The 144179-nt window shown below is 43.1% G+C and overlaps 3 protein-coding genes across 3 annotated transcripts; all 3 read right to left on the reverse strand.

Moving 5' to 3' along the window:
• Positions 1–32102: 32102 nt before the first annotated feature.
• On the reverse strand, positions 32103–82503 carry LOC109195640 (ribonuclease inhibitor-like; the record flags this gene model as incomplete). Its single annotated transcript, XM_025906042.1, has 6 exons — positions 82290–82503; positions 82043–82216; positions 54295–54489; positions 52743–52916; positions 50326–50499; positions 32103–32271 (listed from the first exon to the last, which is right to left on the reverse strand). Coding segments are annotated over exons 3-6 (708 nt in total), but the record flags the coding sequence as incomplete, so codon positions are not given.
• A 44356-nt stretch (positions 82504–126859) lies between these two features.
• Positions 126860–129475, reverse strand: LOC109195238 (putative nuclease HARBI1). Its single transcript, XM_019347089.2, has 5 exons — positions 129102–129475; positions 127763–128113; positions 127574–127686; positions 127377–127488; positions 126860–127296 (listed from the first exon to the last, which is right to left on the reverse strand). Exons 1-5 carry the CDS (start codon positions 129259–129261, stop codon positions 126914–126916), a joined length of 1119 nt encoding a protein of 372 aa, XP_019202634.1. The 5' UTR covers positions 129262–129475; the 3' UTR covers positions 126860–126913.
• A 1070-nt stretch (positions 129476–130545) lies between these two features.
• LOC109195644 (ribonuclease inhibitor-like) lies at positions 130546–134042 on the reverse strand. Its single transcript, XM_019347944.1, has 4 exons — positions 134006–134042; positions 131478–131654; positions 131073–131246; positions 130546–130699 (listed from the first exon to the last, which is right to left on the reverse strand). The coding sequence occupies exons 2-4, from the start codon at positions 131648–131650 to the stop codon at positions 130690–130692; spliced, it is 357 nt and encodes a 118-aa protein (XP_019203489.1). The 5' UTR covers positions 131651–131654; positions 134006–134042; the 3' UTR covers positions 130546–130689.
• Positions 134043–144179: the final 10137 nt, after the last annotated feature.

Consider the following 144179-nt stretch of genomic DNA (forward strand, 5'->3'; position numbering starts at 1 on the left):
GGAGACTTCAACAGAGCCAACATGAAGAAGGTTCTCCCCAAATACTATCAGCACATCTCTTTCCCCACAACAGGTGATCAAACACTGGACCATTGTTACACTCCATTCAAAGAGTGCTACAAACCCCTCCCCCGCCCAGCTTTTGGTAAGGCAGACCATTGTTTCATTCTGCTGCTGCCTGCATACAGACAAAGACTGAAACAGGAAAAACCAGCTTCCAGGGTCATCTACAAATGGGACAGTGAGGCTGAGGAGGTCCTACAGGACTGCTTTGACACAACTGACTGGCAGATATTTGTGGATGCAGCTGATGGCAACATCAATGAACTCACAGACTCTGTCATTGGATATATTGGAAAGTGCATGGATGATACCATCACTAAAACCACCGTCCGCAAATATCCAAATCAGAAACCCTGGGTAAATAAAGACGTTCGTGCCAAGCTAAAAGTGCAGACCTCTGCCTTTAACTCCGGGGATGCTGATGCATATAAAGCAGCCAGGTATGACCTCCGAAAGTCCATAAAAAAGGCCAGAAAGGACTACAGGTACAAAATGGAGTCCAGCTACCACAGCTTTGACACCAGGCGACTGTGGAATGGACTGCACTGCATCACTGACTACAAGAAGGACAACACTGTCAGTGTTCAGTGAGGACAGTGAGGCTGTAACTTTAACTCTGAAAACAGAAGCTGTGAGATGGACCTTTAAAAAGGTCAATCCTCACAAAGCTCCAGGACCGGACGGCATCCCAGGCCGGCTTCTCAGAGTGTGTGCCAACCAGCTGGCAGAGGTGTTCACCAACATCTTCAACCTCTCCCTGAGGCAGTCAGTGGTCCCCACATCCCTCAAGGCATCCACCATCATTCCTGTTCCCAAAAAATCAGGGGTCTCCTGTCTGAATGACTACCGTCCTGTTGCACTGACATCCGTCATCATGAAGTGCCTGGAGTGGCTGGTCAAAGATCACATCTGCTCCTCCCTCCCTGACACACTGGACCAGGGGTGGGCAATCTCAGTCCACGAGGGCCGGTGTCCCTGCAGGTTTTAGATCTCACCTTGGGTCAACACACCTGAATCACATGATTAGTTCGTTACCAGGCCTCTGGAGAACTTCAGGACATGTTGAGGAGATAATTTAGCCATTTAAATCAGCTGTGTTGGTCTAGGACACATCTAAAACCTGCAGGGACACCGGCCCTCGTGGACTGAGATTGCCCACCCCTGCACTGGACCCTCTTCAGTTTGCCTATCGGACAAACAGAGCCACAGAGGATGCCATCGCCCTGGCAACGCACACCACCCTCACTCACCTGGAAAAAGGGAATACATATGCAAGGATGCTCTTCATCAACTACAGCTCGGCATTTAACACCACCATCCCCTCAAAACTTGCCACGAAGCTCATTGACCTTGGGCTGGGAACACCAATCGGCAGATGGATTCTAAACTTTCTCACAAACAGGCCCCAGGTGGTGAGAGTTGGTAATCACACCTCCTCACCACTCATTCTAAACACAGGTACGCCACAGGGTTGTGTGCTTAGCCCCCTCCTATATTCCCTGTTCACACACGACTGTGTTGCTAAACACGAGTCCAACATCATCATCAAGTTTGCGGATGACACAACCATCATAGGCCTCATCACAGACAACGATGAGACGGCCTATAGAGAGGAGGTGATGGCGCTGTACAAGTGGTGTCTGGAAAAAAACCTGACTCTCAACATCAGCAAAACTAGAGAAATGATAGTGGACTACCGGAAACGACCAGTCAGTGAACACCAACCCATCAACATCAACGGTGTCAAGGTCGAAAGGGTCAGCAGCTTCAAATTCCTTGGAGTCAACATCACCGAGGACTTCTCCTGGCACACAGCATCATCAAGGACCACAGCCACCCAGCACATCAGCTGTTCTCCTTGTTACCATCTGGCAGACGTTACAGGAGTCTGTCTGCTCAGACTACAAGACTTAAAAACAGTTTTTACCACCAAGCCATACGACACCTCAACCACAACACTTAAACACACACAACGCACTCCACAGGACGCACTGAGAAGCTACCCTGCAGCTTCACAAGTACTCTGTTTAATCTGCACTGGTTACTCCACTTTATTGATATTTATATTTAAAAAGTGCAATACTGTAATAATTTACTACCACTAAAAAACTTTGTACTGTTCAGTTTGTACTGCTGTTCATTCCTGTGCAATATCCCATCTGCCCCCACCCCGTCATATTCCTTTTCAAGATTTTCTTTATTTAATCACTAGTGTACATATATTTATATATACTTATATATTTAGTCATCTTTTCACTTTTACTACGTCTCTCAAATATTTTGCTCTTTACTATTTTTCTATTTATTTTTTATTATTTTATTTTATTTTATTTTCTTCTACTGTACCATGCTGCTGAGTGACTGCTGCTCGTCAAACACATTTCATTGCAATGTTGACCCTGTGCTAACTTGCATATGACAAATAAAACTGAAACTGAAACTGAACTGAAAGAAAAGCATCTGGACTTCTTTGAGTTGCTTCAAGAAGTTTCACCTGAGAAGCTTCTTCAGTTCTAAGAGGAACTGATGGAGAGTCCCAGATTTTAAGCCCTATGAGAGTGTCACCAATAGGGCCATGGACCCCCTATTGATCCTCTACCTAATTTTTCAAATACCCTCCAACCATTTTTTTCCACTTGTCTAATTTACGAGGCTGCAGTATATTTCAGTTGTCATGGAGCCAGAGGCCAAGTACACCCTGGATCGGTACCAAGACAACCTTCCAAGCTCATGTTTAACCTGCTTCTACTAAAATGTGAGAGTTCAGCTCAACGACTCTTATTTGGTCTTCGTAGGTACATAACTGCACAGACAGCAGGGGTTCAGACCTTTCACACCAGCACATCAAAACTACACACATTTCCACCTTAATAGTGGATCATTTCAAACTGTTGGGAAAAACTGCAGCCAAACCTCCACCCTGTCCACTTTCTCTGCGCTGACTCACATGTGATGAGTATAATTCACAAATAAGATGGTCCTCTCCAGACCTAGATGATGTTTATTTTAAAAATATCAAATCAGGCTGATTTCAAGTTATAAAATTAGTTTACTATGAAGTCCTCTAACATTAAGAAAACCAAACATTACCAAGGTGGATGGAGGTAGCAAAGACATTTTAGGTTGTAAGCAAATTCTTAATAAATTAAGCTTAACATGTATCAGTGTTCAGAGTGGGACTGACATAACAGGGACCGAGAGACTGGTCAACACATGTGGGCAGATGTGCTGACAGTGTAGGGGAGAGTATGCAGGTCGTGGGTTCCCAGAGAGGTGGGACAGAAAGAGTTTATTAGCATTGCTGTTCCTGAAAGTAAAGGATCTTTGTTCTTAATCAAAGATTTAATAACACTATAAGTTTGATTATTAAAATAAATAAGAAATGTAGTTTAAATCCTAATGTCTGGATTTTGTGTGAGTACACATTATTCAGCTTCAAACTTGGCAGATTAGTGTCTGCAGGAATGATAAGAAACTGCCAAACCTTTATGAAGCATGATTTTAATTTAAAAAGGGTATTAATTTTTAGGATTGATATTTTTTATATTGTCATTTATGCTTAGAAACATATAATCATTTGTGCATGTGTGCAAATCTGTGTGCACTCTGTGCAAAATACACCCTCAACGTTATTATTTCCATTATAGCTTTAGAAACCAGACTGTTCTGTTTCTTAAAGTCTAAGACTTCACACCTTTAATTGTCGTATTGCAAGTTCCTGTTTTTATACTTTAGCAAGACGCTTCTTTCTGCTTTTCTGCATACCTCATACACACAGTTTAAGTTCATTGAAAGGTCATATGTCTATGTATTGTATGGCCGGAAACACACACACATGCCTGCTTAAAACTGTGATTAACCCTTTAAGACCTACCATAGAACCAAGTCCGCCAGAGCTTATATTATATTTTTACATGTTGTAGTGCCATTTTTGGGAGCATTTCAAGTTGATATACATCAATACAACCATTATAGCCCAAATTTTAATAATATGTATGCATTAAGTGCAAATTGCAAAAAAGTGCAATAAAGTACAAAAAAATTGAAAATCGTTTTTCTTTTTTTAACATATATTTCTAGTTGGAGAAATTTAAGAGGCTTATCCCTCAAAACTGTAAATACAAAAAAGTTGCACAAACTAGTTTCCCACCAGTGTCTTCTTAGTTTTATTTTTGAAATACACCAATTTTCATATACTGCAGGAAAAACGAAAATAAATATTATAATGCAAATTTGCAAAATAACAGCATATGCATCAAAATAAACTATTTCCAGCAGTGCAATATGAGTCCTAAGCATCCCAGAAACGACACAGAAAGTCAGAAAGTCAAACATAACTTTTAAAAACACAAGTATAGGCTCACAAGGCCACGATGGTAAAAAACTACATTTCCGCAAAATGACATCACTTCTGGTTTCGGGCAGGTCACGGCGGGCATGCGATAGTTCGCGCTAATGGACGTAGGAAGTGTTATGAACAGCTGATCGGATCGGCAAGGCATGTTTCTGGAATATTATGTTTTTGTTGCTGCAAGTGCTTTTTATGCAGTTTTTGCAAAGCTATATGTGGAAGGAAACTGTGACCTAGGACAAGCTGATGGCATAAGATGTAAGTACAACTCCTCCGGTTTCATATGCAAAAAAAATTATTGCGCTAGCTTACGTGGTTGCAGTGCTACCGGAATTTAAAAATAGTTACGCAAAATGGAGCGTGTCCGCTCCGACCGGCTTTAAAGGGTTAAGGGTTGTTTACCAGCAGGGTTGACTTAAACCCAACATTAATGATTAAACACAGAATCATAATTGACATGTAATGCTGCTGATAGTTAATCAAGCTTGATTGCTCTGTACTGATCAGAATGTAATCAGCTGTAAGTTTAACCAGGATAATGAATAAGAAAATATATTCTAATAACAGGCCTCTTACTGAGAACCTGTGTGTAGAGTTTGTCCTTGGAAGCTGTGTGTCAGGATCTGGAGACTCGACTGGATAGTTCCATCAGGCACCTGAGTTCCTTGGTCTCCAACCCTGGGCGGAGCCATCATCCCTGCTGCAGTCCTGCACACCTGAGACTGATTCGGGGCAATCAGGTCGAGGATTTAAGGCCCCCTCAGACTCTCCTTCACCGCCAGTTTGTCAACAACCTCATGTTGGTATTGACTCTACGGCTTTTTACGCTCTTGCCATTTTTTCCTTGTTAACTTTGGTTTCATGTGCTTCAGATTTCCTGGACCTTCTTTGCTATCACCCTCAACCCCAGCTCTCCTTGGATTATCTTCATATTCAGGAAGAATACAAGGACCCTCACCTGCCTACCCTCCAGCCTCACTCACCACCTTGGACACAGCGGAACTCAGGTCTGCCAGCCTTTCCACTACTCCCCTGGACTATCACTGCCTCTCCCTCAAAGCGAGGTTCACGCCGGTCACCAGTACGCGCTATCAGTCAGTTTCACCTCTGCTAGGATACCCTGCACCTGCCACCTTCTTAACCCTGTTCTCTTTTCTTCCCAGACGCAACCGCTCTGTTCCCGTCGCAACCTGCTAAATCCCCGTTCACCCCCACTGACCCACGGCTACATCGTTAGCAACACCTTGTCACGTATCCACTTGTTGACTAAATAATAAACACTGCAAAACGTTTGAGCCGTCTCTGTTTGTGGTTATCTGCAATCGAGTTCAATCTAGCTATCGGCCCGTGGCCATTGTGACAGTACGAACTGGCCAGACACCATGGACTCAGCAGACCGAGTAGAGACTGCGATTGCTAAGCAAGGGGTCATTCTGGGTGCCCATAAGCAGGGTTTACAAGCTCTCGGAGCACAGTGTCAGTCATTACATGCCACCCAAGAAAATTTTTTAGCTGCCTTACAGGAGATTCGAACAGCGCTTCTAGCTGTGCAAGCCCTGCCAGCCGCTCCTCCAACCGCGGCAGCTAACCCCTAGGGGGCACCTTCACCCGCAGCTCAATCTCCGGCAGAACCACCACGCCCAATGTTTCGTTAGGCGGCATTTCCAGAACCAGAGCCATATTCCGGTGAGCCGGGTCCTTATGGAACATTCTTGTTAAAATGTGATCTTGCTTTCACTTACTCACCTCACACGTTCACCTCAGACTCGGTCAGGTTAGCATACCTGGTAGCTAAGCTTCAGGGCAAAGCATTATCGTGGGCCGAGGCATACCTGTCCGTCCATCCTCTTCCAACCTGCTCATACGATGAATTTCTGGGAGAGTTTAAGAAGACTTTTGCTGACCCGGTAGCCGAAGGCAGCACGGAGGAGAGGTTGTTAAGACTCCAACAGGGAAACCGAAGCGTTGCTGAATTCATCATTGATTTTTGCACAGCAGCAGCCGAGGTTAAATGGCCGGATCGGGCGCTGCAAAGCATTTTTCGCCGTGCGTTAAGTGAGGAATTAAAGGATCGGTTAGCCTCCTGTGATGAACCAAGATCATTTGAAGATTTGGTTTCCCTCTCCTTAAGGATTGATAATCGTTTAAGGAAGAGGGAAGTGGAGAAGAAGCCTTCGGTGCGCAAGTCGGCATTTAGCCCACTGTCTCCGCCACTTCCGGCAACAACATCCGCCGGCGGCTGCGTCAACATGGATGCCACACCAGAGCACATGCAAATCGGCCGCTCGCATCTCACCGCGGAGGAAAGAGAGCGACGCCGCCGCTCCGGGGCGTGCTTTTACTGTGTCGCACTTGATCATATCAATGTACGGTGTGGCCAAAAGGTTTCGCCCGCCGGTAGATTCGGGGTTACGGGTCGGCGGATCCCTGTGCAGTGCTAAGCCCCGTTTATTGTTGCCAGTCACGTTATGTTTTGGTCACGTTTCTCACCCCCTTCAGGCTTTAGTCGACTCAGGGGCTGAACAGAACTTAATTGATGCCGCACTCGCAGAACGCCTCCACTTGCCACTTGAGGCGCTAGATCCTCCTATTCCGGTCACTGCCTTAAACAACCAAGTATTTTCTCACATTACTCACCGAGCTGGTCCAGTCACTCTTCTCACCTCGGGTAATCACAGAGAAACTCTTGCACTGTTCCCCTTCACCTCCCAGGAGTCGCCACTCATTTTAGGTTACTCCTGGCTCCAGAAACACAATCCCCACATAGACTGGTTAGGGAATAAAATTGTCAATTGGAGTTTGTTCTGTCTTGCCCACTGTCTTGTGTCAGCCCTGCCACCTGGATCCATGTAGGAAAATGACTCCCACATCGACATCCCAGACCTTACCACAGTCCCTCTCGAGTATCATGACCTCCAAGAGGTGTTCAGTAAAGACAAAGCACTTTCGCTTCCGCCATATAGACTATCAGGGGTGGCTGTAGCTCAGGCGGTAGAGCAGGTCATCTACTGATCGGAAGGTTGGTGGTTCGATTCCTGGCTTCCCCTAGTCTGCATGCCAAATATCCTTGGGCAAGATACTAACCCCAAATTGCTCTCCGATGCATCCATCGGAGTATGAATGTGTGTGAATGTTACTTAGAAAGCACTTAGAACAATGTGCTGGTGTGAATGGGTGAATGCACAAGTTGTGTAAAGTGCTTTGAGTGCTCAGATGAGTAGAAAAGCGCTATACAAGAACCAGTCCATTTACCATTTACCATATGACTGTGCCATTGATCTCTTACCTGGTGCTCCACTTCCCTCCAGCCATCTGTTCAACATTTCAAAGCCCGAAAGAGAGGCAATGGAGAAATACATTCATGATTCTCTGGCAGCAGGGATCATCCGGCCTTCATCCTCTCCTGTAGGCGCAGGATTCTTTTTTGTGGCTAAGAAGGATAAGAGCCTTGGTCCATGTATTGACTTCAGAGGTCTCAACGCTATCACCATCAAGAACAAATACCCCCTGCCACTCATCAGTGCTGCGTTCGAGGCCACTATTTTCACTAAATTAGATCTCCGCAATGCTTATCATTTGGTCCACATCAGGGAGGGTGATGAATGGAAAACAGCTTTCAACAACCATTTTGAATACCTGGTCATGCCCTTTGGGTTAACCAACGCTCCAGCCGTGTTCCAAAGTTTGGTCAGTGATGTTGTTACGTCCCCCGAAGGGGTCTAGGCATGCGAGTGAGGGCACCAGTAACAAATGAGTCCAGAACTGAATGAAAGGAGAACAGACAGGTGTTTTCAGTAAATAAAATAGTCTTTATTATAGATAATCTCAACATAAAGAGCCGGCAACGCCGTTTGACCAATAACACTTGGAAAAAGCAAAAAAGGTTGCAACAACAAAGAACACAACAACCAAACAAAAACTCCACACCACGAGGAGGCACTTCCAGGGGCCCACAAGCTCACCCTGTCACTAGCAGCAGCTAGCTTTACTGCTGCCGAGGCCCACAGGCCCACACTACTCACGTAGAGCAGCTACACTGCACACTGCTTCCACCACTCCACACTATAGGATCTCTCCCGACACCTTCAACACACAATGTGGGAACACCAGAGAAAAACCACCCACCTACATCCAGTTCATCCCCAGCTTATATGACCTCAGAGAGGTGATTGCTGACTGGGCCTAGGTGGTAAATGAGGCCCATGAGCAGCAGCTGTGTCCTGGGGAGAGAGAAGAGCAAGACAGAGACAGGGGTGGAGCAAGAGAAGAGGAGGCGGAGAGAAAACACCACACCCACACAAGAGTAGTTTCAGGAGGCCCTGCTAGGGCCGTAACAGATGTGCTACGGGACTTTCTGAACCGCTTTGTCTACGTCTACCTAGATGACATTCTAATCTTTTCCAGGAACCTCCAAGAACAGAAGGTCCATGTTCGGGCCATGCTACAGTGTCTGTTGGAAAATAGATTCTACGTCAAGGCTGAGAAGTCCGAGTTTCATGCACCTTCTGTCACATTTCTAGGATACGTTTTAGCTGGAGGGCAGATGAAGACGGACCCAGCCAAGATCCGGGCAGTTCAGGAATGGCCCACACCCACGACTCTCAAGCAGCTACAACGCTTTCTGGGCTTCACTAACTTCTATCGGCGTTTCATAAAGAACTACAGTCAGGTAGCCACACCATTCACCACACTCACCTTCAGTGATGGGAATAACAGCGTTTCAAGTAACGCCGTTACTAACGGCGTTACTTTTTTCAGTAACGAGTAATCTAACTAATTACTATTCCTATCTTTACAACGCCGTTACAGTTACTAACAAGAAAATGCGGTCCGTTACTATTTTTCAACAAACAGACGGTTGAAGCTGTGTTCAGCTTACCGCATCTTATATCTGTTGCACGGAAGTAGCTGTCTACGTAAGTACAGCTTTAAGTAGCTGCGCGCTCCTGCGGACAGTAATCACGATCACTGTCTAGCACAACACCTGGAGCTAAGGGGGCAAAACAATCGCATGAGTGCTGCTGTTTGACTGAGGAAGAATAAAGTAGTCGTGGTAAGTCAATCACATGACCACTTAAAGACAAAGCAGCAAAGTGACATATACCAGTTTTTAAATTGTGTTGATAGGCCACGTAAAACCAGAGTCATGATAAACAATATATAAGCGGCGTTTTTTCCTCAATAATTTCGCCATGTTAGCGCTAGCACTGACACATCGATTGCAGCTCTCTCACTCTAGATCGTCTGTCAATCTAGAGTGACCTAAAAAAACGGGAAGTTTTAAGATTGACGAAGAGAGAGAGAGAGAGAGCAGGAAAAGAGAGTTTTGAGATGTGGGAGATTTGTGACGTCTAGCATGTTTGGGGTGTGTAGTTAATGTGTTGTCTTGTGTAGTTAGTGTTTAGTGTCGTGGATAGTTTTGTGTTGTGTGTCAGAACAATGAGGCGACTGCTGTCTCCAGGTAGAGAAAGGAGTGATACACCTGCTGCTGTCAGACCTGCAGGTATCAGGCTGTGATGTTCTCCTTTATAGTGGACAGAAATTATTTTTTTGGAGTGGCACAAATAATTTGTGTGGCATCTTATTGAATGCAGAACAGCTGATTGTTCTGTAAATAGTTTGAAATGGTTATTTTAAAAAAGGGTGAAAGGTAAATGGCTGCAAATAACTTTGTTTGCAAAACTTGTGCATAGGATTTTAAAATTTAAAATTATCCTCTCTAACCTCTCCAAACAATCATAATGACATTTTTGGGGGGTTATTTTACATTTTCCAGTTTGTCTTTAACTGGTTTATTTATTTTAGTTAATCAACGTATTGGTCTGTAATCATGTTCAAAATTTCATTCAGTAAAATGTGTTGAAATATTAAAAACATTAAAATCCATGTTAAAATGTAAAATAATAATGGTATTTAGAAATATTTTGGAATTCCTTTTGTTCTTTTAAACTCCATGATCCATAAATCCAGAAAGCATTAGTTTCAGGAAAAAGGCTCAGTTGTTACAAGCTGCTGTGTTGGCTCCACATCTGCTCACAGATCAACAAACATCATCTGCAGAGGCCCAGCATTCACCCACTGCTGTATTTCTACTGTCCACCTTTCGTCTTTGCACAGCGCCGTTTGTTCATTTGTTTTTCTCTTTCTTCTTTCTGCATGTTTTCCTGTGTAACTTACTCCCAGCTCTGTGTCATTTGATGTTTTTAATGTTGTAATTTATTTATCGCTTTAATTCTTTTATTAATATTGTTGTTTGTGTTTGTGCCGATGGGCCACACCGAGTCAGCTTTGAATAAAAGTATACCTGACGCAGGCTTTCAGGAGGAGGCTCACTAGCCCTTGCCTTGGTAGTACCGGCTACTTTAGCCAACTTGCTATGTATTTAAGATAAAACCTCTTCTCACTGAAATTCTGGTTTTCATCTCCTTATTTCTGTTGTGGCTTTTGAGCCAGGTCATACTAGATGAAACTAAAATGAAGCTTGTTTGTTTTCTGCCTCTCAGTCTCAGTTTACAGATCTGCTTTTAATGGTTTGTCAGAGCACTATTTTTCTAAACAGTACTATTTCCAAAATGATTATCATTATATATATTATATAATTTTATTATTGTTATTATTTTTTGTCAGAGTAGTGTGAAAACCAGGATGCCTGGCCTAACCACAAAGAGGAAGAGCTAAAACTCTCGAGTCACTTCAGAAGCAGAAACCGATTCAAAGTTGATCCTCTGCTACTGAGATACAGAAACATGAAGTACAGTAGAGTCCGTCTGTACCTGCAGAGCTGCATGCAGATCCTGAAATATTGACCTGACCACCAGGAGCCCCTCTCTCATCCCTGTGCACCTTCATCCAACCTCTAAAACCAAGTCTGACCAAGAACCACACCCAGACCAGCTGAACACCAAGAACAACACACGCACACACACGCACACACTCACACACACGCACACACACACACACACACACACACACACACACACACACACACACACACACAGCTAAACCTTCAGCTCCAAATAAAGAGCTCCTGATTTCCACTTCCAGTTCACTCACACCCTGACAGCAGAAAAACAAGAATGTGGAGCAGCACTTACCTCGTTTTCGTCCTCGTTGTGAAATGAGACATTGACTCAAACACTTCCTCTTATGTACAGACCTGCACCTCCTCTTTCCGGTTACAAAAAAGAACAAGACTACATTCAGTGCCTGTGACAAAGATCAGCCTCTTACAGAGCAAAGATGAGCTTTATCGTCATTGTAAACAAAGGCGTACAACCAAACTGAAAGCACTGCTGAACAGAAACACTGTTGGAATAAAAGCACAATAAAAAAAGTTGAAGAAGCTTCTTGGATGAGAGATGAAAAATGTCTTCCAGAAGTCCAGACTTTTGTTTTCCAAGCTTCTTAGACTACAGTGACCTGGATGACTGAGAACCTTCACAGACAATACAACAGTTTGTTCTATTCAATCATGAATAAACAGAATAAATAAACAGGCATTAATCCTAATAACACCAGCTTTAACAATGGCCCAGGCAGCCACTGGATTATAACAGAAGTAGACTGATACATAATAGGGACTGTTGATTTGATGAGCTCGTCTGTACACAAATGAAGATGAGCCGAACAGATCAGAGCTGATTATCTGAATTCAGATCAACATTTTGTAAATTATTCACAAACTAAAGCTAATAAAATGTATTTATTTTGTTTTTCACAAATGAAAATAAAATCACAAAGTGCTTCACAATACAAAGAATAAGAATACAACATATAACAATGTGACATAACATACGACATAAAAACAACAAATGAGTTGATTTGGACATCATTTGATTCATACGAACAGTAAAAGATCTCTCAGATAAATATGACATAAACCATTTTAAAACAACAGCAGCAATCCCAGAGACGTTCTTGAGCCTGTTTATCATGAGACTGTAATCTACAGTATGAAAGGCAGAGCTGAGATCCAACAGGACCTGAACTGTGTACTCTCCAGAGTCTGCTGTTATCAAGATATCACTAGATACTTCAAGTAAAGCCGTTTCAGTGGAGTGTGATTTACGAAAACCAGACTGGAATAGTGAACAGTGAAATGTGTTTGACGATGATTGATATATATGCATATATGAGATATTTTGATCAGGGATTGATAGGGAGTGTTTCAAATGGAATGGAAAGGAGCATTTTCCTAAAAAGAGAAAAACAATTACATGTATGACACTGAGAATTGGTGAACAGTTATCTCAGCCATATGTTTTTTAAGTATAGTAATCTGTCCTTTGTCTGTGCATCAGTGCATCAGCCAAATTGGTTGTGGTGTGAATAAGGCACGGCGAGTCCACATGTCAGATTTCAGAGCCATTTTATGTGACACGAGCTACCAGCTGCACATACTTTACGCCACAACAACAACACAAACCCTAATTCCCCTTATTTAAGTCGGCGGGCATAATTGCAGATGCTGCGCCTTCTCTGCATGGCACCATAAACCACGCTCCACCACATACCCCCATCGCCCGCTTGAGGCCGGGGAGCCATCCGGTTACAGATAAAAAATGTGACAGAAAACATCAGTAATGAGCTGTCTAAATCAGAGAGATAGAGATTGGGCCCATGTTTCAAAACCCACTAGTGTAATAATTTGTGTTTATTTTATGTCAAAGAAAAACTGCCAGTCAGTTTGAGATGAAACATGAGACAAGTATGACCCATGTCTCCTTTTGTATGAGGCACACCTACACAATAAGGAGCCATATGTCATGAGGTGAAGGCTTTTCATAAACGGCAGAAATCTTGGCACCAGTGTAGGAAAGAAAGTTCACAGGTTACATATATTCCACATTTTAACTGAACATTATGACAGGTGTGTGTCAATATGGCAGCAGTGTGTACGGCCTGCTTTCCGACTCTGTTTGTACCAGTGTTTTAGTTTTTATTTGTCTTAAAAAATGCAAACTCTCTGCTTGTATATGATCACCAAATGCTGCTGGCTTTAAGATCTTCTCATTTAAAACCTGTTTATTGCAATCGTGGATATCAGGGAAGCTTCTCTGCACCGTTCCTGTCAGGAGTTCCAGCTTGTCTCCGTTGTGCTTCGGCGCCACCTCAACTGAGAGGGCGTCGTAGACGGCGTGGGAAATGCAGTGGCTTATTGGTGAAAATGAAGGCAACCTGGACACGACTTGGAAAAACACCTCAGCCTAACCCGACTGGATTCGACCGCATCAATTACTGGTGCTCTCTGGATATGGCTTACACCTGTCTGACACCTGTTGTTGGGCGTACTACAATAACCCCGCCCAGCGTCCTCCTCGTCTACGCTCAGGTGGAGTAAACCCCCAGAACCTACGGCCGATAGGTCGGGCACCCACATCGGCTGATGAGCCACCGATACCACTAAGAATCAGTCTTGTTAATACTTGATCGCTAGCAAACAAAACTTTTCTTCTTAAGGACTTCTTCACTAATCAGGAACTGGATCTAATGCTTGGAAACCTGGCAGAGAGCCGGTGAGTCCAGCTGTTCTACTGAAATTTTACCTTCTGACTGTGAGATGACAGGACGTGGTGGTGGAGTGGAGGCTGTTTTTAGGAAGAAGCTTGCATGCAAACAACTCTTAACTGACTCTTATTCAAGTTTTGAACTTGTGATAGACTTGTAGTCAAGACCGCCTAAACCGAGACCAAGACAAGACCAACACCAGAGGGTATCGAGACCAAGACAAGACCAAGACCGAGACCAAGTCGAGACGAGACCAAGACCAAGACCAAGACCGAGACAAAAAAGTCTTTAAACTGCAGCCAGATGCTGCTTCGTTTACGGGTGTCAGGCATATTTATGTGTTTTTGCTTTCGCACAGCCCTCCTCACCGCTGTCTACTGTCTCACTCACTGACTGAGAGGACAGACGCACGCTCCATTTGACTGTCGCGTCCATCACCCTCTCTGTTTTTCACATAATGATATTATCCTATATCCTCGCATGTGATTGGCCACAATATGGAGGGATTGGAGCATAGCTGAGCCACTGTGTGAGAGCTGAGCAGCGAAAGGAAATTAAGTGAGGGTAGAAATGACTGAAAGATTATTAGGCTCTGTTTTGAGTTTTGTTCAAAAAAGAATGACTTCATATACGAAAAAAATATATATATATATATCACATACGCAGGACACCTTAAACTAGTTTTTTAATTAAGCAGCAAGGCAGAACAAAGTCGGGGCTGTATCAAGACACAGGGACTAAACCCCAATTCAACCAGACCCAGAACTGATCCAGAATTAAAACAGGACTACAACAGTTCAAAATCAGGACTACTTAGGACTTAACCAAAACAGAACCAGAATCAAAACTAGATGATAGTAGCACTAAATATCATCATAGACCTGCACTACACTCATTTTTTAATTCTACCAAAGTACGCTATTTAGATTCAGAAAAGTTTATATAATTATTTACCCTTGTTGCGCAAAAAAGCCTGCAAAACTTAATAAATATAGAATTTGAAAAGTAACAAATGGTATCTAAAAAGATACACTAGGTACTAGATACATTTTCTCATGAGTTTTGGCAAACAACCATTTGACTAACATGTGTGTCTCACCTGCTCTTGTTCCCTCTCTGTTCTGTCCTCATTCTCCTTCTCTGTTCCTCTCTCTCCTTCTCTGTTCCTCTCTCTCTCTCTATGTGCTGACAATCAAGCCAAACACCAACATCATCAAATATACAGTTGAAACCAGATATTTACATATTCTTCAGATAAAAACACAAACACTTTTTTAATTGTAACATCAAATCAGACTAAATGTTTAATTTTTTAGTTTGATAAATATAAAAACATATTTGTTAAATTTAAGAGTAAAGAGAGAAATCGTCTGTATTTCTTAATTGCAAATGACACCAAATTGTATTGAAAACTGAGCCACACTTATGGAGCTCCACAATTCTTTTCCTGGTGTTTTGGTTGATATCTCTTGATTTTCCCATGTGGCGTGCCTTATATGCATCCACAGGTGTGCCACCAATTTACTCACATGGACTCTACCAACCAATCAGAAGCTTCTTAAGTTCAGAATGGAATCATCTGGAGTTTTCTTATTAATTAACAATAAACTTAGTATACATTTACTCCTAAATTTGATGAAAGTGATAAAAATAGACAGCTCTCTCTCCCACTTTATTCTGACATTTAACTAATTCAAAAGATATTTCAATATTTATTTATCTAAAACAAAACAAGTTTACTCTAAATTGATGTTGTACAGTAAAAAAATGTTCTTGTGTTTTCCATAAAGTGTATGTAAATATCTGGTTTAAACTGTGAATATACTGCTGTGTATTGAAATTCCTCTTGTTTTGCATAGAAATATACTGAACAACATGCAAAGCATAATATATAAAATAACATCTACCTGAGTTTTTTCTTTGAAAGAAGCCCCTTATGTCCATTGTTGTGTACATCAGTACACAATTGAAACCGATTTAGACAGTTTGTTTAGCCAGTGTTCTACATTAAATAAGATGCCACAGAAATTATTTTTGCCACTTCAAAAAAATTATTTCTGTCCACTATAAAGGAGAACATCACAGCCTGATACCTGCAGGCCTGACAGCAGCTGGTGTGTCGCTCCTGTTTTCTACCTGGAGACAGCAGTCACCTCATTGTTCTGACACACAACACAAAACTATCCACAACACATTAACTGCACACTACAAACACGCTAAACATCACAAATCTCTCACACCTCAAAACTCACTCTCTCTCTCTTTTTCTGCTGTCTTTCTTTGTCTTGCCATCACTTCTAAAACTTCCCCCTCTTCCTAAACAACCAAATATCATGTTGCCATATCAGTTTTTGATTGGTCGACATGGTGCATTTTTCCACCAACATGAACGGGCTGTGTTTTGTTTTATTTTTTGGTCATAAGCAGAGTGCTTGCTAGCGCTGTCCTTAGACAGTAAACATGACGAAATTATTGAGGAAAAAACACGTGTATATATTGTTTATCATGACTCTGGTTTTACGTGGCCTATCAACACAATTTAAAAACTGGTACCTTGTTGCTTTGTCATCTTAAAGTGGTCATGTGAGTGGCTTACCACGGCTACTTTATTCTTCCTCAGTCAAACAGCAGCACTCCTGCGATTGTTTTCCCCCTTAGCTCCAGGTGTTGTGCCAAAAAGTGATCGTCGGGCAAAAAGTGACTGCCGCCCGCGGGAGTGCGCGCAGCTGCTTAAAGCTGTAGCGCCCAGATTACTTACGTAGACAGCTACCTCCGTGCAGCTGATATAAGATGCGGTAAGCTGAACACAGCTTTAACCATCTGTTTGTTGAAAAATAGTAACGCGACAGCACCGCATTTTCTTGTCAGTAAAGTAACGGTGTAACGGTAACGATAGAAATAGTAATTAGTTAGTAACTCGTTACTGAAAAAAGTAACGCCATTATTCCTATCACTGCAGGTAAGTAACTCACTATAACATGGTTTATGCAGACTTCACATTTTCTTATAAAGAAATTAAAACGTTTTAGATTGAGTTGTAATTTGAGTTTTTCAATCGTGATTCTTTGTAAATCTTTAAAGTTGCACTTTTTAAAATTTAAAATGATAACTCCACTGGATAATGAAGACGTTCATCTGTAGTTTGTAAACCGTCAGTTGAACTCTTAACAGTGTACAACTCTGACTTAGAGACAGAGTTACTCAGAACAGCGATTGCGGCAGTGACTGTTTGCAGCACCACCAAAGGCTTGTTCCTCATGTTCACGCTGCTGTTTCTGGTTTGCCTTTCAAGTGCTCTGACGGACAAGGACTGATTGGTAAATTGTTTTTTCTTAACCTTCAGTAATTTTGCGAGTCATCACAAGCAAAGTTGTTGATGTAACTTTTTTTTTAAGTGTAACCACCTGTATATGCTGGATTTTCAGAAACAACTCAAAGAAAACTATCAGAACATAAAACAAGAGACGGACAGACTGAAGGTCAGAACATGTTCAGAGAACTGCGGACATATATGACCAAATATAACGTTACAACATAGTAAACTGCCTTCATGTAATATGAAACTGTTAAATTTTATCTCATCAGGCTCAGCGTGAGGAAGAGGTGAACTTCAGTTCTGAACAGTTGAGTGAATACTTGAGCCTTATGGACCAGTTGATCACACTGATGACAGTTCACTGAGGACTCCGATGCTTGGAATGAACACATTGGGATTTATTAAACACTTCACCAGGTTTATGTACAAAGAGTGCAGGGAATAGTGCAATATACACCTGTGATAGGGGCAAGGGCTCTGGCAAATCCAGAGAGGGGAAGACAGGAAAAAATACTCTCTCCTCTTCGGTCACACACTGCTTGCTGCCGGCCACTCTCCAATCACTCACAATAAGAATCTTCTCAGGAAACACAGTGATGGATCCAGGAAATCTATGTAGAGGATACACATTAGCACAAAGGCACAGAACCAGCAAGAGCTATCAACTATACTTTGAGAGTTGGGGCTACACTGACACTAGTCACACGACGATCCAGCGATGAGTAGCTGCCATCCTCTGGCTTATATGTTGTCAGCGATAATGAGGCACAGGTGTTTCCTCTTCACAGGTGCGTGGGTCGAGGACGTGAACCTGCAATGAGTTCCACCCAGGCAAGAGAGGGGGGGAGAGAGAGAAACAAAAACATGTTTTTGTTTATTTGTTTTGTTGGGTTGAAAATAACTACATAAACTTGTGATCATACTTATGGATCACCATGGCACATATCATCAGCCATATGATTTATTTATGCAGATGAAAAAAGTGAGTGTGAATGTGCCTGACGTTGCAGTGTGTGTGTGCGCTGTGTAAAAATAACTGCCTCTAATTGTGAGAGCGGTGATTCTGCAGGTCACCAGCGATTGTAAAGGGAAAATAAAAAATAAGAAAGAGACAAAATTTACATTGTAGATGAAAAATAATAATAGGAAAAAGGTTTTGTGTTTTTCAGCCAAGAACAACTACAATCTCATTTTCTGCTTTTACGAAAGGAGAGTTCACAAAAAACAGAGAGAGAGAGATGTGTGTTGGTTAAGCAGTGATGATAATAATGGGAAAGTCTTAGTTTGTCACTTTCAGATGAAAAGCAGACCTGAATCAGTTTTCCACATGCAGCGGTCGGAAGAAAGTTATAGTTTAACATCATTGGAAACGTTCAGGCCAAGTTTCTGGCTGACTGGTTTACAGCGCCATGTGTCCCTCAACCTCACAAGCGAGCTCTCATTCCTCCCTGAAGACAAGGAATGCAGTTCCAAAGAGCAATAACATGGCAGATAAAGAGACAGCAGCAAAGTCCTGAGCAAAGAGTCGCAGCAAGCAGCAGCAGTGTGGACAAACAGCATCACAGAAGAAGAGCAAACCATCATCCTGACTGATTGGATGAATGGCACTGTGTTTCCAGCAAACTGCAAATAAGTGGAGAAAGCCACTTATTTGGGACAATTAGAAAATGAGTCCCTGCCCAAAAAGGATTCAGCGAGGTAATCCGATCTAAAGTTCTTCTTTTTGAAATGACGTAATTTTGCTGAGGGTGGAAACGAAATGGGACGATAGGTTCCACTATTAGCAAAGAAAGAATGAATGAATGGATGAATGAATGAAAAATGAGTGAAAATAAAAATGGGGAACTGACGGGACTGGTGAAAGCTGACAAGACTTGACTGACTTGACCACTACTCAAGGTAAACCTCCACCTAGAAATGACAAAAGGGTGGATGAATGTATGTGGGTTTCTTTTTAGAGGAGCAGAAAGACAGAGGTGGGACCAAGTCATTGTTTTGCAAGTCTCAAGTAAGTCCCAAGTCTTTATCCTCAAGTCACAAGTCAAGTCTCAAGTAAAGTCAAGCAAGTCAGAGTCAAGTCACAAGTCAAGACAGACAACTTTCAAGTCAAGTCCCAAGTCCGAAACTTTGAATTTCAAGTCCTTTTTTTTTTTTTTTAACCCTCTGGGGTCCCGGGTATAATTATTCTTGACTACTTTTGATTTTACTTCTATATTTCACTTTTAAAATATGTTTTTCTTGCCTTGTTTGGTATCATTATTTACAGCACAACCTCAAATATCTGAAATTTGAGTTATTTTTTTCATTTTGGTATACTATATTAGCACAGTTGATCTAAATTCAGACAAAAAATTCAGAATCCGAGTAGAAAAAAGTTATATTTTTTTACATGTTTAACGAATCATTTTCATAACTTGAAATGCAAATAGAAATTGTACATTTCTAAAAAATTATGCACAAGTTTTGCAAACAACAAAGTTATATGGTACTATTTACCTAAAAATGCAGCCAAGGCCTCAGGCGTTTTTTATATAACCATTTAAATCTATTTACAGAACAATCAGGTGTGCTGCATCAAATAAGAAGGCACACAAATTATTTGTGCCAGTCCAAAAAAATGTAGTTTGTGTTCAGTATAAGACAGAGGAGAACACCACAGGCCTAAACCCTGCAGGTCTGACAACTGGAGGTGCAACAGTCCAGTTTTCTATGTGGAGACAGCGTTTACACTGGAATCTGCCTTTGACAGCTTTTTTAGATCAAATATGAAATTCAGCAGTCTAACTGACACACAATACAAAACAATAACTACACAACAAACTAACTACAGCCTCCAAACACGCTAAACGTCACTAATGTCTCACATATGAAAACTCTCTCTCTCTCTTTCTTTCGCTCGCCCGCTTTCCGTCGCGGGTGTCACTCCTAAAACCTTTCCCTTCTCCCTAAACAACCAAATGTCACATGTTGCCTTATCAGTTTTTTGATTGGCTGACATGGTAAACTCTAACACCAATAGGGAAGGGGTGTTTTTTCTTTTTCTTTTTTCACTCGCAAGTGGAGAGCGTATGCTAGGCTGTCTGTAGAAAACGCCGTTTTTGTCTAGCATCCCTGTTGAGAATAACCTTTGCAAATAAACAACAGCTAATAATATAAGATCAAAGTATTTTACTTGATGTATTGACATAAATGACAGAAGAAAAAGGCCATGTATAGCAGGACTACTCAATTACACACTAAGGTGGGCCAGATTTTCTAACCCCAAAAAATTTTTTTCCCTGGCTCAGACATGCAAAAGTTAAACACGACCATACACTAATTGCAAATTAAACACAGTGATTTTGAATTGTGATGTGATGGTAAAATAAATATTTGTCAGTCTAAACTGGGTTAAATCTACGGGGTGAATGATGGGGAGGAGACGGAGAGAGACTGAGTACAGCTACAGAACCCACTTTCTGAAACGGACCCTGCTCACCATTCACCGACAATTCTGAGCTAACAAGTTGCATGTTATTCTTGGATGCGCTTGCAGGACCGGATTTAAAATAGCATGACAAACATATCATACCTGTTAAAGCCAAACAGTATCACCAACGTAGCCCGAAGAACATTTGCTAATAAGATGAAGTTAGCTAAGTCAGCTGTCTCATCATAGCAAAAAAAAAAAGAAAAAAAAAAAGCACCACCTACCGTTCTTTATGCAACTTCAAATGTCGGACAAAGTTGGAAGTTGTTCCATCTCCGTCTGTGATTCTCTTCTTGCATGTTTTGCATATTGCATTTCGTTTTTTGTTGACTACTTCATAGTTTATGTACCCGAAAGAAATTACTCTTGGGAGCATTTTTGGCTGGAGCGTTTTTGTTCTTGTTTTTTTTTCAAATCTGGTTAATTTGATTGGCTGTGCTACAGCCCACGCTCACATACATACGGAGTGTGGTAAGAATGAATGAATGAATAAAGTGAATTAATGGTCCGCACTTTTTATATAATATGTATGTTAAATTTTAGATTTGGGTAAAATATCAAGTCTTTTCAAGTAAACAGGTTCAAGTCCAATTCAAGTCCCAAGTCACTGGTGTAAAAGTCCAAGTCAAGTCACAAGTCTTACAACCTTTTTTCAAGTCAAGTCTAAAGTCATAAAATTAATGACTCGAGTCTGACTCGAGTCCAAGTCATGTGACTCGAGTCCACACCTCTGCAGAAAGATGACAGCAACATCCTAGGTTGCGTGAGCTTTGGGCCGTAATGATTTAACCTTTTAAATGGCACTTTCTGAGTCTGTGAATCTACCAGGGGTGTGTTATTCACTACCTTGTGTTGCTCACGGAGATCACTGTGACAAAGTGTGTATACACCTGCGCAGCGCTAACATTTGCATTCTTTTCTACAGCATTACAGTTCTTCATGTGATTTGATCATGTGATTTATAACAGGACACAACTGGTTAATGTTTTTCTACTACAGGACTGATTATGCTATTACACTGTGTTCTTGGGAAAATGTTGAATATTACAGTGGAGAAGTGAATATAGTGTGAGACATTTCCATGTTGGAACCAGTGTTACTCCTTTTCAGTTGCGGATGGCTAACATTATGGTCTTTTTATAGCACCTCTGGAACCTGTCGACCTGCGCCTGACCACCAGGATTGTCCATGTGTGTTGCTAATGTTTGTTTTTTCTAAGAGTGCATGTAGAGGATTCAGCAGAGGCAGACAAGTGACATGAGAAAACAAATAAGAGATGCAGTGTTTATGGAATAGTTTAATATGGGGCTCATTAGCTGGCCACTATTGAGCTCATAGTGATAAATGACTGGAGTGACTTTGCTTAAGGAAAGTCATCGCTTACAGTAATGTTGACTAAATACATGTGATGATCCATGTCTGGGGGGAATTATGGCAATAATTGTAGTTTACTGATTTGAGAAAACCTGCACATGATACTTGGCCTGCTGATGCTGAATGCTTTATCACTCTTATGGTACAATTGTTTACAAGTGTGAAGTGTGATTTCATTTCCAGATCTTGTTTTCCAGGCCATGATGGTGTGTACTTAGGCTCCTGGCAGAGACAGATTTTAAGCAAACTTAATATGCAAAACACACTAACATCTTTTATTGCAGGGTTATAGGTCCGGGGTGGTGCTGCTCCAGAGGAGGAGACGCCCTGAGGTTGCCTGGGACGTGATCTAGCTAACCTTTTTCTTTACGACAGGAGTCTAGTTTTGATGAGTTGACTCATTGGACTGTCCATGCGTCAAGAGGAGGGGTCCAGGATGAACATGAAATAATGTTTTCTATGGTTTCTATCATGGTTTCTATCGTTTTGCAGTGATATGTGGGATTAACAATTCATTTACGGGCATTAAACCTATGCAAGTGGTGTATCCAGGTTCAGATGAGGCTTTGATGGCCAATAAGTGAAGTTCACTGAACTAAAGAGAAATGTGGTTTGATGATTGTTGACATGCTTTCCAAATAGAAGTTTTTCCTCCTAGCAAGGAAATACAGGTGCAGCAGTCAGAGTATTGCTGAAAGGAATCTCCTGAGAAATCCTCAGAGGCCCAGTGAGAAACAAGAACCATTCCAGGCATAGCTGACAGCCTAGGCACTGGTTGAGGTCAAAGGTCGAGCTGTTTTTGGCCCATCATGAGATCAGATTCCGGAGCCACAGCAAGGACCATGAAGCTGCGTTGGAATGAGAGCTGTGCCAAGGGGGCTTGCCAAAGGCCAACAGAGGAGACTGTAGACGACAGAAGGGCACCTGAAGGATGAGGGGAGCATGCCACGCTCCATCTACAGCGCAGAGGGAGTCCAAGGATGGCATCAGGATTCTGTGAAAAGCACAGGAACCAGAAGCTATGGTGGTGATGGCAGCAATTTCTATGAACATCACCTAATGCTGTGTCACTGTACTATGCATACGATGACACTCTGAAGACTGCTGGGATCATAACAGCAGTAAGATAACTGGATCCAACACCCTTTCCACGGAGGGTTTTGCTTGGTGTTCAGTGCTTTTTGCTGTGTAGTTGAATTGTCTTGAACGTTCCAGCGAATAGGTATGAATATGCTATCAACCTATCAGCGACCAGAAGGGTCCATCCAACCACGGAGCCGCCCAGCCGTCCGCAGACAGGGGGGCTGGCAGTCTAGCCCACTGAAGGCCAAGCGGGGATTTAACCCGAAGGTCTGCCCCAGGGCTAAGCGGTCCCTAGCACTGTCCGCAGACAGGGGAGCAGCAAGAGTGAACTTTGAGAATGAGACACTCGTGCACAGCGCTACAGGCTGGAGAACACTCACTCGCCGGCTGAAGAATCAGACACAGCGGGGCCCGGCTGGCGTGTAAACCGGCGAAGTGCAGGCAATACGCCAGGGGAGCACAGCCAGGAGCTGCAGCAGCTGATATGCCAAAGAGAATCCGGCTAAAAAAGGCTGGAGAACGCTCACTCGCCGCAGCGAGGTCCAACTGGCGTGTAAGCCGGCGAATGCGGGCAACACGCCAGGGGAAGACAGCCTGGAGCTGCAGTACAGCCAGGGACGTGACTCGCAGGGGATGTCAGCTCACTGAGCGGGCCCTGCCGGCCCTGTAGACCCTAACATTTGGGCAATGTGCCAGACAGTGAGCCAGCGCCGCAGGCCGGAGAACTGTCAACCGCTGGCCGAGCCGTCAGACGTAACGAGGTCCGACAGGCGTATGAACCGGCTAAGCGCGGGCAATAGTCCAGGAGACACAGCCTGCAGCAGTGCTGGCCACTAGGCCCAACTCAAAGGACGCCAGGAGGGAGGAGGGCAGTTGGAGGACAGCTAAATCTAGGCTCCGAGTCCTCCCCGCCTTAACTGAACGCCAAGCGTCATACACATCAACCTCCTGACAATCAAACCTCCACCAGCCCAGGCCTCGAGGAAGCGGGGCCATGGGAGGTAATGCCGTGGGAGGGCCCCAGAACCAGGCAACCCAGACATGGGTTCACCTGTCTGGACCCTACGCCAGTGGCAGCCAGAGAGGATGGAAGCTTCGTCAACATCCACCTCATGATAATCAACCTCCACCGGCCCAGGCCTCGCAGAGGCGGGGCCATGGGAGGGAATGCTGCAGCCATCATCCTCATGTAGCCTGAGAGGCACAGGATTGGGGCAGGCTCTCCATGCCCAGCCCGCCTGCAGCTGTTGTGTCAAGCTCCATCCCATAGAGGGAGCGACAAAATGGCCACCAGGAGAGCATAAGCAACCCACACAGCCCTGTAGGGCACGCTGCCCTGCCCAGGGAAGGCCCGAAGGGGCAACTAGGATCCGGGGGGCTAACGGGGCAGGGGCCAAAGGCAACTTCTTCCGCCATGCATTGCAGCATCCAACTGCGGGCAGGGGATCATAAACGCCGGGAGGCAGGGCTCATTTACTCACTGCCTGCAACCAGGCAGCAGCGGCACCTTAGGCGCTGAGGCTGCGTGATAGCAACAACATTGAGGTCGACTCTGCTAGATGGGACCTCAGGAAGGGCTAATTCCCACACCCGGCATGCTCCAATCAAGAGCTGAACAGACCCATCTCGCCTGACACTGCGCCTGGGGACCAGCAGGGGGGAGCCCAGGGACAGGTGGGCAACACTGGAGGAGAGGATGAAAGCTTCTTCAACATCCACCACCTGATTATCAACCTCCACCAGCCCAGGCCTCACAGGGGCGGAGCCATGGGATGGATGCTGTGGTAGGGGTCAGCAGTAAACCAGAACAGGAGAGGGTTAGTGAGTCCTCAGTGATTTGTTTGCGCTATGATTGAGCACAGGAAGGGAGGGGGTGAGTGAGTCCTGAGTGATTCGCTTACGCAACGATTCAGCACAGGAGGGAGGGGGTGAGTGAGTCCTGAGTGATTCGCTTACGCTACGATTCAGCACAGGAGGGAGGGGGTGAGTGAGTCCTGAGTGATTCGCTTACGCTACGATTCAGCACAGGAGGGACGGGGTGAGTGAGTCCTGAGTGATTCGTTTGCGCTATGATTCAGCATAGGAAGGGAGGGGGTGAGCGAGTCCTGAGTGATTCGCTTACCCTGCGATTCAGCCAGTGTTGCCAACTTAGCGACTTTGTCAAGTTCATATTCAAGTTCAAGTTCAAATTGTATTCGCCACATGCAGTGGCAGGTTGCCCTGCAGTGAAATGAACCCAGCCCCCGACCTTACACACACAACATAGACATCACATGGGGAGTTTTCAGACCCCCTTAGCGACTTTTTTTCTAAAAAGCGACTAGTGACAAATCTGGCGACTTTTTCTTGTGTTATTGGAGACTTAATTATGACGACTTTTTGACGTGAAACTGTGTATCGTTCCTACTCTCAACAAGCAGCGGGTGCTGCCTTGGGCACCTCGCCCGTGCCAAAGCGGCAGGCGAAATAAATTCTAAATGCATTTAGGGTATTTTTTACTCACTTTATGTCTGTTGCACGATGTTATTTCTCTCTCCAACAATGTAGGTTACAATTACATTAGCATGACCAATTATTCAAATTAGGTGATGACATCATTTGGCGACTTCTAGCGACTTTTAGTACAGCCAATAGCGATTTTCCTTACTGAGGAGTTTGCAGCACTGGATTCAGCACAGGAACGGAGGGGGTGAGTAGCTAAAATGTGCTGTTAGCATGTTAGTAGAGCGATGCTACTGTGAACCGAGGAGCTACTGTCTTAATGTGAGCGTCTACTCAGGGTTTTTTCTTCCTGTTCAGAGCAGTTTTTGTTAAGAAACTGGCTGTTGTTTTTTTCCACACAATTTTAATTATCAGCTAGATATATTTCTACTAATGAAATTAGTTTGCTAAGAGCAACAGGGATGAGTCAGTGAGTCAGTTGGGCTTGTGAATCATGATTCACGAGTCAGTAAAGTGATTCTCGAGTATTGAATGATTCATTCATGATTTGCGCATCACCAGTCTCGATATGCTAGAGCAGCGGTCCCCAACCCCCGGTCCGTGAGTCGTTTGGTACCGGGCCGCGAGAGTTGAGGCTCAGGTGTGAAATGTATGGTTTTCAGGGTTTTTATCGGTTTTCAGCATTATTTTGTTATCGTTTTTATCGTTAACTCGGTTTTCCTGGGTCTTTTCACGTGTGTTATGAATAAATCTTCTTTTTTTCGGTACCGGCACTAGTTTTATTTTATTGTATTTCTCCGCGACACCTTATTGCCGGTCCGTGAAAATATTGTTGGGCATAAACCGGTCCGTGGCACAAAACAGGTTGGGGACCGCTGTGCTAGAGAACTACTGTCTGTGTAAATGGCAACTCAGTCCTCTCAGACTCTTTACTAGGATGGCCTGCTTGAAGCTGACGCCCTGCTGGCAACTAAAGGAACAACAAATGTGAGTTGTAGTAGAAGCTTCTTGTTAACCGGAAGAAAACCTGATTTATCCTGACCTTATTGGAACCTTTCAAACATTTTTCTTCTTAACCTTTATAAACCCAATCTTCCTTCATCAAAGCTTGACATTTCTTTGACCTTTAAACTTCAGACTTCAATGAAACCTCAGTGTCATAAGAAGCTGTTTTTGTCACTGTCCTGGGCCTGTGGCCCAGTGTTTTGATTTTATATTATTTTTTAGTGGTCTGTTTTCCTTTTGGTCCTTGGCTTATGACTGCTAGTGTTTTGTGTTCCGTTCTGTATTTCTTAGCTTGTGTATTCCTTTGCCCCTGATGTCACTCTGGCCCCTGTACTGTGTTCTGTTCCCTGTCAGAGTTATGTGTTCAGTCTGTGGATTTCCTGTTTTATTTTGAAGGTTCATATCTTATGTGTTTCAAGTTTCGCTTCCTCTGTCTCGTTAAGTCTTTTTTTTTTCTCGTTAAGTCTAATTTCTCCCGGCTGTGTTCACACCTGTTCCTCGTTCCCTCATGTTCCTGCTTGTGTATTTATTGTGTGTGTCCTGCAGTGTTCAGCGTTGCATTATACCCTCAGATTTTGCCTTTGTGTTCCAGTTTGTGTTTTCCCTGGTTTGGTTTCTGCTTTGTTTTCTGCCAGCAATAACGCTGTGGTTTTTGGGTTGCATTCAGTCTCCCTGCATTTAGATCCTCACCTCTGCCTGCCTGCACACAGAGCCCTGACAGTTTTACAGAGAAATGATTCCCCTGAAGACAAAATAGGAACAACATCCTACATAAACTTCATAAAGTTTCATTAACAGACAGAACAATGTGTTTCAAACTTCCCACCCAAAACAACATCCACCCCACCTAGGGTGTAGGCTCCACACTTTGGGAACCTCTGCTCTAAACAATGCCTTAGACTCCAATTTAACATGAAACATGTTTATAAATGGCTGAAACCAAAACTTTCATCAATCCCTGATTTAGAGACAACAGAACATTTGGTTTGATTTCACAAGATAAGAATGACGACTGAGTTGGAAGATTGTTTTATGTTTAGTCAGATCTTTCATACATAAAGTCGGATTACAAAATCATCCCTTAAGTTTGTTGTTTTATTCAAGGAATTGAAATTATAGAAAAAATGACTTCAAGAAAACAAACCAGAAAAACTCTCTGATACTTGAAATCATCTGATTTGGATTCCTGAGATCAAATTATCTCCCCTTGTTTGTTTTTTTTTTGTTTTTTTTAGTGGCTTTAATTTATTGTTACATCCTGTTTGTTTGCTTCCATCTGTATACACGTCCATATTCATGATTATGTTTCTATTCTTACATTGCTGTGTAATCACTGTTCCCTCTGCTAATTGATTTGACCTTTTGTATCTTACAGTGATATTTGTCATATTTGTATCTGCGCCTAAAAGATAAGAATAAACAAGTTTTCCATGCTAAAACACAGATCCAGCTCCTGCAGTTCTCCCTCTGAACCACTAGATGTCTCTGTTATGTAAATGAAGACGTGCAGCACAGCAACCACAACAGCGCTCAGATCACACGTGTCCTGTTATTATGTATAAAAGCATGAAACAGGTGAGACAGGTGGGATCAATATTAATGTTGTGGAAATATATGAAAAAGCAACAGAAGAGTGAAAACATTTTGTGTTTCTAGAAAGATCTTTCAGCTCATAGCTGCTCACAGACTGTATTTACAAGTGACAAACTGCAGTATCTCACTCTACAGTACATCTACAGTATATATCAAATATATTCAGCCATGTTTGAAACCCTTTCCAGGTGAGTTTGATCCAGGAGGGTCTGAAGCCAGAGTGAGACAGAGACTGTAGAAGGACGGAGCAGAAGCAGAGCAGTCCAGATACACTGATGATCCTCTGTCAGATCCAGAGGGACACACAGGGATGATGCTGGACTCTACATTGTGTCTGACAGTGGAGCTGTTCTCAGAGCAGTTCACTCTGCAGCACTGACAGTCATCTGCACTTCATTCCTCTGTCAGTCACTGCTGGATGAAGCTCTGCTCTCCACTCCACCTCCCAGTAACATGGCCCAGTCAGAGCGTCTTTACACACAAGCTGCTGCTGCTTCAACCTCTCTGGATCATCAGGACACAGCTCCTCCTCTCTCAGCACACACACCGTCCTGTTTAACATCATCAGCTCCACCTGCAGAGAGAAGGAGGAAGAGCAGAGGAGATAAACGAGTGTTTCCAGAGACTCTTCATCAGCTGTCAGTCAGTGATGCGGCACATCCAGTATAAAGAGCAGCAGGGACTTCAGTGCTGGGACTGTACTAGGACTCATTGTTGCTTCACTTTTTCTAATCTTTGGATTTTTATTGAAGTTGATGAAAATGTTTTTCCCTCCTAGTTTGAGTTTGGACTTTCATTCATTAGAAGAACCTTGGTGTGTCCACTGTGAGCTCTGTAGAAACCCCAACAACAAGCCCAACAATCCAGATGGACGGTTCCAGCTGTTAACTGGAGGAATTCCATCCAAACATCTGACAGCACCACCCACTCACTCCATCACTCTACTTACGCCAGCCACTCCAGTCTGTAGTCTGGACTCTGCTGAAGATCAAACAGCTGCTTCACATTTGGATCCTTCAGCTTGTTTGATTGCAGGTCCAGCGCTCTCAGATGGGAGGGGTTGGACTTCAGCGCTGCTGCCAGATAATCACAGCTGACCTTTGACAAACCACAGCCCATCAAACTGTATAAAGAATGAAAGATGTAAGTTTATTAGACTAAGTGTGACCTTGAAATCATTCAGTGTTTCATCATGTAAAATAAAATAAAAATGAACCAGAGAAGAAGAAAACAGACTTTACCATGAAGATCCTCAGTGTGGATCAGTATAATATCAGCCTGATGTCTGCAGTTTAGTGTCAGCACAACTTTCACATCATATTCATCTCAACACAACTAAAACATGCTGACTGACCTCAGAGTTTCAAGTTTACATCCTGGACTCTCCAGAAAACCACACAGATGCTTCACTCCTGAATCCTGCAGCTTGTTGTAGTTCAGCTCCAGCGCTCTCAGATGGGAGGGGTTGGACTTCAGTGCTGCTGCCAGATAATCACAGCTGATCTCTGACAAACCACAGCTGAACAATCTGTATAAAGAATGAAAGATGTAAGTTTATTAGACAAAGTGTGAGCTTGAAATCATTCAGTGTTTCATCATCTGTTCAGAGCTGAAGAAGGTTCAGAATGTAGAAGTTTAGAAAATGGAAACTCCAAACAGCTGAAGCCAACAGGAAGCAGCTTCAAACAGGAAACTGTGCAGAGTTTCAGACTATATGTCCTGATGCAGCCAGTTGGATTTTGGAGATTTGAATCTCTGTTCTGTGACTAAGTCCTTGAATCATTTCTTCCAGTTGGTCCAACAAGACAGGCTAAGTATTGGACATGTGTTGTGGCTCCATTAGGGGAGCTTGTAAATGTGATGTGATGGCCCCTCTGGGTCTGTCAGATCACAGGACTGAAGAGAGCTCAAACTGGGCACACAGTTGTTCCAGTCTGGACCAAAGACTCTATACTGGAACTGAGGGACTGCTTTGACTGCACCCACTGGGACTTTTTAAAGGCTCATGTTCTCACTTAGATCATCGATTTCTACTTACATTTCTTTCGGGGAAAAATGGGGATTACTTTGAAAACAAGAAGTATTTTCTCCAATAAGCAGCCCTGGATTAGTAAATCACTCAAACGTGTTCCCAGGCAGAAGAAGCTGTCTTGTTATGAGGGAGAGACGAAAAAGATTGAGGCACAGAAACTTGTTGAAAGAGAGATAAAGCAGCTAAAATCAGGTGTAAACGTAAAGCAGAGGATGAGCTGAATAAAGGACACTCAAGGCTGGCTTGGAAAGGAATGAAGTCCATGGTTGGGATGCAGAACAAGGAGCAAAGATGAATGTGATGCTGAATCAGCAGAAGACTTGGACTCATTTGATTCCAGCTTTGATATCATTGATTTCAATGAAGAGCTTTGTGATTGTAGCAAAGGGCTGGTAGCTCTGAGAGTCCCACTGATGAGGTGTTTGTGTGGAAATCTCTTAGTGGGACCAAAGAGAGAAAAAGCCCTGGTCCTGATGCTGTGGGAGGGAAATGATTGGAGTGTGCTGTGAGGAACTGACTGGGAGATTTTCACACATTTTCCAGTCCTCCTTGGAACAACAGGAAGTTCCCAGCATATGGAAACAAAGGTTAAGTGTCCTATGGCACTCAGTGATGATGGTGCTGTGGCCCCACCACCTCCACCTCTTTGTAAAGGAACTAACTGTAATCTGAAGCTTCAAATGGAACTAAGACTTCATCCACTAGGTGGCAGTGTCTGATGAGAAAGTGTTAGTGGAGCTGGCCTGGAGTCAGAAACAGGAAGATGCAGGATTTGGGCTGAAATGGGGAAAAGTGGTTAGCACTAGTGCCTTAAAGCAAGAAGGTTGTAGGTTGAAGCTTGTTGGTCAGCTGGGCCTTTCTGTGGAGGTTGGATGTTCTCCCACAGTCCAATGAAATGCTGCTTAGGTTCATTGGTGCTTCTAAATTGGCTGTAGGTGTCGATGTGAGAGAGTGCTTCTCTGTCTTTCTCTGTTGGCCCTGTGATGGACTGCTCACCTGTGCAGGTGGACCACGCCTCTTGCCCTATGACAGCTAGGGCACAGGCTGCAGCCCTGTGAGCCTAAGCTGAATAAACAGTTAGCAAAAATGATCCATAGATGGCCTGAAATTCCCCAGTTAGCAGTTTGGTAGATAGCTATGACATGCTAATCCCATCCAGCAGCTGTATTCTACCTGTAAGCTAATCCCTGCTGAGCCAAAGCACTTTTTCATATACAAATTACAACCTTTAATAGAAACCTATTGGTCAGCATCTTATTAGCCTGCTGTTAGCTTCGTTCCACAGAAAACTGAGAGAAACTAACAGAGTTGATAAAGAATAAAGAGAAATGTGCTGATTTAAAGCCTTTGAAGTGCTTCAGATGATCTCTGTCCACTTCTGTCCACTCATTCATTCATGTAAGCTTCTAATGCAGCTTTGATCTTCACAGTCTGCTTTATGAAACTCATTCTAACCCTGAATGTCAGAGTGTTCCTCCTTCATGCTGGCAGTGGAGGAGATTTGGATGTTGGACTGTGTTTTGGATGATGTGTGTATGTTTGTGTTGGACTGCTGTCTGTAAAGCAAACGCACATTTTGCTTTGGATTTCAGTATCACACAGACTTTAAGGTGGAATGAAGAGTTGGAGAGTTTCACAGTGAACTATCCAGTGGAGGACTTTTCTTCTTCTTTGAAGGTTTGAAATGTGAACATTGTTCTGCTACAGTCAATAGACTAAACCAGAGAAGAAGAAAACAGACTTTACCATGAAGATCCTCAGTGTGGATCAGTATAATATCAGCCTGATGTCTGCAGTTTAGTGTCAGCACAACTTTCACATCCTATTCATCTCAGCACAACTAAAACATGCTGACTGACCTCAGAGTTTCAAGTTTACATCCTGGATTCTCCAGGAAACCACACAGATGCTTCACTCCTGAATCCTGCAGCTTCTTGTTGTAGCTCAGGTCCAGCGCTCTCAGATGGGAGGGGTTGGACTTCAGCGCTGCTGCCAGATAATCACAGCTGATCTCTGACAAACCACAGCTCTCCAATCTGTATGAAGAATGAAAGATGTAAGTTTATTAGACAAAGTGTGAGCTTGAAATCATTCAGTGTTTCATCATCTGTTCAGAGCTGAAGAAGGTTCAGAATGTAGAAGTTTAGAAAATGGAAACTCCAAACAGCTGAAGCCAACAGGAAGCAGCTTCAAGCAAACACAACAAGAAAAAAAAACTCTGAATGTTTGTCGTACATTTCTAACAAGAGTATTTTAAATACAGCGTCACTGATAATCATCTTCTGCTCAGTGAAACTTTGTGCATCATTAACACTCACATGTGGAAAACCAAAGACTGTGAGTGCAAAGAGGGAGCGGGGAGGATGACAGAGAGTTGGTACAAGAGCATCAAGAACCCGGCGAGGAAATGAGCAGAAGGATTTTGGAGCCTTTTGGATTGAAGCTTTCACGGAGACGTTTTTGACTGGACACCACCAGGACACTAGGGCTGTGCGATATGACAAAAATCTCATATCCCGATATAAGACATTTATCGTCCTGTCAACGATATCAATCACAAAAATGTAATATTTCATATAATTTCTGTGAATCTCGGGCAGCTCGACTTGTGTGAAGTGCTTTCAGCTGAGCGTCCTTTACCTGGAGTCGAGTGTTTTAACTGATGCATGAAACTATACATTTTTAGACATAAGTTGTAACGGCCACCATTTACTTTCAAAGTTTGAGTCTAAGATTCATTTTTTAGCACCTGACTGCTGTTTTTTCCTTCTCATTCGTAAACTCTCTGCTTACTCTTTCACGTGATTCAGTTTATTTTGAAAAGTCTAAAAAGGATCTTGAACTTTATTGTGAAAGGTTTATGTGGAAAACAAACAAGTGGACATCGGAGCCACGCGGTGGTTTTACCGTCATTGTTGCTAACGACAACACATAAAAACAGTCGTTTGTCCGTCCATAGTATGGTTATATTAAATATAAGAGAAAGAGAAAACTTTAAGAAATTAATATATCCACTACAGTGAGCATCAAAACGATGAAAAAATATTGCTCTAAACAGTTTATTTTATGACACCACAAAACAAACGATAGCGTAATAGGAAACGCTAGATGTTTTTGTATCGTCATCCGATATATATCGTTATATCGAACAGCCCTACAGGACACAGACTTTTATTGTTTTCATTTAGATGTAGATAAAGATAATGATAAACTTTTTTATTACTAGTAATCCTGAATTGTAGTAATAAAAACAATAACTGTCAGTGTGATTATAAGGCCAAGAAAACAATGTTGCTGTCTGAACCATTCTGGGGTAACACATCACTTTTTGTTGAATTTATAGCAATTATAACAATTTCAATTTACTTTTAACAATTTTTAAATAACTGAAAACAAAATATTTGAAGACTTTTTCAAGCCTGACTTTAAAAAATTACTCTTTTCATTGGCAGTCACCTCTGGATCCTATCAAACTCTGCTAGTTTGATAGGATCCTATCAAACTTCATGGGTAAGATCATCATCTTTTACCCAGTATAATAAAGCCCTTATACAGTGGCTTGCGAAAGTATTCGGCCCCCTTGAACTTTTCCACATTTTGTCACATTACAGCCACAAACATGAATCAATTTTATTGGAATTCCAGGTGAAAGACCAATACAAAGTGGTGTACACGTGAGAAGTGGAACGAAAATCATACATGATTCCAAACATTTTTTACAAATAAATAACTCCAAAGTGGGGTGTGCATAATTATTCAGCCCCCTGAGTCAATACTTTGTAGAACCACCTTTTGCTGCAATTACAGCTGCCAGTCTTATAGGCTATGTCTCTACCAGCTTTGCACATCTAGAGACTGAAATTCTTGCCCATTCTTCTTTGCAAAACAGCTCCAGCTCAGTCAGATTAGATGGACAGCGTTTGTGAACAGCAGTTTTCAGATCTTGCCAGACAGGATGAAAGACATGCTGTGGAAGAGAGACAGAGATTAATAACAGATATGATTCGATGCAGAGAGGTCTATTAACACATAGTGAGTGAGAAAGGTGACTGGAAAGAAAAACTCAATGCATCATGGGAATCCCCGGCAGCCTACGTCTATTGCAGCATAACTAAGCCTCCCTTGTTATGCTGCAATAGACGTAGGCCCTGATTCTAAGCCTAATCTTGAAAGTAGAGATAGTGTCTGTCTCCCGAATCCAAACTGGAAGTTGGTTCCACAGAAGAGGGGCCAGAAAACTGAAGGCTCTGCCTCCCATTCTACTTTTAAATACTCTAGGGACAGCAAGTAGGCCTGCAGAGCGAGAGCGAAGTGCTCTAATAGAGTGATATGGTACTACAAGGTCATTAGGATAAGATGGGGCCTGATTATTTAAGACCTTGTATGTGAGGAGCAGGATTTTGAATTCAATTCTGGATTTAACAGGAAGCCAATGAAGGGAAGCCATTACAGGAGAAATATGCTCTCTCTTTCTAGTCCCTGTCAGGACTCTTGCTGCAGCATTTTGGATTAGCTGAAGACTTTTCAGGGAGTTTTTAGGACATCCTGATAATAATGAATTACAGTAGTCCAGCCTGGAAGTAATAAATGCATAAACTAGTTTTTCAGCGTCACTCTGAGACAGGATATTTCTAATTTTAGAGATGTTGCACAAATGGAAGAAAGCAGTCTTACATATTTGTTTAATATGTGCTTTGAAGGACATGTCCTGGTCAAAAATGACTCCAAGGTAATGCCATCCAGAGTAAGAATCTGGTTAGATACCATATTTCTAAGATTTTCAGGGCCGAGTACAATAACCTCAGTTTTATCTGAATTAAGAAGCAGAAAGTTAACGGCCAGTATAAAACTATACCAGCGAGCTGTACTAGCGGCACAGGTCACGAAGCCAAACACAGGCGCCATCTTGTCATTTCCACTTGATGAGTCCTCAAAAAAACCTTACTTTTTAATATTTTTTATATAATTACGTGTGTGATATTTCTTTAAGAAGGACTCATCAAGTTAGCGGCCATCCAGGTCTTTATGTCTTTAAGACATTCCTGCAGTTTAACTAATTTGTCTGTGTTACCTGGCTTCATGGATAGATAGAGCTGGGTGTGATCTGCATAGCAGTGAAAATTTATGCTATGTCTTCTAATGATGCTGCCTAAGGGAAGCATGTATAATGTAAACAGAACTGATCCTAGCACTGAACCCTGTGGAACACCATAATTGACCTTAGTGTGTGAAGAGGACTCTCCATTTACATGTACAAATTGGAGTCTATTAGATAGATATGATACAAACCACTGCAGTGCAGTACCTGTAATACCTACAGCATGTTCTAATCGCTCTAATAGGATATTATGGTCAACAGTATCGAACGCAGCACTAAGGTCTAGCAGGACAAGCACAGAGATGAGTCCACTGTCAGAGGCCATAAGAAGATCATTTGTAACCTTCACTAAAGCTGTTTCTGTGCTGTGATGAGCTCTGAAACCTGACTGAAACTCTTCAAATAAGCCATTCCTCTGCAGATGATCTGTTAGCTGTTTGACAACTACTCTTTCAAGGATGTTTGATATGAAAGGAAGGTTGGAGATTGGCCTATAATTAGCTAAGACTGCTGGGTCTAGAGATGGCTTTTTGAGTAAAGGTTTAACTACAGCCAGCTTGAAGGCCTGTGGTACATAGCCAATTATTAGAGATAGGTTGATCATATTTAAGATTGAAAAATTAATTAATGGCAGGACTTCTTTGAGCAGTTTTGTAGGAATGGGGTCTAAAAGACACATTGATGGTTTGGAGGAAGTAATTATTGAAGTTAACTCAGAAAGAACAATTGGAGAAAAAGAGTCTAACTTAACATCGATGGTACTAAGAGTAGCTGTAGACAATATTACATCTGATCAGGAGACTCAGCTGTGCTTTTGGATCTGACCGCTGCCTTTGACACTGTTGACTAAGGGTGGCTTTTTATAATCGATTCATCGATTAAAATCGATTCTGGCTTGGATAACGTGAAATCGATTCATTAAAATCCTGAATCGATTTTTTAATTTAAATTTATTTTGCCCGAAACGCCAAAATCTCAGGTGAAACCTCACAAAATTTCAACAACCACCAAACAGCTAAGGCAGTAAATGAGAGCAGGTACACGGATTCTGCACAAGGACGTAAACACAAAGCGCGGATGTGGTGTATTCGACAAAAGAACGGAAACAGAGCTTAGTTTACCACGGAACGTGTATTAGCAGTCGTTAGCCATCCAGTACATATCACAACACTCTCTTCTTCTCTCTCTATCTCTATCAGTCACAGAGCCCCCTACTGGTAACTGAGTATATGTTCATATTCAGTCCCCCTATAAAGCAACCCTTCACATCTTAACAGTGTATGTAAACATAACATCTCTCCTCATTCTCACAGAATTCTACTACCTCAGTATTAACTTACTTAGTATGGTAACATTACTATTTGCACATAACATTATCAGTAGTAGATTTTGCAACCCGACAGCATTATTAATACTGCTTGCTGAACCTATTTCACTTATACTTCTGGGTGTTTGAACTATACCTGTGAACTTAAAATACCCATCTTGTCATGGTGCCTAAATCGTTCTTTATAGTGAATACTTGTACAGTTAAGGTTACTGTAGTAACTTAACAACTTTAAGTCACGAAAGTTCACAAATTAAATCATAGTAAATCAATCATCTACTATACTTGGCCTTAAAACTAACTGTATAGAACTTAACATTACATTCAACAGCTCAAGCGTGTTATTTTCCCTTTTTTTTTTTCTTTTTTTTTTGTAAACTTATTTCATTACATAATCCTTGGTCCAAGCTGGTAACTGTCTCAGTCTGTTAGGAACAGAAGGTCTTTTAGGAGATTCTCTTGTGTTGTTTTTAGCCTCTTTATTAGCCTGCAACGGCTCAGCATTCTCTGCTCGGCAGAGTGAGAGACAGGCTGCATTCCATCTCTTTCCATCACTCAAGATGAAGGTGCTCAGTCCAGTCTGTTGCTGCACTGACAGTGGATCAGTGAACTGTCTCTCTCCCTTCCCCACTCGGAAAGGTTTACGTATCCGCACCCTGTCACCGACCACAAGCTGGGTAGGTTTTGCCCCCCTCTTAGCATCAGTGTAGTGTTTACTCCTGCGCTGCTGGTGAAAGACTCTGGCCCTGATTTGGTCATACTATCCTGTGTCTCTGGGAATTGGCAGGACATTTAGCTTTGTTCTCATTGGTCTCCCTCTGAGAAGCTGAAACGGAGCTGCTCCGGTCGTTGCATGAGCTGTAGCACGGTAATTCTGTAGCATCTCCGTTACGGCAGGCTTCCACGGCTTCTGGGACACCTGTGCAGCTTGAACACAGTCCTTCAGTACTCTGTTAAATCTTTCAACACACCCGTTCGCTTGAGGGTGGTACACACTTGTTCTAATGTGCTTGATGCCCCTTTCCTTCAGGAAATCAGCAAAGGCAGATGAAGTGAATAGTGGTCCATTATCTGTCGTAAGCTCACAAGGGTTTCCCTCCCGTGCAAAGACTGAAGACAAGAACCTAATAACAGTGTCTGTAGTAGCTGATGAAGCAAGGGCTACTTCTGGCCATTTGCTGAAGTAATCGACCAGTGTGATAGCAAACCTGCAGTCCTGCGACCCACGGTCAAAAGGTCCAACAATGTCAACAGCCACATGCTGAAAGGGACCATCTGGAAACTGAACCGGCTGTAGGGGAGCAGGGACAGTTTTGGCCATTTTGTCACACGCTTGACAGACTGAGCATGATGACAGAATCGCATGGACTTGAGTATCCATGGATGGCCACCAGTACAGCTCTCTGAGCCGCTGCTTTGTGCGAACTATGCCCTGGTGACCTTCGTGTGCGAGGCGTATGACCTTTTCTCGCAGGGACCTTGGGACCACTAGACGTGTCCCCCGGAAAACCAACGGTGATTCCACAGCCAGTTCATGTCGCACCAGGAAATACGGCTGCATCTCAGCTGGGAGAGACTTTTTCACCTTAGGCCAGCCTGAGCGGATAACCTGTCGTAACTGAGAAAGGTCAGGGCAGTCCTCACATTCAGCTTTAAAATCCGACAACGGTGTTGCTGTCAAAAGAGGAGAAACTTCAGCTATCTCCAGGAGAAGGTCTTGTTCAGCATCAATGTCAGTGCTGGAGTACGTCAGGGGAACCCGTGAGAGGCAGTCTGCCATGACATTCTGAACACCAGGACGGTACTGCACATCGTACTGAAAACACATCAACCTTGCAGACCATCGTGCGATTCTCATGCCCGCTCTGTTCATACCTTTGGTGCTGAGAAGGGTAGTAAGAGCTTGGTGGTCAGTACGAAGCGTGAATCTGCGGCCCCATACATATGTACGCCATCTTTCCACCGCCCAGACACAGGCTAATGCCTCCTTTACTGTGGTGGAGTACTTCCTTTCTGCAGGAGACAGAGTTCGGGAGGCGAACGCCACAATCCGCTCCACTTAACCTGGATGCAGCTGGGTCAACACAGCTCCTAGCCTGTAGTCTGATGCGTCTGTGGTGATAAAAGCAGGTAAGTCAGGGTCGTAGACGGCAAGTGCAGGACTTTTCAGAAGGAGTTTTTTTAGGTTACTGAAGCTCTCATGTGCTGCCTCATTCCACTGGAGTTCAGCCTTCATGTCTGTTTTCAGCAACTGTCGCAGTGGCCCCACCAGAGTAGCATAATCTGGAATAAATTTACTGAACCAGGATGTCAAACCCAGGAATGAGCGCAATGCAGCCATATCCTTTGGAGCAGGAGCCTCAGCAATAGCAGTAAGGTGATGTTGGCTTGGACGTAGGCCTTCCTTTGAGATTACATGGCCCAGGAATGTAATGCGTGACTGGCAGAAGGAGCTTTTCCCAGTGTTAATCTGCAGGCCGACGTCTCTGAGACGTTGGAGAACAGCTTGCAGGCGTGTATCATGCACCTCCTTTGATGTTCCATAGACAATGATGTCATCCAAGTAGTTGCGAACACCAGGCAGATCTTTCAGGACTGTTTGCATCATTTTCTGGAAAGCCGACGGTGCTGATGCTAGGCCAAATGGAACACGGGTGAACTGGAACAGTCCCTCATGAGTGATGAAAGCAGTCAACTTGCGGCTCTCCGGATGCAAGAATTGGTGGTATGCTGAGCTCAGGTCAATCTGGCTGTAGTGAGTGGCACCCGCCAACTCAGAAAACAGATCCTCCATATGAGGAAGAGGATGGGAGTCCGCAATGATACTTTTATTGGGTTCACGGAGGTCAACACACAGTCTCAACTCCCTTTTGTGCTTCCGTGCCACAACCAGAGGACTCACCCACTCAGCTGCATCGATCCTTTCAATTATGCCAGCTTTGAGCAAGCGAGAGAGTTCTGCTGATACCTCTGTACGTACACTTAATGGCAGGCGTCTCAGCTTTTGACATACAGGCTGCACATTGTTATTTACCTGTACTTTATGGATGAACCCTTTAACACATCCAAGTTGAGCTGGTGGAATAGGCTCAACATTGCATACAGCAGACTTCCGGTTAGTAGAATCAGGCTCATCCACAGTTTCATCCTGAATGCGGTCCACTTTGCCTCCGACAATGCAGACGTTCAGTGCTCTAATGAGGTCGAGGCCTAGTAGCGGGGAACCAGCTTTGACAATGTAGAAGGAAGCAGGAACTTTTCCATTCTGTGCATGTAGTGCAACTGAGGCAGGCAGACAACCCATCACAGCTAACTCATCTTTAGCATAAGTAACTAGTTTGACTTTAGGTCGCACCAGTGAACAGTCTGCAAAATACTGTCTGTAGATAGTTTCTGGCAGAATAGACACAGAAGCTCCAGTGTCCACTATCAGCTCTACTGTTTGAGAACCACTTTGTACAGTTTCAATGTCAACAGTGCAGGTAAGCTTATCATGAATAGCTGCCACCATTTTAGCATCTTGCACGCACAGTACTGCCAATTCTGGAACTAGTACTTCTCTCACTTCACTGACTGACGACTGACATACCTTGGCAAAATGTCCCTTTTTCCCGCAGTTATTGCATTTTGAAGAAGCAGCCGGACAGTTTTTATCATTAGCTAAGTGCTTGTGAGAACCACACCTGAAGCACTTCCGCTGCTGCTGCTTTGAACCTCCCCGTTCGCGCTGGTCTGGAGTGCAGCCTTTAGCAGGGCGAGGTCCTCTCTTCCGGTGAGAGCGGGAATTTGCCGCGTCGACTGTCTGAACTGGCGCGGTCGGAAACGAGCCGGGTGTGGAGAGTAGAGTAGCGTTTTTGACTGTAGCTTCCACCTGGCCTACAATAGTTAGAGCCTTATCCAGTGTGAGATCGTCCTCCAGTAACAGTTTGTCCTTCACAGCGCTGAGATGAGCGTTGGAGATTAACTGATCTCTTATCATTTCACTTTCCATTTGTCCAAAGTTACAAGATGAGGCTAACGATCTCAGAGCCACCACATACTGAGAAACGGTCTCATCTGCTCGTTGAATACGCTGTCTGAATGTATGACGGCACGCCACAACATTCACTTTCGGCCCAAAGTGCTTCACCAGTGCGCTCATGGCGTCATCATATGTATCACCTTGTTCCGGTAACGTGTACAATAACCGCTGTCCCTCCGGGCCCAAACAGTGTAGTAAAACAGCGCATTTCCTAGCATCCGGCCATGCGTCTCCCGTGGCATTGATTACTAGCATGTAATTGTCGAATATTTTCCGCCACGTAGTAAATGGAATCGGCGGCTCACCCACATGTGAAAGAAAAGATGGTGGACTCGGAACTGATGCACTCATCCTCGTCGCCAATTTGTGGTGTATTCGACAAAAGAACGGAGACAGAGCTTAGTTTACCACGGAACGTGTATTAGCAGTCGTTAGCCATCCAGTACATATCACAACACTCTCTTCTTCTCTCTCTATCAGTCACAGAGCCCCCTACTGGTAACTGAGTATATGTTCATATTCAGTCCCCCTATAAAGCAACCCTTATATATACCTTTCCTAAAAAAAAAAAAAATCCATCGGCCCATATAAACAAAAAATCGCCAGCGGCCCACCGGGCAGATGCCCGGTATGCCCGATGGCCAGTCCAGCTCTGCCCTTCACATCTTAACAGTGTATGTAAACATAACAGCGGACCCACGGATCAGAATCAGTGAGAAGTCGCCTTTCTCACCTGACGGCACGGACACGGTCGGGGCTAAAAGCTGACCGCTCGCTGATTCTGATCTGTCAGTGCGTCTGCACTTTGTGTTCACCCGCTTTTTGCGCTGATTCTAAAGCTGTTAGTTTTATCTCTCTCCAAACAATATTGACTGAACCAGCAGCAAAAGAAGATCCAAACTACGCTTCACATAAACATCGTCATGAATTTCCTCTGACTTTTACTGTTTTGCTTCCACCACGATAAAATAACACTTCATGCACAGCTCTCTCTCTCTCTCTCTCTCTGTACCTGAAGAACAGTTTCCCGTCTAAAAATATGTTTTCTGCATTATTCGCTTGCTTGTTACACACAAGTCTACCGTTGTTTTCAGCGCTGTCGGCCGCTGTTTCGTTTTTTTTTTTCGTTTTACATACTTCCGAAAAGAAAACCTAATTTCTGCCGTTCAATACTGAACAAATTTAAACTTTTTAAAATTATGCAAAACGCTAAACGCTTAACCGTGTCTCTACTAAAACCGCTGTAACGTCAGAGGTAACTTCATATGTTGATTAATGGTTTTCTTTCATTTTTGATGTACTGCAGAATATTTTTATAAAATCCCAGGCCAGGAAAATCACCTTCATGTTTTTTTGTGTTTTATCTTCAGCTACTTTGACACAAAGGCATCTGCTATGATGCTCACACCTTTAATAAAGTCTTGCGTGTGTCAGCTTCCTTTTTATAGATACAAAAATATGTAAATGTACTGATCTGAATTATAATATTTCTGACTGTCAAAATTTCCCAGATTCAAATCGAATTGAATCGAATTGTGGATCGAATCGATTTGGGACCTTGTGAATCGGAAACGAATCGATTCTAGAAATCAGTGACGATACCCAGCCCTACTGTTGACCACAGCATCTTGATCTCACCATTGGAGCATGGCAGCATCGAGGTTCAGGTCTTTTATTAAATCGCATTATTAAATATGGGGCTTATATTTGACAGCAATTTGACCTTTGAAAAACAGCTGAGCTCAGTTGTACAGCGGTCTTTCTTCAAACTGAGGCTTTTATCTAAGGTGAGATCATTTATATCTTTTAAAAACCTTGAACGGGCGATGCACGTTTTCATGTCATCCCAGCTGGATTATTGTAACTCCTTATATGTTGGAGTTAGTGGGACCTGCCTGGCAAGACTGCAGCTGGTCCAGAAAGCTGCAGCTCATATTCTGACACAAGCTCAAAGACATTTATCGTCCTGACAACGATAAATACGGCGGTCCCTCGCTATAACGCAGTTCACCTTTGGCGGCCTCGCTGTTTCGCTGATCTTTTTCGTGCAATTTTGCATGCTTTTGTTTTTTACAGCGCATTGTGTTCTGCGTCCTGATTGGCTGTAGACCATTGTCAGCCAATCTCGTGCCGCGTCTCCTGTACAGTACAGAATGTGTTCAAGTTTACAGCAGTGTGACTGCAGTGCTGCACTGTATGTTTGTACGTTTTGTCCCAACAAACAATGATGACGAGACGTTTTGCAGCTGTGGTAGCAGCCAAAGGCAGAGGAAGATGCTGACCATCATAGTTTGAACAAGGAGGCAAAAAGGTTGTAACTGTCCACAACAAGAACATCGTAAGGATGGAGTCAGCTTTGGCTTTGTGGATCAGTGACCGCAGGAAAAAGAACATCGTGCTGGACACCAACATTATCCACATAAAAACTAAAAAGCTTTATGAAACTTTACCTGACAGCGAGGAGCCCATGGACGAGTGCTCCTCACACAGAACCAACCATTTAATGCCAGCAAAGGCTGATTAGACACATTTCAGAAACACTTTGGTTTCATTCTTTAATAATGAACTTGTTTTTCTACCAAGGTTTGAACTTTGTTTAAACAAGAGAGAAAAGTGTGAAAATGTTCATGCCTGTCTGAGAAAAGTGTATAAAGTGTGCAGTGAGGGTTTAACTGCCTTAAAACATCTATAATAATTGTAAAACATAAAGCTGCTACTTCATTCTGAGAGTTATTTTTAGAAGGTAACTCGATAAACGAGGGAGCGCTGTAATGTATTTTGTTTATTTGAATAACTCTCAACAGGATCTTCAGATTTATTTTGAAAGGTTTATCTGGAAAACACACAAACACATAACCAGGAAACAAAGAGCGTGATATGAAACTACAGACGTTTTCATATGGTCATCATATATACATCGTTCTTTTTCTTTTTTTTTTATTTAATTTTTTATTTTCACTTGCTAGATACGGGACAGACTTGAATGAGGAAAAGAAAAGGGAGAAAGAAAGAGGGGGAAAACAGCGGGGAAGAGGAACGGGGATAAAGGGCAAAAAACAGGAACCAACAAAACAAGCAGACAAAAAATACATATATCGATCACCTGGATCACCTGTTGAGAAAGAAATAAGAAAACAAGCAGAAGAAAACGAGAGCAATAGAATAAACGACATCACAATGATATATGGGAATATAACAGTAAATACTAAATGTTAAACATTATTGTGCAGCACGTAAGATTGACAGCACATAGTGTGCTTTAAGGTAGGAGCCAAAAAGGGTGTAGTTTGTGTGTGTAAGCACCCATGTGTACACCTGTGAGCATGAACGCGCTTGTTTTTAAAAGGTTCCTTCATTAAATGATCTGTTAGAGGGTGTGGGGGGCCACTGCCCCGACCTCCAGGGCATGAAGCAGGTATGGAGGAGATCAAAACTCCAGACATCCAGAGGCCCTCAGAAAACAAGAGACCAAGGAAGATCCACAGAGGGGCAGCCGCGCCACTATCCCAGAAAGAGCTGGGGAGAGTCCCAGATGAGGGGTCACTCAACAGCCGTGGAGCGGAAGCCAGGGGGGTTGCAGTGACGTGCCCGTGAGCTCCGCCGGCAGCCAGCTGTGCCAGAGTGACCGAGCCCCAGGCCGAGAGGCCGAGGGCACCCCACCCCCGAAGTGGCCCGAGCGAGCCCCAGGCTCCAGGCCCCGATAAGCAGCCACCAAGGAGTGAGCTGGTGTGTACCTGGACGCCCATCCCCGGACACAAAGAACCACCAATGCACCGATGTCTGAGGGCGTCTGCCACTGGCAGGGAAGTGGTGGTGGGGGGGAGATAGGCCTCCATACCTTGGAGGGCCTGAGATGTCCCCAGAGAGGTGGCGTCTGATACCCAACCTGACATATAGACAGACATACAGGCACACACAGATACAAACATCCATTCCCACCCTCATGCTCTCATATTCAATTACTCAACACTCACCCAACGTGGAGACAGACAAAAAGAGACACTGTACACACAATCACACTCCCCAAGCATACTCTAAGACTGGGATTTCTATTTAGATGAAAGGTTTTTAAGCAAATCTGAGACCAGAAGTTTTTGGTCTAAGTTAACTGATAAATCCGCTTCCCATTTTGCAATAGGAAGTGATAATGATTCATCTGTTAGAAAGCATTCTGTATATTTTGGATAGTAATTTGGGGGTTTTAAGAGTAAGAAATTGAACCACACTTGGTGGTGTTTGTAGTTGAACTTGACCCAGTTTAAATTTCCTTTTTACTATGGATTTAATTTGTTGATATTCTAAAAATCTTTTCTTGTTGATCCCATATTGTGTAACTAGTCTGTCAAATGGAATAAATTCTGTTCCTTCTAATATATGTTCTAAATATTTGATTCCTTTACCACTCCAATCTGAAAAGTTTATCATATTATTGTTTTGTAATATGTCAGGGTTGTTCCAGATAGGTGTACATTTGCATGGGATTAATGAAGACTCAGTCAGCTTCAGAAACTCCCACCATGCTGTCAGAGAGGAGCTGATGTTGACGCTTTTGAAGCATTCATGTCGTTGGATGTTTGAGCTGATAAATGGTAGATCTGAAATCTCTAGATTATTGCAAAGTGCTTGTTCTACATCTAGCCAAGGTTCATCTAAGAGGGTATGTTTTAGCCATCTTGAGATAAACTGAAGCCTGTTGGCTAAGAAGTAGTGCTGAAAGTTAGGTAGTTCTAATCCTCCTTTATCCTTGGTCTTTTGTAGTGTTTTTAAGCTTATACGTGGGGGCTTATTTTTCCAAAAGAATTTGGACATGTATGAATCTAGAGATCTGAACCAATCTTGTGGAGGTTTAGTTGGGATCATTGAGAATAAATAATTTATTTTTGGTAAGACCGTCATTTTTATAGCGGCAACCCTTCCCATGAGTGATATGGGTAGACATTTCCATCTAGCCAGATCACCTTCTACTTTCTTCAAAAGTGGGATATGGTTTAATTTAGTTAGATCTGCAAGCTTGGGAGAAACATTAATACCTAAATATTTTATATTTCCCGATTGCAGTGGAGTAGAAGAAGAATTATGGAAGGAGCAATTAATCGGAAGGACTGTAGATTTTGACCAGTTAATTGAGTAATCTGATATTCTTGCAAAAGAGTTTATCAAGTCAATCACCCCAGAGATATTGGTTTGTGAGTTTTGGGGAAAAAGTAACACATCATCCGCATAAAGGCTGATTTTATATTCCACGTTCTTGCATTTTATGCCCTTAATTACTGAATTCTGTCTAATTGCTGCTGCTAGTGGTTCGATAAAAATTGCAAACAGTGAAGGGGAAAGTGGGCATCCCTGCCTGGTGCCCCTCAGGAGACAGAAGCTGGAGGATGTCTGGTCATTTGTTCTGACACAAGCTGTTGGGGAATTGTATAATATTTTTAACCAGTTAATGAAAGAGGATCCAAAACCAAATTTGTGTAAAGTTGCAAATAGAAATTTCCAGTTAACTCTGTCAAATGCTTTTTCTGCATCTAAAGAAAATATTGTAGTTTCAAGGTTTTTACTGTATGAGTAGTCTATCAAATTAAGTAATCTACGTGTATTTGTTGATGAGTGCCTACCTTTTATGAAACCAGTTTGGTCAGGATGAATTAAGAGGGGGGTTATTTTCTCTAGTCTCTTTGAGAGAGCTTTGCAGATTATTTTAAGGTCTACATTTATAAGGGATATTGGACGATAGCTTGAGGGATATACAGGGTCTTTGCCTGGCTTTAGCAGGAGATTAATGTTTGCAGAATTCATATTTGATGGAAGTCTGCCATTTTCTTTGATTTCCAACAACGTTCTGTAAAAAACTGGTGCTAGAATCGTCCAGAATTCTTTGTAGAATTCTGCAGGAAAGCCGTCTGGACCTGGAGCCTTATTATTGGGCATACTTATCAGGGCTTCCTGGAGTTCACCTGATGTCAGTGGCGAATCCAGTGCCATTGCTTGAGTGTCTAATAATTTTGGAAGAGTTATGTTGTCTAAAAACTGATCAATTTCCTTTTTAGATGGGTTTATTTGTGGTGAATACAACCTTTTATAGAAATCCCTGAAAATGTTGTTTATTTGTTTCGGTTCGTATATTGTGTTCCCAGATGAATCTTTAATAGTTGTTTTTTCTTTATTTATTTTTATACATCGTTCTATCGAACAGCCCCAGCTCCTGCTGTCAGTCTTTGTAAATCTGCTCTTAAAACACATTTGTATTCACTGGCTTTTAATACAGTATGAGAGTTATTTGATATTTGATGTGTGCTATTAATATTATCAGTTATTTTAATAGTTATTTTGGATTCTTGTACAGCACTTTGGTCAACGCTGCTGTTGTAATTAATGTGCTATAAACACAAACAATCTTCAGTTAAAGATCCAAAACTAAAGATGTGATCGCTGCCTTTAGAAAATGTACTGATGCACAAGATATCAGCTCCATTAAGGTGGAATGTGGCCGTGTTAGAAACATGTTGGAAGAAGTTTGAAGCTGAAACTGTGAAGCTGAGAGTGAAAGAGCTCCAGCGTCTGTCACAGGAAACTTTCTTATTTCCACACTGATGAAAGCATCAAGCTTTGATTTCCTGCTGCTTTTATTGAGTCACACTGTGAAACTGAGCCACAGCTGAACCAGCATCCCTGTACAGCAGACACTTACAGAGCTTGGCTGCTTCCATTGAACCCTCTGCACAGAGCTTCAGTTTCCTCTTCTGGTCCCAAAGTGCAGAACAACAAGGTTTCAAACAGCTTCGTTCCAGCAGCATCAGCCACAGACATGCAGAGAGAATCCTTTTCTTGTGTTGTATGTTTGCATATCTGCTGTCTGTGTTGCTTTGTGAGGATGGATCATCTACTGCAGCTCCAGATAAACAAGCTGGACCTGAACCTGGTAGCTTCACTTAGAAGACACTTGTGACGGGAACGTGTGAGAAGTTTTGTGCAGACAAGTGTGGATTTAGAGTGTGGGACGAGCTCTCCAGTCTTTGTGGAGACCCACATTCTGCATACTGCCTGTGAGAAGCTGCAGACATTTGTCCTCCAAATCCACTGAGCAGCTGCTCGTGGTGGTATTAGCTTCATGTGTGCGTGTTAGCATGAAGCCTCGGCCACACTCTGCTGTGGACACGGTCACGGACAGCTGGACGCCTGATGGACGAGTCGTCCTTCCTGTTAAACTTCTTTGAAGTGAGCTTGAAGCTGCTGCTTGGGGCTGCTTATTGTACTGCAAATGTTCTGCAGACGAGTCCACGCGCTCACAACAAAGCTCAGTGTGGACGACGCTGTGCGTGCTCCAATGCTGATTGGTTGGAAAGTGGGTGGGAACAGGGAAGAGAGCGAAAGCAGCGTTCAGCACAAACATGGAGGATCAAAGAAGAAGAGCATGAGAAGCTCAGTGGACACTGTTCATTGTTTTAACTCTCGCTTTCACTTCAGCTTCACCAACAGCACAAGCAGAGCAGCCCACTGCCTGCATGGCTGGGACAGCGCCCCCTGGTGACTGTAAACCACTACAACATGTAGACGGCCGTCTGTAGGCTGGATGTAGCACCACCGCAGAGACGTGCTGCAGCTCTGTTTCGTTACCAAGCTGACATCAGAGGCTGTAGTTTACTGTTACCAACATAGAAAACTGAAGCTTCATCAGCTGGAGCTACAGAGCTGGAGAACAAAGGAGACTGAGAGGCCAGTCTGTTGTGAGAGGAAACATCAAGAGCCTGTTTGAAAGAAGACAAATGTGGATGCTGTGCCAGTCTGTGGTCTGTCAGAAGTCAGCTGAGTTACACTGCAAGAAGCTGCAGAATCTCAGGAGGAGATTTGGAAGTGTTTGTGGGACAAACTGGACTCAAAGAAAGAAGATGTTTGTGAAGTCTTTGGTGGAGGTGAGCAGTGTGAAGCAGAACACATGCAGATGTATCAGGAGGTCAGCATCAGCGTCTCCTTGTGGTGGACGGTAAAAGAATCAGAGCCAACGCTCCCGTCCACCCTCGGCATGAAGCAGTGCTGTTTCTGAAACAGGAGGACAAGTCCAGAGAAGACAGAGGAAGTAAAGATGAGGGTGGGACAGGACAGCAGGACTTCCTTCAGACCTGCAGCTCCATCACACTGCTGTAGGTCCTCTTCATCACACATGTACCTGCAGCCTGTCTTCAAGTCCAGGAGTCACCTCCACACTGTGTAGAAGCCTCCTGAGCAGACCATGGAGTCCAGCCTCTGTCAGGGAAGTCTGCACTAAAGACTGAAAGACTTCAAGCTGTCTCTGCTCCACCCGAGAAAGACCAGCACCGTATTTGTAGTGAATCAAGGAGGGAACATCAGCACTGCATCGTGGGAACAACACCGCAGGAACAAAGACACAGCACGGCCGATGAAGGACGAGGACAAAGGAAAGGTGAGTGAGAAGACCCTGGTGGTGTGGACGGACCTGCAGGGGCTCCAAGACTGAGGAACAGAGACGTCCATGTACCAGCTGAGGATGCTGCAGTGATCCAGGGAGCTCGGTCCAATCTGAGGCCGTGTGAACTACGTGGACCACAGTTTCTTCACAGACTTCAGCCACGTGAACATCTGGAGATCCAACAGTGCACAGCTGTTTCTCTCATCAGCTGCTGCAATGAGAGCTGCTGGAATCATCTCGAACAGCAGGAAATCACTGATGTTGTTTCTAACCAAAGCTATGGGACTGAGCTCCGCTGAGCTCCTTCTACTTTCATCCAGATATAAACTGCTACAGTCTGCTGATTATTGCTTTGCCTCCATCACACGAGCTCTTTATCCTGTTCTTCACTCTCATTGGTTCTTTGTCTGCTTGTTTTTACAACAGTAGTCATTCTGATTGGTCAAAGAAGACAATCAGCTGTGACTAAATGTAGCTCTTACAGCAGTGATGGGAATAACTACTGAAGCTAATCCAGTATCAAAGCTCAGGAATCAGCAGCTCCCACCTCGTTTTCTTTCAACAACTATTTTTAGCTGCTGTGTTTTTGTGTTTCTGCAGACCTCAGACATCCTGCTGCTCTGGACAACTTTTTCATTCTTTTTTATCATTCTTTTGCTTTTCTTTTATTATTATATGTATTAATATGTGAAACACTTATTCTTTGTATTTTTGCTTTGCTCCTGTCAAACTGCTTTAATAAAATCTGCTGCAGTCTAAACCGTGGACGGTCCCTTTTTAATCCTTTGTGAAACAATAAAGGTTTAAATCTGAGTATTCATCTATGTTAGTGTTTAATGGGTCTAATAGGTTGCTTTGGCCTTTCCCAGTAATATCTTCCCTTGGAGTCTGTGGTCCAGGCTTCTAAAACCATCCCAGGTTAACAAGAACTACAATCTAGAGGAGAGCTGCCATAACAGGTGTGACTGATGAGATCTGACCTGCAAGGTTACTCAGGTTTGTTTGTATCAGGACAAGCAGGGAAGACACCTGGGCATCAAGGTAGTTACAGCTGGGCGAGTGTCCTCACCCACATCGGCTTCACAACTCTGCATCATCTACTGAGTAAGACTCAGAGAATCAGAGATTAGAAGGTCTACAAAGATCTGAACCAGACTTCTTGTATAAACGTGTTAGTTCCACAGATCGACATTGTCAGCACAACTAAAACATGGAGACTGACCTCAGATTTTCTATTTGATGTTGTGGATTCTCCAGAAGAACACACAGATGCTTCACTCCTGAATCCTGCAGCTTGTTGGAGCTCAGGTCCACCTCTCTGGGATACGAAGGGTTGAGCTTCAGCACTGCTTCCAGATCATCACAGTGGATCTCAGACAAATTACAACGCTCCAATCTGTATAAAGAATGAAAGATGTAAATTTATTAGACAAAGTGTGAGCTTGAAATCATTCAGTGTTTCATCATCTGTTCAGAGCTGAAGAAGGTTCAGAATGTAGAAGTTTAGAAAATGGAAACTCCAAACAGCTGAAGCCAACAGGAAGCAGCTTCAAACAAACACAACAAGAGAAAAAACTCTGAATGTTTCACATTAAAGTTGTACATTTCTAACAAGAGTATTTTAAAGACAGCGTCACTGATGATCATCTTCTGCTCAGTGAAACTTTGGTTTTCCACATGTGAATGTTAATGATGCACAAAGACTGTGAGTGCAAAGAGGGAGCGAGGAGGATGACAGAGAGATGGTACAAGAGCATCAAGAACCTGGCGAGGAAATGAGCAGAAGGATTTTGGAGCCTGTTGGATTGAAGCTTTCACAGAGACGTGTTTGACTGGACACCAGCAGGACACTGACTGTTAATCCCAGGATTTGGATGAGCTTTTTGTCTTTATGGTCACAAATGATGCTGTAACTCTGTGACTGTCCTGGAACTTACGTCCTTTTGACCCGAGTTTCCACAGCTCTTATAACAGCAGTGTACATTCACCTGCAGGCACACGCTGCCTCTGCTTCAGCTCTGTTTATGATGCACAAACTGCAGGAACCAAACTCAGACTGGCTCATTTCAATCATGTCTGCTTACAAAGACACTTTGAAACTCTTATCAGTATGTTTCCTGTCCTACTAGGAGGGATCAAACTCTGGACCTTTGTTGTGGATCAGTGAAGGATGCTTAGAAATCCCTCCTGCTGCCTGAGCTTGAACATCATCAGCACTTTAACACTGAGCAGAGGGACGTGGAAAAGGCCTTCTGTCTTTATCTGACTGAAATGTTTCATTATGTGGGCTGAAGAAAATACAGTTGTAGACTATATTTATATGAAACATGTATATTTAATGCATTCAATGTATTTGAACCATATTTAATGCATATTACAGGATGTAACAGCTGCATGTGTCAACAATAATGGCTTTGATTTTGCCCCCTAAGAACATTTCTGTAGATCCGCCCCTGCAGCAAACGTGTGTGAGAGCAGCCACGGCCCGCTCCTCACTGGTTTCATTCACACTCATCTCATACTGAACACACACACTTTGTAGGAATCATCAGTACTTTGACTGTTTCTCAGGTTAGCTTCAGGTTAGCCATTTAGCATTTCTCCAGTCTGAGTCACTGAGTGTCACATGACGTGACAGAAGCTGATTGGTCAGCTGCAGTGATGGTGGTGGAGCAGCATTAATGATGATGATGCTGTAGAACAACAGGAACACGGGGATATCAGACTGTTAGTGGGTTTAGTCATTCCTGCTGCACTGTTTGTCCTTCTTATTGAAGCGACCTGCTGAGAGCTCACACTGTTCTCTGTAGAAATGATGTCAGTCTGACTCGTCACATGTTTGGAGGCATGTTTTATGTTTGCTCTTCTGGAAACTCTCAGTATCAAATATGGAAGATGCAAAGCAGACACGCTTTAGTCTGTATGGACCTGTTTCTGTAGCTGCCACCATCATTCTACATGTTTGTACATCAGCTTGTGAAATCCTGTCTACTGTCTTCATTTATTACTCTTCACCTGCTTCACTGTCACTGTTTGGGCAGAGCTGCCTGAGCCCCGCCCACACAGACACAGCTCCTCTCTGGAGCTAAAATTCTGCTTCATCTCTGCCTCTTTTCTTCATCCTCCATCTCTCTTTTCTCTTCTTCAGTGTTCTGCAGCCACGGAGCCTCACAGCCCTTACCACGCACATACCTGACCAGCAAGGATTACCCAGCATGCTGTGCAGCAGTGTCAGTTTGTAAATGTGCAATAATTGCTGCTCCAAACTGTTTCACAGATTGCTGTGTGCCGTGACCTTTGACCCGCTAAAGAGAGTCAGCTGTGGATTATTCATTGTTGTGTCTGATACTTAGAACTGTGAGGAAGAAGCTACACAGTTAATCAGGGTCCCCTCTCTCTGAATTAGGAAAGGTGGGCAGGCCGCGTGTGGGCCGCGGGCCATACGTTGAGTATCACTGTTTGAAATGTGAACATTGTTCTGCTACAGTCAATGGACTAAACCAGAGAAGAAGAAAACAGACTTTACCATGAAGATCCTCAGTGTGGATCAGTATAATATCAGCCTGATGTCTGCAGTTTAGTGTCAGCACAACTTTCACATCATATTCATCTCAGCACAACTAAAACATGCTGACTGACCTCAGAGTTTCAAATTTACATCCTGGATTCTCCAGAAGACCACACAGATGCTTCACTCCTGAACCCTGCAACTTATTGGAGCTCAGGTCCAGCTCTCTCAGATGGGAGGGGTTGGACTTCAGCGCTGCTGTCAGATAATCACAGCTGATCTCTGACAAACCACAGCCCCTCAATCTGTATAAAGAATGAAAGATGTAAGTTTATTAGACAAAGTGTGAGCTTGAAATCATTCAGTGTTTCATCATCTGTTCAGAGCTGAAGAAGGTTCAGAATGTAGAAGTTTAGAAAATGGAAACTCCAAACAGCTGAAGCCAACAGGAAGCAGCTTCAAACAAACACAACGAGAGAAAAAACTCTGAATGTTTCACATTAAAGTCGAACATTTCTCATAAAAACAGGACAAAGACTTGAAAAAGTCGTGTTTTTCCTTGTTTTGATTTTTCGAACCATGAAACTATTTAACAACACAGTTTGTTTCAAAGTCAAACTTGAGTCTGTCCATCGTACGGTCTGACTTATCAATGACAGCACACAGACGTCTGAGCTCCATATTATCGGTTGTTAAGCTTAACGTAGGGATCCTTTACCAACATTCACAGATAAACTTACAGACTTGCTTTAAGTCTCTGGGACAGCTTGCTCAGAGAGGCCGCTTTGGCAGCACATAGCAAAGCTCCAGATGCTTTCAGTGTGAAGTAACTCCACACTGCCAACATCTGGCACACCACAGCTGCTCTATCATGTGACGCGTACTGCTCCCACGTGCTGAGGTCACTACCTGCTTACACCATGTCACAAGTTTGTGAGGCGCTTTGGTGATAGTTAATGGATCAAGTTACATTTTTTATATCTCCCTGATATCCGATCCAGTAATTTAGGTCAGGATGGACCAAATAAAGTATATCGGATCGGTCCATCTCTAAATCAAACCTCTGTAACTTTGCTTCACTTCAGCAGCATCAGCTCATGTTCACATGTTGATTCATGGTTTGCTTCAGTTTTTGATCGACTGCAGAATATTTTGAAGGTTATCTGCTATAAAAAGCCAGAAGAGGAAAATCTGCTTCATGTGTTTCTGTTTGATCCTCAGTGACTTTGACACAAAGGCCTCTGCTGTGATGATCACACCTCTGATCAAGTCTCACAGTATCACAACTGATAAATGATCAGAGTTAGAATATTTCTGACTGTCTGCTGTGTGCCGTGACCTTTAACCCGCTGAAGAGAGTCAGCTGTGCATTATTCATTGTTGTGTCTGATACTTAGAACTGTGAGGAAGAAGCTACACAGTTAATCAGGGTCCCCTCTCTCTGAATCAGGAAAGGTGGGCAGGCCGCGTGTGGGCCGCGGGCCATACGTTGAGTATCACTGTTTGAAATGTGAACATTGTTCTGCTACAGTCAATGGACTAAACCAGAGAAGAAGAAAACAGCCTTTACCATGAAGATCCTCAGTGTGGATCAGTATAATATCAGCCTGATGTCTGCAGTTTAGTGTCAGCACAACTTTCACATCATATTCATCTCAGCACAACTAAAACATGCTGACTGACCTCAGAGTTTCAAGTTTACATCCTGGACTCTCCAGAAGACCACACAGATGCTTCGCTCCTGAATCCTGCAGGTTGTTCTTAGTGGATGGCCAGGCGTCATTACTCAGGTCCAGCTCTCTCAGATGGGAGGGGTTGGACTTCAGCGCTGCTGCCAAATAATCACAGCTGATCTCTGACAAACCACAGCCCATCAATCTGTGTAAAGAATGAAAGATGTAAGTTTATTAGACAAAGTGTGAGCTTGAAATCATTCAGTGTTTCATCATCTGTTCAGAGCTGAAGAAGGTTCAGAATGTAGAAGTTTAGAAAATGGAAACTCCAAACAGCTGAAGCCAACAGGAAGCAGCTTCAAACAAACACAACAAGAGAAAAAACTCTGAATGTTTCACATTAAAGTCGAACATTTCACATAAAAACAGGACAAAGACTTGAAAAAGTCGTGTTTTTCCTTCCAGGAACCACATGGCTTCACTTTTAAAGGTGAAGTGTGAAAGAAATGGACATATTTGAAGTCCAACACCTTTTTCCAGTCACATTATTAAAGCAGACAAACTACAAGCTCATTTTCATTCCAACAAGTCATCTTCTGACCTGGACTAACAACACTGGTCTCTATGTGCAGCTGGCTGTGAGACCAGTGCTCAGGGAGCGTCTACAAAGTGCAACACTGAAAGAACATCACACACTCACTTGCTTCCAGCACTTTCACACAAACATCTACTGTCATTATTGTCACCAAACTCTGTGGATCCTTTATTACAAATTCAAATGGGATCAAATGGTCAGACAAAAGACGGTTATGAGGAAATATGATGAAATGTTGTGTATTAGCAGCAAGTTATTGAATCATTTTCCTCAGAAACCAAACAAAATGATTGACAAACATGTTTTTACAAACTCAGTGTTGGACTTGGATCAGCAGGATAAGCTGATGTTTAAAGGCATTTGAGTCTCGCTGTATGAGAGTCCAGTTATTACTCAATATTTATGGATGATGTTCTTTCATTGTTGCACTTTGTAGACGCTCCCTGAGCCTCACAGCCAGCTGCACATGGACCAGCTGACATTACCCAGCATTAGAGGCGGGTGTAAAAAATTAATGTTCCCATTTAAATGGTTTTAATTTGAATAAAACGATGTTGATTCATTCAATCCTGAATCGATGTTTAATATAAATGTATTTTGCCAGAATCTCAGCTTAAAGCTCACAAACTATTTCAACAAGCAGCAAACAGCTAAAACAGTAAATGAGAGCAGTTAAACACACAAAGATGGAAACACAGAGCGTGGATCGTTCACTCGACGGCACGTACACGGACACGCCGTCGGGGCTGAAAGTGGACAGCTCACAGATCCTGAAGCTGCAAGTTTCATCCGTCTCCAACCAAAACTGAGTGAACCAGCAGCAAAAGAAGATCTAAATTCTGCTTCACGTTTGATAAATATGCTCATGAATTCTCTCTGACTTTGGCTGTTCCTGCCTGCACAGCTCTCTCTCTCTCAGTGTACTCCAAGAACAGCTTCAAACATCTGTTTCTGCATCATTCACTGTTTATTAGCCACCAGTCTACTGTTGTGTTCAGTGCTGTCGGCCTCTGACAGTAAAGCCTCATTTCTGCTGTTCAATGGAAACTTTTTAAAATGATGACAGATTACAAACTCTCAGCTGTGTCTGTAATCAAACCTCTGTAACTTTGCTTCACTTCAGCCATATTATTGGCTGTTAAGCTTAACGTAGGGATCCTTTACCAACATTCACAGATAAACTTACAGACTTGCTTTAAGTCTCTGGGACAGCTTGCTCAGAGAGGCCGCTTTGGCAGCACGTAGCAAAGCTCCAGATGCTTTCAGTGTGAAGTAACTCCACACTGCCAACATCTGGCACACCACAGCTGCTCTATCATGTGACGTGTACTGCTCCCACGTGGTGAGGTCACTACCTGCTTACACCATGTCACAAGTTTGTGAGGCGCTTTGGTGATAGTTAATGGATCAAGTTACATTTTTTATATCTCCCTGATATCCGATCCAGTAATTTAGGTCAGGATGGACCAAATAAAGTATATCGGATCGGTCCATCTCTAAATCAAACCTCTGTAACTTTGCTTCACTTCAGCAGCATCAGCTCATGTTCACATGTTGATTCATGGTTTGCTTCAGTTTTTGATCGACCGCAGAATATTTTGAAGGTTATCTGCTATAAAAAGCCAGAAGAGGAAAATCTGCTTCATGTGTTTCTGTTTGATCCTCAGTGACTTTGACACAAAGGCCTCTGCTGTGATGATCACACCTCTGATCAAGTCTCACAGTGTCACAACTGATAAATGATCAGAGTTAGAATATTTCTGACTGTCTGCTGTGTGCCGTGACCTTTGACCCACTAAAGAGAGTCAGCTGTGGATTATTCATTGTTGTGTCTGATACTTAGAAATGTGAGGAAGAAGCTACACAGTTAATCAGGGTCCCCTCTCTCTGAATCAGGAAAGGTGGGCAGGCCGCGTGTGGGCCGTGGGCCATACGTTGAGTATCACTGTTTGAAATGTGAACATTGTTCTGCTACAGTCAATGGACTAAACCAGAGAAGAAGAAAACAGACTTTACCATGAAGATCCTCAGTGTGGATCAGTATAATATCAGCCTGATGTCTGCAGTTTAGTGTCAGCACAACTTTCACATCATATTCATCTCAGCACAACTAAAACATGCTGACTGACCTCAGAGTTTCAAGTTTACATCCTGGACTCTCCAGGAAACCACACAGATGCTTCACTCCTGAATCCTGCAGGTTGTTGTAGTTCAGGTACAGCTCTCTCAGATGGGAGGGGTTGGACTTCAGCGCTGCTGCCAGATAATCACAGCTGACCTTTGACAAACCACAGTCCTTCAAACTGTATAAAGAATGAAAGATGTAAGTTTATTAGACAAAGTGTGAGCTTGAAATCATTCAGTGTTTCATCATCTGTTCAGAGCTGAAGAAGGTTCAGAATGTAGAAGTTTAGAAAATGGAAACTGTACTGTTCTCTCTATATATTAAACTCCCTGAGTGTGAACATAGATAAACAGCCAGCCAAACTCCTTTTCAAGAGCCATGAAGGTGAGTGTACTTGCTCCTTTAATGACTCCAAAACACAGCAATCATCTTGTACTGACATCATTGAACTGGAGTGAAACTAGAAAAACACATAAAACAAAACTCTTAATGGATTGTCATATAATCAGCAGGTAAATATATTCAGGCACTTACACGGGAGACTATGAAATAAGTATACTGTAGATATGCAAACTGATATTACTACAAAGAAAAACAAACACCTATAACTGCACTTCAAAGAAGGTACAAAATAATGTCTCAAAACACCATATTATTAATTGCTTAATATACAAAGAACTGACAGAACTTACGACTATTGCTTTCTGAAGGACACCTTTGAAGGATTGCTTTGGATTCCACATGAATGATTACAAAGGTGTAGCCATGCTTTTCCACTGTTCTCTGCATTTCCTGCTTCCTGTCTATGCACATGTCAAAATAAAAGCCTTCCTGTCTATCCAGATGTCAAAATAAAAGATTCACAATTTTTCGATGTATAACAATAGAAATACACTTTACACTTATTTGTCTCATTAGCATATGAACATATTGAAAACAGAACACTCCCCGTCTGGCATTACCAAATATGCCACTTCATGCTTAACTGTCTTTGGTTGACTTCTGACTCTCTATTAATAAGAGCAAAATAACATCACTTATAGGCCTTGAGAAAGTCTTTACTTTGTCTTGTGATGTTGTTCTGACTTCCACTTTGCGCACCTTCCCATCACTACTTGGAAAGGTGGTAGTGACCAACCCCATCGGCCACTCGTTACGAGATGACTGCTTCTGTTTGAGCAACACTACATCACCCACTTGTAAGTTGTGGCATGCTACTTGCCACTTGCGTCTTGGCTGCAGGGTGTGTAGATATTCATTTCTCCATCGTGTCCACAATTCGTCAGCAAGTGCCTGTACTCGTCTCCACTGGTACTTCAAAAGTTCTTTTCCAACAAACTCGCCAGCTGGAGGTGGTACACCAGGTTTCTGCGTTACTATCATAGCGGGAGACAGCAGCAGTGGTGAAGAAGGATCGGAGGAGACTGGGATCAATGGCCTTGCACTGATTATAGCAGACACCTCTGCCATCAAGGTACAGAGCACTTCATGAGTCAAGGAACTGTGTTTACCGTGAGACAACATGGTGTCCAGTATACTGCTGGTTACACCAATCACACGCTCCCACACACCTCCCATATGCGAGGCATGTGGAGGGTTGAACTCCCATGTACAGCCTTGTTCATAGAGGTATCTCAGGATCTTGTCTTGACTCTGATCATCTTGTCTTATTCTTAATTCAGAACATGCTCCAACAAAGTTTGTACCGCAGTCTGACCTCAGCTGCTTCACAGGCCCTCTTAAAGCAAAAAGTCTGCGTAGTGCATTGATGCAGCTACTTGAGTCCATGGACTCAATGACTTCTATATGCACAACCCTGGTACTCATGCATGTGAAAAGGATCGCCCATCGCTTACTCTGAGCTGCTCCACCTCGAGTTCTTCGGGTGATTGCCTCCCACGGACCAAAAACATCCAACCCTACATATGTAAAGGGAGGAGACATGCTCAGACGTTCTGGGGGAAGGTTGGCCATTTTCTGGACTTCCAGTTTTCCTCTCAGCTTTCGGCAGACAATACAGGACTGGATTACAGAGCTAATCAACCTTTTGCCAGCAACAATCCACAGGCCTTCTGCTCTGATTGCCCCTTCTGTAAACTGTCGTCCTTGATGTTTTAATCTTTTCATGGTAATGGGTCACTAGCAATTTGGTCACATGATTCTGTTTTGGGAGAATGATTGGATTTTTCATTCCAAGACTAACAGTGGAGTGCTTCAGACGTCCACCAACCCGTAAAAGACCGTTGCACATGAAAGAGTCTAGCTTGAGGATTGTGCTTGTCTTTGAAATTGCTCTATTCTCTTGCAGTGCAACATACTCTTCTGGATAAGCGTCCCTTTGGACCAACCTAAGTATGGTCAGCTTTGCTGCCTCCAGTTCTTCTGGAGTATGAAGTTTGTTGCACATATGCCATCTTCTACATGTATTTGGGGGGTTAGTACTGAATGATTGAGTCTGGTGGCTCAAGAAGGCAACTGCTCTCAGTAAAGACCTCCATGTGGAGAAGCGTTGGAACCTATTTGAAGTCAACTTACCCTCGGTTATATGGGTAGCTCAGGATGTCAGCTGTGGTCTTACCTCCACATCTGTATTTGGTTCCACCAGCTCAAAGGGCTCATGTGTTTCAGCCACAGGAGGCTTGTGAAGAAAATCTGGACCTGTAAACCACATAGTCTCTCCAAGCCGAGATGCTGGGACCGATCTGGTGGCTAGGTCAGCTGGATTCTGATCTGTTGGCACGTAGTGCCACTGCTGAAGAGAAGTTGTCTGTCGAATTCGGTGAACACGATTGTGCACATACACATAGAATCATTTAGAATCATTGTGGATGTATCCAAGAACCACCTTGCTGTCACAGAAAAACTTCACAGTATCAGGTTTAAGATCGAGTTCCCTGAGGATTAGTTCTGCCACTTCGACGGCCAGCACTGCCCCACAGAGTTCCAGGCGAGGGATTGTGGGCTCTGGTTTAGGAGCTAGCTTGGCTTTCCCAAGTACAAAGCCGACTCGACACTCTTCATCTGTAGTGATGACTTTCAGGTAAGCTACTGCTCCTATGGCCCAGTTTGAGGCGTCAGAGAATAAACACAGCTCAGTATACATGGCAGTGGAGAGGGACTGTTGTATGTAGGCACGAGGAAGCTGAAGATTACTCAAATCCTGTAGTGATCTTCTCCATGTTTCCCATTCATTTAACTTGTTTGTGGGAAGTTCTGTATCCCAGTCGCATATGTCAGCTGAAAGCTCCCTTAGTAGTGCTCGTCCTCGGATGGTCACTGGAGCAGCCAAGCCCAGTGGGTCGAAGAGGCTGTTAACTGTCGATAGCACTCCTCGGCGAGTGAAGGGTTTATCGTCAGCTGCAACCTTGAATGTGAAGGTGTCAGAATCTATCCTCCAGCACAGACCAAGGCTTCTTTGTGCTGGGAGAACTTCCTCATTTAGCGCCAAGTAGAGCAGGGCGATATGGCCAAAAATATTTATCACGATATATATATTTGAAAATTTGCGATAACGATATAACTGACGATATAATTGATGCGAGACAAAATACAACTCCACAACATTACTAGCGCAAAAAGACAACCATCCATTTATTTTCACTTAAACAAGAAGCTGGTTTTTATGTGCATTAAAGCTATATAAAAATTTAACAGTGCAAATGCAAATTCCTTCCTGAAAGTTTAACCAAAAGGCATTTCCAGTAGAAATGGGCTGACATATCCTGAGCATAACCATGTATAATATCCACTGAAGTTAAAAAGAGGTACTTTGCAACATTAAACTGCAGTGTGCAGTACATATTTTTCAGACCATAAGGTGCACGGGATTATAAGGCACATTAAGCGAAACAAAGCAGTCAGATAAATCAAACTTTATTAAACTCATTCTTCTTGCTTCCTCCACTTCTGTACCATTGATTCATTAATGCTGTATTCTATCACAGCTGCTCTATTCCCATGTTGTTGCAGTATATTAATGACTAACCTCATATTGTGGATGGATTATCTCAGTTGTTCTCCTGACTGAAGTTTGGTCCGTTTACAGCATCCTGCCATGCGATTGCATTTGTCTCTAACTATCAGGAACCTTAACGTTAACTTTTATAAGTGGAAAAGTGTTAGTGTTCGTCCTCCAGCTTCACTGTTTATGTTATGCTAACATAGCTGTGTCGCTAGCGATCACGTAGCACATCATTATATACCAGGTAGCCCAACTTCAGTAACCCTACAAACGTCACTGCTGTTTAGTTTCCTGTCTTCATTTATGTTGGAAGTGATAGCAGAGCTGTACGTTTGAATTTTTTCAGAAATCTCTCAGTCAGAACATGTTATATCATGCTTAGGTAACTAGTGAAACTAGCGAGCGAACTTCTGCTAGCTTCCTGCTAACTTCTAACTCCGTTAAATGTAATAAATTATGTTTTTGTAGCCGGATGGGCTACTCGCCTTTCTTTTCTCTCTCGCTCACTCTACTGCTCTCTCTCTCTCTCTCTCTCCTGTGCTTGCTCCCACTGCGCGCTTACGTTAACTAGGAGCCCACCTGTATATTGATTACAGGGCGGCGTTTACCTGTATAAAGGGAAGCCGGGTTTTCTCGTTGGATTATTTTCCTCCCGAGCTTCTGGTGCGATACAGCGGTAGACGCTGGCTTGTTGGCTAAATTACTGAGGCGATCAGGTCGTGTGATTGCTACAGGTAGGTCTCCCCTTCGATTTCTGATTTCTCCCTAACATCGGCAATTAGTAGTTAAATTTCTGCGGCCCGCTACAGCGTGGCTGTTTTTCTTTCCTTTGCTCCAGCCGTGGTGAGGAGACGCGTGAGTGCATCCGCCGTGCAGTACAGCGCCTCCAAGTTCTGGGGTAAGCCGCTTATTTTATAGCTGCTAGTTTTGTAAATTAAAGAAGATTAAGGTTAGTTTTGCCTTTTCTTATTTGTAGGATTTGATTGCTGCCGCACCCTCTCAGGGATCAACTGCCTGATTTTAAGCGAAGAGTTGAGACGCCTGCCTAGCTGCTGTCTTGTCTTGCCTTGTTTTATCTTGTGTTCCGATCTGTTGGTTGTCCAGTTTTGTTCCTGCTCCTTACCTCGCCCCTGGGGGCTTTGGGTCTCACGCTAAGCCCCTTTTTGGACTATCGTTTCACTCCAGCTTTCGCGGCGGGTCGGGGCGATCCTCAGCTGCATATTGGGCTGGTGTTACAAAACTGGTACAGGACCTGGGCTTCCCCCAGGTCCTGTAGGGCTTAGCGGTGCTGCTGCCATAGGCCCCGGTCTGGATGGGCCTGGGATCCCTTGCCTTGGTGGGTACTAGAGGACGGGGGTGCCTACTGGGGTCAGCCGGGGAGCTGGCCCTAAGGAGGGGCATTTTGCCCCTCCCTTCTTTTCCTCCCCATCCCCGGCTGCCTCCCTCTTCCCGCTCCACCACACCCACCCACACAGGTAGGGCCTTGGGGTGCGGGTGTGTCACCAGGGTACAGGGGAGGCATTCCCCCCCCTCTGTCCCCTTCTGGCCACCTGCGCCTCAATTTTATTTCACAACTTAGACATCCACATTATTCACACTCTCATAACACACACACACATACATATATATATATATATATATATATATATATATATATATATATGTAGGGCCTTGAGGGTGACCAGGTTAACGGCGTCCAGAGGACGGTCTGTGTTTTCAACCCTACCTCTGGCGCCGGTGCCCACCTCTCAATTTTAAATCCATGTAGACATTGAGGGTTCTCGGGAGGGGCCGTGCTAACACCTGCTGCTCTCTGGCAGCAGCACCATGCCCTCCCTTGTTTTAAATGCACTTTAGAACAACACGCAGCAACACTACACATGAGCGGGAGGAGGGAGGTATGGGGTCTTCACACACCCCCGTTCTCTACTAGCCATCGGGGCGGGGGGGCTGGGAGGAGGTGTTGGCCGTCCGATTGGCCTCCCTGCTGCTGCGGAGCCTGGGGCGGTCTGCTTGCCTCCACCCCGGGGGAAAGGGTCACATATCTTGGGTCTGGGTGCCGTTTCCCCCTCTGGGGGCGAGGGTACCTGGACCCGGGGCATAGAGTATGTTTGGGGAGTATGATTGTGTGTACATGTCTATGTATGTCTGTCCCTACGTTGGGTGAGTGCTGAGTGTTTGTATATGTGTGCATGAGGGTGGGAAAGCATGTTTATGTCTGTGTGTGCCTGTTTGTCTGTGTCTATATGTCAGGTCGGGTCTTAGACTCCACCTCCCTGGGTACTCCCAGGCCCTCCAAGTGTGGAGGCCTATCTCCCCTCACCACACTCCCTGCTGGTAACTGATGCCCTCAGGGGTTGGTGCATTGGTGGTTCTTGGTGTCCGGGGCTGGGCGCTCAGGTATGCACCAGCTCACTCCCGGTGGCTAATTGGCGGGGCCTGGTGCCTGTCGCTCGGTCAGGCCTCTTCCGGAGCAAAGGGGGCCCTCGGGCCTCCGGCCTCGGGCCTGCAACTCGGTTCACTCTGGCACAGCTGGCTGCCGGCAGAGCCGGCGGGCACGCCGGTGCAGCCCCCTCTGGCTTCTGCTCCGTGGCTACTGGGTGACCCCCTCATCTGGGGATCTCCTCAGCCCTTCCCAGGAAGGTGGCACGGATGCCCCTCCGGTGGTCCTCCTTGGGCTCTCGCACTCTGGGGCCTCTGGATGTCTGGAGCCTGGATCTCCTCCATGCCTGCTTCATGCCCTGGGGGACGGGGCTATGGCCCTCCACACCCTCTAGCAGACCATTACATGGGGAAACCTTTTGTATACAAGCGCGTTGATCCACACAGGTGTACACACGGGTGTTCACTGTTCGTAGACAAACTACATCTTTCATAGCTGCTACTTCAAAGCACATTGTGCGCTGTCTGTCATGCATGCTGCACAACAACTTTCAATATTTAGTATTTACTGCTGTTCACACTTAGCTAGATTAACGTGATGGTGTTGTGTTTAGTATGTTGCTTTGTTTTGTTTGTTTTGGGTTTTTTTTGCTTGTCTTCTCCTTTTTCTCTCAACAGGTGATCCAGGAGATTTTTTTTTTTTTCTTTCTCTTTGTCTTTGTAAGTGCCCTTTCTCACTGTCCCTTTTCCCTTCTGTTTTTCTTTTCCTTCCACTCTTTCTTTCTCCCTTTCCTATCCCCCAGTCATGTCTGTCCCATCTGTAACAACTGAAAATAAAATAAATAAAAATAACAAAGTTTGATCAAATGGACCAATACGGCAATGCCATGATGATCCATTTGGCAAAATAAATCCATTTGGTATCCTTGTTGGTCTTCAGACAACAATTCTGACGGCTTAAGAACCAAATGGGACAGGCAAAAAACAAACAAACAAACAAAAAAAAAAACTGGTACTGCCTCTCCCTTTTCTCCCAGTTGTGGAGAGCTGCGCGAGACTGAGTGGGGCTACGGACAATCGGAACCAGCACCAGCTGTGGGCTGGCTCGCAGAGTACAAGTACTTCTAATCTGTGCTCTGTGGTGTGTATGTCTTGTGCTTTTATTTCAGCGAACTGAGGATCTACCAGCGGCCGTGGGACCCTAGGTGGCGGGTCGTTTTCCACACTTCTTTTGTTGTACAGCACCAGGTGAATAGACTATAGTAGGTTTTTTTGTGTGGTTTTCTTTTGGTCCACCGCTGCTGGTAAGTCCCAGTTGTGTGTTTATTTTTATTGTAATTTGGGACACCGTTTTAGACATTTAGTGCGCTCTCAGTGTTTTGTTTTTTTATTTTACATTAATAAATAAAATTGCGTTAATATTTGAGTCGGCCTCAGTGTGCATCCCTGAACCTGCGCAAATGTTGTTGTTTTAATTACATTTCATTTTTAAAGTTCATATTTCCTGGGGGCTAGAATTCCCCCTCAGGTGGCGTTGTCATTTTATTATTTCTTTTATAACCCCGCCGACCACTTGGTCACATTTTCATAGTTACACGTAGTAAAGCAGTAATGCTGATAGTTTTATTAAAGATGAAAGAATTTAGACAGTTTTTAACTCTCAGTGATGCTGCAGTGTTCGTTTGACTTTGGGACCTGAAGCATACGGAGTTTAGGACCCAGATTACTCCCAGATTTAAGAGCATCTTAGTCCGACAAATACGGCAATAACGATGGCCGGCTTGCATGTTCTGCAAAAAAATGTGCTTTGTCATGTATCTGACGGACAAACACCAAACCAGTTCCACATCACTGAAGTTGCACCATTTTTACAAACCAATTCTGGTTCATCTGTTTCACTCAACAATCGGCTATGTGCGTATGAAAACAAAGGCACTGCGCATGCGCGTTTTACTCATATTCTATCGCGATATTTCATTTTCCTATCGTTGCCTAACATTATACCGGTATTACCATGAATGGTATAATATGGCCCAGCCCTAGCGCCAAGTCTTTTAAACCTGTAGCCAGCTCTTCAGGGGTGAAAGCCCGCATCACTTTAATACTGTTGGAGGCAATCTTATGCAGTTTGAGATTAGATTCTGCCAGTGATGCTTGAGTGTGCTTGAGAAGGTCAATAGCCTCTGCTTCTGTCGAGAGAGAGATCAGTCCATCGTCCACATAAAAGTGTCTCTCCACAAACTAGCGTGTGTCAGGTCCGTATTTGTGCTCACCCTCTTGGGAAGCTCTTCGAAGTCCATATATAGCGACTGCAGATGATGGGCTATTCTCAAACACATGCACACGCATACAGTATTCCTCTACTTCCTTTGTAAGGTCATGATCTTTGTGCCAAAGAAATCTTGGATAATTTCTGTGGTCCTTTCTCACCATGAAACCATAGAACATCTGTTGGATGTCGGCTGTCACAGCAACAATGTCCTTTCTGAACCTGAGCAGCACTCCCAACAGGGAGTTATTTAGGTCAGGGCCTGAGAGCAGGACGCCGTTAAGAGAAATGCCACTTTCTTGTGCGCTTGAGTCAAATACCACACGTATTTGATCGGGTTTTTGGGGGTGGTAGACCCCAAAAAATGGGTAAATACCAACATTCTTCATGTTCTTGGAGAGAAGGTGCATTCTCAGCGTGCCCATTTTCAAAGAGCTTCTTCATGAACGCAATGAACTGCTCTTTTATTTTAGGATTTTTGCCCAGTGTGCGATCCAGAGAGTGGAGACGAGACAAGGCTTGAGCACGGTTGTTTGGTAGGCATGGTCTGGGCGACCTGAATGGTAGAGGAGCAACCGAGCTGTTTTGTTCATTCTGACAGAACTCCTTCTGCATGATGTTCAGAAAGCTCTCGTCTTCAAACGACAAAGCCGGTTCGTTATCACGTTTGTCTTGTGAATACACTTACCCCAAGTTTTTCCTCAGCAGGCATGTTGATGGAGCCATAACTGGACAGGCAAGGGTAAATATCGGGTCTTTGCTCCCCGCTATACGCCAACTTTTCTTTCACAGATATTTGATTCTGGCATGGCACCATGAAAGATGGACGTCCATTCGGCAGGACACTAGTCTTATAGACAGCTACAGTAGCCTTGTGTGCCCTGTTGATGCAAACTTCCCCAACTATCACCCATCCCAAATCCAACTGCTGGGCAAAGGGAGCATTGTGGGGGCCGTTAATTTGTTGCCTTACTTTGTGCACACGTATGAGATCTCTTCCCAGTAAGATCAAAATCTGTGCTTCGGGATCTATCTCAGGAATGTAAGGCGCTATGGGCATCAAGTGGGCATGGGAACCCACAACCTCTGGTGAGGGGATTTCAGACCTGTTGGTCATGATGTCATTACATTCAATGAGTGGAGTTAAGTCTAAGCACACTTCACCATCTAAAGCCTCAATCTGGAAACCGACTGCCTTTCTTCCTGTCATCTCAGTAGTACCAGCGCATGTCTTCAGCAAGTACGGGGAAAGGTTGCTACTGATCCCAAAGAGTTGGAAAAACTCAGATTTGGCCAGCGAGCAATTGCTCTGGTCATCAGGGATGACATACATGTTGACTGAGCGCTCTCGTTGTCCCTTTGGAAAAACTCACACCAGGCAGATCTTAGCGCAAGATCGTTCAAGGAGACCATCTCCACAGACTTCAGTGCACTTTGAGGTTACCTCTGTTGTGGAGTTGTTTCGCTGGTCTTAATCTGACACTGATGCAGGAGGCGACACTTCTGGGAGAGTAGTCTCCGGATGAAGAGCAGTGCAGTGCTTATCACTCTCACATTCATTGCACTGTACGTTCATGTGACATTCCCTCGCAACATGAGTAACTGAGCAGCACCTAAAGCACCGTCTGTGGTCCTTTAATAACTTCTTCCGTTCCATGAGTGGTTTCGCTTTAAAGACCCTACATTTTTCCAGAGGGTGGGGTTTGTTGTGAAGTGGACAGTACTTAGCAAGATCATTTGTGCCTCTCCCATCTGTTTCTTCTCTATGGAGCTTGGATTAACTACTGTAGACACGATTGTCTTTCTAATGGCTATGGCAGTTCTCCCACCATCATGATTTGCCATGGGTTTTTCATTTCAATTATAATAACGGCTGCTGTTTGTCAAAACAAAACTGGGATCATTTCTAGCCTTGGCTTCACTGTTGACAAAATCCACAAAAAAGGCAAATGGGGGAAAGCATACCCTATGCTGTTTTTTATACCTTGAACCAGCGGAGAGCCATTTTTCTTGCAGGTTCACGGGAAGCTTTTCGACAATGGGGTTAATGCCTCTTGGAGTATCCAAGTAACTAAGACCTGGTAGATAACCATCTTCCTTGGCTGCCAAAAGCTCCATCAGTAGGTCACTCAATTCCCTTAGTTTTATGTTTTCTCTCAACATGAGGCAAGGGAAGCAGTCCGGTCGCTTAAAGAGAGCACACTCTATCACTTCTGGGGTTGCATAACATTCTTGAAGTCTCAACCATGACAAATTAAGTGCAGCTTCAGGGTTAGTGATATGAGCAGCAAGGATCCTTTTTACATGTTCTGATGATTCCTTGCCAAGCCATTTTACTGGTAGATCTAACTCTTCACTGGCTGTCAGCTCCAAATCCTGAATGGTGCTGAGGAAGGATGAGTGCCAAGCTCTGTAGCCTTCTGGCTGATCATCAAATTTAGTGAGATGTGTGGTTACTAATTCCCTGCGTGCCAGATATTTTACAGCTGAAGCCAACAGGAAGCAGCTTCAAACAAACACAACAAGAGAAAAAACTCTGAATGTTTCACATTAAAGTCGTACATTTCTCATAAAAACAGGACAAAGACTTGAAAAAGTCGTGTTTTTCCTTCCAGGAACCACATGGCTTTACTTTTAAAGGCGAAGTGTGAAAGAAATGGACATATTTGAAGTCCAACACCTTTTTCCAGTCACATTATTAAAGCAGACAAACTACAAGCTCATTTTCATTCCAACAAGTCATCTTCTGACCTGGACTAACAACACTGGTCTCTATGTGCAGCTGGCTGTGAGACCAGTGCTCAGGGAGCGTCTACAAAGTGCAACACTGAAAGAACATCACACACTCATTTGCTTCCAGCACTTTCACACAAACATCCACTGTCATTATTGTCACCAAACTCTGTGGATCCTTTATTGCAAATTCAAATGGGATCAAATGGTCAGACAAAAGAGGGTTATGAGGAAATATGATGAAATGTTGTGTATTAGCAGCAAGTTATTGAATCATTTTCCTCAGAAACCAAGCAAAATGATTGACAAACATGTTTTTACAAACTCAGTGTTGGACTTGGATCAGCAGGATAAGCTGATGTTTAAAGGCATTTGAGTCTCGCTGTATGAGAGTCCAGTTATTACTCAATATTTATGGATGATGTTCTTTCAGTGTTGCACTTTGTAGACGCTCCCTGAGCCTCACAGCCAGCTGCACATGGAGCAGCTGACATTACCCAGCATTAGAGGCGGGTGTAAAAAATTAATGTTCCCATTTAAATGGTTTTAATTTGAATAAAACGATGTTGATTCATTCAATCCTGAATCGATGTTTAATATAAATGTATTTTGCCAGAATCTCAGCTTAAAACTCACAAACTATTTCAACAAGCAGCAAACAGCTAAAACAGTAAATGAGAGCAGCTAAACACACAAAGATGGAAACACAGAGCGTGGATCGTTCACTTGACGGCGCGTACATGGACACGCCGTCGGGGCTGAAAGTGGACAGCTCACAGATCCTGAAGCTGCAGGTTTCATCTCTCTCCAATCAAAACTGAGTGAACCAGCAGCAAAAGAAGATCCAAACTCTGCTTCACGTTTGATAAATATGCTCATGAATTCTCTCTGACTTTGGCTGTTCCTGCCTGCACAGCTCTCTCTCTCTCAGTGTACTCCAAGAACAGCTTCAAACATCTGTTTCTGCATCATTCACTGTTTATTAGCCACCAGTCTGCTGTTGTGTTCAGTGCTGTCGGCCTCTGACAGTAAAGCCTCATTTCTGCTGTTCGATGGAAACTTTTAAAAATGATGACAGATTACAAACTCTCAGCTGTGTCTGTAATCAAACCTCTGTAACTTTGCTTCACTTCAGCAGCATCAGCTCATGTTCACATGTTGATTCATGGTTTGCTTCAGTTTTGGATTGACTGCAGAATATTTTGAAGGTTATCTGCTATAAAAAGCCAGAAGAGGAAAATCTGCTTCATGCGTTTCTGTTTGATCCTCAGTGACTTTCACACAAAGGCCTCTGCTGTGATGATCACACCTCTGATCAAGTCTCACAGTGTCACAACTGATAAATGATCAGAGTTAGAATATTTCTGACTGTCTGCTGTGTGCCGTGACCTTTGACCTGCTAAAGAGAGTCAGCTGTGCATTATTCATTGTTGTGTCTGATACTTAGAAATGTGAGGAAGAAGCTACACAGTTAATCAGGGTCCCCTCTCTCTGAATCAGGAAAGGTGGGCAGGCCGCGTGTGGGCCGCGGGCCATACGTTGAGTATCACTGTTTGAAATGTGAACATTGTTCTGCTACAGTCAATGGACTAAACCAGAGAAGAAGAAAACAGACTTTACCATGAAGATCCTCAGTGTGGATCAGTATAATATCAGCCTGATGTCTGCAGTTTAGTGTCAGCACAACTTTCACATCATATTCATCTCAGCACAACTAAAACATGCTGACTGACCTCAGAGTTTCAACTTTACATCCTGGACTCTCCAGGAAACCACACAGATGCTTCACTCCTGGATCCTGCAGGTTGTTGTAGCTCAGGTGCAGCTCTCTCAGATGGGAGGGGTTGGACTTCAGTGCTGCTGCCAGATAATCACAGCTGATCTCTGAGAAATCACAACGCTCCAATCTGTGTAAAGAATGAAAGATGTAAGTTTATTGGACAAAGTGTGAGCTTGAAATCATTCAGTGTTTCATCATCTGTTCAGAGCTGAAGAAGGTTCAGAATGTAGAAGTTTAGAAAATGGAAACTCCAAACAGCTGAAGCCAACAGGAAGCAGCTTCAAACAAACACAACAAGAGAAAAAACTCTGAATGTTTCACATTAAAGTCGTACATTTCTCATAAAAACAGGACAAAGACTTGAAAAAGTCGTGTTTTTCCTTCCAGGAACCACATGGCTTCACTTTTAAAGGTGAAGTGTGAAAGAAATGGACATATTTGAAGTCCAACACCTTTTTCCAGTCACCTTATTAAAGCAGACAAACTACAAGCTCATTTTCATTCCAACAAGTCATCTTCTGACCTGGACTAACAACACTGGTCTCTATGTGCAGCTGGCTGTGAGACCAGTGCTCAGGGAGCGTCTACAAAGTGCAACACTGAAAGAACATCACACACTCATTTGCTTCCAGCACTTTCACACAAACATCTACTGTCATTATTGTCACCAAACTCTGTGGATCCTTTATTGCAAATTCAAATGGGATCAAATGGTCAGACAAAAGAGGGTTATGAGGAAATATGATGAAATGTTGTGTATTAGCAGCAAGTTATTGAATCATTTTCCTCAGAAACCAAACAAAATGATTGACAAACATGTTTTTACAAACTCAGTGTTGGACTTGGATCAGCAGGATAAGCTGATGTTTAAAGGCATTTGAGTCTCGCTGTATGAGAGTCCAGTTATTACTCAGTATTTATGGATGATGTTCTTTCATTGTTGCACTTTGTAGACGCTCCCTGAGCCTCACAGCCAGCTGCACATGGAGCAGCTGACATTACCCAGCATTAGAGGCGGGTGTAAAAAATTAATGTTCCCATTTAAATGGTTTTAATTTGAATAAAACGATGTTGATTCATTCAATCCTGAATCGATGTTTAATATAAATGTATTTTGCCAGAATCTCAGCTTAAAGCTCACAAACTATTTCAACAAGCAGCAAACAGCTAAAACAGTAAATGAGAGCAGCTAAACACACAAAGATGGAAACACAGAGCGTGGATCGTTCACTCGACGGCACGGACATGGACACGCCGTCGGGGCTGAAAGTGGACAGCTCACAGATCCTGAAGCTGCAGGTTTCATCCGTCTCCAACCAAAACTGAGTGAACCAGCAGCAAAAGAAGATCTAAACTCTGCTTCACGTTTGATAAATATGCTCATGAATTCTCTCTGACTTTGGCTGTTACTGCCTGCACAGCTCTCTCTCTCTCAGTGTACTCCAAGAACAGCTTCAAACATCTGTTTCTGCATTTTTCCGTTGATTATTACACACCTCATATTTTAAAAAATGACTTCCAACAGGAAAGTCTGTCTGCTGTTCAACACTGAAGAAATGTAAACTTTTTAAAATGATGCCAAATTGGAAAACACTGAGCTGTGTGTGTAATAAATCCAGAGACGGAACGATGCCACTTTTTTTTGCCCAATATCGATATGAATGCCATATAGTCGATTTTATAATCAAATTGTTTTTTAATATCTTGCTGCATTTTGTATAAGTTCATACTCAAGTTTAAAAAATGTAAACACTAAAGCTGTTCTGTTATACCTGTCTGCAAAAACACACTGCAGCCAAAACATTAGACAATACTGATACTTGTAATTAAACGTTTATCAGAACTTTAAATCTAAATATTTAAAGTAATATTTAAAAGTCATTTAAATGCAATTTGATGAAGATTTTAAAAAACTCTTTGGTTGTGAATAAAGGAAGTGCAACAACAGCACAAAATAATGTTTCTATTGAACAAATAACACAAACAGGTTGTAGAGTGGAGCCTTTTATACTTACAGCTGAACAGAAACAACATCCAAAGTGGAAAGCAGTGCAAATAACTGCAAACAGGCTTCATGACACTCATGTTTGATCAGGATGGATGTCAGTGTGAGCTGTTTCTATCACATTTAACCTCACAATCAATTTTGTCTCATTTCTATACAAAACTTAACACAAGTATGAAAAAAGTGTTTTTGATTGTTTTGTTTTTTGAACCATGAAACGGTTTAACAACACAGTTGTTTCAAAGTCAAACTTGAGTCTGTCCATCGTCCGGTCAAACTGAGCAATAACAGCACACAGACCTAGACAACAGCTCTCTGAAACACCAAACTCAGGTCCTGTTGATGCTGATATACAGTGACACAGTTACATGGGTGATTCATCCTTTTAACTTTATCTTTAAACAGCTGCAGCTTTCACTGACAGCACATGTGGTACTTTAACCTTTGTACTGTTTTCATCAGTTCATTATGGAGTTACTACAAAGAGTGAAGCTATAGGATGATCTGTCTGCTGTCACTGGGTGGTGCTGAGGTCTGAATCTGAGGGCAGCTCCTGTAATCACAACGAGAACACAATCATCACAAACTGAAATATAAAGTGGTCACAACATACAGAGGTGTTATCAGCACTGTTATCAGCAGTGGTATTGAACAAGAAATATTAATGCTTCAAATTATTTCTCTTAAAGGATGTGAGCTGTACAGAGTTCTGCACATGTGACTTTGTGAACATAACTCATGTGACTATAAGAAAACAATTATTACAATATAATGTTTTATATTTGTTTAGATCAGAGTAATAGGCCATCTCACTGCACCGGGGCCTGTGCTGCCAGCTGGATCCATCTGCACCACCCCAGGGCCTGTGCTGCTGGCTGGGGCCATCTGCACCCCACTAGGGCCTAGCTGGACCCACAGGCACCACACCAGGGCCTGTGCTGCTAGCATAAACCAACTGAGCCTCACCAGAGCCTGTGCTATCGGCTGGACCCATCTGCACCACCCCAGGGCCTGTGCTGCTGTCTGGGGCCATCTGCACCACACCAGGGCCTGTACTGCCAGCTGGACCCATAGGCACCACCCTAGGGCAATTGAGATGTCTCTCTCGGACACACCGATCCAGTCTAGACTTGGTCACGCAGCTTCTGAGTTAAACAATATCTTGACAACCAGCCAGTGGGTCAATTTTACATTAAAAGTATGGAGGGGAGTGGTCAAGCAAGCACAACTTCATGAAGAGATAAAACTTCTGAGGTGGCCAGCATACGACCCTGATTTTTGACCTGCCTCCCACGACAGTAGATTTAGACAATGGGTATGGCATGGAATTACTGCTGTGTGTTCAGTTATCGTAAAATCTAAAATTATGGCCTTTGATGCCTTATGCAAGACTTACGACCTCGAGAAACAAGACTTTTTCCGATACTTGCAACTCCGTGACTATATTGGCAAAAGAATAAACAGCTGTGTCCCTGGGGACTTCTCGATTGTCAACATCTTCATTGATGCTTATGACTCTGGGAGTAACAAAGCCCATAAGTAAACTGTACAAGTGTATGACTAAGCTCAAGAGGGACTCAACAATGTACATAAAACAGAAATGGGAAAAAGAAATGGACATTGAGATTACAGAAGATGGGTGGACAAGGATTTGGGAAACACAGTTTACCACAACTAACTCCAACATGTGGCGGGACTTTTGTTGGAAGAACATTATACGCTTTTTCATAACACCTAAACAAAAGTCTAAATTCAGTGCTACACCTGCACTTTGTTGGAGAAACTGTGGGGAAGTCATGGCAGACCACGGACACATATTCTGGTCCTGCCCATCCATACGGCCCTTCTGGATGGAAGTTGTAAAAATAATCACAAAGGTACTGGGATTCAATGTGACTTGTACATTTGCATCATTGTATCTGGGATATTTTGAAGAAGATTTAGTTACAGATGATGTTTATCTCCTGAGAATCCTCTTGGCATCTGCGAAAAAGGCTATAACAAAACGTTGGCTTTGTAAAGACCCTCCCACTATAATACTTTTTACCTCTATAGTGGAAGATATCAAATTGATGGAATGTATGACGTTCACCCTGCGACTTCAGGGAGACTTGGGAAGGAGGCGTTGGAGAAAATGGTTGGGCTTTACACATTGTGGCAGCACTCTTTAATGCATAGAACTTGCAATACCAAAGTATTGATATATGTATGTGTGGATGTGTAGCTGTATACACGGGCATATATTGTCTTCTCATGACCTCATGTTTTGTGTTTTCTGGGGTTTTTTCTGCATATTATCGGTCTGTCACCACTGAGAACCTAAATAATCCACAGAAGTTCTGGAAAATCATTAAGTCTCTTTCAGTGAGTAAAAGCTCCCACGCTCTACCCACCTATGTTTTTAAGAATTCTGTTCCTGTTTATTATAGGAAGGAGATTATGAATTGCTTTAACGAGCACTTTTTATCTTCTGGCTCTTTGTTTGACTCTCTGAACCCAGTCTCTGTAAAATCTGGCACAAATCTTCCGGTGTACACTGGTCAGCCATTTAACTTTGTTCCTTTCTCTGTACAGGAGGTCTGTAAAGCTCTTAAACTGTTAGATCCTAGAAAATCTCCAGGGCCAGACTTACTAGATCCTTACTTCTTGAAACTGGCAGCTGATTTTATGAGCCTCTCACAACACTTTTCAACCTCACACTGGATACAAATGAAATTCCCTCAGTATGGAAATCAGCTTTTGTTATTCCGCTATTACAAGGGGGAGACCCAGCAGTGTTAACTAATTACAGACCAATATCTAATCTATCTGTGCTGGCCAAAGTTCTTGAAGCTCTTGTGTGTGAGCAGTTAAAGGAGTTTTTACACACCAATGCCATTTTATCTGAATATCAATCAGAGTTGGTTCACACCTATAAATATCTGGGAATCTTAATTGATGACTCGCTCACCTTCAAACCACATGTAGAGAATCTTGTGAAAAACCTGAAGTTAAAACTGAGATTTTATTTTCAAAATAAGTTGTGTTTCTCTTTTAATAAAAAGAAGTGGCTTGTTGCTGCAACATTCTTGCCTGTGCTGGATTATGGTGATATTCTATATATGAATGCTTCTGCTCAATGTCTTCGAATGGTTGATATTATGTATCATGCTTCTCTGAGGTTCATCACTAACCGTAAATTTCAGACTCACCACTGTGAGTTATACTCTCAGGTAGGATGGCCTGCTTTGGTAAGTCGGAGGAACTCTTATTTATACAGTTTTATATATAAGGCGATACCTGGGTTGCTGTCTTCTTATATATGTTCCCTGCTTGCAATGAAACATGCTGGTCGGTATTCTCTTCACCCGCATGGTTACTTGTTGCTTTCTGTTTCATTTGCCCGAACTGAATTTGGTAAAAGAGCTTTTGTCCATTCAGCACCCTTGGCTTGGAACAAACTGCAGAAGGAATTGAAAATGACTGAATTCCTATAGTGCAAAATATGACTGAAGTTTGGTTTACAATAAAAGAAATGATGAATATTAAGAATAATCTCTCTCAGTTTAGTCCTATTTGGGGAAATGCCTTATTTATACCAGGAAACCTGGACGTAGGGTTCCAGGGCTGGGCAGAAAAAGGTGTTAAGAAAGTGGGTGATCTTTTTTGTGATGGAGTAATGGTTTCATTTGAGGATTTAGTTTCAAAATTTCAAATCCCCCAAAAACACTTTTTTAAGTATTTACAAATTAGAAGCTTCATTTCTTCCATGCAAAATCAGTCTCTCAACATTCCTCAGTTAAGTAAGTTAGAGGAGTTAATGGTGAAAAAAGGTGATAATAAAGGTTTAATCTCAATATTCTATAACTGGATTGTCTCTGACTCTCCAGAAACATCAATTTCTAAGTTAGAAGCTTGGAGAAAGGACCTAAATATTAATATTTCTGAGGAGACATGGAAGTTAATTTGCTTAAAATCACAAAAACAATCGATTAATAGTAACTTAAAGTTATTACAATACAATTGGATCATGCAAATATAATAACAGAATTCCAGATACATGTTTTAAATGTGGAGAAGCCCGTGGAACATTTTTCCACTGTATATGGGAATGCAGAATTGTCCGTGCATTTTGGAAGGAGGTGATGAACAAAATAAACCAAATTTTGAATAAAAAGATTGCTTTAGATGTAGAAATGTTGCTATTACATGTGTATTCTAAAAATCTTAAACTAAGAGCCCATCAAATTGAGTTGCATTAAATTGGAAAAAATCAGATCCTCCTGCTATTGGTGCTTGGATAAATTCTTTGGCACAGTGTATGGCAATGGAAAGGAAAGGATAACGTATTTTCTCAAAGACAAGTTAACATATTTCGATGAAATTTGGAAGCCATTTAAAAACTTTATAAAAGAAGTAAAAATCGGACAACTCCTGCAGGAGTGTGGATGAGGAGAAAATTGTTTAGCATGTGCTAGCTATTTCTATTGTCCATGTCTTGAATATGTATAAATGCCACATATTGTACAAATGTACATATATTCTATGTGGTTTTTTGTTTGTTTGGGGGTTTTTTTGGTGTTTTTTTTGTTGTAGGTTTGGAAGAGAGCAGGGTGGGAGGTGAGGGCGGGGGAAAGGGTTCCTATTACTGCAGCATATTACTGGGAAAACAAACCTTTGCATGCTGTTGAAAAAAGCAATAAAAATATTGTTTAAAAAAAAAAGAAAGAAAATGACTGAATTCATTTCATTAAGTGCTTTTAAATCTAAACTACGAATCCTTGAGGCCAAGTCCATAACATGCAACTGTTTCAATTAAATTGTTTGTCATTTTAACTGACTTTATTTTTATTTGAATTTTATTGAATTTTATTTTATTTTATTTATATTCTTTCACTTATGGTTGCATGTGTGTTGTTGTTGCCTGAGTTTGAGTAATTTCTGTAACTGTGAGACACCTGCTGCTGCCTATCTTGGCCAGGTCTCCCTTGAAAAAGAGATTTTTAATCTCAATGGGATCTTCCTGGTTAAACAAAGGTTAATAAATAGGGAAGGATTTGTCTGTGTTTCAGTTTGGCTTAGCTGTAGGCCTGAGAATGTGTGTAATTGTTTAGAGGGAAAGGAATTTATTGACACTGGGGGTATGCTGTCATAAAAGGAGACAGGAAGCTACAGTTGGGGATTGCTGATGCTGATGCTTGTACCTTTAATAAAAACTCATAATTTTTCTAAACTTAGAAGTAGGTTTGCAGGAGACTCTCCACCTTATCTGTAAATGTAAGACAATAAGAGGCCAAAGGCCCAGTGGATGCAGAGTGGGGGTCTCAGTGTTTGTAATATGTTAACTCTGTTTTCTATGTTGTGTAGAGGAATTTGGTGTAGCTTGGGTGAGGAGATTACTTTTATGACCCCCAGGAAGTCACGTATACAGAGATACACACACAGTGCTTTGACTGTTACGACACACCCACACTTACATGCACACTCACTCACGTGCACTCACATAGACACACGGGTACGCGCGCACACAGGCACTCACGTGCTCGTGCATACACACACACAGACACAGAGTTTGCAGCACACCATGGGGGTTTTATGATGGGGTCGCTTCTATAAAGCTGACTGTAACAAACAAAGAGGTGGAGGATCTGCAGAGGGACACCGGCCTTGCACATCTCCCCTTCTAGAAGATGCATGCTTAAATGAAGATGAATAAAGGTTTGTGTGAAAATGACTACTGAGTCCGGTGCTGTCTCTGGATGCTCAAGGAATAAAAACGAACCGGGGTGCAACTGATTTTGTAACACTCATCGACAATAATTCAGACAGTTTTTTAACCTAAATATTTGCTATAAACTCTGTATAAAAAAAACACAGTCAGTGTTAAAAAATTTAATCAGTGGAAAAATTAAAACATTTTAACTTAAGCTGCCAAGAGGAAGTCATTGGTTTCAGTACATAAACATGGGGCTTTGCTATTTGATGAAATTTTCCGGATTAATGAGGAGTTACTGAAGTGCCAGGTTTTTTAAAGTTGGTGTTACTGTCTTTACAGATGTGGAGACTGAAAACATGCTGCTGTTTAATAAGATATTTAATATTCAGCTCTGCACAGGAGCTGCAGCAGGGTGCAGCCTGTTGCTTTTACAGTATAATACTTGTAATAAAAGTACAGTAACGGTAATTAGTGACTGAGCAGCCCGGGGCGTTTCTTTTGATTTCTTTAGTCAGGGTAAATTCATTCACCTGCACAGATTAGCTAAACGAACCCTGACAGCCGAGTGCTCATCTTAGCTAGCTAGGTCTCAGGAGCTAGCTAAGGACGGTAGTTACGGAGTAGCTTACAAACCCATTTAACTTACCGAAAAAGTGCAGTGGGGCCTCGGGTCCTTCTGTCGGGTAGTCCAGTTTACCGAAGAACACCTGAGGCTGTCAGGTTAAAACAGTTGGTCTACCGTCCAAACACGTGGACGGTAGACCAACTGGCCTTCGCGGTCTACGGCCCACGTAGACCGCGAAGGCCGGGTCCTCAGGAGGATGCAGCCCATGAATTTGGACACGACCATTTACTTGGGTCGTGTCCAAATTCATGGACTGCATCCTCCTGAGGACCCAGCCTCCGGGGTCTACGTGGGCCGGGTCCTCAGAAGGTCGGGTAGGCCGGAAGTAAACGGCTGTGAAATTGGACAGTCTAGCCTTCAGATTTGTGTCACCGCTGTCTCGGTGGAGTTTAATAAACTCAGCTGTCTGCTCCTTGATATCTAAAATATAAAAGGACATTGGTGTAAACTCTCGACCGTCTCACACTTCTGCTTAATCAGTTTTCTGTTTGACGTTTATTCAGCTGTGTGAAAATGACCCGGGGGATTAATACAGTGGCTTGCAAAAGTATTGGCCCCCCTTGAACTTTTCCACATTTTGTCACATTAGAACCACAAACATGAATCAATTTTATTGGAATTCCACGTGAAAGACCAACACAAAGTGGTGTACACGTAAGAAGTAGAACGAAAATCATACATGATTCTAAACATGTTTTACAAATAAATAACTGAAAAGTGGGGTGTGCATAATTATTCAGCCCCCTGAGTCAATACTTTGTAGAACCACCTTTTGCTGCAATTACAGCTGCCAGTCTTTTAGGGTATGTCTCTACCAGCTTTGCACATCTAGAGACTGAAATCCTTGCCCATTCTTCTTTGCAAAACAGCTCCAGCTCAGTCAGATTAGATGGACAGCGTTTGTGAACAGCAGTTTTCAGATCTTGCCACAGATTCTCGAGTGGATTTAGATCTGGAATTTGACTGGGCCATTTTAACACATGGATATGTTTTGTTTTAAACCATTCCATCGTTGCCCTGGCTTTATGTTTAGGGTCGTTGTCCTGCTGGAAGGTGAACCTCCGCCCCAGTCTCAAGTTTTTTGCAGATTCAAAGAGGTTTTCTTCCAAGATTGCCCTGTATTTGGTTAATTTTATGACCCAGAAAGAGTAATATTCAAAACTTAGTAGCGGCCGCCATTGCCGGAAACTGGAGTTTGGCTGCGCTATGAATTCTGGGATATGGTGGGCCACGAAGGACACACCCGACCCATCCTTCAAATTCGAAGAAAAGGAGGACGCATTGGTCGGCTGCATTCGGAGGAGTCTATGAATTTGGACAGCCTTCGGCGCGTCGCTGTGACATAATCGGTCTACAAATGCGGCCTCAGGAGGATGCAGCCCATGAATTTGGACGCCCCCTATGTTTACTACTGCATAGACACATTGAATTTCCCACACAAGGAAACGACATTTTGGACAATGTTTTCACCACCCAGAGAGGAGATTACAAAGCCCCCACCACCACCACCACCTCGGTGCCTCTGATCACATCACTGTTATGCTAATGCCAGCATACAGGCCCCTGGTCAAAGTCACTAAACCAGTTCGCAAGCAGGTACGTGTGTGGCCGGAAGGACCTGCAATACTGCTTTTCCACCACAGACTGGGAGATCCTGAAACAGGCAGCCACACATGACAACACCACAGACCTGCAGGAATATACAGAAACTGTCATTGGCTACATCTCTAAATGCATCGATGAGGTCATAGAGACCAGGACCATCACTGTCCGGGCCAATCAGAAACCATCGCTCACAGGTGAGGTCTACAGGCTCCTGAGGGTGAGAAATGCAGCCTTGAGAGCTGGGGATGAGGTGAGCCTAAGAACAGCAAGGGCAAACCTGTCAGGCGGCATTAGAGAGGCAAAAAGGCAGCACTCCAGGAGGATTTTACAAAGCTTCAGTGACAGCAGAGACACTCAGAGGCTGTGGCAAAGGATACAGACCATCACAGACTACAAGCCCACTCCTCAGACCGCTGTTGGTTCCACCACATTACCGCAAGAGCTAAGTGAAATTTTCTCTCGCTTTGAGGCACAGAACTACACTCGAGCACAGAAGACTCCACCCCCCAACGATTGGGTGGTGACACTATCCCCAGACAGTGTGTGGAGATCCCTTGCCAGGATCAACACAAGCAAAGCCCCAGGTCCTGACAACATGCTTGTCAGGACCTGCTGCCATCAGAAAGGAGACTGAAGAGCCTCCCGGCCAGAACCAGGAGACTGAGAGACAGCTTCGTCCATCAGGCTGTCAAGATGCTGAATTCACTCCCTGCTCTCACACACTAACTCCACACCTGCATCCACCTTTTCCCTCTGAACCCCCCAAACATACAAACCCTGAGCCACCACCATTGCCCTTTCACTGACTGCTCCACTCCCACAAATTTACCCACAATCCTAACTCACACTGAGCATGCTCAGAGCTGATTGACCTGACTCTGATCGGAAGCGGCTTCCTGGAATGAACCTTATTATCTAGTATGAGCTGATTCTTATTATAAATCTCTTATTCTCCTCACAGAGCACTGCACTCTCAGCCTGCAGGCTTACTTGTGCTTCCTGGGATGTTAAAAAGTAGAAGTTTAAATGTGTTTCTAATAAAACGCTTTGAAAATAAATGCTTGTGTGTTTAACTGTTGGGGTGAGCTCACTGTAACAGAGGAGGAAATAATCGGAGCCAATTTCAAAGTGTGGATTATGAAGTCTGGTCCATGTCTTGGGGGGACACTCCCACAGGGTTTAAATCTGGAACTGTCCACCATTTGACCCTAGAACTGAAGAAGCTTCTTAGATGAGAGGTGAAAAATCTTCAAGGAAACTCAAAGAATTCCAGATGTGTTTTTCTTTCCCAGCTCCTTAGACTACGGTGACCTGGATGTCTGAGAACCTTCACAGACTGATTTTACAAGAACAACTTGTGTCAAAAATCCCTAGCAGTTTGTCTCTCTCTGTCACACACACACAAATCACTACAGTTACAAATTTTATAACTTAAAAAAAACCAAACAAACCAAAAAACAGAACTGAGCTAAACTAACAAACAAACAAACCTGAGACCAGGTAACATTAAAACCAAACAATAAATGAGCAAAGCAGTACATGATAAATATAGATGACAAATATAAAGTGCAATATAGAAACACTGGGTAAAAAGAAATGAACAATTAAAAAGGAGGATAAAAGATGTGAGCAGTAGTTAAACAGTAGAAATACAATATATAAATATATAATTAACAAATAAATATAGATAATAAAAGAAAGCCAGGTCAGAAAGGTGAGTTTGGCTTTAAAAGCATGAAAACACACTGCTGTCTTCAGGAAGGCTGCTCCAGTAACAGAAAGTCACCTACATGGGGGTTTAGTTCTGACTTTAGGCACAAGTAAAAATAAATAAATAAAATAAACACATCTGTCCAGACAACCTGACAGTCAAAAATATAAACTCAGGAACTTAAAAGGAAAATTGTGCTGACTTTGAACGTGCGCATCAAGATAAACTTACAGATTTAAGAATAAAAAGTGTCAAAAAGTCTGGATCCTTACCTGAGAGTTTCAAGTTTACAGTGAGGACTCTTTAGTCCAACACACAGCAAATCCAATTCTGAATCCTGCAGCTTGTTCCAGCTCAGTTCCAGCTCTCTCAGATGATTGGATGGGGAGCTGAGAATTTCAGACAAAGCTTCAACGCTTCTTTCTGAGAGTTTGCAATATCTCAGCCTGAGGAAGAATGGAGACATATTCTTTTATTCATCTAGCATTATTAAACATATTTGTTCATCGTTTCACTCACAGCACTTTCTTGGATGCTTTGACCACTGGCAGCAGCTTCAAAAATGCCTTCTCTGAACCAGAGTATTTCTCCAGGTCGAACTCATCCAGATCTGATGACAGTAAGATGAAGACCAGAGCCGACCACTGAGCAGGAGACAGTTCATCTGTGGAGACATGTTCTGACCTCAGGGACTGTTGGATCTCCTCCACCAGAGAACGATCATCCAGTTCATTCAGACAGTGGAACAGATTGATGCTTTTCTCTGCAGACAGATTCCCACTGAGCTTCTTCTTGATGTACTGAACTGTTTCCTGATTGGTCTCTGAGCTACTTCCTGTCTGTGTCAACACGCATAGGAGATCCTGATTGGTCTGCAGTGAAAGACCCAGGAGGAAGCGGAGGAACAAGTCCAGGTGTCCATTTGGACTCTTTAAGGCCTTGTCCACAGCACTCTGGTAGAAGTCTTTTACAGTAAGTTTTTTTTGGAAGATTTTAGAGAGAAGAGATTGTTTCTTCAGCAGGTTGACTCCAGAGTTGATGAAGGTCAGATAGACATGAAGTGCAGCAAAGAACTCCTGAATGCTCAGATGGACGAAACAGTAAACAACGTTGTTGAACATGTGGCACTCATCAGCTTTAAAGATCTGTGTGAACACTCCTGAGTACACTGAGGCTGCTGTGATATCGATGCCACACTCTATCAGGTCTGATTTATAGAAGATCAGGTTTCCTTTCTGCAGCTGATCAAAAGCCAGTTTTCCCAGAGACTCATTCATCTTCCTGAATGAATCTGTCTCAGCTCCTCCATCATACTTGATGTCCTTTGTTTTTAGGTGAAATAGCACAAGGCGTAGGTAGAGCTGTGTGAGATTCTTGGGTAGATCTTCACTCTCTTTGTTCTTCATCACAAACTCCAGAACTGTAGCAGTGATCCAGCAGAAGGCTGGGATGTGGCACATGATGTGGAGGCTTCGTGATGTCTTGATGTGAGAGATGATGCTGCTGGCCTGCTCCTCATCGCTGAATCTCTTCCTGAAGTACTCCTCCTTCTGTGGGTCAGTGAACCCTCTGACCTCTGTCACCATGCCAAAACAGTCAGGAGGAATCTGATTGGCTGCTGCAGGTCGTGTGGTTATCCAGAGGCGAGCAGAGGGAAGCAGTTTTCCCCTGATGAGGTTTATCAGCAGCACATCCACTGAGGTGGACTTTCTAGGGTCAGTCAGGATTGTAGTTTTGTGGAAGTCCAGAGAAATTCGACACTCATCCAGACCATCAAAGATGAACACAACCTGGAAGTCTTCAAAGCTGTAGATTCCTGCTTCTTTGGTTTCAGTAAAGAAGTGATGAACAAGTTCCACCAAGCTGAACTTTTCCTCTTTCAGCAGATTCAGCTCTCTGAAAGTGAATAGAAATGTGAACTGGATGTCCTGGTTGGCTTTGTCTTCAGCCCAGTCCAGAGTGAACTTCTGTGTTAGGACTGTTTTCCCAATGCCAGCCACTCCCATCGTCAGCACTGTTCTGATTGGTTCATCTCTTCCAGGTGGGAGTTTAAAGATGTCTTCTTGTCTGATGGTTGTTTCTGGTCTGTCTGGTTTCCTGGATGCTGTTTCAATCTGTCTGACCTCATGTTCATCATTGACCTCTGCAGTCCCTCCCTCTGTGATGTAGAGCTCTGTGTAGATCTGATTCAGAAGGGTTGGGTTTCCTGCTGTAGAAATCCCCTCAAACACACACTGGAACTTCTTCTTCAGGTTTGACTTGAGTTTGAGCTGACACTCAGGGAGAATCTCTGCATGAAGATACAGCAAATGACACAAATGAGAAAACTGCATTCTGGTTACTGTGGTTATGTGTTCAGTTCACTGGACTCTTGGTGTCATAATCTGGGTGAGTCTGAGTAACTTTCCACAGCATCAGCTCTCCTCCCCTGGGTGGAGCCCTCCTCACTCCTCCCTGCTCCTCACCTGTTGGCAATTACTCCGGCAGTATTTATGACCAGCACTCACAATGAACCTTCATCAGATTGTCTGCTTACCATAGTCGGTTCTCTGTCTCACATTTTGTCTTGTGCTCCTCAGCGTGTTTTGCTTAACTCTCTATTCCTGTTTCCTAGTCGGCACCTGGATATATCTTCCAACTCTTGCCATAAGTCACGGCTCAGGATTCTAGCCAGCCACTGCTGGTAAAACTCACTCTTGCAAACTGCCATCCTCACCTGCCTGCCTCCCTGTACACCCACATCTCACTCTGTACCCAGATTTAATTCATCTCCTCCTCCAGCTAATCTCCACCTGCAGCCACGTAAGACCTCTTAGTTAGTCAGTTTTATTTATACAGCACCAAATCAATTCTAGCAACATTTCACATATTACATAAACGACACTATGGAGCCAGTAATGAATAAATATGTAGAATAAATGAAAGAATTTCAAGTATAAAAGTTTTTTTGTTTTATATATTCCTCCAAATAACAACAACAGTCACACAATGTGCTTTATATTGTAAGGTAAAGAACCTACAATAATACAACAGAAAAAACCCAACTATCTTTTTGGGGCCTGAAAACTGAAGGCTCTGCCTCCCATTCTACTTTTAAATACTCTAGGAACAACAAGTAAGCCTGCAGTGTGAGAGCGAAGTGCTCTAATAGGGTGATATGGTACTACAAGGTCATTAAGATAAGATGGGGCCTGATTATTTAAGACCTTGTATGTGAGGAGCAGGATTTTGAATTCTGGTAGTGATGGCCAAATGAAGCTTTGGCCATCACTGAAGCACTGAAGCTTGTATTGAAAAACGGTTCATTACTCGAAGCTTTTCAACACAGTCCTCTCCGGTGACATCTGGTGGCGAAAATTATGAAGAGGAGCTTGAATCTGCAAAATAAAACGGACTGCTTAATTATCACTGCTCACTCCACAGAGTGGAGTTCTCTCTGATATTGGGCCACCGTTGCGTTGCTTTGAACATGTCATTTTTTTTTCCTCGATTGGGGGGCTGAAAAATTTGTAATGCTTATTTGCTTAATACATCTTGATCAATAAACTTTCCTTATGTAAACATGCACCATGGTGTGGCCTTTCTTTGCTTATGACTCCTTGATGTTGGTAAATACAATAAGTGAGCAATATATATAATATACATATGATAATGTACAGCACACTGGAGTATGCTCCTGCTGTGAAGTCCTGCCTCCATCTACTTGCGCATTTAATCACTGGACAGCTGGACAGGTATGTTCATACAAAATATTAGATTAGGCCAATTGTCCTATAAATATTTTTGACCTAGGGGTAGCATTGATTGTGAACTGGAAAGGGAAAATGCTTAGGGGGCTGAGTACGGCTGGGTATCGTCACTGATGTGTAGAATCATTTTGATTCGATACAGGATCCGATTCAATTTGATTGGAATCTGGAAAGTTTTGCCTCAGACAGTCAGAAATATTACAATTCTGATCATTTATCAGTATATATCCATATTTTTGTATCTATTAAAAGAAAGCTGACACTTGTGCGACTTAATTAGAGATGTAAACAGAGAGTTATGAAACCTGCAGCTTCAGAAGCCAGCGAAAGAAAACATAAACACAGCGCGAACCCGCCGACACATCAAAATTTGTTTCTGACGCGTCGGTGTCCGCGCTCTGTGTTTACGTTTGTATGTTTTAGCTGTTTGGTGTTTGACGAAATTTTGTGAGGTTTAACCTGAGATGCTGGCGTTTCAGGCAAAATAACGTTTAATTTACAAATCGACTCAGGATTTTAATGAATCAATATCACTTTATTCAATTTAGAATGGATTGTAATCAGAAAAGCGATAATCAAAACCCACCCCTAACCATGAACTTGCAAAGTAAAAACATGATCTATGTAAGGTAGCCCTTTTGTTATTTTCATTTAAAAAGAGGATTAGTTTTACTGTGCGCTGGCCGAGTCTGTTTCTTTTCTTAGAAATAATTTCTCCTGCCCAAGAGAAAATCCTCTCGCATGGAACAGAAGAGGCTTGAGTGCAGAAACTACACTGCAAGTTGGTAGATATGCAGGTATGCGGTCTTATGGGTCCTGCAGACTATCACCTAAAACAATAAACAAAATGATTTTCTAAAATGTGTAGCAATGTAATTTACGTATAATGTGAAATACATTTTTTTAGTCTTTATTAGCTTTAATTCACATGGAAGTATTTCTAAAGTCATATGCTGTAATGATATTTACATTATGAAAAGATGATTTTGGACATTTCAAGTTTTTCACTTCTGCAGATAAAATGAATTGAGCAAAATCAACTCAAAATCACGCGAATGATTCACTTCCTTATAAACCACTGAATCACTTGTGTTCTAAATGAAGCTTCGGACATCACAGATCACGTGACTCTGGCCAAACGACACAGTGCTTGGAGACATATATATATATATATACTTTTATATATATACTTTTATATATATATAGACATATATATATAGGATATATATATATATATATCCTATTCATGTAACCCCTTCCGCCAGGGTTACTTGCGTAGTAGCATTCCAACAACGCCCTGTTTTCATCTCTTGCCCACCGATGCCTTCTTGTTCCAGTAGCCCACTTGTCGTCAGGGTGCCCTGGTTCCTCAACACCTGACGCGGACCTTGTTGATCCGGGCGACGTCCGAGCCGGCATGCCTTCATATTTATCTGTCTCGCTCATGTCTGCGGTAGGCTCACTTTAGCATAGGGGGTCTAGCCTTAGGACCCTTACTGGATACAGACGCCCCAGGCAGGAATCGAACTTGCGATCTTCTTCTGTATATATATGTATATTGACCGAGCTAAGATCCTGTGGGACTTCCAGATGCAGACGGACAAAATGGTGGTGGCTAACCAACCGGACATAGTGGTGGTAGACAAACAGAAGAAGACGGCTGTAGTGATCGATGTAGCGGTTCCGAATGACAGCAATATCAGGAAGAAGGAACACGAGAAGCTGGAGAAATACCAAGGGCTCAGAGAAGAGCTCGAGAGGATGTGGAGGGTGAAGGTAACGGTGGTCCCCGTGGTAATCGGAGCACTAGGTGCGGTGACTCCCAAGCTAGGCGAGTGGCTCCAGCAGATCCCGGGAACAACATCGGAGATCTCTGTCCAGAAGAGCGCAGTCCTGGGAACAGCTAAGATACTGCGCAGGACCCTCAAGCTCCCAGGCCTCTGGTAGAGGACCCGAGCTTGAAGGATAAACCGCCTGCAGGGGCGTGCTGGGTGTTTTTTTTTTTTGGTTTTTTTAATATATATATATATATACATATATAGTGGAATGATCACCTCTTCGCTATCTGTCACCATCAACACACTCCACAAATCCCGTGAATGATTCACTTCCTCATATCCGTTTGAATCAGGTACCGAAGCAGTTACGTGCGTAATGAAGCTTCGGACGTCACTGGTCACGTGACTTTTGCCAAACGAAGCAAGTGTAACGGAGTTAAAAAGACATCTGAAAAACATGCACTTACCTGGTCTTAATTATTATTTTAAGTGTGAATTTTATCATTTTTTTTGTTGCATTTTATTTTGAAAACCCAGAAACCGGATCTCACTCTAGCGTTTGGAAGCTGCTAAGGCTTCCGCTCCTCACAGCGCGCGTTTGCACTGTGAGGGTAAGTTCTGTAATGAAAGGCTCTGGCATTTTTATGGTTTCTGGTGTGAATGTTGATACATAAGTTGTACATGTCGATGTATACAGGTTTATATTGATGTTAGGATGTTACTGTGTAACCGAAACAAAGGCTGGTTGTTGTTAAACAGTGTTTCTGCCGTATTTATGCTCTTTGGCAGTAAGCTTTTGTCGGCCCCCTAGTGGTTGCTGCGCATAGCAGGAAATGTGTTTGGATTTACTGTTTTTCTGTGCTTTTTGTAATGTTGTTTTACATTGTAGGAGCTACAATTGCTGTACCACCAGAAGACACCTGTTAAGTGTTTTCTGTCTTCTGCAGGTACGTGAGCTTGTTAACAGTCATTTTGTCTGCAAAGCACAAGCAAGTGAAAATGTAATGCGCTACTGTTAATTTGTCCACTAGAGGGAAATGTTTAGCCGGTGATACTTCTGTCATCCTGTTATTTTGTTTTATACAGTTGTGAAATGTATTTTTATAAGTGATAAGATTTCTTTTTGTATTCAAGTACGGTGTGACAGACTGTAAAATGGGAGAAATCATTATTTTCCATCTTTTCTTTGTTAAAAAGTTAATTGTAAGTCTGTTTACACAGCGCGCGTTTGCACTGTGAGGGAGCTACAATTGCTGTACCACCAGAAGACACCTGTTAAGTGTTTTCTGTCTTCTGCAGGAATAAACCGTGAAAAGCCAAACCTTGGTGAGCGTCTGTGATTTATGAAGAACGGAAGCGTTACACAAGCCTTGACACAGTGCTTCTGAACCAGTGTGTTGTTTTTTTCGACACTCGCTCCGGAGCGTCAGCTTCACGCGGGCCATCACTAAATTCTGGATTTAACAGGAAGCCAATGAAGGGAAGCCAATACAGGAGAAATCTGCCCTCTCTTTCTAGTCCCTGTCAGGACTCTTGCTGCAGCATTTTGGATTAACTGAAGGCTTTTCAGGGAGTTTTTAGGACTTCCTGATAATAATGAATGACAGTAGTCCAGCCTGGAAGTAATAAATGCATGAACTAGTTTTTCAGCGTCACTCTGAGACAGGATATTTCTAATTTTAGAGATGTTGCACAAATGGAAGAAAGCAGTCTTACATATTTGTTTAATATGTGCGTTGAAGGACATGTCCTGGTCAAAATTGACTCCAAGGTTCCTCACAGCATTACTGGAGGCCAAGGTAATGCCATCCAGAGTAAGAATCTGGTTATATACCATATTTCTAAGATTTTCAGGGCCGAGTACAATAACCTCAGTTTGATCTGAATTAAGAAGCAGAAAGTTAGCGGCCATCCAGGTCTTTGTCTCTAAGACATTCCTGCAGTTTAACTAATTGGTGTGTGTTATCTAGCTTCATGAACAGATAGAGCTGGGTGTCATCTGCACAGCAGTGTAAATGTATGCCATGTCTTCTAATGATGCTGCCTAAGGGAAGCATGGTAATGGGAGTGTTGCCAGCAGAAGGCTGAAGTGGAATCTCCCAGAAAGCTGCAGAAGAAAAAACATGAGCTGAAATGCTGGATTTCAGTCAAATAAGGAGAACTGCTGCTTTCCTCCAACTTTTGACCAATCACCTTAGTGTCCTGTTTATCAACCATAATAAAAAGCATTTACTGTCTGGGCATTTTTTTTTTTGTTTGGGTCTCCAAACAGCAGAAAGAAATGGCAGCAGTTTTTTTAAAAAAAACAAAAAACTTTCCTTCAACTGGTAAATAGATTTAAGAAAAAGCACTTTGATCATATTTGTGACATGTCCCGAACTGTTGTTGTCGCCTCATTTATGTTGATAAAATAGCTCTAAAACCAATCTGACAATATAAATCTGTAAAATGGACAGAAAACCTGCTGCTGGTCCCATTTTAATCAAACCAACCCAAAGAGCAAATATTCATGTGTACACAGGAGGTTATTTGTGCAGATGCATAAAACACATATAAACTGTTGGCTTTCTCCTGGCAGTCTCTCACTCCTGAAAGTGCACGTATATATTCAGTGTGTTTTGAATTAATTTGATCCTATGGATGCTTATGGCACCTGTGTAATGTTAACTAATGTTTTTATTGTTTGTGTTCTATGTTTAGTCATTCCCTGACTTACCTTTCGGTTCTGGGATGATGTTATTTAAATTCTCCAACAGGTCATTCCTGTTTATGCTCCCCAAAAGATTTTTAGTGACCTCAAAAGTGTTGATACAGTAGGTATGAAACATCAGATCCACTATGTCCGTCCTCTCTGCATTCTCCAGTTTACTCTCTGGGATTGCTGGTAAACCTTCTACAGACCCATTGTTCTTCAGATGCCACTTGAATTTTTCGAAGTCATCATGTCCCAAATGCTCCAAAGTCTCCAGAAGGATTTCTTTAGGTGTCGTCATCTTTAACCCTGTAAGGATCCAATAAACACAAAGACTGTAACAACAGCTGGAGAGGTAATTGTCTGATTTATCAGAATTTAACATGATTCTAACAGCAGTTCATAACTACCACCAATGAATTTCTAGGGCTCAGAATGCAACAAAATTGCACATAAAGAAGCACATAGAGAAGTATCCAAGTAACACTTGGATACAATATAAAATAAACCATATAAATAAAGAAAACATATAAACTAAATATATACACTACCCATCAAACATTTTAGAACACCCCAATTTTTCCAGTGTTTTTGTCACGGTTTGCGGGGCAAGCCGTGTGTAAATTATTAAAGGACCCTTTATGCAGGCAGCTCAGATGCAAGTTGTTTATTCATCACATGGTGATACAAACACAAATGGCAAGGGTGAGCATGGAAACTAAGCAAAAACCTAAAGTGGGAAAATTAACAGGAAAAAAAACAGATGCAGGGAGCGACAACCTGAAACGACGGAGGGAGATACGCAGAAGCAGCAACTAACAGAGGTAAACACAAGGCTTAAATACACAGAGGGATAACGAGGGAATTAGACACAGAAGGAGGACACAGCTGGGAGTGATTGACAAGACGAGACAGAGGAAATGCAAACTAAACCCACTGACATTATACACGGACCTTCACAACAAAGCAGGAAATACATAGACTGAACTTAGAGGTACAATAAAACACAGAACCAAAATGTAAGGATAAACAAAGATACATCATGAAATCAAAGATTAACAATACAAAACAGAAAACACTGAGTCACAGACCCAGGATCATGACAGTTTTATTGAACATATCCAGTTTAATATCTTATTGCACTCTGAAATGAAAGCATAGTGCAAATAAGCAATTGGAGTTAAAATAAATCATGAAATACATTTATACACCAAAGTTTATTCTAAACTTTTGACTGAACACACCCGTGGCTTCTTTCTACAATAGAAATCAAATGTTCTCCCATATCTGTAGCAGAAGTTCCCATAAATGTGGACCTTGTAGGCTGCTTTGCTTTCACCCTTCTGTCCAGTTCAACCAGCTCGATGGGGTTTTGTCTGGAGAATGTGCTGGACACTCCATGTTTCCAAGCTCACCACCTTGTTCTTTGTTCCTGAGGTAGTTCTGGCACAGCTTGGACTGATGTTTGGGTCATTATCTTGCTGTAGGATGAACCTCTGACCGACCAGAGGGTCCTGCATGGTGCGGCAGGATGCTGTGGTAGCTGTTTTGGTTCAGGGAGCCTCTCACTCTGCACAAGTCATTGACTCTGGATCAGCAAACAGCCCCAGACCTCCCACTTCCTCCTCCATGTTTAACAGTTGATGAACCTACTTCCGGTTGCGCCATAAGATGGCTGCACCGACGAGAGCTCCCAGTCATCTCAGCAAAAATGTTATTATTTATTTTGTACTGCTTTCTATTTCTGTGCACACAGCGTGATCATACACTTGGTATGACAGACAAACGCTTTTGGAGCTACGTTCGTCAGCCAGTTCGGACTTTACAGCGAGTTTCGACTCCGTGGACGCTCTGCTGCCTGGGATCCTTTGTTTACTTGCACGACGTCGAGGGAAAACAAAGAGGGTGAAATGCGCCGGAGTTTTGTGGTGAATGCGACAGAGAAACAGCAAGCCACCTCTCCCCAGCATCCTGCTCGCGAATCTCCAGTCTCTTGACAACAAACTTGATGAGCTGCGTGCACGGATTAAACACCAACAAGACATCAGGAACTGCTGCGTTCTGGCCTTCACAGAGACATGGCTGGAGCCCAGCGTCCCCGACTGCGGCATCATGCCGAATGGATTCACTGTTTACCGGGGAGACCGAACGAAGGACTCAGGCAAGAAAAGGGCAGGAGGGGTGTGCTTTATGGTTAACTCTTTGTGGGCTAGAGATGTGTGTATCTTAAAAACTTACTGCTCTCAGAGAGTCGAGCTACTGACCATTAAAGTCAGGCCTTTTTACCTCCCGAGGGAGTTCAGCTCAGTTCTCCTCTCAGCTGTTTACATTCCCCCACATGCTGATAAAGCTATGGCTATGGACAAACTGTATGACATCATTACTGGACTTGAGAACAAAAATCCAGAAGCTGCCTTTATTGTGCTGGGAGACTTCAACAGAGCCAACATGAAGAAGGTTCTCCCCAAATACTATCAGCACATCTCCTTCCCCACAAGAGGTGATCAAACACTGGACCATTGTTACACTCCATTCAAAGAGTGCTACAAACCCCTCCCCCGCCCAGCTTTTGGTAAGGCAGACCATTGTTCCATACTGCTGCTGCCTGCATACAGACAAAGACTGAAACAGGAAAAACCAGCTTCCAGGGTCATCTACAAATGGGACAGTGAGGCTGAGGAGGTCCTACAGGACTGCTTTGACACAACTGACTGGCAGATATTTGTGGATGCAGCTGATGGCAACATTAATGAACTCACAGACTCTGTCATTGGATATATTGGAAAGTGCATGGATGATACCATCACTAAAACCACCGTCCGCAAATATCCAAATCAGAAACCCTGGGTAAATAAAGACGTTTGTGCCAAGCTAAAAGTGCGGACCTCTGCCTTTAACTCCGGGGATGCTGATGCATATAAAGCAGCAAGGTATGACCTCCGAAAGTCCATAAAAAAGGCCAGAAAGGACTACAGGTACAAAATGGAGTCCAGCTACCACAGCTTTGACACCAGGCGACTGTGGAATGGACTGCACTGCATCACTGACTACAAGAAGGACAACACTGTCAGTGTTCAGTGAGGACAGTGAGGCTGTAACTTTAACTCTGAAAACGGAAGCTGTGAGATGGACCTATAAAAAGGTCAATCCTCACAAAGCTCCAGGACCGGACGGCATCCCAGGCCGGCTTCTCAGAGTGTGTGCCAACCAGCTGGCAGAGGTGTTCACCAACATCTCTCAACCTCTCCCTGAGGCAGTCAGTGGTCCCCACGTCCCTCAAGGCATCCACCATCATTCCTGTTCCCAAAAAATCAGGGGTCTCCTGTCTGAATGACTACCGTCCTGTTGCACTGACATCCGTCATCATGAAGTGCCTGGAGTGGCTGGTCAAAGATCACATCTGCTCCTCCCTCCCTGACACACTGGACCAGGGGTGGGCAATCTCAGTCCACGAGGGCCGGTGTCCCTGCAGGTTTTAGATCTCACCTTGGGTCAACACACCTGAATCACATGATTAGTTCGTTACCAGGCCTCTGGAGAACTTCAGGACATGTTGAGGAGATAATTTAGCCATTTAAATCAGCTGTGTTGGTCTAGGACACATCTAAAACCTGCAGGGACACCGGCCCTCGTGGACTGAGATTGCCCACCCCTGCACTGGACCCTCTTCAGTTTGCCTATCGGACAAACAGAGCCACAGAGGATGCCATCGCCCTGGCAACGCACACCACCCTCACTCACCTGGAAAAAGGGAATACATATGCAAGGATGCTCTTCATCGACTACAGCTCGGCATTTAACACCACCATCCCCTCAAAACTTGCCACGAAGCTCATTGACCTTGGGCTGGGAACACCAATCGGCAGATGGATTCTAAACTTTCTCACAAACAGGCCCCAGGTGGTGAGAGTTGGTAAGCACACCTCCTCACCACTCATCCTAAACACAGGTACACCACAGGGTTGTGTGCTTAGCCCCCTCCTATATTCCCTGTTCACACACGACTGTGTTGCTAATCACGAGTCCAACATCATCATCAAGTTTGCGGATGACACAACCATCATAGGCCTCATCACAGACAACGATCAGACGGCCTATAGAGAGGAGGTGATGGCGCTGTACGAGTGGTGTCTGGAAAAAAACCTGACTCTCAACATCAGCAAAACTAGAGAAATGATAGTGGACTACCGGAAACGACCAGTCAGTGAACACCAACCCATCAACATCAACGGTGTCAAGGTCGAAAGGGTCAGCAGCTTCAAATTCCTTGGAGTCAACATCACCGAGGACTTCTCCTGGCACACAGCATCATCAAGGACCACAGCCACCCAGCACATCAGCTGTTCTCCTTGTTACCATCTGGCAGACGTTACAGGAGTCTGTCTGCTCAGACTACAAGACTTAAAAACAGTTTTTACCACCAAGCCATACGACACCTCAACCACAACACTTAAACACACACAACGCACTCCACAGGACGCACTGAGAAGCTACCCTGCAGCTTCACAAGTACTCTGTTTAATCTGCACTGGTTACGCCACTTTATTGATATTTATATTTAAAAAGTACAATACTGTAATAATTTACTACCACTAAAAAACTTTGTACTGTTCAGTTTGTACTGCTGTTCATTCCTGTGCAATGTCCCACACCCGGTTTCACACCTTGGCGCATGTGATTAGAGGATCACCAGGGGGTCCTTTGTCCCTCCTTGGGGGGATACTCCCACTGGGTTTAAATCTGGGACTCTCTGCCATTTGACCTTAGAACTGAAGAAGCTTCTCGGATGAGAGGTGAAACGTCTTCAAGCAACTTAAAGAAGTCCAGACGCTTTTCTTTGCAAACTCCTTTGACATACCTGGTAGCTAAGCTTCAGGGCAAAGCATTATCGTGGGCCGAGGAATACCTGTCCGTCCATCTTCTTCCAAACTGCTCATACGATGAATTTCTGGGAGAGTTTAAGAAGACTAAGAAGACTGAATGTTACTTAGAAAGCACTTAGAACAATGTGCTTGTGTGATTGGGTGAATGCACAAGTTGTGTAAAGCGCTTTGAGTGCTCAGATGAGTAGAAAAGCGCTATATAAGAACCAGTCCATTTACCATTTAACATATGACTGTGCCATTGATCTCTTACCTGGTGCTCCACTTCCCTCCAGCCGTCTGTTCAACATTTCCAAGCCCGAAAGAGAGGCAATGGAGAAATACATTCATGATTCTCTGGCAGCAGGGATCATCCGGCCTTCATCCTCTCCTGTAGGCGCAGGATTCTTTTTTGTGGCTAAGAAGGATAAGAGCCTTGGTCCATGTATTGACTTCAGAGGTCTCAACGCTATCACCATCAAGAACAAATACCCCCTGCCACTCATCAGTGCTGGGTTCGAGCCCCTGCAGGAGGCCACTATTTTCACTAAATTAGATCTCCGCAATGCTTATCATTTGGTCCGCATCAGGGAGGGTGACGAATGGAAAACAGCTTTCAACAACCATTTTGAATACCTGGTCATGCCCTTTGGGTTAACCAACGCTCCAGCCGTGTTCCAAAGTTTGGTCAGTGATGTTGTTACGTCCCCCGAAGGGGTCTAGGCATGCGAGTGAGGGGACCAGTAACAAATGAGTCCAGAACTGAATGAAAGGAGAACAGACAGGTGTTTTCAGTAAATAAAATAGTCTTTATTATAGATAATCTCAACATAAAGAGCCGGCAACGCCGTTTGACCAATAACACTTGGAAAAAGCAAAAAAGGTTGCAACAACAAAGAACACAACAACCAAACAAAAACTCAACACCACGAGGAGGCACTTCCAGGGGCCCACAAGCTCACCCTGTCACTAGCAGCAGCTAGCTTTACTGCTGCCGAGGCCCACAGGCCCACACTACTCATGTAGAGCAGCTACACTGCACACTGCTTCCACCACTCCACACTATAGGATCTCTTCCGACACCTTCAACACACAATGTGGGAACACCAGAGAAAAACCACCCACCTACATCCAGTTCATCCCCAGCTTATATGACCTCAGAGAGGTGATTGCTGACTGGGCCCAGGTGGTAAATGAGGCCCATGAGCAGCAGCTGTGTCCTGGGGAGAGAGAAGAGCAAGAGAGAGACAGGGGTGGAGCAAGAGAAGAGGAGGCGGAGAGAAAACACCACACCCACACAAGAGTAGTTTCAGGAGGCCCTGCTAGGGCCGTAACAGATGTGCTACGGGACTTTCTGAACCGCTTTGTCTACGTCTACCTAGATGACATTCTAATCTTTTCCAGGAACCTCCAAGAACACAAGGTCCATGTTCGGGCCATGCTACAGTGTCTGAGAAGGCTGAGAAGTGCGAGTTCATGCACCTTCTGTCACATTTCTGGGATACGTTTTAGCTGGAGGGCAGATGAAGACGGACCCAGCCAAGATCCGGGCAGTTCAGGAATGGCCCACACCCACGGCTCTCAAGCAGCTACAACGCTTTCTGGGCTTCACTAACTTCTATCGGCGTTTCATAAAGAACTACAGTCAGGTAGCCACACCATTCACCACACTCACCTTCAGTGATGGGAATAACAGCATTTCAAGTAACGCCGTTACTTTTTTCAGTAACGAGTAATCTAACTAATTACTATTTCTATCGTTACAACGCCATTACAGTTACTAACAAGAAAATGCGGTCCGTTACTATTTTTCAACAAACAGACGGTTGAAGCTGTGTTCAGCTTACCGCATCTTATATCTGTTGCACGGAAGTAGCTGACTATGTAAGTACAGCTTTAAGTAGCTGCGCGCTCCTGCGGACGGTAATCACGATCACTGTCTAGCACAACACCTGGAGCTAAGGGGGCAAAACAATCGCATGAGTGCTGCTGTTTGACTGAGGAAGAATAAAGTAGTCGTGGTAAGTCAATCACATGACCACTTAAAGACAAAGCAGCAAAGTGACATATACCAGTTTTTAAATTGTGTTGATAGGCCACGTAAAACCAGAGTCATGATAAACAATATATAAGCGGCGTTTTTTCCTCAATAGTTTCGCCACGTTAGCGCTAGCACTGACACATCGATTGCAGCTCTCTCACTCTAGATCGTCTGTCAATCTAGAGTGACCTAAAAAAAACGGGAAGTTTTAAGATTGACGGAGAGAGATAGAGCAGGAAAAGAGAGAGCGAGTTTTGAGATGTGGGAGATTTGTGACGTTTAGCATGTTTGGGGTGTGTAGTTAATGTGTTGTCTTGTGTAGTTAGTGTTTAGTGTTGTGGATAGTTTTGTGTTGTGTGTCAGAACAATGAGGCGACTGCTGTCTCCAGGTAGAGAAAGGAGTGATACACCTGCTGCTGTCAGACCTGCAGGTATCAGGCTGTGATGTTCTCCTTTATAGTGGACAGAAATTATTTTTTTGAAGTGGCACAAATAATTTGTGTGGCATCTTATTGAATGCAGAACAGCTGATTGTTCTGTAAATAGCCCTTAAGGACCCACAGTGACACTGGTGTCATCGCCCCTTTACACTTAGAGAAAAACTATTTATAATGGTTTAACTTTGACTTTTAACTAATAAAGTCCCTAAGTAACGTCTACTGCACAAACTAGTTCAGTCATGTGACAAGTGAGGCACTCTGGGTGTTCAAGACACCATTTTCAAAGTCTTGGTCCACCTGGTTAGCTAATGAGACCACTGTGCTAATTTTAAAAACTTTCTTTTCTTTTTGCAAAGGTAAGCTTTTACTCATTCAGCAATTCTAAACTTTAGATAAGATGTCATAGGTTACTTGTAACCTAGTTTGGTAATATTTCTGAAACAATTTGATCTAGAATCAGTTTGTTAAATATCGCTGTGACAAATATGTCACATCGGGCATTTGATGTGACATATTTGTCACAAAAAGACAAAAACTGATCATTTGCTTAGTCAGTTTAGCTCATTCAGTTATTTTAAGTAAATGTATTCTTTGTTGTTAATTCTCAGTCATATTTAACTAAATTCAAGCATAACTAATTTATTAAATTACCTAAATTTGTGATGGAACTTTACTTTAGCTTTGTCGAGGCATTTTTCAGTTACCCCCCATTTTTTGTCATTTTCACTCTTTAGTAGAATGGATAAAAAGAAAAAATATAGTGTTCAAGATGCGCTGGAGTTTATCACTGCAGAGGACAGTGAGTATGAGGGATGTGAAAGTAGCTCAGATGAAGATTCTGAAGACCCTAATTACATCCCCCACAAAGACGTGGAGAGTGATGAATCAAGTGAATCCAGTGATTCAGACAGTTGTGATTCAAGTGATTTAGAGACAGAGCCACATTCAAGCCATATGGACACTGGGCAGCCCAAGGCAGCTATCAAAGGACAAAAATTCTCCTGGAGAAAGAAAACGTTCGAAACCCCTGAGACCACATTCAAGGGACCCTGTGCCAAACCTCCAGATGAGATCCACACTCCACTGGAGTACTTCAAAAACTTCATCACAGATGATATGCTGCTGTTGTTAATGGAACAAACAAATTTATACAGTGTACAAAAATCCAACCATCTGAGAAATGTAAATACCACTGTTAAAGAACTAGAAATACTCATTGGTCTCTATCTGAGGATGGGTCTGTGCCAAATGCCTGGAAATCGAGCATACTGGGAAAATGACACCAGGTGTCCTATGGTAGCAGATAACATGTCCCGCAACCGATTTCAAACCCTGCTGGGATCTCTACATTTCACTGACAATACAGATTTATTACACAGAGATGCAGAAGACAAGTACTGGAAGATTTTTTGTTTGTTTTTTTTGTATGTTTGTTTGTTTTGTTTTGTTTTCTTAGTATTACTTTTCTTTTTGATTTAGTTACATCTTACTTTATAAGGAAGGACATTAAGATAATTGTTTGCTGCTGGAGACTTCTATTACTGTGCCTTTCCTTTCTTTTCTGATTGATGGCTGCTTCGTTCCTCATCACCCATAATTGTACATTTTTGATGGATCTGCTTAAGTTCTGCGATGTATTTTGGTACATTGTACAATTAAAAAAAAAAAAAAAAAAGTACTGGAAGATCCGTCCATGGCTTGAAATGTTTCGCAAACAATGCCTGGATATCATTCCAGAGGAGTACAACTCTGTTGATGAGCAAATGGTACCCTTCAAGGGGACACACAGCCCAATAAGGCAGTATGTGAAGGGAAAGCCCCACCCCTGGGGATTGAAAATCTGGGCCCGGTGCTCATCCTCTGGTATGCTCCATGATTTTGTTGTTTATCAAGGTGGTACTGGGAAGAAGACTTTACTTGGGATTGGAGGAGATGTTGTGGTGAAGTTGTGTGAAACTCTGCCAGCTGAGCAAAACTACAAAGTTTTTGCTGATAACTTCTTCTCCTCAGCCCCACTTGTGCTCACACTTCTTCAGCGACAGATCTACTTTGTAGGAACACTTCGTGGAAATCGCTTAGCAGGTTGTCAGCTTGAAGATGAAAAAAGTCTTGCCCAGAGAGGCAGAGGATCTGTTGATGCCAGGGTGAATGAGTAGGAGAGCATGGTTATTGTGAAGTGGTATGACAACAAATCTGTTACCCTCATCTCATCCTATTGTGCAACTGAGCCTCAAGATACAGTCCGTCGCTGGAGCAAATCGGACAAGGCATTTGTTGAGGTCAAAAGGCCACACATTGTGAAGAGTACAACACATTCATGGGGGGTATTGACCTGCTTGACGCCTGCATTGCAAGGTACAAGTACCACATGAAGTCACGGAGGTGGTATCTCTACCTGTTCTGGCAAACCATCATGCTCGGTGTTGTCAACGCATGGTTGATTTATCGTCGTGACTGCAAGCTACTTGGTGTCCAAAAGCCACTGAAACAAAGAACCTTCCAGGCAGAAGTTGCCACAAGCCTGATCCTTTGGAAATCACACAGGGGGCGCCCATCACAGAACATCTCATCACCACCTCCACCACCCAAGAGAGTTCGTGTTGGAGTTCCAGAGGATGTCCGGACTGATGAGGTTGCACATTGGCCTGTAAAATGTGAAAAGCGAGGTCGGTGCAAAAATTGCAAGGTGAATGCAACTACCACCCTCTGTGAAAAATGTGATGTACGTCTTTGTTTCACAGAGGAAAGAAATTGCTTCAAAAGTTACCATTACCAAAGGTAAACTTCTAACAACTGCAATGAAAAAAGCCATTTGAGCAAGTTATTGACTTTGTGTAACATTCTTTTCTATTTTGGCACAATGTTTTTATATGCTCATGTTTTTAGTTCATTACACCTCTCTAATGTTAATGTTTTTTCAGTGACATTTTCAATTGTACCTCCAACATTGGGCTGATTTATTTTATTTTATTTTCCAAGAAGCTTGTTGAAGTAAACCAAGAAGTGTTACCATCATTATCCATGTTAAGAATTTGAAAATAAAAAGGAAATTCTGTTTTTAAAAGCAAGAAAGTGTTTACAGAATTACTTTATAAATATGGAACAAATGTACCTTGTATGCCCAATGTGACGCATATGTGACATTTCAGATCTGGGGCAGTGGGTGGAGCTATTACAAAAAAAACTTCAGAAATGTGTTATATATGATTCATTTGATATAACTTACAACCCCCATAATTTTCATGAAAGTAGAAATAGGTCTGGGTTCTTAAGGGATAGTTTGAAATGGTTATTTTAAAAAAGGGTGAAAGGTAAATGGCTGCAAATAACTTTGTTTGCAAAACTTGTGCATAGGATTTTAAAATTTAAAATTATCCTCTCTAACCTCTCCAAACAATCATAATGACATTTTTGGGGGGTTATTTTACATTTTTCAGTTTGTCTTTAACTGGTTTATTTATTTTAGTTAATCAACGTATTGGTCTGTAATCATGTTCAAAATTTCATTCAGTAAAATGTGTTGAAATATTAAAAACATTAAAATCCATGTTAAAATGTAAAATAATAATGGTATTTAGAAATATTTTGGAATTCCTTTTGTTCTTTTAAACTCCATGATCCATAAATCCAGAAAGCATTAGTTTCAGGAAAAAGGCTCAGTTGTTACAAGCTGCTGTGTTGGCTCCACATCTGCTCACAGATCAACAAACATCATCTGCAGAGGCCCAGCATTCACCCACTGCTGTATTTCTACTGTCCACCTTTCTTCTTTGCACAGCACCGTTTGTTCATTTGTTTTTCTCTCTTTCTTCTTTCTGCATGTTTTCCTGTGTAACTTACTCCCAGCTCTGTGTCATTTGATGTTTTTAATGTTGTAATTTATTTATCGCTTTAATTCTTTTATTAATATTGTTGTTTGTGTTTGTGCCGATGGGCCACACTGAGTCAGCTTTGAATAAAAGTATACCTGACGCAGGCTTTCAGGAGGAGGCTCACTAGCCCTTGCCTTGGTAGTACCGGCTACTTTAGCCAACTTGCTATGTATTTAAGATAAAACCTCTTCTCACTGAAATTCTGGTTTTCATCTCCTTATTTCTGTTGCGGCTTGTGAGCCAGGTCATACCAGATGAAACTAAAATGAAGCTTGTTTGTTTTCTGCCTCTCAGTCTCAGTTTACAGATCTGCTTTTAATGGTTTGTCAGAGCACTATTTTTCTAAACAGTGCTATTTCCAAAATGATTATCATTATATATATTATATAATTTTATTATTGTTATTATTTTTTGTCAAAGTAGTGTGAAAAACAGGATGCCTGACCTAACCACAAAGAGTCCTCCTCTTTGTGGTTAGGTCAGGCATCCTGTTTTTCACACTACTTTGACAAAAAATAACTCTTTAGAGTCACTTCAGAAGCAGAAACCGATTCAAAGTTGATCCTCTGCTACTGAGATACAGAAACATGAAGTACAGTAGAGTCCGTCTGTACCTGCAGAGCTGCATGCAGATCCTGAAATATTGACCTGACCACCAGCAGCCCCTCTCTCATCCCTGTGCACCTTCATCCAACCTCTAAAACCAAGCCTGACCAAGAACCACACCCAGACCAGCTGAACACCAAGAACAACACACACACACACACACACACACGCATGCACGCACGCACGCACACACGCACACACACACACGCACACACACACGCACACACGCACGCATGCACGCACGCACGCACACACGCAAACACACACACGCACACACACACACACGCACGCACACACGCACGCACGCACGCACGCACGCACGCACGCACGCACACACACACACACACACACACACACACACACACACACAGCTAAACCTTCAGCTCCAAATAAAGAGCTCCTGATTTCCACTTCCAGTTCACTCACACCCTGACAGCAGAAAAACAAGAATGTGGAGCAGCACTTACCTCGTTTTCGTCCTCGTTGTGAAATGAGACGTTGACTCAAACACTTCCTCTTATGTACAGACCTGGTCCTCCTCTTTCCAGTTACAAAAAAGAACAAGACTACATTCAGTGTCTGTGACAAAAATCAGCCTCTTACAGAGCAAAGATGAGCTTTATCTTCATTGTAAATAAAGGCGTACAACCAAACTGAAAGCACTGCTGAACAGAAACACTGTTAGAATAAAAGCACAATAAAAAAAGTTGAAGAAGCTTCTTGGATGAGAGATGAAAAATGTCTTCCAGCAACTCAAAGAAGTCCAGACTTTTGTTTTCCAAGCTTCTTAGACTACAGTGACCTGGATGACTGAGAACCTTCACAGACAATAAAACAGTTTGTTCTATTCAATCATAAATAAACAGAATAAATAAACAGGCATTAATCCTAATAACACCAGCTTTAACAATGGCCCAGGCAGCCATTGGATTATAATAGAAGTAGACTGATACATAATAGGGACTGTTGATTTGATGAGCTCGTCTGTACACAAATGAAGATGAGCCGAACAGATCAGAGCTGATTATCTGAATTCAGATCAACATTTTTTAAATTATTCACAAACTAAAGCTAATAAAATGTATTTATTTTGTTTTTCACAAATGAAAATAAAATCACAAAGTGCTTCACAATACAAAGAATAAGAATACAACATATAACAATGTGACATAACATACGACATAAAAACAACAAATGAGTTGATTTGGACATCATTTGATTCATACGAACAGTAAAAGATCTCTCAGATAAATATGACATAAACCATTTTAAAACAACAGCAGCAATCCCAGAGACGTTCTTGAGCCTGTTTATCATGAGACTGTAATCTACAGTATGAAAGGCAGAGCTGAGATCCAACAGGACCTGAACTGTGTACTCTCCGGAGTCTGCTGTTATCAAGATATCACTAGATACTTCAAGTAAAGCCGTTTCAGTGGAGTGTGATTTACGAAAACCAGACTGGAATAGTGAACAGCGAAATGTGTTTGACGATGATTGATATATATGCATATATGAGATATTTTGATCAGGGATTGATAGGGAGTGTTTCAAATGGAATGGAAAGGAGCACTTTCCTAAAAAGAGAAAAACAATTACATGTATGACACTGAGAATTGGTGAACAGTTATTTCAGCCATATGTTTTTTAAGTATAGTAATCTGTCCTTTGTCTGTGCATCAGTGCATCAGCCAAATTGGTTGTGGTGTGAATAAGGCACGGCGAGTCCATGTCAGATTTCAGAGCCATTTTATGTGACACGAGCTACCAGCTGCACATACTTTACGCCACAACAACAACACAAACCCTAATTCCCCTTATTTAAGTCGGCGGGCATAATTGCGGATGCTGCGCAGGCGCGTCTGCCTTCCCTGCATGGCACCATAAACCACGCTCCACCACATACCCCCATCGCCCGCTTGAGGCCGGGGAGCCATCCGGTTACAGATAAAAACTGCGACAGAAAACATCAGTAATGAGCTGTCTAAATCAGAGAGATAGAGATTGGGCCCATGTTTCAAAACCCACTAGTGTAATAATTTGTGTTTATTTTATGTCAAAGAAAAACTGCCAGTCAGTTTGAGATGAAACATGAGACAAGTATGACCCATGTCTCCCTTTGTATGAGGCACACCTACACAATAAGGAGCCATATGTCATGAGGTGAAGGCTTTTCATAAACGGCAGAAATCTTGGCACCAGTGAAGGAAAGAAAGTTCACAGGTTACATATATTCCACATTTTAACTGAACATTATGACAGGTGTGTGTCAAGATGGCAGCAGTGTGTACGGCCTGCTTTCCGACTCTGTTTCTACCAGTGTTTTAGTTTTTATTTGTCTTAAAAAACGCAAACTCTCTGCTTGTATATGATCACCAAATGCTGCTGGCTTCAAGATCTTCTCATTTAAAACCTGTTTATTGCAATCGTGGATATCAGGGAAGCTTCTCTGCACCGTTCCTGTCAGGAGTTCCAGCTTGTCTCCGTTGTGCTTCGGCGCCACCTCAACTGAGAGGGCGTCGTAGACGGCGTGGGAAATGCAGTGGCTTATTGGTGAAAATGAAGGCAACCTGGACACGACTTGGAAAAACACCTCAGCCTAACCCGACTGGATTTGACCGCATCAATTACTGGCGTTCTCTGGATATGGCTTACACCTGTCTGACACCTGTTGGGCGTACTGCAATAACCCCGCCCAGCGTCCTCCCCGTCTACGCTCAGGTGGAGTAAACCCCCAGAACCTACGGACGATAGGTCGGGCACCCACATCGGCCAATGAGCCACCGATACCACTAAGAATCAGTCTTGTTAATACTTGATCGCTAGCAAACAAAACTTTTCTTCTTAAGGACTTCTTCACTAATCAGGAACTGGATCTAATGCTTGGAAACCTGGCAGAGAGCCGGTGAGTCCAGCTGTTCTACTGAAATTTTACCTTCTGACTGTGAGATGACAGGACGTGGTGGTGGAGTGGAGGCTGTTTTTAGGAAGAAGCTTGCATGCAAACAACTCTTAACTGACTCTTATTCAAGTTTTGAACTTGTGATAGACTTGTAGTCAAGACCGCCTAAACCGAGACCAAGACAAGACCAAGACCAGAGGGTATCGAGACCAAGACAAGACCAACACCAGAGGGTATCGAGACCAAGACAAGACCAAGACCGAGACCAAGTCGAGACGAGACCAAGACCAAGACCAAGACAGAGACAAAAAAGTCTCTAAACTGCAGCCAGATGCTGCTTCGTTTACGGGTGTCAGGCATATTTATGTGTTTTTGCTTTCGCACAGCCCTCCTCACCGCTGTCTACTGTCTCACTCACTGACTGAGAGGACAGACGCACGCTCCATTTGACTGTCGCGTCCATCACCCTCTCTGTTTTTCACATAATGATATTATCCTATATCCTCGCATGTGATTGGCCACAATATGGAGGGATTGGAGCATAGCTTAGCCACTGTGTGAGAGCTGAGCAGCAAAAGGAAATTAAGTGAGGGTAGAAATGACTGAAAGATTATTAGGCTCTGTTTTGAGTTTTGTTAAAAAAAGCACGACTTCATATAGGAAAAATATATATATATATATCACATATGCAGGACACCTTAAACTAGTTTTTTAATTAAGCAGCAAGGCAGAACAAAGTCGGGGCTGTATCAAGACACAGGGACTAAACCCCAATTCAACCAGACCCAGAACTGATCCGGAATTAAAACAGGACTACAACAGTTCAAAATCAGGACTACTTAGGACTTAACCAAGACAGAACCAGAATCAAAACTACATGATAGTAGCACTAAAAATCATCATACACCTGCACTACACTTATTTTTTAATTCTACCAAAGTCCACTATTTAGATTCAGAAAAGTTTATATAATTATTTACCCTTGTTGCGCAAAAAAGCCTGCAAAACTTAATAAATATAGAATTTGAAAAGTAACAAATGGTATCTAAAAAGATACACTAGGTACTAGATACATTTTCTCATGAGTTTTGGCAAACAACCATTTGACTAACATGTGTGTCTCACCTGCTCTTGTTCCCTCTCTGTTCTGTCCTCATTCTCCTCTCTGCTCCTCTCTCTCCTTCTCTGTTCCTCTCTCTCTCTCTATGTGCTAACAATCAAGCCAAACACCAACATCATCAAATATACAGTTGAAACCAGATATTTACATACTCTTCAGATAAAAACACAAACACTTTTTTAATTGTAACATCAAATCAGACTAAATGTTGAATTTTTTAGTTTGATAAATATAAAAACACATTTGTTAAATTTAAGAGTAAAGAGAGAATTGAATTGTATTGAAAACTGAGCCACACTTATGGAGCTCCACAATTCTTTTCCTGGTGTTTTGGTTGATATCTCTTGATTTTCCCATGTGGCGTGCCTTATATGCATCCACAGGTGTGCCACCAGTTTACTCACATGGACTCTACCAACCAATCAGAAGCTTCTTAAGTTCAGAATGGAATCATCTGGAGTTTTCTTATTAATTAACAATAAACTTAGTATACATGTACTCCTAAATTTGATGAAAGTGATAAAAATAGACAGCTCTCTCTCTCACTTTATTCTGACATTTAACTAATTCAAAAGATATTTCAATATTTATTTATCTAAAACAAAACAAGTTTACTCTAAATTGATGTTGTACAGTAAAAAAAATGTTCTTGTGTTTTCCATAAAGTGTATGCAAATATCTGGTTTAAACTGTGAGTACACTGCTGTGTATTGAAATTCCTCTTGTTTTGCATAGAAATATACTGAACAACATGCAAAGCATAATATATAAAATAACATCTACCTGAGTTTTTTCTTTGAAAGAAGCCCCTTATGTCCATTGTTGTGTTCATCAGTACACAATTGAAACCGATTTAGACAGTTTGTTTAGCCGGTGTTCTACATTAAATAAGATGCCACACAAATTATTTTTGCCACTTCAAAAAAATTATTTCTGTCCACTACAAAGGAGAACATCACAGTGTGGCACCCCTGTGAGGGAATGACCACATTAATATTATTTTGTGCAAAACACTCATGTAACGGGACATTTTTCATTACTATATGTATTTATTTTCAGTTTCTTTAAAAGGATGGAAAATCCATGTAGCAGGAATTCATTTTATATTAGAAAGCAGTGAGGGCGGAACTTTGGTGCTTGCTCCGGGGTTTCGGGGTGCAGTAAGTGGAGCCCACCTTCCGCTGCTTCCTCAGACACGTTCTGGAGGAAAGCAGAGACGCATCGTGTCTTCCTTACTCCGCTCTTCACCTGCTTTTACAGGTCGGTAAATGGTGCTCGCACCGAAAATGTTGTTTATCGTTACCATGGTTACCCACGTTAATGTGAATGAGAGAGTTAAGGCGGTCCGCCCGAGTTATTTATATGTAAACACGGGAGAAACCAGAGGAGTGTCCCGCGCGGCCGCACCGCGAGCCCGCTCGTTAAGTAGAGCGCTCGTGAAGCAGAGTCAGTACGCTCCTGTGCTCTGTGCAAATGTGTTGTAATGTTCTGATCAAACCAGTTCTGTGAGATGTGAATGTTAATAGTTATGTTAAAGTGACTGAGTAGATTAGCTAGTGTAACACAAGCACTCTGAGCAACTCTGTGTAGCTAACAGAGGCATTCACAGTTAATTAAATAAGCTGGGTTTCATGATACACTAAATAGTGATTTTGCCAGTAAATTACTGAAGGAAACAAATGTGATGTATTTACTGATGCTGTTATTGAATATAACTGTTTAGCCAGTAAGACACTGTAATGTGATGTGTTTATTGATATGGTAAAGGAATGTAACTGTTATGTAAAGAAGTGTGAATTTGAGAAACTGAACCAGTTAACGAGAGTATATTTCACTGAGGTTGTGAAATAAGCAAATGTAATTGATGTGAATAAGGAACCAGCTGACTAGTATTTTGAAAGCTCATGTTTAGTGTTTATATAGCATTTATTTGTGTGAAATAAATCAGACTCAGACACGTTCTGGAGGAAAGCAGAGATGCATCGTGTCTTCCTTACTCCGCTCTTCACCTGCTTTTACAGGTAACATATTTGTCATCGTGGTCTTCATCTTTGGGACCCGTAACAAATCTTGGGGCTCGTCCGGGATCGGCGCCACCTGGCGGTTGGGGCTGATCCATAAATGACATCTGGGACCAGGACGAGAGCTGATGCAGGCTTAGCGAGCTGAGAGTTGGAGCCGAGACTGATCCATCGTCGTGCTGAGTGGCCCATTGAGAGGGACAGCAAGGAGTTGCAGCCATGGCCGAGGGCGGGAGGAAGAGCCTAGTGTGGGACATTAGGAGAAGCCTACTCACCCTGTCAGCGGGAGAACTCTACAAGGTCGCTAAGAAGGTGGGTCCAGCCGACCCGGGTCAGCCAGAGCTCGACGTGACAGACCAGGAGGGCTGCTTTGACCACATCAGTTCTTTCATGTACAGTAAGCCATTGCTTGAGGCAGAAGATGGTGGGATGGTGGACTTGCTAATGTTAAAGGACTTCATTGATGATGTGATTGAAAATCGACAAGTATGTGATGATAGTGAGGACGTAGATTCACCTGTTACACAGACATTTACACAAACCATGCAACCAGCTCGCCCCTCAAGTGGGATGGGGGACAGTCCTACACAGCCTGTTCCGGTGACCACGATAGCTAACATGGTTAACCGGCCGCCAGTTGCAGGTACAACTAGTCCGGCTGGCCTAGCCAGCTCTATCCCTGATATCACTAACGCTGAGCTGCAGGAGATGTTAAATAGCTATGAGGCGCTTGGTAAAAGACTGAGACAAAGTGTAATGGTCCCCACTGAACAGTCACCTCGACAGCCAACGGGTTTGCTAGTTCAAGCTAACCTAACACAGAGCGACCCACTTCAACCCAGCCCACCCGGGCAGCCAAGGGCCCAGCCCACTCGTGAGGGGATGATCTCTCTGAGAGACCTCTCTTATCTCCGGAGAAGAGAATTTAGAGTACAAGGGGGTCAAGTTGGTGACCATTCATCCGACATTAGCTACAACAACATTTGCAAACAGATGGATGAGGGGATTAGAGAAGGCTTCCCTGACGCAGAGATAGTTCGTGGAGTACTCAGGATAATAAAGCCTGGAACTTTTAAAGATATGCTAATCAATAAAGATGATTTGACTGTACTTGAACTGAAGGGGTTCCTCCAGGCCCACCTGAGGGAGAAAAATAGTACAGAACTCTTTCAGGAATTAATGTGTGCCAGACAAGACGAGAGTGAGACACCACAGCAGTTTCTCTACCGGGTGATAGGGTTGAAGCAGCGGGTCCTCTTCACATCCAAAATGTCTGATGCAGGCATAAAGTACAGTGCAGCTACTGTTCAGGATGTTTTCTTGCACTCGGTCTACCAGGGGCTTGGGTATAAGCACAGTGACATTAGGCGAGAGTTAAGACCTCTGTTGTCAAGCGGAGAGGTGAGCGATGAAACAATTTTGCGCCACATAATGAGAATCACTAGCGAGGAAAGTGAGAGGCAAAAGAGAATAGGCTCGTCCCATCGACAGAACACAACTAGCGCACATAGTGCTCAGTCTGAGCTGAACACCCTCCAGGAATGTAGAAAGCAAGACCGACCAATTGACACGACCAAGACTGACCCGATTAGAGAACTCACAGCTAAAGTTAATGAGCTTGCTGGGCTGGTGGAGGCGATGAGACAACAGACTTTAGCACGACCCTCAGACCTAGTGAACCCATACTCACAAAACAGGTCAAGAAACAGAAAAGACAAAACCTTTGGGTGTCCAAACTGTGTTGAACAGAACCGTCCAGATTGTTGCCATTGCTTCATCTGTGGGGAAGAGGGTCACAGGGCGGTTGGCTGCTTAAAAAAATCTAAGAACCAGGGAAACGTGAATCGGTCTCTGCAGCGGGGCGCCCAGTGACCGAGTCCAAAAGAGAGCCCCACAGTGAGCGCTTAAGGGAGGTGAGGACCCAACCTAGCCTTAACAGTAGCAAACCCAGTCCCCCCTCACCAGTCACATCAGAAGTAGTTAACTGGCAGCAGGGTGAGGCACTCGCTACGTCTGGTGTTATGGCAACCCACACTAAACGTGGGGCAGTTGCTAAGCTAATCGGTAAGAAAGCTCTCATACAGTGTAATTTGAATGGCTTAGCAGTGAAAGCACTACTTGACACAGGTGCTCAAGTTAGCATCATAAGTCGAGATTGGAAAGACAGATACTTGCCTGACTTAGTCATGCGACCTTTGTCAGAGATCATCGAGGAAATTGATGAGTTAAAAGTGTGCGCAGTCAATGGGGAAACCATACCATTTGATGGCTGGGTACCCATCATGATCAACCTACCGGGGGGTGAAGACCCCAGCCTCTCCGTCAGTACTCCGGTCCTCGTCAGTACCTTGTCTATGGACAAACCATTGATCGGTTTCAATGTCTTGGAACAGATCATTGAGGGGCAACCAGAGCGGTTGATACCTACTCTTGTTACCTTGCTGTGTAATGCCATCTGTCTTCCCCCTGAGAAAGCTGAGGTGGTGGTAAGCTTTATCCAGACAGTAGAGCCAAACTTGACACAAGGGCGCTTGAGAACAGGTGAAAGGGATGCGATTATCCCTGCTGGACAGGTCACCTGGGTAAAGTGCCGGGTTCCATCAACCATGAATCCGTCCGATTGTTTGGTGTTGTTTGAGGCTGATGAGGGTAACCAGGCCCTAGAGCAGTTGGATGTCTGGACGGGGTTAGTTGAAATACAGAATCCAGCTAAGCCGTACGTCGCCATTGCTCTGAGTAACGACACCAAACATGATATCACCTTGACAAGGAAGACGGCCCTGGGCACCTTACAGCCCATTGAACGTATTGTGGAGGCCGAGGCCCCAAACGAGTCCCCACCTACCGTAACAGTTCGCGAGGTAACGGTGGAGCCAGCTGAACCTCTCCCAACGTCATGGCATCCGCCAGTGAACCTTGAACATTTGGAGGAGGAACAAAAAGAGATTGTTGAGAGAATGTTGTTCGATGAGTGCAGGGCCTTTGCGAGGGATGGGAATGATATTGGTTGTAATCCTGATCTGAAAATGGTGATAAACCTAAAGGACGACATACCAGTGCAGAGAGCATATACTTCCATACCTAAGCCGCTGCTACGGGAGGTTAAAGAGTATGTGCAAGACCTCCTGGTGAAGGGATGGATAGTAAGATCCAAGTCCTCTTATGCTGCACCCATCGTGTGTGTACGGAAGAAAGACGGTTCACTCCGTCTTTGCATAGACTACCGTCTATTGAACCAGAAAACGGTTCCAGACCGACACCCACTACCCCGGATACGCGACCTACTTGACACCTTAGGGGGATACTCCTGGTTCAGCATCCTTGATCAAGGCAAGGCTTACCACCAGGGGTTTGTGGATGAAGGCTCCCGCCATCTCACCGCCTTCACCACACCCTGGGGCCTATACGAATGGGTGAGAATCCCGTTCGGGCTCACTAATGCACCCGCCGCCTTCCAGAGAAGTATGGAAGAGATCTTAGGTTCGCTGAGGGATGACTGTTGCGTACCATATCTTGACGACATCCTCTGTTACTCACAGTCTTTTGAAGCCCATGTCGAGGTGGTCCGCAAAGTGCTTCAGGTCCTACAGGTCCATGGTGTGAAGCTGCGGCCTGAGAAGTGTGAGCTTTTCAAAGCAGAAGTTCGTTATGTGGGGCGCTTAGTTAGCGCTGAGGGCGTCAGGATTGACCCAAAGGATCTGGAGGCTGTCTTGGCTCTGAAGACCAAGTCACCACAGACAGTAGGTGATCTTAGGCGGGTCCTGGGCTTCCTTAGCTACTATCGCTCTTTCATACAGAACTTTTCGAGGATAGCTCAGCCACTGTACGAGCTACTCCAGAGCAAGTCTTCAGAGCGGCCCACTCATGGCTGTCAGAGTAAAACCAAAGGGCCCCAAATGCCATCGAGGGCGCCCATAGACTGGACTCCTGAGCATCAGAGGGTACTGGAACAACTGGTCGACATGCTAGTCCATCCTCCAGTGCTAGCATATCCAGACTTTGACCAGCCCTTTGTTTTGCACACTGATGCATCCGAGCAGGGACTGGGCGCTGTGCTCTACCAACAGCAGGGCGGGAAGTTGCGCGTCATTGGCTATGGGTCACGAACCCTGTCGCCTGCTGAACGGAACTACCACCTGCACAGTGGCAAGTTGGAGTTCCTGGCTCTTAAATGGGCAGTGTGCGAAAAGTTCAGAGATTATCTGTTCTACGCACCACACTTCACCATTTACACAGACAATAACCCACTTACGTATATCATGAGCACAGCTAAGCTGAACGCAGTTGGTCATCGATGGGTCGGGGAATTGTCGGATTTTCGATTTAGCATCAAATACAGGCCAGGGAAAACAAACATAGATGCCGACACGCTGTCTCGCGTTCCTCTGGATGTGAACAACCTCACGTCAGCGTGTACTGAAGAGTTGTCACAGGAGGTGGTAAGAGCGGCTTGGGAGGGGCAAGAGTAGCCCAGCAGAAAGAAGTTGCGTGGGCGGCGGTCCTCTTGGCTTCCTCTCAGGACGTCATGCTGCAGCCAGGCGCGGCTCTCCAGGAAGTCAAACCTGATGACCTGATGCAGGCACAAAGGGATGACCCCACGATGAAGGAGGTCATCAGACTTAAAGAGTCTAATGTCAGACTCAGTGAGAGTATCAGGAGGTCGCTAGAAGGATCTGCTCGTAAACTCCTCTGCGAGTGGGACCGATTACGCCTCGAAAATCGAATCTTGTACAGACGAACACCCGAACGGAAACAACTAGTCCTACCTCTCCTGTACCAGCCTATGGTATTAAAACATCTTCATGACCAGATGGGTCATGTCGGTACGGAGAGGGTCCTCCATCTCGCACGAGAGAGGTTCTATTGGCCTCACATGAAGAGGTGCATAGAGGACTACGTCACTAAGAAATGCTGTTGCATTAAACAAAAGAAACCCACAGTTCATGTGCGTGCACCCATGGGCAACCTGAAGTCCAACTCACCGCTTGAACTTGTCTGTATAGACTACCTACATCTCGAGAAAAGCAAAGGCGGGTATGAATACATTTTGGTGGTGGTCGACCACTTTACACGGTTCGCTCAGGCCTACCCGACCAAGAACAAATCCGGGCGGACTGCAGCAGAGCGGATCTACAATGATTTTATACCTCGCTTCGGGTTCCCCAACAAACTCCATCATGATCAGGGGCGAGAGTTCGAAAATGAGCTCTTCCGAACTCTTGGGCAGCTCTCAGGGGTTGGTCATTCTCGGACATCCCCCTACCACCCCAGAGTAATCCCGCAGAACGATTCAACCGCACCTTGCTGCAGATGTTGCGTACCCTGACAGACAAAGAAAAGGAGACATGGAAAGATCATCTCCCGCAGGTTGTACACGCATATAACTGTACTCGTCATGAGTCCACTGGTTATTCCCCACATTTCTTGCTTTTTGGCTGTCACCCCCGCCTTCCGGTGGATCTTTTGTTCGGCCTGGCTGAGGAAACTGAACCAGTGTCGCACAGGGGGTATGCTGAAAAGTGGCGTAAGAGAATGACAGAGGCCTATCAGATTGCCACCAAAAATAGCCTCTCGGCTAGTGCTAAGGGGAAGTCGTACTATGATCAGAAGGTGAGGGGAGTGGTACTGAAATCAGGGGACAGAGTGTTGGTGAGGAACGTAGGCGAGCGTGGTGGACCCGGCAAATTACGCTCCTACTGGGAGAACAGGATATATGTGGTCAAGGAACAGGTTTCGGATAACCCAGTGTATGTCGTCCATCCAGAGGGTAATGACCAGGGAAGAACTCGGACCCTGCACCGAAACTTGCTCCTGTTGGTCAATGATTTGCCAGTAGAGTTCCCACCACAACCAACTAAACTAACCTTAAGATCGACACACAAACAGACCAATGATCGAGTGAGGGATAAAGACAGGGAAAGACGGATAGAACATGCTGAGACCTCTGATTCAGATGATGACATAGGCAGTGGCTATTGGCTGAGGGCACCACCGATCCAGGTTGAGTCCAGAACACCCGTCCCTTCTGAGAAACAGGCTGTCAGCCAGGACAGAATAGAACCAGCGAGGCAGACGCAGGCTCGGTTTGAAGGAGGATCTGTTCTGCGCCCGGGGATCTTGAAGAGCCAGGACAAAGGACACCTGTAACAGATGCCGAGGACATTGCTGAGAACCTGTCAGAGATGGCTGGGGCCCACGGGGAAGATCGACTAGGAAAAGAGGGTCCCATGGTACCTGAGACTGGGGATGAAGTTGAGACTCACCAGTATGACCACGAGGGGAGTGACAGTTCAGCAGCCCTTAACTTGCCTCAGTCAGAAGTAGAACCCGAGTCACCTCAACATGAGTGTTGTGATGAGCAGGCAGCAGACTCTCCGTCGAACTTACCTGCCCCACTGAGGCGATCCACCCGACAGAGGCGTCCAGGCCAAATGCTAACCTATTCATCTTTAGGCCATCCAACATACCAGTCATGGCCCACTGTAAACATGGTAGATACTTATCTCGTGACTTCGGCTGCCTTGTGGCCCCCACAATCATGCTCACCTTCATTCCAAGGCCCACCGGTCGTCCAGTTCCCATATCTCTCTCTTCTCTACCCCATATGTAGTTATTAGGAAGGAGCCATAAGCTATGGTGGTTACCTAATCCCAGAGAACCAAACATTCCTAAGTGCTTGAAGTTTTAATTTAAGGGTTGATTATTCACTGTGTGAGATTTGATAAGAATACAGAGACTGTAAATGCAAATTTGTTTCAAGTGTCAGGAGCCACTTTCGTTGTAGGGGAGCGTGTGGCACCCCTGTGAGGGAATGACCACATTAATATTATTTTGTGCAAAACACTCATGTAACGGGACATTTTTCATTACTATATGTATTTATTTTCAGTTTCTTTAAAAGGATGGAAAATCCATGTAGCAGGAATTCATTTTATATTAGAAAGCAGTGAGGGCGGAACTTTGGTGCTTGCTCCGGGGTTTCGGGGTGCAGTAAGTGGAGCCCACCTTCCGCTGCTTCCTCAGACACGTTCTGGAGGAAAGCAGAGACGCATCGTGTCTTCCTTACTCCGCTCTTCACCTGCTTTTACAGGTCGGTAAATGGTGCTCGCACCGAAAATGTTGTTTATCGTTACCTTGGTTACCCACGTTAATGTGAATGAGAGAGTTAAGGCGGTCCGCCCGAGTTATTTATATGTAAACACGGGAGAAACCAGAGGAGTGTCCCGCGCGGCCGCACCGCGAGCCCGCTCGTTAAGTAGAGCGCTCGTGAAGCAGAGTCAGTACGCTCCTGTGCTCTGTGCAAATGTGTTGTAATGTTCTGATCAAACCAGTTCTGTGAGATGTGAATGTTAATAGTTATGTTAAAGTGACTGAGTAGATTAGCTAGTGTAACACAAGCACTCTGAGCAACTCTGTGTAGCTAACAGAGGCATTCACAGTTAATTAAATAAGCTGGGTTTCATGATACACTAAATAGTGATTTTGCCAGTAAATTACTGAAGGAAACAAATGTGATGTATTTACTGATGCTGTTATTGAATATAACTGTTTAGCCAGTAAGACACTGTAATGTGATGTGTTTATTGATATGGTAAAGGAATGTAACTGTTATGTAAAGAAGTGTGAATTTGAGAAACTGAACCAGTTAACGAGAGTATATTTCACTGAGGTTGTGAAATAAGCAAATGTAATTGATGTGAATAAGGAACCAGCTGACTAGTATTTTGAAAGCTCATGTTTAGTGTTTATATAGCATTTATTTGTGTGAAATAAATCAGACTCAGACACGTTCTGGAGGAAAGCAGAGACGCATCGTGTCTTCCTTACTCCGCTCTTCACCTGCTTTTACAGGTAACATATTTGTCATCGTGGTCTTCATCTTTGGGACCCGTAACAACAGCCTGATACCTGCAGGCCTGACAGCAGCTGGTGTGTCACTCCTGTTCTCTACCTGGAGACAGCAGTCACCTCATTGTTCTGACACACAACACAAAACTATCCACAACACATTAACTGCACACTACAAACACGCTAAACATCACAAATCTCTCACACCTCAAAACTCACTCTCTCTCTTTTTCTGCTGTCTTTCTTTCTCTTGCCATCACTTCTAAAACTAGCCCCTTTTCCTAAACAACCAAATATCATGTTGCCATATCAGTTTTTGATTGGTCGACATGGTGCATTTTTCCACCAAAATGAACGGGCTGTGTTTTGTTTTGTTTTTTTATTTTTTGGTCATAAGCAGAGTGCTTGCTAGCGCTGTCCTTAGACAGTAAACGTGATGAAACTATTGAGGAAAAAACGCCGCATATATATTGTTTATCATGACTCTGGTTTTACGTGGCCTATCAACACAATTTAAAAACTGGTATATATTACCTTGTTGCTTTGTCATCTTAAAGTGGTCATGTGATTGGCTTACCACGGCTACTTTATTCTTCCTCAGTCAAACAGCAGCACTCCTGCGATTGTTTTCCCCCTAGCTCCAGGTGTTGTGCCAAAAAGTGATCGTGGGGCAAAAAGTGACTGCCGCCCGCGGGAGCGTGCGCAGCTGCTTAAAGCTGTAGCGCCCAGATTACTTACGTAGACCGCTACCTCCGTGCAGCTGATATAAGATGCGGTAAGCTGAACACAGCTTTAACCATCTGTTTGTTGAAAAATAGTAACGCGACAGCACCACATTTTCTTGTCAGTAACGTAACGGTGTAACGGTAACGATAGAAATAGTAATTAGTTAGTAACTCGTTACTGAAAAAAGTAACGCCATTATTCCTATCACTGCAGGTAAGTAACTCAGTATAACATGGTTTATGCAGACTTCACATTTTCTTATAAAGAAATTAAAACGTTTTAGATTGAGTTGTAATTTGAGTTTTTCAATTGTGATTCTTTGTAAATCTTTAAAGTTGCACTTTTTAAAATTTAAAATGATAACTCCACTGGATAATGAAGACGTTCATCTGTAGTTTGTAAACCGTCAGTTGAACTCTTAACAGTGTCCAACTCTGACTTAGAGACAGAGTTACTCAGAACAGCGATTGCGGCAGTGACTGTTTGCACCACCGCCAAAGGCTTGTTCCTCATGTTCACGCTGCTGTTTCTGGTTTGCCTTTCAAGTGCACTGACGGACAAGGACCGATTGGTAAATTGTTTTTTCTTAACCTTCATTAATTTTGCGAGTCATCACAAGCAAAGTTGTTGGTGTAACTTTTTTTTTAAGTGTAACCACCTGTATATGCTGGATTTTCAGAAACAACTCAAAGAAAACTATCAGAACATAAAACAAGAGATGGAGAGACTGAAGGTCAGTACATGTTCAGAGAACTGCGGCCATATATGACCAAATATAACGTTACAACATAGTAAACTGCCTTCATGTAATATGAAACTGTTAAATTTTATCTCATCAGGCTCAGCGTGAGGAAGAGGTGAACTTCAGTTCCAAACAGTTGAGTGAATACTTGAGCCTTATGGACCAGTTGATCGCACTGATGACAGTTCACTGAGGACTCCGATGCTTGGAATGAACACATTGGGATTTATTAAACACTTCACCAGGTTTATGTACAACCTGGTGAACTGTACAAAGAGTGCAGGGAATAGTGCAATATACACCGGTGACAGGAGCAAGGGCTCTGGCAAATCCAGAGAGGGGAAGACAGGAAAAAACACTCTCTCCTCTTCGGTTACACACTGCTCGCTGCCAGCCAATCTCCAATCACTCACAATAAGAATCTTCTCAGGAAACACAGTGACGGATCCAGGAAATCTATGTAGAGATTACACATTAGCACAAAGGCACAGAACCAGCAAGAGCTATCAACTATATTTTGAGAGTTGGGGCTACACTGACACTAGTCACACGACAATCCAGCGATGAGTAGCTGCCATCCTCTGGCTTAAATGTTGACAGCGATAATGAGGCACAGGTGTTTCCTCTTCACAGGTGCGTGGGCCGAGGACGTGAAACTGCAATGAGTTCCACCCAGGCAAGAGAGGGGGAGAGAGAGAGAAACAAAAACATGTTTTTGTTTATTTGTTTTGTTGGGTTGAAAATAACTACATAAGCTTGTGATCATACTTATGGATCACCATGGCACATATCATCAGCCATATGATTTATTTATGCAGATGAAAAAAGTGAGTGTGAATGTGCCTGACGTCGCAGTGTGTGTGTGCGCTGTGTAAAAGTAATTGCCTCCAATTGTGAGAGCGGTGATTCTGCAGGTCACCAGCGATTGTAAAGGGAAAATAAAAAATAAGAAAGAGACAAAATTTACATTGTAGATGAAAAATAATAATAGGAAAAAGGTTTTGTGTTTTTCAGCCAAGAACAACTACAATCTCATTTTCTGCTTTTAAGAAAGGAGAGTTCACAAAAAACAGAGAGAGAGATGTGTGTTGGTTAAGCAGTGATGATAATAATGGGAAAGTCTTAGTTTGTCACTTTCAGATGAAAAGCAGACCTGAATCAATTTTCCACGTGCAGCTGTCGGAAGAATAGTTATAGTTTAACATCATTGGAAACGTTCAGGCCAAGTTTCTGGCTGACTGGTTTACAGCGCCATGTGTCCCTCAACCTCACAAGCGAGCTCTCACTCCTCCCTGAAGACAAGGAATGCAGTTCCAAAGAGCAATAACATGGCAGATAAAGAGACAGCAGCAAAATCCTGAGCAAAGAGTCGCAGCAAGCAGCAGCAGTGTGGACAAACAGCATCACAGAAGAAGAGCAAACCATCATCCTGACTGATTGGATGAATGGCACTGTGTTTCCATCAAACTGCAAATCCACTGTGCCTGTGAAGAGGACTTTTGAGGAGACTGTTGGAGTTTGACATTTGCCACCTTTGGAGTAAAATGGCAAGAAGAGACAGTGGAACACAGGACAAAGCTGAAGGAGAACTGACGGCTATTGGACTGTTGAAGTGGAAGAGGACAACAGAGTGAGTAGGTGAGAACACAGAGGAATGCTGTTGTTTAATGTGGGAAATCAAAATTTGGGTTAGCAAACCTGGGAAAAGGAAACTGACTGCTTAAGTGGGAAAATTGTGAAGGAGTCTGAAACACTGCAAAAAGAAACATATACAAAATCACACACACAAACAGAACATGTATTAACCCTACTAACACAACCACAAGAGAGCTCATGAAGATTAGACAACATCTTGAGTATATGAGTCTGTTTATAGTCTTGTCCAAGTCACTTAGTGTGATGAGGAGTGATGCAAAGACCAGTGGACTTATAGCACATCAGTTAAGAAATGATCCAATAATAGCAAAGAATGTGTAGAAAAGGCAGCTTTAAGAACATGCCCTGCTGGAGATGCAGCTCCACAGACACGATTAAACCTGCCTAATAACACAAACACATGCAAAGAAAATCAGCTTGTTATCTCTCATCAGTGTTAAAATAGTGTCAATTTAGCAGACACTTGTTATCAAATGCTGAATTTATCCAATGCTGACAGTTAACTCTCTAGGTTGCAGGACAACAGTTTAACTTTTGTGGGAAAAAAAAAGATTCTGGTTTGACCAACCAGTGATCAGATAATAAATTTAGTTGTTAATTGTGAGATGCTTTCTGCCTGACTGATGCAGCACAAGTAATTTACTGTATGAGGGAAATTGTCTTTTGTGATAATATTTTGAACATGCATTTCTGTTGTCCTGTCAACTTGGTGGGTTAATAGCTGATATGCAAATTAGTTGATCGTTCTTAGATTAATGAAAGGGGATTGAATTCTAGCACAAGTAAATGGGATGTATTGGAGTTTGTTAGAGTGGAGACTCTAAAACATTGAGTTTCCTGTTTTGATGTGCGAGTGAGTCCTGCACCCAGATACACAACTCTGAATACATAAGAACAAACTTCTTTTGTGAAATACATGACAACATGTCACATGTTTTGTGATGACAGGGAAAAAAGAAAAACTGAATAAAATGGGTCTGTGGCCTAAATGAGTGAAAAGTACAGACCTGGGGATTGAACTCATATCTAGTAAGATATTAGGGTTATGTTGTTTGCTGTGTGGCTGATGGATGGTTTGGAATTAATCTAGCTGATGATTTTTCTTTTATTACTAAGTTGAGCCTACCAATTAGGTTTGGTATGATTTACCCTCCTGAGATGAGGAGCATGTGTCATGACTTAACGAGGCCTTTTTATTTTGATACTTTCACAGTGCACTGAAAGGTTTGTTTGATAATCTCTGTCGGTTGAGCAGAATAAACGCCGGGAGGCAGGGCTCATTTACTCACTGCCTGCAACCAGGCAGCAGCGGCACCTTAGGCACTGAGGCAAGCAACAACAATTGAGGTCCACTCTGCTAGATGGGACCTCAGGAAGGGCCAATTCCCACACCCGGCATGCTTCAATCAAGAGCTGAACAGACTCATCTCGCCCGACACTGCGCCTGGGGACCAGCAGGGGGCAGCCCAGGGACAGGTGGGCAACACTGGAGGAGCGGATGAAAGCTTCTTCAGCATCCGCCACCTGATTATCAACCTCCACCAGCCCAGGCCTCACAGGGGCGGAGCCATGGGAGGGACGCTGTGGTAGGGGCCAGCAGTAAATCAGAACAGGAGGGGGTTAGTGAGTCCTGAGTGATTTGTTTGTGCTATGATTGAGCACAGGAAGGGAGGGGGTGAGTGAGTCCTGAGTGATTCGCTTACGCTACGATTCAGCACAGGAGGGAGGGGGTGAGTGAGTCCTGAGTGATTCGCTTACCCTGCGATTCAGCACAGGAGGGAGGGGGTGAGTGAGTCCTGAGTGATTCGCTTACGCTACGATTCAGCACAGGAGGGAGGGGGTGAGTGAGTCCTGAGTGATTCGCTTACCCTGCGATTCAGCCAGTGTTGCCAACTTAGCGACTTTGTCAAGTTCATATTCAAGTTCAAGTTCAAATTGTATTCGCCACATGCAGTGGCAGGTTGCCCTGCAGTGAAATGAACCCGGCCCCCGACCTTACACACACAACATAGACATCACATGGGGAGTTTTCAGACCCCCTTAGCGACTTTTTTTCTAAAAAGCGACTAGTGACAAATCTGGTGACTTTTTCTTGTGTTATTGGAGACTTAATTATGACGACTTTTTGACGTGAAACCGTGTATCGTTCCTACTCTCAACAAGCAGCGGTTGCTGCCATGGGCGAAATAAATTCTAAATGCATTTAGGGTATTTTTTACTCACTTTATGTCTGTTGCACGATGTTATTTCTCTCTCCAACAACGTAGGTTACAATAACATTAGCATGACCAATTATTCAAATTAGGTGATGACGTCATTTGGCGACTTCTAGCGACTTTTAGTACAGCCAATAGCGATTTTCCTTACTGAGGAGTTTACAACACTGGATTCATCACAGGAACGGAGGGGGTGAGTAGCTAAAATGTGCTGTTAGCATGTTAGCTGAGCGATGCTACTGTGAACCGAGGAGCTATTGTCTTAATGTGAGCTTCTACTCAGGGTTTTTTCTTCCTGTTCAGAGCAGCTTTTGTTAAGAAACTGGCTGTTGTTTTTTTCCACACAATTTTAATTATCAGCTAGATATATTTCTACTAATGAAATTAGTTTGCTAAGAGCAACAGGGATGAGTCAGTGAGTCAGTTGGGCTTGTGAATCATGATTCACGAGTCAGTAAAGTGATTCTCGAGTATTGAATGATTCGTTCATGATTCGCGCATCACCAGTCTCGATATGCTAGAGAACTACTGTGTGTGTAAATGGCAACTCAGTCCTCTCAGACTCTTTACTAGTGATGGCCTGCTTGAAGCTGACGCCCTGCTGGCAACTGAAGGAACAACAACAACAAATGTGAGTTGTGGTAGAAGCTTCTTGTTAACCGGAAGAAAACCTGATTTATCCTGACCTTATTGGAACCTTTCAAACATTTTTCTTCTTAACCTTTATACAGTTTTTTCTGAATGCTTAAACCCTAACTGTGATTCTTATAGCACAATTTCTAAAACTATTAATACTTATAGCAAAACCACTCACTGAGTTTGCAAAACTAAAAGCACAAACACTGCTTTGCACTCAGTTTGCCATTTTGTAACACACACTTTGCAAACCTGTAGCTACAATCCACTGCACAGCACTCTTTTTGCAGAACTGTAAACACAACTCACTGCTTTACACTCAATTTCCAAATGATCAACGCACTCCTAGCAAAACTATACACATTTATGGCTATTATTTACACTATTTTGCCAACTGTCTGGCACACTGTCACATGTGAAAACTTTTTTAGATAATTAGTTCACTTTGCAATCAGCCTAAGCACTATAATACAGGTAAGCTCTGTGTGTGGAGTACAATGGAGGGAGCAGGAAGAGTGAGAAGTAGAGGAGGCCGAGGAAGAGGATGTGGAGGTGAAGAAGTAGGACGAAGAGGACGACAAGGACAAGGAGGAGCAAGAGGAGGACGAGGAAGGGGGAGAGGAAGGGTAAGAAGAGTAAGAAATAGAATTGCTGATGACATCAGAGCTACAATAGTGGACCATGTAATCAACCATGGAATCACCCTGAGGGAAGCTGGCCAACGGGTTCAACCCAACTCAAGCCGCTACACTGTAGCAAGCATCATAAGGACATTTTGAAATGAGAACCGGTTAATACAGTCACTTTGCACTAAGATCTGTAGCACTGCCATATACTAATGAGAAACACAACAATACCATAGATGTAAAATTCCAGAAGATATTTTCCCCAGTGCCTTCGACTGGAGGACATTGCATGTGATGTAGACAAAATTTTGTGGCCAGATCAAGAGAGACGACATGATGTAGACTGATTTCTTTTTTTTCCTCAGTGAAATTACTATTTCGTTTTGACTTGGAAATAAACACTTGTGTTTGTTTTGATGTGTGTGAATAAACACCAGGGGCCTGTTCTTCGTACCTCGCTAAGTAAGTTAGCCGGATTTGAATGTTGACGATTTGGCGTGATCTTGGATCGTTCGGTTCTCCGAAGCTCATCTGGGACTTGCTGTCATAGCAACAGATCCGTAAGAGTAAGCCTGCTCGGGAGCAGGTTTACTTTATGTAAACAGGATTAGATCGCGGCCACTCAGGTATGTCCGCTGCAGTTATATGAAAGCAACAGCGATATTTCGCCACTGTTTTACCATAAATAAATATTAGCAATGTAACTAAAGATAATGCAGTATTTGATGCTTTATTGCTTTCATACAGATACATACAGGTCATTTCAGAAAAAAAGGAAAATGTATTATTAATCATTCTATTACATGTATTTGATCATTCCAGATGTAATTCATATTTTAGAGTAGTAATAGTAAATTACTACGTGCAATCAAGATCAGAGACCACGCTACAAAAGCGAAGGTGGAGTTGGGAAGTCTGTTGCAGCCATGTCCTGTCCGTTTGTACGCGAGCAACCCATTGCGGAAGGTGCAAGATTGATAAGGAGGGTTTACAGAATTCAGCGTAGATTGCGGGATAGACGGGATCCTTTAGCTCAGCGCGACAGTTTGCTCATAGAGAGATATTGATTCTCCCGTGAGGGTATTATTTACTCTTCTGTCTCTCTCTCTCTCTCTCTCTCTCTCTCTCTCTCTCTCTCTCGATCGATACATATATATATATCTCCCAACTTACTGTGCATGCTTCAGTCACCCCTTGCATGGGAACAGGTAAAAGTGATGGAGTGTTATGTCAAACTACACACAAAAAAACCCACAATGTCAATAAATGGCACAGTACGTAAAGGGGTGTGACGAGGGGGTGCAGGACCACCACCTGTCTTTATGTGCTCTGCCCTTTTCTGGGTTGCTGTTATGAACAAACAAACAGATTATTCCAGGGTCATAGACTAAAAGCAATATAAGTGATAAATATTACCATTCTGTGGAATATTCTTATATTTCACTTTTACTTGTTCCCATGTTCTAGTGGGTCCTGTTGTGGCTCTAATGTGGAAGAGGATATGGTGTAATATAATATAATGTGGTATAATATAATATCACATGATATAATGTAATATCATGGATCACTTACGAGTGTAATTTGTCAGCAACTTTCTGCCAGCCCTCTCTCCTTGCTTTTGCAGCCTTTGCAGTGTTCCCCTGCGTTTTAATTAAACTCTGAAACTTCTGATATCCCAAAATCAAGAGTTCTTGCTCTGCTGCCGTAATACACTGAGTGCGCTCCTTCCACATCTTCGCCGACCAATCACAGGGTTGCCGATCAATGTTTCTACTATCGATGCGTAGCCCCTTTTAAGTCACCCAGTGATCTCAGATTACTTCATCCAGCTATACTAATCGTCAACAACAGGTGCGTTCGGAGAACCGAATTAGCGAGCTCACGGTTAGCGCGATGATTTGATCTTGGATGTGTCATTTGATCTTGGATGTAGTAAGCGAGGTACGAAGAACTTCCCCCAGGGCCTGTGGCCCAGTGTTTTGATTTTGTATTATTTTTTTAGTGGTCTGTTTTCCTTTTGGTCCTTGGCTTATGACTGCTAGTGTTTTGTGTTCCGTTCTGTATTTCTTAGCTTGTGTATTCCTTTGCCCCTGATGTCACTCTGCCCCCTGTACTGTGTTCCTTCTGTTCCCTGTCAGAGTTATGTGTTCAGTCTGTGGATTTCCTGTTTTATTTTGAAGGTTCATATCTTATGTGTTTCAAGTTTCGCTTCCTCTGTCTCGTTAAGTCTTTTTTTTTCTCGTTAAGTCTAATTTCTCCCGGCTGTGTTCCCACCTGTTCCTCGTTCCCTCATGTTCCTGCCTGTGTATTTATTGTGTGTGTCCAGTTTGTGTTTTCCCTGGTTTGGTTTCTGCTTTGTTTTCTGCCAGCAATAACGCTGTAGTTTTTGAGTTGCATTCAGTCTCCCTGCATTTAGATCCTCACCTCCGCCTGCCTGCACACAGAGCCCTGACAGTTTTACAGAGAAATGATTCCCCTGAAGACAAAATAGGAACAACATCCTACATAAACTTAGTAAAGTTTCATTAACAGACAGAACAATGTGTTTCAAACTTCCCACCCAAAACAACATCCACCCCACCTAGGGTGTAGGCTCCATACTTTGGGAACCTCTGCTCTAAACAATGCCTTAGACTCCAATTTAACATGAAACATGTTTATAAATGGCTGAAACCAAAAATTTCATCAATCCCTGATTTAGAGACAACAGGGCCCTGTTTCAGAAAGCGGGTTTAGAAAACTCAGAGTTAAAAATGATACTCAGGGTTGAGTAACCCCGAACTGTCCAACTCGGAATATTCGGTTTCAGAAAGGCTGATAACAATTAGTTCAATCAACACGGAGTTGCTTTAACTCCAAGTTAAGCGCGTGCACGAGGATACATAAAGCCCTGATTAGTGGAGCACAGATTAAGCGAGGCACCATGGAGACGGAGGGAAAGAAGGCGCGGTCAATGTATTTTACAGCGTTTGAGGCCGAAATTCTGATGGCAGCATATGCCGATAACATGCATATTTTGCGAAAAAAAGTAACACAGCCTCAGCTGCAAAAGAAAGGGAGCATGCATGGCAAAACATAGCCGACAGAGTCAATGCGTGAGTGTTAATTTAAACATTGATCTAGGGATTTCCACCCATTTAACACGTTATTTTATTATATTTAATTTTAGTGTTTAGTTCATACATTTTATTTTGTGGTGTGATGTGAGCGCAGGTGCAACCCAACAGGCCCCAAACGTTCCTGGCAGCAAGTAAAAATGAAATATAAAAATATAGTCCAAACAGGTAAGGTGTAATTGTAGTATGAGCCATAGTGCTTGGTCTGTTTGTCCTATGTAAATCAATTGCAGTTAGAGGCTACATTAATTTTCTTTCTGTAAGCACTTATTGAAATTATCTGAGCACATTACAAGTACATATTTGCTTACTCTGTATGCTCAAATGTGACCCGTTATAGCCAACAGAAAAAAAGCGGAGGCCCGAAAAACAGGTGGGGGTCCTCCACCACCACCACTCACAGAGGCTGAGCAGTTGGCCCTCAGCCAAAACAGTGGGCGCCCTGTGGCTGAAGGCATCTCTGCGGGGACATCCTCTGAGTCAATAACCCCGCAAGACACAAGTGCCTACATAAGAGGTAAATTCAAAATAATACATGATGTGCATACATCCTTTCTTCACAGTCACCTTTGCAGTGCTACTCATTCATTTGATAAACTCTTTACCATAATGAATTATTTTGTAGTGAAGTTATCTTCCTACTGATTTTGCCTTCCCTCAGTCTTGGTTGTCTTTGAGAGCATAATGACAATGAACTGTAAGGTGATTGGTATATGTTTGTTAATTGCCATTTGGTTCCTTGTAAGTTATAAGTGACCTGTATAAACCTCATATTCTATCAGTTGATGGTGATGGTGTACTGCATCTGGTGCAGCCTCCTGTTGAGCCAGACCAACATGCAGTTGTGAGTACTCTTAATACTCCACAGATTATATGAGTTTACAGTAGAACAGCAATGTTGTTAATTTCTCTACTACAGGAAACTGAAGAAACATTGACAGCTGTTACAGAGGAGGAAGCAACAGAGACACTTTATGAGGTTTACATCTTACAATGGAAAATATAACAACTGAATAAAATGTGGTACTATAATAAAACCATGGACTTTCTATGTCTCTAACAGAGTGATGATGGAAATGCAGAGGAAGAGGGTCCAGCCACTTCTCCAACAAACCTTTCCTCAGTAAGATGTTCAGCACTGATTTACAACCAACCTAAGTAGGCATGTACTATGAATGCCAATGCTATTTCCTGTGTTTCCATAGCTCCCTGTAAAGCAGCTGTATAAGAAATATTTGATCAAGAAAATAGAAAAATGCGACTTGGAAATGGAACACTTCAAGCAGCAGATCCAAAAGACCAAGATTGAGATTTTACTGCTGGAACATCAGTTAAGGGTGGATGAAGTGGTCAGAGATGGACTAATTCTTTCAGTGTTTGAACAACATACTAATATACTTATTAATACTTTGTGTACAGGAAATACAGGCGACCAATAAAGCCAGTTGAACAAAAAATCTGTTTATTCTTCTTTCAACATGTTGAGGTGATGGGTCAAAGGAAATGATTGTGACATATGGTGTCTCTGACTGCTCTTCCATCTTGTATGTCCATAGGAGGGTCAGGATGTTCATGGTTTGGATCACTGCTGATGTTTGGTTCAGAAGGACAGTGTTCTCCTCTAATTGTGGCAATGTTGTGAAGAATCACACATGCCACAATAATGTCACATGCCCTTTCTGGGGTGACCCTGAGTCTTTGAAGGCACTGGAACCGGGCCTTAAGCATTCCGATAGTCATTTCAACTCTGGCTCTTGTCCTGCAATGAGCCAGATTATATCGCTGCTGTGGGCCCGGTTCAGGCTCAGGGTAAGGGGTAAGCAAATAGGGTAAACATGGATACCCCCTATCACCAAGCAAGTAGCCAGTGAACTCTCCTAAGACAGAAGGATACACTTCAGTTCAAATGTCCCTGTAGCAATTGGTCTTTATATATTTTAAAGTATTTTCAACTCACCATGTCCAAATTTTGTGCTCAGTGTACATTCACGAAAAATTCGTGAGTCATGAACAGAGCCTGGCCACTTGGCTTCCACATTTGTGATAATGTTGGCAGCATCACATATGATCTTCACAGTGCAGAGAACACAAATTAGCATCCATTACTATAATGAAATAATGTGTTAGTTTGAAATGCTACAGGGAACTATGTACCTGTACATTAATGCTGTGGAAAGACTTCCTGTTCACATAGTCTCCTTCATTTACTGAAGGAGCAATGATTGGAATGTGAGTGCCATCTATACAGCCAATCACGCCTGGGAACCCTGAAAATAAACGTAGAATTTAAGTAGTAGTTCAAGTATCACCACATCATGAATTAAGTTTTGTTCATCCTGATACCTGCAATTTTGTGGAATCCCTCTGAAATAAATCTTGTGGGTCTATGACCGGGGAACACCACAAACGAGTACAGGAGACGTTTCAGTGCAACTGTAACATTCCTGACTGCCCGACAGACGGTAGCCTTGGAAACGTGCTCAGCATCACCAATATTATACAGAAAGCTCCCGTTTGCAAAAAAACGAAGTGCAATACAAATAATATGTACAGAACTGAGAGAATGTCCGTGATGTGTCACATGAGCAATATAAGGCCCGAGGATGTTATTCAAATAAATTATAGATTGTGCTGAAAAACGGTAACGTTCACACAGAAAATGTTGGGAACGAAGTGTTGTTTTTGTCATTTTTACTATTTCCATTTATTATTTTATTTTATTAATTCTATTTTTATTATTTTGTTATTACTGTCATTACTGTTGCATCATAATCATATAGCAAGCATATGTATACAAGAAGTATTGATACAAGAGGTATTGATATTGCATTCAGATGTTCAAATATATTGGTATTATATTAGTCTTTATTGCAGGTCCAAGAAGAACCACTTTAAGCTGTTGAGTTGAATTTATAATCTTAAATGTTTGTATGCAGACTGCATGGTGAAAGAAAAGGCCCCACGTAGAGTAACTCCAAAATGAGACAGGAAGTTATAGGCTTTTGAAGTTGCAGGCTTTTGCAGAAGTGAAACTGAAAGCAGACTCTGAATGCAAGTACTGTGAGTAGGATATGAAACTGTATTAAGCTTTTAGTAGAGGCTTTTGATTAAAACATTTATTCAGTAGATTACATATATAGTTCCAGTTAGGTTATTATATGTAAGGATGAGCCTCTGTTCTGGTGAAAGGTCAGAAGTGCAACGGGTGAGAGGTGAGAGCATTTAAGGGCGAGACACACATACAGACACATATAGTAAGAGAGGTCATGACACGTACGCAGTACACAGCACGCACGCGCCCCCGCACGTGCACGCACACACACATATTAGATAGACTCCTTTGAGTAGGTAAAAGTTTAATTATGTTTTGCTTGCGACTGCAAAGTTGTGCCTGCATGAGTGACATTTTGTGCAGAACGTGGACCTGATGTTCCAGAAGATAAGCCTGGGCAGGATGGAGACAGGAAGCACCTGGCTTCGACGCGAAGATGATGTTCTTTTAAACTATGTTAAAAGTCATTGTGGTTTTGGAGTGACGTATGCTTTGTTTGAGTCTGCCTGGTAACAGGAAGACTGCCAACCCTATAAGACCTTTGTTTGACGATTGTAAGTTTAGTTCGACGCTGAAATCTGCATAGCGGTCGGACTCACACATGTGTCATTCATTAAAATGCCGTCTAATTCCACCCGGCTGGATCTGTGCTTATTTTTAGATTCCCCCTCAATATTTTTGAACCTGATAAAATGTCCAAACGCGCTCTAATCACTCTCTCCCGGCGGAGAGCTCTGCGGAGAATTTGGGCTTCAACATCTACTGGCTCTTCAAGGAAGGGGCACGCCATGTCTGACACTTCCTACAGTCAGATTTCCGACAAAGAGGCGGAGACAGTCAGGGTTAGTTGAAGTAAACCTGCTAGGGGGCAGGTTAGCTTCACGGAGTGTGTCGTCATAGTAACTCACTCAGAATTAATCTAAACTCGCTTTGTGAAACCGAAAACCCAGAGTTTTCGTTAACTCAGGATATACCTACTCAGAGTTTGCACTAAACCGGCTTTCTGAAACAGGGCCCAGAACATTTGGTTTGATTTCACAAGATAAGAATGACGACTGAGTTGGAAGATTGTTTTATGTTTAGTCAAATCTTTCATACATAAAGTCGGATTACAAAATCATCCCCTAAGTTTGTTGTTTTATTTGAGGAATTGAAATAATAGAAAAAATGACTTCAAGAAAACAAACCAGAAAAACACTCTGATACTTGAAATCATCTGATTTGGATTCCTGAGATCAAATTATCTCCCCTTGTTTTTTTGGTTTGTTTTTTTTTGTTTTTTTTGTGGCTTTAATTTATTGTTACATCCTGTTTGTTTGCTTCCATCTGTATACACGTCCATATTCATGATTATGTTTCTATTCTTACATTGCTGTGTAATCACTGTTCCCTCTGCTAATTGATTTGACCTTTTGTATCTTACAGTGATGTTTGTCATATTTGTATCTGCGCCTAAAAGATAAGAGTAAATAAGTTTTCCATGCTAAAACACAGATCCAGCTCCTGCAGTTCTCCCTCTGAACCACTAGATGTCTCTGTTATGTAAATGAAGACGTGCAGCACAGCAACCACAACAGCGCTCAGATCACACGTGTCCTGTTATTATGTATAAAAGCATGAAACAGGTGAGACAGGTGGGATCAATATTAATGTTGTGGAAATATATGAAAAAGCAACAGAAGAGTGAAAACATTTTGTGTTTCTAGAAAGATCTTTCAGCTCATAGCTGCTCACAGACTGTATTTACAAGTGACAAACTGCAGTATCTCACTCTACAGTACATCTACAGTATATATCAAATATATTCAGCCATGTTTGAAAGCCTTTCCAGGTGAGTTTGATCCAGGAGGGTCTGAAGCCAGAGTGAGACAGAGACTGTGCAGAGACTGTAGAAGGACGGAGCAGCAGCAGAGCAGTCCAGATACACTGATGATCCTCTGTCAGATCCAGAGGGACACACAGGGATGATGCTGGACTCTACATTGTGTCTGACAGTGGAGCTGTTCTCAGAGCAGTTCACTCTGCAGCACTGACAGTCATCTGCACTTCATTCCTCTGTCAGTCACTGCTGGATGAAGCTCTGCTCTCCATTCCACCTCCCAGTAACATGGCCCAGTCAGAGCGTCTCTACACACAAGCTGCTGCTGCTTCAACCTCTCTGGATCATCAGGACACAGCTCCTCCTCTCTCAGCACACACACCGTCCTGTTTAACATCATCAGCTCCACCTGCAGAGAGAAGAAGAAAGAGCAGAGGAGATAAACGAGTGTTTCCAGACTCTTCATCAGCTGTCAGTCAGTGATGCGGCACATCCAGTATAAAGAGCAGCAGGGACTTCAGTGCTGGGACTGTACTAGGACTCATTGTTGCTTCACTTTTTCTAATCTTTGGATTTTTATTGAAGTTGATGAAAATGTTTTTCCCTCCTAGTTTGAGTTTGGACTTTCATTCATTAGAAGAACCTCGGTGTGTCCACTGTGAGCTCTGTAGAAACCCCAACAACAAGCCCAACAATCCAGATGGACAGTTCCAGCTGTTAACTGGAGGAATTCCATCCAAACATCTGACAGCACCACCCACTCACTCCATCACTCTACTTACGCCAGCCAATCCAGTCTGTAGTCTGGACTCTGCTGAAGATCAGACAGCTGCTTCACATTTGGATTCTTCAGCTTGTTTGATTGCAGGTCCAGCGCTCTCAGATGGGAGGGGTTGGACTTCAGCGCTGCTGCCAGATAATCACAGCTGACCTTTGACAAACCACAGCCGTCCAAACTGTATAAAGAATGAAAGATGTAAGTTTATTAGACAAAGTGTGAGCTTGAAATCATTCAGTGTTTCATCATGTAAAATAAAATAAAAATGAACCAGAGAAGAAGAAAACAGACTTTACCATGAAGATCCTCAGTGTGGATCAGTATAATATCAGCCTGATGTCTGCAGTTTAGTGTCAGCACAACTTTCACATTATATTCATCTCAGCACAACTAAAACATGCTGACTGACCCCAGAGTTTCAAGTCCACATCCTGGACTCTCCAGAAAACCACACAGACGCTTCACTCCTGAATCCCGCAGCTTCTCGTTGAAGGTCAGGTGCAGCTCTCTCAGGTGGGAGGGGTTGGACTTCAGTGCTGCTGCCAGATAATCACAGCTGATCTTTGACAAACCACAGTCCATCAATCTGTATGAAGAATGAAAGATGTAAGTTTATTAGACAAAGTGTGAGCTTGAAATCATTCAGTGTTTCATCATCTGTTCAGAGCTGAAGAAGGTTCAGAATGTAGAAGTTTAGAAAATGGGAACTCCAAACAGCTGAAGCCAACAGGAAGCAGCTTCAAACAGGAAACTGTGCAGAGTTTCAGACTATATGCCCGATGCAGCCAGTTGGATTTTGGAGATTTTAATCTCTGTTCTGTGACTTGAATCATTTCTTCCAGTTGGTCCAACAAGACAGGCTAAGTATTGGACATGTGTTGTGGCTCCATTAGGGGAGCTTCTAAATGTGATGTGATGGCCCCTCTGGGTCTGTCAGATCACAGGACTGAAGAGAGCTCAAACTGAGCACACAGTTGTTCCAGTCTGGACCAAAGACTATACTGGAACTGAGGGACTGCTTTGACTGCACCCACTGGGACTTTTTAAAGGCTCATGTTCTCACTTAGATCATCGATTTCTACTTACATTTCTTTCGGGGGAAAATGGGGATTACTTTGAAAACAAGAAGTATTTTCTCCAATAAGCAGCCCTGGATTAGTAAATCACTCCAACGTGTTCCCAGGCAGAAGAAGCTGTCTTGTTATGAGGGAGAGAAGAAAAAGATTGAGGCACAGAAAGTTGTTGAAAGAGAGATAAAGCAGCTAAAATCAGGTGTAAAAGTAAAGCAGAGGATGAGCTGAATAAAGGACACTCAAGGCTGGCTTGGAAAGGAATGAAGTCCATGGTTGGGATGCAGAACAAGGAGCAAAGATGAATGTGATGCTGAATCAGCAGAAGACTTGGACTTATTTGATTCCAGCTTTGATATCATTGATTTCAATGAAGAGCTTTGTGATTGTAGCAAAGGGCTGGTAGCTCCGAGAGTCCCACTGATGAGGTGTTTGTGTGGAAATCTCTTAGTGGGACCAAAGAGAGAAAAAGCCCTGGTCCTGATTCTGTGGGAGGGAAATGATTGAAGTGTGCTGTGAGGAACTGACTGGGAGATTTTCACACATTTTCCAGTCCTCCTTGGAACAACAGGAAGTTCCCAGCATATGGAAACAAAAGTTAAGTGTCTAATGGCACTCAGTGATGATGGTGCTGTGGCCCCACCACCTCCACCTCTTTGTAAAGGAACTAACTGTAATCTGAAGCTTCAAATGGAACTAAGACTTCCTCCACTAGGTGGCAGTGTCTGATGAGAAAGTGTTAGTGGAGCTGGCCTGGAGTCAGAAACAGGAAGATGCAGGATTTGGGCTGAAATGGGGAAAAGTGGTTAGCACTAGTGCCTTAAAGTAAGAAGTTTGTAGGTTGAAGCTTGTTGGCCTTTCTGTGGAGGTTGGATGTTCTCCCACAGTCCAATGAAATGCTGCTTAGGTTCATTGGTGCTTCTACATTGGCTGTAGGTGTGGATGTGAGAGAGTGCTTCTCTGTCTCTCTCTGTTGGCCCTGTGATGGACTGCTCACCTGTGCAGGTGGACCACGCCTCTTGCCCTATGACAGCTAGGGCACAGGCTGCAGCCCTGTGAGCCTAAGCTGAATAAACAGTTAGCAAAAATGATCCATAGATGGCCTGAAATTCCCCAGTTAGCAGTTTGGTAGATAGCTATGACATGCTAATCCCATCCAGCAGCTGTATTCTACCTGTAAGCTGATCCCTGCTGAGCCAAAGCACTTTTTCAGATACAAATTACAACCTTTAATAGAAACCTATTGGTCAGCATCTTATTAGCCTGCTGTTAGCTTCATTCCACAGAAAACTGAGAGAAACTAACAGAGTTGATAAAGAATAAAGAGAAATGTGCTGATTTAAAGCCTTTGAAGTGCTTCAGATGATCTCTGTCCACTTCTGTCCACTCATTCATTCATGTAAGCTTCTAATGCAGCTTTGATCTTCACAGTCTGCTTTATGAAACTCATTCTAACCCTGAATGTCAGTGTTCCTCCTTCTCATCATTCATGCTGGCAGTGGAGGAGATTTGGATGTTGGACTGTGTTTTGGATGATGTGTGTATGTTTGTGTTGGACTGCTGTCTGTAAAGCAAACGCACATTTTGCTTTGGATTTCAGTGTCACACAGACTTTAAGGTGGAATGAAGAGTTGGAGAGTTTCACAGTGAACTATCCAGTGAAGGATTTTTCTTCTTCTTTGAAGGTTTGAAATGTGAACATTGTTCTGCTACAGTCAATGGACTAAACCAGAGAAGAAGAAAACAGACTTTACCATGAAGATCCTCAGTGTGGATCAGTATAATATCAGCCTGATGTCTGCAGTTTAGTGTCAGCACAACTTTCACATCCTATTCATCTCAGCACAACTAAAACATGCTGACTGACCTCAGAGTTTCAAGTCCACATCCTGGATTCTCTAGGAAACCACACAGATGCTTCACTCCTGAATCCTGCAGCTTCTCGTTGAAGCTCAGCTCCAGCTCTCTCAGATGGGAGGGGTTGGACTTCAGCGCTGCTGCCAGATAATCACAGCTAATCTCTGACAAACCACAGACCATCAATCTGTATAAAGAATGAAAGATGTAAGTTTATTAGACAAAGTGCTTGAAATCATTCAGTGTTTCATCATCTGTTCAGAGCTGAAGAAGGTTCAGAATGTAGAAGTTTAGAAAATGGAAACTCCAAACAGCTGAAGCCAACAGGAAGCAGCTTCAAACAGGAAACTGTGCAGAGTTTCAGACTATATGACCGATGCAGCCAGTTGGATTTTGGAGATTTTAATCTCTGTTCTGTGACTAAGTCCTTGAATCATTTCTTCCAGTTGGTCCAACAAGACAGGCTAAGTATTGGACATGTGTTGTGGCTCCATTAGGGGAGCTTCTAAATGTGATGTGATGGCCCCTGTGGGTCTGTCAGATCACAGGACTGAAGAGAGCTCAAACTGGGCACACAGTTGTTCCAGTCTGGACCAAAGACTCTATACTGGAACTGAGGGACTGCTTTGACTGCACCCACTGGGACTTTTTAAAGGCTCATGTTCTCACTTAGATCATCGATTTCTACTTACATTTCTTTCGAGGGAAAATGGGGATTACTTTGAAAACAAGAAGTATTTTCTCCAATAAGCAGCCCTGGATTAGTAAATCACTCAAACGTGTTCCCAGGCAGAAGAAGCTGTCTTGTTATGAGGGAGAGAAGAAAAAGATTGAGGCACAGAAAGTTGTTGAAAGAGAGATAAAGCAGCTAAAATCAGGTGTAAAAGTAAAGCAGAGGATGAGCTGAATAAAGGACACTCAAGGCTGGCTTGGAAAGGAATGAAGTCCATGGTTGGGATGCAGAACAAGGAGCAAAGATGAATGTGATGCTGAATCAGCAGAAGACTTGGACTTATTTGATTCCAGCTTTGATATCATTGATTTCAATGAAGAGCTTTGTGATTGTAGCAAAGGGCTGGTAGCTCTGAGAGTCCCACTGATGAGGTGTTTATATGGAAATCTCTTAGTGGGACCAAAGAGAGAATAAGCCCTGGTCCTGATGCTGTGGGAGGGAAATGATTGAAGTGTGCTGTGAGGAACTGACTGGGAGATTTTCACACATTTTCCAGTCCTCCTTGGAACAACAGGAAGTTCCCAGCATATGGAAACAAAAGTTAAGTGTCCTATGGCACTCAGTGATGATGGTGCTGTGGCCCCACCACCTCCACCTCTTTGTAAAGGAACTAACTGTAATCTGAAGCTTCAAATGGAACCAAGACTTCCTCCACTAGGTGGCAGTGTCTGATGAGAAAGTGTTAGTGGAGCTGGCCTGGAGTCAGAAACAGGAAGATGCAGGATTTGGGCTGAAATGGGGAAAAGTGGTTAGCACTAGTGCCTTAAAGTAAGAAGGTTGTAGGTTGAAGCTTGTTGGTCAGCTGGGCCTTTCTGTGGAGGTTGGATGTTCTCCCACAGTCCAATGAAATGCTGCTTAGGTTCATTGGTGCTTCTAAATTGGCTGTAGGTGTGGATGTGAGAGAGTGCTTCTCTGTCTCTCTCTGTTGGCCCTGTGATGGACTGCTCACCTGTGCAGGTGGACCACGCCTCTTGCCCTATGACAGCTAGGCCACAGGCTGCAGCCCTGTGAGCCTAAGCTGAATAAACAGTTAGCAAAAATGATCCATAGATGGCCTGAAATTCTCCAGTTAGCAGTTTGGTAGATAGCTATGACATGCTAATCCCATCCAGCAGCTGTATTCTACCTGTAAGCTGATCCCTGCTGAGCCAAAGCACTTTTTCATATACAAATTACAACCTTTAATAGAAACCTATTGGTCAGCATCTTACAGTGGCTTGCAAAAGTATTGGGCCCCCTTGAACTTTTCCACATTTTGTCACATTACAACCACAAACATGAATCAAATTTATTGGAATTCCATGTGAAAGACCAATACAAAGTGGTGTACACGTGAGAAGTGGAATGAAAATCATACATGATTCCAAACATTTTTTACAAATAAATAACTGAAAAGTGGGGTGTGCGTAATTATTCAGCCCCCTGAGTCAATACTTTGTAGAACCACCTTTTGCTGCAATTACAGCTGCCAGTCTTTTAGGGTATGTCTCTACCAGCTTTGCACATCTAGAGACTGAAATCCTTGCCCATTCTTCTTTGCAAAACAGCTCCAGCTCAGTCAGATTAGATGGACAGCGTTTGTGAACAGCAGTTTTCAGATCTTGCCACAGATTCTCGATTGGATTTAGATCTGGACTTTGACTGGGCCATTTTAACACATGGATATGTTTTGTTTTAAACCATTCCATTGTTGCCCTGGCTTTATGTTTAGGGTGGTTGTCCTGCTGGAAGGTGAACCTCCGCCCCAGTCTCAAGTCTTCTGCAGACTCCAAGAGGTTTTCTTCCAAGATTGCCCTGTATTTGGCTCCATCCATCTTCCCATCAACTCTGACCAGCTTCCCTGTCCCTGCTGAAGAGAAGCACCCCCAGAGCATGATGCTGCCACCACCATATTTGACAGTGGGGATGGTGTGTTCAGAGTGATGTGCAGTGTTAGTTTTCCACCACACATAGTGTTTTGTATTTTGGCCAAAAAGTTCCATTTTGGTCTCATCTGACCAGAGCACCTTCTTCCACATGTTTGCTGTGTCCCCCACATGGCTTGTGGCAAACTGCAAACGGGACTTCTTATGGTTTTCTGTTAACAATGGCTTTCTTCTTGCCACTCTTCCATTAAGGCCAACTTTGTGCAGTGCACGACTAACAGTTGTCCTATGGACAGATTCCCCCACCTGAGCTGTAGATCTCTGCAGCTCGTCCAGAGTCACCATGGGCCTCTTGGCTGCATTTCTGATCAGCGCTCTCCTTGTTCGGCCTGTGAGTTTAGGTGGACGGCCTTGTCTTGGTAGGTTTACAGTTGTGCCATACTCCTTCCATTTCTGAATGATCGCTTGAACAGTGCTCTGTGGGATGTTCAAGGCTTGGGAAATCTTTTTGTAGCCTAAGCCTGCTTTAAATTTCTCAATAACTTTATCCCTGACCTGTCTGGTGTGTTCTTTGGACTTCATGGTGTTGTTGCTCCCAATATTCTCTGAGACAACCTCTGAGGCCGTCACAGGGCAGTTGCGGAGCTGTTTTGCAAAGAAGAATGGGCAAGAATTTCAGTCTGTAGATGTGCAAAGCTGGTAGAGACAGACCCTAAAAGACTGGCAGCTGTAATTGCAGCAAAAGGTGGTTCTACAAAGTATTGACTCAGGGGGCTGAATAATTACGCACACCCCACATTTCAGTTATTTATTTGTAAAAAATGTTTGGAATCATGTATGATTTTCGTTCCACTTCTCATGTGTACACCACTTTGTATTGGTCTTTCACGTGGAATTCCAATAAAATTGATTCATGTTTGTGGCTGTAATGTGACAAAATGTGGAAAAGTTCAAGGGGGCCGAATACTTTTGCAAGCCACTGTATTAGCCTGCTGTTAGCTTCATTCCACAGAAAACTGAGAGAAACTAACAGAGTTGATAAAGAATAAAGAGAAATGTGCTGATTTAAAGCCTTTGAAGTGCTTCAGATGATCTCTGTCCACTTCTGTCCACTCATTCATTCATGTAAGCTTCTAATGCAGCTTTGATCTTCACAGTCTGCTTCATGAAACTCATTCTAACCCTGTATGTCAGAGTGTTCCTCCTTTCCCATCATTCATGCTGGCAGTGGAGGAGATTTGGATGTTGGACTGTGTTTTGGATGATGTGTGTATGTTTGTGTTGGACTGCTGTCTGTAAAGCAAACGCACATTTTGCTTTGGATTTCAGTATCACACAGACTTTAAGGTGGAATGAAGAGTTGGAGAGTTTCACAGTGAACTATCCAGTGGAGGATTTTTCTTCTTCCTTCAAGGTTTGAAATGTGAACATTGTTCTGCTACAGTCAATGGACTAAACCAGAGAAGAAGAAAACAGACTTTACCATGAAGATCCTCAGTGTGGATCAGTATAATATCAGCCTGATGTCTGCAGTTTAGTGTCAGCACAACTTTCACATCCTATTCATCTCAGCACAACTAAAATATGCTGACTGACCTCAGAGTTTCAAGTTTACATCCTGGATTCTCCAGGAAACCACACAGATGCTTCACTCCTGAACCCTGCAGCTTGTTCTTCTTGTTGGTAGAAGCCCAGGAGGAGTCACTACTCAGGTCCAGCTCTGTCAGATGGGAAGGGTTGGACTTCAGCGCTGCTGCCAGATAATCACAGCTGATCTCTGACAAACCACAGCTCCTCAAACTGTATAAAGAATGAAAGATGTAAGTTTATTAGACAAAGTGCTTGAAATCATTCAGTGTTTCATCATCTGTTCAGAGCTGAAGAAGGTTCAGAATGTAGAAGTTTAGAAAATGGAAACTCCAAACAGCTGAAGCCAACAGGAAGCAGCTTCAAACAAACACAACAGGAGAAAAAACTCTGAATGTTTCACATTAAAGTCGTACATTTCTCATAAAAACAGGACAAAGACTTGAAAAAGTCGTGTTTTTCCTTGTTTTGATTTTTCGAACCATGAAACTGTTTAACAACACAGTTTGTTTCAAAGTCAAACATGAGTCTGTCCATCGTACGGTCTGACTTATCAATGACAGCACACAGACATCTGAGCTCCATATTATCGGCTGTTGAGCTTAATGTAGGGATCCTTTACCAACATTCACAGATGTGGCGCGTACTGCTCCCACGTGCTGAGGTCACTACCTGCTTACACCATGTCACAAGTTTGTGAGGCGCTTTGGTGATAGTTAATGGATCAAGTTACATTTTTTGTCCTCCCTGATATCCGATCCAGTAATTTAGGTCAGGATGGACCAAATAAAGTATATCGGATCGGTCCATCTCTAAATCAAACCTCTGTAACTTTGCTTCACTTCAGCAGCATCAGCTCATGTTCACATGTTGATTCGTGGTTTGCTTCAGTTTTGGATTGACTGCAGAATATTTTGAAGGTTATCTGCTATAAAAAAGCCAGAAGAGGAAAATCTGCTTCATGTGTTTCTGTTTGATCCTCAGTGACTTTCACACAAAGGCCTCTGCTGTGATGATCACACCTCTGATCAAGTCTCACAGTGTCACAACTGATAAATGATCAGAGTTAGAATATTTCTGACTGTCTGTTGTGTGCTGTGACCTTTGACCCCAGGCTGCTGGAGACTTGGGCTGGGTGAATGACCTAAATAAATATTTTAATAGGTTTGATCAACCACCCATCCCTCCCCCAGCATTGTCCCCCTGCTGCAATCTCCCTCATCTTCACACCTCCCAGCTCCCAGTCATCACACCCACCCCCGGCTTCTGTGGACTCCAACATACACCCCCTCCCCGAAATCCCCTCTCTCCATCTCAGCATTTCAAGTGAGGAATGAGTTTAGCAAGATCAAGGTGCGGAAGGCTGCAGGTCCAGATGGCATCAGCTCCAGGCTCCTGAGATGCTGCGCAGATGAACTGTGTGGCGTCCTAGGATATCTGTTCAACCTGAGCCTGTCACTGGAGAAAGTTCCACAGCTGTGGAAGACATCTTGTGTGGTACCGGTACCAAAGACCTCCCATCCCACGGACCTCAGCAGCTACTAGCCCTGACATCTCATCTGATGAAGACCCTCGAGAGGTTGGTTCTAAACCATCTGCGCCCCCTGGTGAGGTCTTCATTGGATCCGCTGCAGTTTGCTTACCAGCCTGGCATCGGGGTGGAGGACGCCATCATCTACCTCCTGCACCGAGCTCTGACTCACCTGGAGAAGCCTGGAAGCACTGTGAGGATCATGTTCTTTGATTTCTCCAGTGCTTTTAACACCATCCAGCCACGAATTCTGAGGGACAAGCTGGAGCTATCGGGAGTGGACCACCACTTGTCCCAGTGGATACTGGACTACCTCACAGAACGTCCACAGTATGTGAGGTCACAGGGCTGTGTCTCTGATACGCTGGTCTGCAGTACGGGGGCACCACAGGGAACTGTGCTGCCACCGTTCCTCTTCACCCTCTACACTGCAGACTTCTCCATCAACTCCCCACGCTGCCACCTACAGAAGTTCTCTGACGACTCTGCCATAGTCGGCCTCATCACAGGTGAGGACGACTCAGAGTACAGACAGTAGACTCTGGACTTTGTAGACTGGTGTCAGCAGAACCACCTGCTGATCAACGCTGGGAAAACCAAGGAGTTGGTGGTGGACTTCCGGAGACGCAGACCCACCACACTGACACCGGTGAACATCCAGGGAGTGGACATTGAGATAGTGGACTCTTATAGGTACTGTGGAATTACAGGGATTATTTTACATAACCATCATCTTATCATTGCATTAATTATCATTTCATCGAAGTGTTTATTGAAGCTGCTGGCATTATGTTATAATTTATATTATAGGGGTTATCATAATCAAATATTAACATTTTTATTACAGGTGCAGTTATAACTACTTTAAAATGATTGAGTTAAATATATATGTATCATAACTCATAGGCTGAGTATATGGGTACAGTAAAATAGTAGCTGAGCAAAGGCCTGAATGTATTCAGCTTCTTGTGGTATTTGAGTTTGCTTAGTTACAGGTGACGGAAGGATGTCCAGTCCATGGTGACCTCAAAGGCCTTAGGTCATCACTATATTCGGAAGAGTATGCCACAAGGAGGAACCTCTATGTTGCAGTTAATTCTTAAAATACATGAATGTTCTGTACATGCAAATTATGTGCTTGTAAACGCAAGAAGGGGCGTTACAATACCCTGATGTTATAAAAGCAATCTAGAGTGTATTTTGGGTAGAGATGTACAACTGCTTTGCAGTTTGCACCTCTCCACGCTGCGTGCATTCATTAAAATCAATTGTTTGAACGGCCTTTTCTGGACTATCATTGTTTTAATCTCGTCCTCGATTTCGAACCCGTAACATTTGGTGCATTGGCCGAGGTTGAGTAGAGAGAGTTGGAGGTTGAGACTGAGAGGGTCCAAAGTGCTCAAACAGGCAGACACGAGTCAGTGGTCGAAGTGAGTGGACATAAGCCGGCTTATTCAAAGGTAAGGCACTACCTGTTGAATTATTTCCAAACAGTGCTGAATTGGGTCTGACAAAATTGAAAGTCTACTCACTGAAAATTACTGGTAAAAGTCTGTTTTGATTTTGGTGAAAATCTCATGAGAATTGAAGTTGAAGTAATGATAATATAAGGTTAAGTGACAGTACTGATTAAAGGAAATGCAGTTGGACTGCTAAGGAAAGAGAATTTAAAGTAGTTGGACTACTGAATTTAGGAATAGGTCATTTGAAATCTGTATATGGTCATACAGTTATAATTGAATATAAAGCTGGGCTTGGACATCAATACAGTCGGTTTTGTGGTTTCATAGGATGCCTTTAAAATACAAGTAAATTTTTCTAGAACGGAACTGTGGGAAGTTCTAAGAAAGTGCATTGTCGGAAGGTGACGCTTCCAATTTGTCGGTGACGATCGACATCTTCCTCTGGGAGGGATAGTTCACTTGGCAAGTGTGGAGAACAACGACGCTCCTAAATAGCTACTGATTGGATCAGTTTACCGTTTGGAACGGTTTATGCACTTTGTTTGGGTAATAAAGGTTGGACCTTGGGCGTTGGACGCTTTTAAATTGACTTAGGAACTTTAGCAATTAGACCAGACACAGGTTGGACCTGATACTGGGTCATTGATTATCAAAAACTTGGAGTTTGTCCCTTGGAGGGTTAATTCAAATTTTGTCTAAATTCTGTAGGTTGTGCAATTTAAGGCCTTGTAAATATTATTTAATTTATCAGACGTCTCTGTGTTATAATTTTTATGTTTGTATATAGGCTCTGTCTGCCACGGGCACTGCAGCAGGCTGTTTATTTTGAGAGTGTGTCTGTGTCTATGTAAATGAGATGCCTGTGACTTATTTAGAGTGACATTTCCTGTTTACGAATGAGTGGCTAATGACTGACTGCAGAGCCAGGGTTTATGACGACTTCAATCCGTGTTTTAAGGGAAGAAATGCAGTTTATGTTTATTATATTTGTGTGACTGTTGTTGATTATGATAAGTATTTCATGATAACTGTAGAATATGAGTATGGGGTTTGCTTGACACGTGTCTGTACTAGGTAAAACTGTGTAAGACTGATAGGAAGTTTATAGAGACTGCTACACATGGCTGATGCCTGTATTTAAGACGCTGGAGTTGTTTATTACAATATTGTAAGTAAACTTTTATTTCTTGCCATGACTGTATGACTTTTGCTGGGTTTTGAGATAGGATACATAAACTGTTGATACTTAAGACCGTTACCTGGGTTCTGAGAACTGAAATTGAATTTGAGATAATTTAATTAATAAAGATGTCTGTAAGCGATGTGTGTTTTGGGGTGTCGAAGTAAGATGTTTTAGGATTTTAGATGGGTTTTGTTTCAGTTTGAGATAATATATACAGTTACATTTTCTGTGTGTGTGTTGTTGAGTGACAACATGCGCAGTTTAAATTGGGCGCTGTTCCTTCCTCTTTTTAGTTTCAAAACACAAAGGCTGTTAGATTAAAAATTACTGTGAGTAACGGTTTGACTTTTGACTAGGGAAATAATATGCTTACTTTTGGGTCTATGAAGATGAGAGGTTGAGTTTATTTTTCTGTTTAAAAAACACATAAGTATATGCACTTAGTACACCCACTCAAGAAATGATTGTGTGATTGATGCTACAAAACTGACCTAAAGAATGGTGATGTGTGTGGAGAAGTCTTAGTTGTCCTGATGTGTGAAAGAGCGCTATTAAAATGTGTGTGAGTGAAATGAAGGCATATGGTTTTTTAGTAGAATTACTGATTATTTGTAGATTGTGAAATTAAAAGGAAGTCTCTGCAGAAGCTGTAGAAACAGGAAACCGCATGTGTGTGTGTGGGACAGGAAATGCATGCCCATAAAAAGGGAAGCTCACGGTGACAAGTGTGCACCCAGAGTAGAGAGAGAGAGTTAACTCTAGGCACATGAAGCAAATGAAGCCTTAAGAAAAATGAATATAATACTAATTATATGGTTTAGTGTGTCAATACAGGTGGGCGTCTTTCAACTTTGCAACCTTGAGTTCAGCAGCAGAAAAGTAGATTAAAAGAATTGGGAAAATAAGCCAGTCTTTGGCTCGAAATTGTGCGGCTGGATCTCTCACTTTGTCCCTGAAGCGGAGAAGAAGTTCAAAGGACAGTTAATCGCCTGATGAAGACCGATAGAACATCGTGGACTTGAATACAGCAGGCAAACGACAGTGCCACTGATCCAGTAACACTGATGACGACTGACGACCAGCAGCAGCATGTAAGTGTAATGTAACATGTACTGTGAAAATACAGGCTGGGCAGTTGAACAGTGGGATAAAGAATTGTGGAAGAGCACTGGACATTGAGTGATATTTTGCCATGCTGGGACTTAATCTGAAAGAAAGACTGTAAAGAAACAGAGAAGAAGACAACAGCTGAGTTGAGACTGTGTTTGCGGGAGCTTTGAAGCCCGAACAGGACATTGTGCAGAGAAGACCAGTGAGAGATGAAGCTGGACGAGTTTGACTGCGAGAATATAGGATATAATTGGATTGAAAATTGAAACCTGAACTCATGAATTGTTTAGGGATGTCCACCATAGCATAACAAAGAGGTAAACATTAGAAAAGGTAAGAATAATGAAAGAAATAATTGTCATTACCTTAATGAATAGAAAACACACATACAAATTGTTACATGTGAGATTATTTTTGAAATGAACCAGAAGTGAGATAGTTTGAATCTAAAGCTCAGTGGTGAAATGCATAAATTAAATATGAATATATAGGATGCAATGAAGAAACAGCTTACACGTAGTGTACATTAACATGAATACATCGCAAGGCAACGAAGAACTCAATGAATTAATTTAATGAAGAAGCAGTTTACACCCAGTTAACATAAAATGCAGGGAAGAACACGCTTACATGCCTGGCATAATTGGTGTTTCTGACCAGAGACAGAGAAATGGGTTATTTAACCACTGGTGATAATAATGAAAATGTCTTA

This window comes from Oreochromis niloticus, linkage group LG3 (genome assembly GCF_001858045.2).
Source record: "Oreochromis niloticus isolate F11D_XX linkage group LG3, O_niloticus_UMD_NMBU, whole genome shotgun sequence".
Lineage (NCBI taxonomy): Eukaryota > Metazoa > Chordata > Actinopteri > Cichliformes > Cichlidae > Oreochromis > Oreochromis niloticus.

Excerpts from the sequence above, each read along its gene's own strand:
- LOC109195238 (XM_019347089.2), bottom strand. The coding sequence starts at position 129,261 with ATGGCGTGCCCCTTCCTTGAAGAGCCAGTAGATGTTGAAGCCCAAATT. Across the intron at positions 127,687-127,762 it reads GGGATTCCACAAAATTGCAG|GGTTCCCAGGCGTGATTGGC; the intron begins GTATCAGGATGA and ends GTTTATTTTCAG. Across the intron at positions 127,297-127,376 it reads GAGCACAAAATTTGGACATG|GAGAGTTCACTGGCTACTTG; the intron begins GTGAGTTGAAAA and ends CTTCTGTCTTAG.
- LOC109195644 (XM_019347944.1), bottom strand. The coding sequence starts at position 131,650 with ATGGACTGTGGTTTGTCAAAGATCAGCTGTGATTATCTGGCAGCAGCA. Across the intron at positions 131,247-131,477 it reads TGTGGACTTGAAACTCTGGG|TTTGGACGGCTGTGGTTTGT; the intron begins GTCAGTCAGCAT and ends TTCTTTATACAG.